The sequence below is a fragment of the Nomascus leucogenys genome, chromosome 12 (genome assembly GCF_006542625.1).
Source record: "Nomascus leucogenys isolate Asia chromosome 12, Asia_NLE_v1, whole genome shotgun sequence".
Taxonomy (NCBI): Eukaryota; Metazoa; Chordata; class Mammalia; order Primates; family Hylobatidae; genus Nomascus; species Nomascus leucogenys.
In genome coordinates this window covers 58,974,502-59,118,680 of record NC_044392.1, presented here as the reverse complement: position 1 = coordinate 59,118,680, position 144,179 = coordinate 58,974,502, and the positions used below count along the sequence as shown (strand labels likewise).

Below are 144,179 nucleotides of genomic sequence, written 5' to 3'. Positions count from 1 at the left end.
TATAGTTACTTAGACATTGTCCTTTTGGGTCTTATCTGAGACATTCTCCTGATGCACACAGGCTAGTCCTGTTAGGAGCAGATTTATATTCCAGGGACAGCACAGTCTCCTGGTGACACTAGCAGGTCCTTAAGTCACATTATCAGCATTTATAAGCCAGCTCCTTTTCTTACTAAGTTATTATTTAATGTCTTTGGGCCTAAGTGTTCTCATAGGTAGAGTGTGGATAAGAGTATCTTTCCTGGAAGAAATATTGTAAGGATTAAATTAGAGAATACATGTAAAACCATGTGGCATGTGGAAAGCACTCAAATATTTGCTTTTGTTTTATTTTATTTTGTAGCAACATAGTCTCACTATGCTGTCAGGCTGGTCTTGAACTCCCGGCCTCAAGCAATCTTTCTGCGTCAGCCTCCCAATATATGTGAACCACCAAACTCAGACGGCTGTTATTTTTTACTTTATTTTATTTAGTTATTTTTAATAGAGACGAGGTCTCCTTAATGCTGCCCAGGCTGGTCTTGAACCCCTGGGCTCAAACAATCCTCCCACCTCGGCCTCCCAAGTAGCTGGGGACTACAGGCATGTGCCACCATGCCTGGCTAATTTTTTATTTTATTGTAGAGGTGGGATCTCACTATGTTGTCCAGGCTGGTCTGTAGCTGCTGGCCTCAAGTAATTCTCCCTCTTCAGCCTCCCAGAGTGCTGGGATTATGGGTATGATCCACTGTGCCTAGCCAATGTTAGCTGTTATTATATCATTATTCTGTTAGAAGATATTATAGTATCCTGCTTAATTCCAGGAACAGCTTGAAAACCTTTTATAAAATTGTGTTCAAGCTCATGAATTAGAAAGATCACAAGCAGTAAAGAAGGAGACAGAGTGTGAGAGACGGACAGAGTCGTGCACCCAGGCCAGCCATATCGATGCAGGTACAATTCCGAGGGACATCTGCCTGAGCATTCCTGCCACACTGATCTGGAAATGCCAAGAGATGGAGTGGGTGAGCCTGGGCCCTGCCCTCACCCACACTGACCCACATTCACCATCATCCATTGATGTTTCTTGCCTGAATTAATTCTTACACTGATGACTGTCAAATAGTGATTTTCTCACCATTTATTTATTTATTTATTTATTTATTTATTTATTTATTCATTCATTCTGTTTATTATTATTTGACACAGGATCTTGTTCTGTCACCCAGACTGGAGTGCAGTGGCACAATCACAGCTCACTGCAGCCTCAACCTCCTAGGCTCAACAGATTATTCTGTATTTAATAGTTGGCTTTTTACTGTAAGATATAATTTTCTTCCTTTTCATTTGTTCGTTTATATATCTGTATCTGTGTGAACACAGAAACTTCTATGTTATTCGATGGATTATAATTATTTATTTTGAATCTCATATTGTCCCAGGTTTGGTCAGTAGAGGCCCTTTCAAGCTGGTTTTGGTATCTTTTTGACACACCCTCATCATTCTTGGAGAAGTGTCTTAGAATAAGATATCCCAGGCTTATGTTGTTCTTTCCCTGCCACAGCCCTGGAATCAGCTATTTGTCCAAGGAAACCATAGTTACTTGTAGTGGAAAATGCTTCTGGGAACTAAGATCTGAGCACTATGTTTACTCAGTACTCAGGACTAGTGTTACTGGGATGTCAGTCCTACACACACACGCGCACACACACACACACAGAGAGAAACTTACATCTCTTTTCATTATTTCTTTATCTATTTATAGTTATCTCTATCTATCTATCTGTCAGAGGCATTTGAAACAGCAACTCCATCTTGAATAGGGCCTGAGTGAAATGAGGCTGAGACCTGTTGGGCTGCATTCCCAGGAGGTTAAGGCATTCTAAGCCACAGGATGAGATAGAAGGTTGGCACAGGATACAGGTCATAAAGACCTTGCTGGTAAATTTCAGTCAAGAAACCAGCCAAAACCCACCAAAACCAAGATGGCGACGAGAGTGACCTCTGGTCATCCTCACTGCTGCAGTCCCACCAGCGCCATGTCAGTTTACAAATGCCATGGCAATGTCAGGAAGTTACCCTATATGGTCTAAAAAGGGGAGATACGAATAATCCACCCCTCGTTTAGCATATCATCAGGAAATAACCATAAAAATAGGCAACCAGCAGCCCTCGGGGGGTTGCTCTGCCTATGGAGTGGCTATTCTTTATTCCTTTACTTTTTTTTTTTTTTCTTTTGAGAAGGAGTTTCGCTGTCACCCAGGCTGGAATGCAGTGGTGCGATCTCAGCTCACTGCAAGCGCCGCCTCCCGGGTTCATGCCATTCTCCTGCCTCAGCCTCCGGAGTAGCTGGGACTACAGGCACTCGCCACTGCGCCCGGCTAGTTTTGTTTTTGTATTTTTAGTAGAGACAGGGTTTCACCATGTTAGCCAGGATGGTCTCCATCTCCTGACCTCGTGATCAGCCCACTTCAGCCTCCCAAAGTGCTGAGATTACAGGCGTGAGCCACCGCGCCTGGCCTCCTTCACTTCTTTAATGAACTTGCTTTCACTTTATGGACTCACCCTCCTGAATTCTTTCTTGGGTGAGATCCAAGAACTTCTCTTGGGGTCTGGATCGGGACCCCTTTCTGGTAACGTATCTATCTACCTACCAGCCTACCTGCCTGCCTATCTAAAGCACAATTTACACAGTGGTAATACCATGAAGATCATTTTGGTTTCCCCCTTTCAACATCAGTGTTTCCCTTCTCCAACAGTGGAAGCCTGGCTCCCATTATCTCAATTTACCTGTATGTAGCCAATCTCTCAATTCATGCCCCACCCAGCTCACCCCTCCTGAGCCTGCATCCTCTGAACTGGCTACCTACCTCATTCAGATTATTGCTTTTTTTTTTTCTTTGGATGAAGGAAAAAAAGCAAGAAGCTTTCACTCGTGTCCGTGTGAAGAGACCACCAAATAGGCTTTGTGTGAGCAACAAGGCTGTTTATTTCACCTGGGTGCAGGCGGGATGAGTCCGAAAAGAGAGTCAGCGAAGGGAGATGGGGTGGGGCCGTTTTATAAGATTTGGGTAGGTAAAGGAAAATTACAGTCAAAAGGGGGTTGTTCTCTGGCGGGCAGGAGTGGGGGGTCACAAGGTCCTCAGTGGGGGAGCTTTTTGAGCCAGGATGAGGAGAAGGAATTTCACAAGGTAATGTCACCAGTTAAGGCAAGGACCGGCCATTTTCACTTCTTTTGTGGTGGAATGTCATCAGTTAAGGCAGGAACAGGCCATTTAAATATAACTTCTTTTGTGATTCTTGAGTTACTTCAGGCCATCTGGATGTATAGGTGCAGGTCGCAGGGGATATGATGGCTTAGCTTAGGCTCAGAGGCCTGACCGAAGCCAATACATATATTTAAGACAGAAAGAGAACAAAAGGGAATAAAAAGGAAGGGAAGGGAGAAGCGGGAGAGTTGGGTTATATATTGATTTGCATTTTTAAAAGAACACTGTGGCAGATTTGTAAAGAAAGAATTGAAGGGAAGCAAGAGTGTATTCTCCTCTCACTCATCTCGGCATTCCTAGCACTTTGGTAGCATATTTTAAGGAAGGTGCTATATAAATGTTTAGGGAAGGAAGAACGACAGTTAGGGTGGGGAGGAAAGACTAGAAGACTGAGAGAGGGGACCAGAGGCTTCTCCAGAGGCACACACCATAGAATAAACTTATATTTTTCTTTTCCATAGTGGGAGTTGTTGCCCTCTACAGTCAAGGACAGAAAATCACTTTGAAGTGTGTCTTCCTTTCTTTGTGAAGAACCTCTTAAGTGGCTTCCTATAGTTGCTTACATTATGTAGTAGTGTTGGACCCATTGTCCTGTAGAAGGATAAATCGTCCTGAAGCAGATATTCTTTTTTCAGTGACAAATCACTCACAGTCTCTTTTAGTTACATAAATGTAGGACAAATAGGCCCTTTATCCTGGGAGAAGTTGTAAAAGAATTTTTTTCCCTTTCTCTCTCACTTGTTCAGGGTGGAAACCTTCCCTTCTTTCACATGCAGATCTGCATGTAAGTGGAGGACCTGTTTGCCTGGAAGCCCAGTGCCCCCTAGGAGGGAAGGGATTAAAGTTCAAGTCCCTGCTCCCTGAGGTTCTGAAGTAGCAGTATATGGCATTGTGGCATGGCCCAAGGTCTAGGCAATACAGTTCCCTTGAGGCTGGAAATAACTGAACCAGACTGAATTCTCTTTAGGTCAGATGGGTCCAATGGGTGGCAAAGGTTGGCGTCTGTCCTGAACCCACCATGTTGGGCCAGCCTGAGACCAGGGAAGTGGCTGTGTGTGTAAACAAGAGTTGGCTACTAAGAGCAGGAAACTAGTGGTATTCTGGAGCTGGCTTAAACTGACTTGCAAGAACTGATTGTTAAATTTTCAGGAATGTTGCAAGCTGGTTGTTAAATACAGCCATTAATAAATATATGTTTTTAAACTTTTTGTTATATCATAGTTGTACATATTTGGGAGGTATAATTTTTTTTTTTTTTTTGAGACGGAGTCTTTCTCTGTTCCCCAGGCTGGAGTGCAGTGGCGCGATCTCGGCTCACTGCAAGCTCCGCCTCCCGGGTTCACGCCATTCTCCTGCCTCAGCTTCCCGAGTAGCTGGGATTACAGGCGCCTGCCACCACGCCCAGCTAATTTTTTGTATTTTTAGTAGAGACGGGTTTTCACCGTGTTAGCCAGGATGGTCTCGATCTCCTGACCTCGTGATCCACCCGCCTCGGCCTCCCAAAGTGCTGGGATTACAGGCGTGAGCCACTGCGCCCGGCCTAAAATTTTTCATTTTTTAATTTTTTGTGGGTCCACATTAGGTATATATTTATGGGGATACATGAGATGTTTTGATACGGACATGCCATATGAAATAAGCACATCATACATGGAATATTCTGATACATGTAAATAATATAATAAATATTAAATTATATCAACTTTCAATAAAATCATTATATTTAAAACAAATGTAATAATTACTCAAAACAGCATTATTTTACCATATATTTTCCTATTATCTACGCTTTTGAGGTTATTTATATCTGTCAGGCCTCTGAGCCCAAGCTAAGCCATCATATGCCCTGTGACCTGCACGTATACATCTAGATGGCCTGAAGCAACTGAAGATTCACAAAAGAAGTGAAAATAGCCTTAACTGATGACATTCCACCATTGTGATTTGGTTCTGCCCCACCCTAACTGATCAATGTACTTTGTAATCTCCCCCACCCTTAAGAAGTTTCTTTGTAATTCTCCCCACCCTTGAGAATGTACTTTGTGAGATCCACCTCCTGCCCACAAAACATTGCTCCTAACTTCACCGCCTATCCCAAAACCTATAAGAACTAATGATAATCCCAACACCCTTTGTTGACTCTCTTTTCGGACTCGGCCCGCCTGCACCCAAGTGAAATAAACAGCCTTGTTGCTCACACAAAGCCTGTTTGGTGGTCTCTTCACACAAACGTGCGTGATATTTGGTGCCAAAAACCCGGGTCAGAGGGACTCCTTTGGGAGACCAGTCCCCTGTCCTCACCCTCACTCCATGAAGAGATCCACCTATGACCTCAGGTCCTCAGACCAACCAGCCCAAGGAACATCTCACCAATTTCAGATCGGGTAGGCAGTCTTTTCACTCTTTTCCAGCCTCTCCTGCTACCCTTCGACCTCCCTCTTTCGCTACCCTTCAATCTCCCTGTACTTCCAATTCCAGTTCTCTTTCCTCTCTAGTAGAGACAAAGGAAACACATTTTATCCGTGGACCCAAAACTCCGGCCCTGGTCATGGACTTGGGAAGACAGTCTTCCCCTGGTGTTTAATCACCGTGGGGATGCCTGCCTGATTATTCACCCACACTCCATTGGTGTCTGATCACCACGGGGTCGCCTGCCTTGGTCATTCACCCACATTCCCTTGGTGGCAAGTCAATTGTGGGGATGCCTGCTTTGGCTGCTCACCCACATTGCAGCCCAGGACTGCTCACCCACCCCCTTCTCTGTGTCTCTACCTTTCTCTTTAAACTTACCTCCTTCACTGTGGGCAAACTTCCGCCCTCCATTCCCACTTCTTCTCCCTTAGCCTGTGTTCTCAAGAACTTAAAACCTCTTCAACTCACACCTGACCTAAAACTTAAATGCCTTATTTTCTCCTGCAATACCGCTTGGCCCCAGTACAAACTCGACAGTAGTTCCAAGTGGCCAGAGAATGGCACTTTTGATTTGTCTATCCTACAAGATCTAGATAATTTTTGTCGAAAAATGGGCAAATGGTCTGAGATGCCTGACGTCCAGGCATTCTTTTACACATTGTTCCCTCCCTAGTCTCTGCTCCCAATGTGAGTCGTCCCAAATCTTTCTTCTTTCTCTCCTGTCTGTTCCTTCAGTCTCCACCACAAGCTCTGAGTCCTTCGAATCCTTCTTTTCTACAGACTCATCTGACCTCTCCCCTTCTCCCCAGGGTGCTCCTTGCCAGGCCGAGCCAAGTCCCAATTCTTCCTCAGCCTCTGCTCCCCCACTGTATAATCTTTCTGTCACCTCTGCTCCTCACACCCGGTCTGGCTTACAGTTTCATTCCGCTACTAGCCCTCCCCCACCTGCCCAACAATTTCCTCTTAAAGAGGTGGCTGGAGCTAAAGGCATAGTCAAGGTTAATGCTCCTTTTTTCTTTATCCGACCTCTCCCAAATCAGTTAGCATTTAGGCTCTTTTTCATCGAATATAAAAACCCAGCCCAGTTCATGTCCCGTTTGGCAACAACCCTTAGATGCTTTACTGTCCTAGACCCCAGAGGAAGGCCGTCTTATTCTCAACATGCATTTTATTACCCAACCCACTCCCAACATTAAAAAAAGCTCCAAAAATGAGATTCCGGCTCTCAAACCCCACAACAGGACTTAATTAACCTCGCCTTCAAGGTGTACAATAATAAAGTAGAGGCAGCCAAGTAGCAACGTATTTCTAGGTTGCAATTCCTTGCCTCCACTGTGAGACAAACCCCAGCCACATCTCCAGCACACAAGAACTTCCAAACACCCGAACTGCAGTGGCCAGGCATTCCTCCAGGACCATCTACCTGAGGATCTTGCTTCAAGTGCCAGAAGCCCAGGGTTCCTCCTAAGCCATGTCCCATTTGTGTAGGACCCCACAGGAAATCGGACTGTCCAACCTGGCAGCCACTCCCAGAGCCCCAGGAACTCTGGCCCAAGGCTCTCTGACTGACTCCTTCCCGGATCTTCTCGGCTTAGCGGTGAAGACTGACACTGCCCAATCGCCTCAAAAGCCTAAAGGACCATCACAGACGCTTTGAGTAACTCTTACAGTGGAGAGTAAGTCCATCCCCTTCTTAATCAATACGGAGGCTACCAACTCCACATTACCTTCTTTTCAAGGGCTTGTTTCCCTTGCCTCCGTAACTGTTGTGGATATTGATGGCCAGGCTTCTAAACCTCTTAAAACTTCCCAACTCTAATGCCAATTTGGACAATGTTCTTTTATGCACTCCTTTTTAGTTATCTCCACTTGCCCAGTTCCCTTATTAGGTAGAGGCATTTTAACTAAATTATCTGCTTCCCTAACTATTCCTAGGCTACAGCCATACCTCATTGCCACCCTTTTCCCCAGCCTCCTTCGCATCTTCCTCTCATATCCCCCCACTTTAACCTACAGGTATAGGACACCTCTACTCCCTCCCTGGCAACCGATCACACTCCCATTACTATCCTATTAAAACCTAATCACCCTTACCCTGCTCAACACCAATATCCCATCCCACAGCACGCTTTAAAAGGATTAAAGCCCATTATCACTCACCTGTTACAGCATGGCCTTTTAAAGCCTATAAACTCTCCTTACAATTCCCCCATTTTACCTGTCCAGAAACCAGACAAGCCTTACGGGTTAGTTCTGTGCCTTATCAACCAAATTGTCTTGCCTATCCACCCCGTGGTGCCAAACCCATATGCTCTCCTATCCTTAATACCTCCCTCCACGACCCCCTCCATAACCCATTATTCCTTTCTTGATCTCAAACATACTTTCTTTACTATTCCTTTGCACCCTTCATACCAGCCTCTCTTCACTTTCACTTGGACTGACCCTGACATCCATCAGTCCCAGCAGCTTACCTGGGCTGTAGCGCCACAAGGCTTCAGGGACAGCCCCCATTACTTCAGCCAAGCTCTTTCTCATGATTTACTTTCTTTCCACCCCTCTGCTTCTCACCTTATTCAATATATTGATAACCTTCTACTTTGTAGCCCCTCCTTTGAATCTTCTCAATAAGACACCCTCCTGCTCCTTCAACATTTATTCTCCAAGGGATATTGGATATCCCCCTCCAAAGCTCAAATTTCTTCTCCATCCGTTACCTACCTTGGCATAATTCTTCATAAAAACACATGTGCTCTCCCTGTCAATCGTGTCTGACTGATTTCTCTAACCCCGACCCCTTCTACAAAACAACAACTCCTTTCCTTCCTGGGCATGGTTGGATACTTTCACCTTTGGATACCTGGTTTTGCCATCCTAACAAAACCATTATATAAATTCACCAAAGTAAACCTAGCTGAGCTCACAGATCCTAAATCCTTTCCCCACTCCTCTTTCCGTTCCTTGAAGACCGCTTTAGAGACTGCTCCCACACTAGCTCTCCCTGACTCATCCCAACCCTTTTCATTATACACAGCTGAAGTGCAGGGCTGTGAAGTTGGAATTCTTACACAAGGACAAGGACTGCACCCTGTAGCCTTTTTGTCCAAACAACTTGACCTTACTGTTTTAGGCTGGCCGTCATATCTCTGTGCAGTGGCCACTGCCTCCCTAATACTTTTAGAGGCCCTCAAAAATCACAAACTATGGTCAACTCACTCTCTACAGTTCTCATAACTTCCAAAATCTATTTTTTTCCTCACACCTGACACAGATACTTTCTGCTCCCTGGCTCCTTCAACTGTATTCACTCTTTGTTGAGTCTCCCACAGTTACCATTGTTCCTGGCCCGGACTTCAATCCAGCCTCCCACATTATTCCTGATATCACACCTGACCCCCATGACTGTATCTCTCTGACACACCTGGCATTCACTCCATTTCCCCATATTTCCTTCTTTCCTGTTTCTCACCCTGATCACACCTGGTTTATTGATGGCAGTTCCACCAGGCCTAATCGCCACATACCAGCAAAGGCAGGCTATGCTATAGTATCTTCCACATCTATCATTGAGGCTACCGCTCTGCCACCCTCCACTATCTCTCAGCAAGCCGAACTCATTGCCTTAACTCGAGCCCTCACTCTTGCAAAGGAACTATGCGTCAGTATTTATACTGACTCTAAATATGCCTTCCATATCCTGCACCACCATGCTGTTATATGGGCAAAAAGAGGTTTCCTCACTACACAAGGGTCCTCCATCATTAATGCCTCTTTAATAAAAACTCTTCTCAAGGTCGCTTTACTTCCAAAAAAAACTAGAGTCATTCATTGCAAGAGCCATCAAAAGGCATCAGATCCCATTTGTCAGGGCAGTGCTTATGCTGATAAAGTAGCTAAAAAAGCAGCTAGCATTCCAACTTATATCCCTCATGGCAATTTTTCTCCTTCTCATCGGTCATTCCCACCTACTCCCCCACTGAAACTTCCACCTATCAATCTCTTCCCACACAAGGCAAATGGTTCTTGGACCAAGGAAAATATTTCCTTCCAGCCTCACAGGCCCATTCTATTCTGTCGTCATTTCATAACCTCTTCCTTGTAGGTTACAAGCCGCTAGCCCACCTCTTAGAACTTCTCGTTTCCTTTCCATCGTGGAAATCTATCCTCAAGGAAATCATTTCTCAGTGTTCCATCTGCTATTCTACTACTACTCAGGGATTCTTCAGGCCCCCTCACTTCCCTACACATCAAGCTCGGGGATTTGCCCCTGCCCAGGACTGGCAAATTGACTTTACTCACATGCCCCTAGCCAGGAAACTAAAATACCTCTTGGACTGGATAGACACTTTCACTGGATGGGTAGAGGCCTTTCCCACAGGGTCTGAGGAGGCCACCACAGTCATTTCTTCCCTTCTGTCAGACATAATTCCTGGGTTTGGCCTTCCTACCTCTATACAGTCCAATAACAGACTGGCCTTTATTAGTCAAATCACCCAAGCAGTTTCTCAGGCTCTTGGTATTCAGTGGAACCTTCATAACCCTTACCATCCTCAATCTTCAGGAAATGTAGAAAGGACTAATGGTCTTTTAAAAACACACCTCACCAAGCTCAGCCTTCAACTTAAAAAGGAGGACTCTGCCAAGGATAGAGCCCCAGAACTCGCAAACCAAGCAAATAATTACACTGAACCCTCTTGGGCACTCTCTAATTGGATGTCCTAGGTCCTCCCAATTCTTAGTCCTTTAATACCTGTTTTTCTCCTTCTCTTTTTCAGACTTTGCATCTTTCATTTAGTTTCTTAATTCATACAAAACTGCATCCAGGCCATCACCAATAATTCTATACAACAAATGCTCCTTCTAACAACCCCACAACATCACCCCTTACCACAAAATCTTCCTTCAGTTTAATCTCTCCCACTGTGGGTTCCCATGCTGCCCCTAATCCTGCTCGGAGCAGCCCTAAGAAACATCGGCCATTATCTATCCATACCACCCCCAAAAATTTTCACCACCCCGACACTTCACCACTATTTTGTTTTGTTTTTCTTATTAATATAAGAAGACAGGAGGCCAGGCGCCGTGGCTCACGCCTGTAATCCCAGCACTTTGGGAGGCCAAGGCGGGCGGATCACGAAGTCAGGAGATCGAGACCATCCTGGCTAACACGGTGAAACCCCGTCTCTACTAAAAATACAAAAAAATTAGCCGGGCGTGGTGGCGGGCGCCTGTAGTCCCAGCTACTCGGGAGGCTGAGGCAGGAGAATGGTGTGAACCCGGGAGGTGGAGCTTGCAGTGAGCCGAGATTGTGCCACTGCATTCCAGCCTGGGTGACAGAGCGAGACTCCATCTCAAAAAAAAAAAAAAAAAAAAGATTTTATGGCCGGGCGCGGTGGCTCACGCTTGTAACCCCAGCACTTTGGGAAGCCGAGGCGGGCGCATCACGAGGTCAGGAGATCGAGACCACGGTGAAACCCCGTCTCTACTAAAAATACAAAAAAATTAGCCGGGCGCGGTGGCGGGCGCCTGTAGTCCCAGCTACTCGGAGAGGCTGAGGCAGGAGAATGGTGTGAACCTGGGAGACGGAGCTTGCAGTGAGCCGAGATCGCGCCACTGCACTCCAGCATGGGTGACAGAGAAAGACTCTGTCTCAAAAAAAAAAAAAAAAAAGAAGAAGACAGGAATGTCAGGCCTCTGAGCCCAAGCTAAGCTATCATATCCCCTGTGACCTGCATGTATACATCCAGATGGCCTCTTCCTGCCTTAACTGATGACATTATCTTGTGAAATTCCTTCTCCTGGCTCAGAAGCTCCCTCACTGAGCATCTTGTGACCCCTGTCCCTGCCCACCAGAGAACAACCCCCTTTGACTGTAATTTTCCATTACCTACCCAAATCCTATAAAATGGCACCACCCCATCTCCCTTCGCTGACTCTCTTTTCAGACTCAGCCCGCCTGCACCCAGGTGAAATAAACAGCCTTGCTGCTCACACAAAACTTGTTTGGCGGTCTCTTCACATGGACGTGTGTGACAATATCTATTGCAACTGAAAACATTTTATACATAATGGTGAGCTACTATGCATTTCCAACTTCACATTGAGTGATGTCACATTAGTAGCTTGAAATCAGTCATGATGGGTGTATTTACACCAAGAAAATTGGCCAGCTCTATCAGTAAGGGTTTCCTCCCCGCATCCTCCAGGGAAGCCAGTGGTTAAACATTTAGCAGCACACTCCTGATTGCAATCCTTAAGACTTACTCACTATTCGGTATTTACTGGCTAAGATCAGCTACGGTATAAGGTCCTCATGACTGAGCATATGAAGAGCACCTTTCCTCAAAGATCCACCATAAGGCAGGTGGAGCATGGGGCTCAGGTATTCCTTCTATTTCCAGACTTGATGATTCTGAATTGTTTCAACTTCCTGAAATTCTTACCTTCCACCAGACTCAACCACTATGAATTTTCTAACCTACCTTTTCTTTTACCAAGATTCTAAATCATTTGTGGCTATATTGCTCCTCAGCCCAGATCTCTGCTGTTGTGTGTCCATGAGATCCCTAACTCTGCTCGAGAAAGCAACAGAATGAGGGAACCGAAGTATCCTTCTCCTGAGCAGTCCTAGAGATTGGGTTGTGAGTAGGTCACTAGCATAACTGTGGAGAATGGATCAGTTCTTAGAAAGATGCTGCTGCCAAGGTGAGGCACGTTGTCCTAAATCTCAGTGGCTGTTACAAGAGGAGGAGAATACCCAACTGCCTTGTTTGGAACATGACCCATGTTGGCCAAGTATCTCTCTGCCCGGTGAGTACACTAAGGTAAGACCAAACAGGACTGGACACTTTGCACTCAAGTTTCCCTGGACCTAAAATAGTGGCTATGGATTTGGAGGGGGAAAGGCTAGCTTCCCCTTTCGGACTTCCTGCAGTTACTAACATGGGGAGGTCTTGAATAATGTGCTCTGGGAAATGACTGGGTACGTTATTTGCATCTCAAACTGGCTAGAGAGACATCCCAGTTCAACGAAACAGAACAAGATGAAAAGGCTGGGCATGGTGGCTCATGCCTGTAATTTCAGCACTTTCGGAGGCCAAAGCAGGTGGATCACAAGGTCAGGAGTTCAAGAGCAGCCGGGCCAACATGGTGAAACTCCGTCTCTTCTAAAAATACAAAAATACCTGGGAGGCTGAGGCGAGAGAATCGCTTGAACACGGCGGGCAGAGGTTGCAGTGAGCCGAAATCACGCCACTGCACTTCAGCCTGGGTGACAGAGTGAGACTCCATCTTAAAAAAAAAAAAAGAAAAAGAAAAAGAAGGAGATGAAAAGGAAGGAGAAGAGGAAGAGGAGGAAGGAGGAAGAGGAGGAGGAGAAGGAGGAGGGGGAGGAGGAGAAGAAGAAAGGAAAGGAAGAAGGAAAGAGAAGGAATGGCACAGATTAGACAATGAAGAACAAACCCCAGCTATTCTGCCTCAGACTGCCCCTTCTGCTGCGTTCTCCGACTCAGTTAATGTGATCTTCATTTTCTAGTTTCTCAGATCTTCATTTTTGACTTCTTTCTCTCACAACCGAAATTTAATCTATTATCAACTATACTTTCTCTCTCTCTTTTTTTTTTTAGAGTCTCTCTCTGTTGCCCAGTCTGGAGTGTAGTGGGTCAACCTCAACTCAATGCAACCTCTGCCTCCTGGGTTCAAGCAATTCTCTTATCTCAGCCTCCTGTGTAGCTGGGACTACCGGCATGCACCACCATGCCTGTCTAATTTTTGTGTTTTTAATAGAGACAGGGTTTTGCCATGTTGGCCAGGCTGATCTCAAACTCCTGAGCTCAAGCGATCTGCCTGCCTTGACTTCCCAAAGTGCTGGGATTACAGGTGTGAGCCACTGCGCCCAGACGTTTATCAACCATACTTTCAAAATAAACCTAGAATGTACCCTTTCCCTCACCATTTACCCCTGCCACCCCCACATCTCAGTCACCATCGTCTCTCTCCTGCATGATCACAAATGATGTTAATGGGCCCGTTTCTGCCCTGGCTTTCTCTTGTTTCAACAGAACAACCAGAGTGATCTTGTTAAATCATGAGCCAAATGACATCACTCCTCAGCTCAAAGTCTTCCAGAGGCTCTCTTCTCATCCAGAATGAAGGCCAAAGCCCTTCCTCTGTCCTGCGGGGCCCTACTGATCTGCACCCCCAGCCTCCTCAACCTCATTGCCAACTACCTCCCCCTTGTTCACTCTGCCCCATCTACACTGGCCTCTGTGCTGTTTCTTGACTATATACCAGACAGATGCCCACACCAGGAACTTTGCAGTTACTATTTGCTTCCCCAAGACACTCTTCCCCCAGATAACCACATGCCTGATTCCCCACTTAGTTCTGTACTCAGAAGTCATCTTCTGAGTGAGTCCTTTCCTGGCTACCTAACCAAAACATCTCCACCATCTCCATGCTTCACATTCCCTTTCTTTGTTTTTTTTCTCCTTGGCTTTTATTGCCCTTTGTATATTTATCTTTTTCATTGACTATCTCTCATTAGCATATGGGTATATGAGGGCACAGATTTTTTGTTTTGTTTACTCTCCAGATTCTAGAACAGTGCCTGGCTCATAGTAAATGCTCATTTCAATGATCTATTGCTGCATCATAAGCCATTCTAAAATACAGGGACTTGAAACAACAGTTTATTAGAATCTCACAATCTCATTGGCTGACTGGGCTCAACTGGGTGGTTCTTCCTTGGGAATCTCTCATGTGGTTGGAGTCAAATGGCAGCTGGGACGGGAGTCATCTGATAGACTTGGCTGACACAGGATGCTGGCTACTGGCTAGGAGTTCAGCTCCGCCCACTGTCTGGAGTGCCTACATGTGACCCCTCCAAGTTCACTGGGGGCACCAACTTTTTTCTTTTTCTACCTTTTTTTTTGAAACAGAGTCTCTTTCCGTCACCAGGCTGGAGTGCAGTGGCGTGATCTCGGTTCACTGCAACCTCCACCTCCCGGGTTCAAGCAAATCTCCTGCCTCAGCCTCCCGAGTAGCTGGGATTACAGGCACTCGCCACGACACCCGGCTAATTTTCTGTATTTTTAGTAGAGATGGGGTTTCACTACGTTGGCCAGGCTGGTCTCAATCCCCTGACCTCATGATCCACCCACCTCGGCCTCCCAAAGTGCTGGGATTACAGGCGTGAGCCACGGCGCCTGGCGAGGCACCATCTTTAAAGATTAACTACCACGGTATTCGGTGAATATTTGTGGGATGAAGGAAGGCAGAAAGGGAGGGGAGATGGTGGGAGGGAAGTAACTGGAAAATTTACAAAGAAGAAAATGAGGAAGGAAAGGAGACAGAAGAAAAGGAAGGAGAAAAGGAGATGTGGATTTCTGAATATGATGACAGTATTATAGCCTGGGAATAAAATCCATCCTTTCCTGCCTGGCCCTTCTCTCCCATCTTCCCCAAGTTGCATAATAACCTGCTTGGAAGCAGAAATTCAACTAACGCCACATTTCAGAACTGAAGCGCTCTTGGCAGAATCTTCTACAATTTATACCCCAAGTTCAAATTTGAGCCAAGGCATATTTCCAAGGAAAGAACAACACAGTACTTTATCTTGATGTTGCTCCTTACCCTTGGTGATTTCAAAGCAGTTTTATAAACAAGCACTGTCATTGTGCAAGAGAGGAAACAGAAGGGAACTAGTAATATTTAGGTAACCAATAACAAAATTTTGAGTCAATATTATAGTGAAATGATTAAGTAATTATGTGGAATCAGAGGCAGGCTACAACTGCATCAAATTAATGAAGTAGAATTTGGAAGAAATAAGATATAAAAATTTCCACATAAAAACTGAAGTCAATTGAGGCTGTAAGGAGCTAGAAATTAAAAATAGAATTATACCAAACTAGGTAGAACAAAATTGAAGCAGTTGTTGAGATATTAAAAATGGATTTGCTTTTAAAACCGTTTGGAATAGTTTAGTCATTTTCCAGAGCCATAGATATTCTGTGCCAGTTGAGCACTTTTTCCCAAACCAACCTGGCAGACGGTTGTCTAATCAGGAAGCTTTGCAGGCAAGTTCCTTGGCTAAAACCCAGAGGAATAAATGAATTTGGGTTTCTAAAGTTCCAGTGTCTCAGTACAAAGAGAGATAGGTAACCCTTTTTCCTAGAGATACTGATGATGATATAAATTGTGGTACAACAGAATGCAAATTCCCTGAGCTTGGAATTCTCCTCTAACTGATGTGTCATAGAATAAGATGGCATCATGTTTACTTCAATTTGTGGTCTCTCTAAACCACTTTTGGTCTTTGGCCCCCAGATCTGCCCATTTTAGGGAAATTGGAGTAACTCAAAAAAGTAACTTTTCATGAATTAGTTAGGATTAGGTTTGGCAGCAGGATATTGAACTCTCCCTACTCCCCAACACCTTCACCTCCCTTAAACAACAACAACAACAACAACAAAAACAGTGGCTTAAACAACATGAAAGTTTATTTCTCTTTCATATAAGCCTGAATAGGTAGTTCACAGATTGTAAAGGGCTCCACAGTGCAGGGAATCAGGTTTCTTTTATTTTTATTTTTCTGCCTTAACTGCATAATCTCCACTTCCTAAATCATCCTATGGTCCAAAATGAATGCTTGAGCTCCATCCCGCATACCCCATTCCGTCCAGAAGAAAGAAGAAAAACGTAGAGAGCAGGAAAAGCTCCCTGCCTTTAAGAACACTTTCCAGAAGTTGCTCACACTACTTGTACTTACATCTAACTAACCAAACGTTAATCTCATGACCGGCAGAGAATCAAGAAGACTGGGAAGCAGTCTTTCTAGCAGCAGGTACCTAGCTAAACATTTAAGGTCCTAATACTTTAAAATAGAAGAAAACAAATGTTGTGAGACAATTAGTCTCTCTGCTACAGTTTATCCCTTTGACCTCCCCAAATATATTGGCATCCCTCTTTCCCCACGTAGGACACAATCCCTCCTCAAGGGGAAGAAACCCAGGGACTGCCTCCAGCTCAAAGTCATGATCTCTGAGTGAAGTGTAGTTTCCATCTTCAAATCCAGATATGATGTTACACAATCTTGCAAGCTGTTTTAGTCTGTTCAGTTTGCAATAACAAAATACCTTAGACTGTGTACTTTATAAATAATATAAATTTATTTCTCACAATTCTGGAGGTTAGGAAGTCGAAGATTAAGGCACCAGCAAATTTAGTGTCTGGTGAGGGCTCTCTGCCTCGAAGATGGAACCTCTTGCTGAATTGTCACATGGTGGGAGGGCAAAAAAGGGCCAGACTCCCTTCAAGCCCTCTTATAAGGGTACTAATTTCATTTGTGATGTCATCACCTGCTAAAGACCACCCCCCCGACCCCTTACTACGATGACATTGGGGATTAAGTTTCAACATGAATTTTGGAGGAGCCATATTCAAACCATAGCACAAACCATAAACTAAAAGATTAGTTATCTTCCCCATAACCCACTGCATATGCAGTGATGTAGTAAGAACAAGAAAACCACAATTAAAACTACCAGTCAGAAAATGTGAAAGTCCCAGAAGTCGATCTATAGTAATTATCAAATTCTGCTGAGCAAGAACAGAGGGGACTCTCTTCTTAAACATCAGGAGTCAGCCGTCTGTCCTGTGGGAGGTGCTTCTGTGTCCATTATCCCCCGTGGTTGTGTCTGAGGCAGGAAGTGATGAGTTTGCCCTTTGGGGTGGGAGGACTGCTGCACAGCTTACATGGCCTGTTTCTTGTTAATATGTAGTTGGAGACACAAAGGTTGCTTTAGGCATTGAATAGTCACAGGCTTTGGCAGATTAGGCTTGGATGTTTGGCAGTACAATTCCCTCAAAAACTAAGTAGGCATCTTTTCCATTTGCCTTCTATCAGTTCCACGTGTGAGTAACAATAGCCAAATATCTTGTCTAAAAATGGTTTTTAAACTGAAAGACTCAGATCTTTCAGACCTTTGTCCTCTGCCCACCCTTGGCCCCAGTTTAATGGCAGCTAGTTGAGTTTTGGAAGGAAAGCAACAGCTTTAATTGGATAGTAACAGCTAAGTTGTCACCCATTGTCTAGCAGACAGTTTTTAATAGCATTTTATTTTTATTATTAATTTTTTTTTTGAGATGGAGTCTGTCTCTGTTGTCCAGGCTGGAGTGCAATGGCATGATCTCAGCTCACTGCAACCTCCACCTCCCAGGATCAGGCCATTCTCCTGCCTCAGCCTCCCGAGTAGCTGGGACTACAGGCATGCACCACCACGCCTGGCTAATTGTTGTATTTTTAGTAGAGATGGGGTTTCACTATGTTGGCCAGGCTGGTCTAGAACTCCTGACCTCATATTTTTTGAGACAGTTTCTCACTCTGTCAGCCAGGCTGGAATACAGTGGTACAGTCATAGTTTACTATAACCTTGAACTCTTGGGCTCAAGCAATCCTCCCACTTCAGCTTCCTGGGTAGCTGGGACTATAGGCACACACCACTACATCTGGCTAATCAAAAAGAAATTTTTGTAACAGTCTTGCTGTGTTGCCCAGGCTAGGTTAGTCAATTTAGATGGCAGGCCAAAGGCAGAGAGCATAGCCTGTACCACTTCCCTAATATCTTAACAATTGGACAGATTTAGCTGTAGTTTTCTACACTTCTGCTGCTCATGGAATTGAGGATTTTGCAACAATAACCACCAGTCCCCAGCCCCACTCTTGGTACTGAAATGAGAAAAGTTCCCTTGCCCCCTTGCAGGGCGTGCGATGGGGATGTAGCTCGCTTCTTCAGGGCGCTGCTGTTCACACCTCTAGGGGAGCATACAGAGGGGTAAGCTATGGGGCTCCGACCCCACGGCAGTGTCTAGGGGTGGATGTTTACAGCTCCTGAAGCCGCAGTGGGTGTGTGTTACAGGGTGCTCTTTTAGTTTTGCCGTCTATAGGCAGCTTGTGTTAACCAGCTCAATTAGACCCTCTACCTTGTTGCAAGGACAGAAGGCTTTCTGTATCCCGAGGTTCTTGCCTTGGTGTACTGGAAGAATCGGATCGCACGCGGGCTTGGGGAATGGGTGCAAGGTTTTTTATTGAGTGGAAGTAGCTTTCAGCAGATGGGTGAGCCAGAAGGGAAATGGTTTTCCCCTGGAGTGGAGCTGCTTGACGACGGACCAGGCTCTACTCTAACTGCCCCAGCCCAACTCCGTGTCGTTCTGCCTGTTGGTGGCCTGCTGGCGTGCCGGTGCCTGTCGGTGTGTTCCTCTCCACCTCCAGCCACCTGTGTATTCCTCTGCTGATGGGCTCCTCTCGCCGTCCAGCTGCCTGTGTGTCTGCCTGCTAGGGTCTCTGGGGTTTTTATAGGCACAGGATGGGGGTGTGGCAGGCCAGGGTGGTCTTAGGAAATGCAACGCTTGGGAAGAAAAACAAAAATGCCTGTCTCACCCAGGTCTGTGTGGGTGGAGCCCTAGCCAGGGATCACAGGGTCCTCTACCCAGCACTTCCCTTGCCCCATTCTATATCATTTAAAGGGACCATGCTTTTCCTTTCCCAGCACTCCTGTTTTAGTACAAATTTATGGTTTAGTTAGGGTAGGCTAAATGGCTACCAGTAGTAGACCTAAGAATTTAATCACTCTAATACAAAAAATACATTTCCCCTTTTTTTTTTTTTTTTTTTTTTTTTTTGAGGCAGAGTCTTGCTCTGTCGCTCAGGCTGGAGTGCAGTGGCACAATCTTGGCTCACTGCAACCTCCGCCTACCAGACTCAAGCGATTCTCCTGCCTCAGCCTCCCAAGAAGCTGGGATTACAGGCATGCACCACCACGCCTGGCTAATTTTTTTTTATTTTTAGTAGAGATGGGGTTTCGCCATGTTGGCCAGGCTAGTCTTGAACTCCTGACCTCAGGTGATCCACCTGCCTCAGCCTCCCAAAGTGCTGGGATTATAGGCATGAGCCACCACGAATGCAACTGTCCAGGATAGGTGCTCCAGAGATTCAGGGACCCAGACTACATGAGTCTATGTCTTCGTAAGCAAAGGACTCATGTTAGTGAATAATCTGACTAAATGTCCTATCTTAGACATTTTCCTATTAAGAGGTATAGATCTGCAATAAGAAAGTAAATTCTGCTGGTTAGTCAAAACTCGGAATTTTCAGCCAGTAGAATTTAATGTATGTGACAATAGGGCATCTGTATTAGAGAATGCCCATTTAAGGCTCTCTTAATTGTCCAATCTGAACCCATAATGCTGTGGGGCTATTATAAGCTTTGCACAAACCTGGATTCAAATATCCCCATTCCTATTACTTACTACCTATGTGACTTTGGGCAAATTACTTAATCTTTCCGAACCTTTGAATGCAGATATTAAAACAAACCTACCCAGTGTGTAGATTTGATTTGATATAATATATATCAAATAGATATATAAGTTTGGCATTTACTAAGTGTTGAATAAATGGTAGCTATACTTATTTGAGGAGCACATGGTTATGATATCACAACGTGTGTTTGAATTTGGACAGATCTGTGTTTGGATCCTCATTCTTGCTAGTTGTATGTATGACCTGGGCAACTCTTTCTTTATTAGCTTCCTCATCTGTTAAATAGGGATCATAATACCTATCTCTGAGTGTGGTTATAAAGATTACACACAAAAGACTCCTAGTATAGTAATTAACAAAAACAGTCATTCAATATAAGGCTTCAGTTCTTGTTTTTATTTTTATTACTTTCTTTTCAGATTAAGAAGGCAATGTATGCTCAACTAATTTTGAAAAATATAAAAGGTTATGAAGGAGAAAATAAAAACCTACTGAATATCCACTACCTGGAAGACATTGTCAATGTTATATCTTGAGGGCTTCACTCCAGCCGTTCTTATTTTATTAGGCTATTGTTTTTAAAGCTATGGACTGTGGAGTTCCCTTTGGTTCTATACACAGGGAGTTCCCCACTTTGTGTTATGAAAGGGAAGCCAGAAGTCCCTACCAGTGTAAAAATAACCTCCCCATTAAAACCAAAAGGCTCCAGTTAATAATAGAGAGCTTCAAGTGAAGAAATAATAGCCCTTCCTAAATTAGGCTAGATTTGCTGCCATCTTGGAAAGAGGAATGAAACCCTGTAGGAATAGGAAGGGCTGGGAAGATCTGGGGATGTGTGTGAGTCTGGGGCTGCTGAAGACACTTGACCAATTTACAGTCTCGCCGTGGGCTAGTTCTGCTAGGAGAACATCTAGTACTGATTCCAGTCAATAGGATATTCTAGTCACAGAAGGACTATGAGATTTGGCAAAGATCACAAAGCAAGAAATGCAGACAGAAACACTCAAAAATTGCAGCTTGGAATAGAGCAGAAGTAAAACCCCAAATTCTGGATTCACATGTTCTGACATACCCAGTTTATCTGGAACAAGAATCAAAAATTTAAACTGAACAGCTACCAGTCAGGACTTATGTCTTCCCTAAAAGGCTCTGCAGTATGGGCACTCAAGGAATATTTAAAAAAAAAAAAATCAGTGATAATCTGATAATGAAATAACAGATGAGATTGTCATTTTAATTTCTGTACCTCCCCTTCCTATTATCACTGCCAAGACATTTTGCCTTAGTCTTTAAAATGTAAATTTACCTACAGCTATTCATTCTGCCTATTCTAATGCCTGTCAAACCAAAATGAAAGAAAGCTGTACCAAGGCAAGTCTGAGATCTTCGTCTCAATCAGTAAAATCTTCCGCGGAAGCTTGCACTACTCAAGCAAGACAGATCTGAGCTCTTGATACAGTTAGGAAATGTGACCTACTTTAAAACCCAGCAGAGTGTGTGTGTGTGTGTGTGTGTGTGTGTGTGTGTGTGTGTGTGATGAAATGAAAGTGAATTGTTTTGCTGAAATCTGACACTAAAAATAGGGCACCGGATCCTTCCCCTGCTGGAAAAAGAAAAAAAAGAAACGCATTAAAATGAGTGTGTGTCTGTATGTCTGGGAATATGTCTCCATGGCAACCATTGTCCCACCTCTCCTATCAACAGCACTACCCCTCTCCACGGAAAGAGGGCACATGAACGCCTTTCCCAGCACCCCTCCCAATCCCTTACTCCATGAAATCTAATTAAAGAGTGAAATGAATTTTAGCGCTGGTTCCAGAAGCTGGGAGAAGTCCACGACTGGGGGGCAGGGTAAAGAGAGGAGCGCTGGGGGAGGGATAGGGAGACCTGCCCTTCCACACTAGAGCAGCAGCACGCGACTCTGTTCTCATTTTTAAAAAGAGCCACAGCTCCCACGCTGAGGAGCTGCAAGGGAGTGATAAACCTGCCATGCAACGATGTTATTACTTTAATGGATACAGGACCGGTTGAGCACTTTATTTCCACCAGGGCTTTTTACATTGCATCTTCCTTTCCACAACATCCAGTTTTCCTCAGACACTCCCCCCTTTACTAATGAACGTTGTCCCCATTTCTAATCCCGCTCAGGTGAGGGAGAAAGAAAGCATTATTTGAGATAATAGGTCTGCCTCTGGGGTGAGGCATATGAGTCAATCACACTGGTGAACAACCCCACCCCACAACCTCAAAAATCCTTTTTTGTATAGATTAGAAGCCAGAGAAGAATACAGGGGCATGGAGTGGTGAGGAAGACACTCTGGGGAGGTTGAAGCTGATTTGGGCAAATGAGCTTCAGGGTTTTTTTAGCATCTGCCAGGGACCTCCCTTCCCCCTTTCCAGCAGCTGCCTGCCCTCCCTCCTCCTTCCCCCACCTTTAGTGTCCAGTCAGCAACAGCTCAGGCGCCTCCCTCTCCCTCCTCTTTGGCCATCCCTGCCCTCGGCTATCTGGGCGTCTGTTCCTCATTCCTGCATCCAAACATTTTCTCCAGATTGGCCGTCAGTCTGGCATTGTGCTGCAGGGGTCTCAGCTGGAGCAGAATTGCCCTCACATGAGCATGAGCATTCGGACAGGTCTGGACTTGTCCCTCTGACAAGGAGGAAGCGGTGGCAGGAAGCCTGTGGGCCCTCCTGGGAGAGAGGGGAGAGTTAGTTTTACACGGGCTCCAACTGTGTGATGTTTCAGCGACAAGAAGAAGGAAGAGCATGAAGAGCAAATCGGAGCCTGTCACTCAGACTTGTGTCTTCTGTCCTGGTGGACTGAGTGTGGTGGGCTGCAAGCACAAGGAAAGTCAAAGATGTGCTTTTACCCACAACAGGGTGGCAGGGTCGAGAGTCGATTGGCACAGGGCAGCTGGCGTGTGACTGTGGGCACCAGCAGGAGACAGCGCCAGCTGTGGCATCTGCAGTAGCCACCACCTCGACTGCCAGCCCTGCCGCTTCAGCAGCAGGCACCTCCGTGTCCTTGGAAGGGATAACCGGCCTCTCCACCTGGACAGTGGGCCTTGAGCGAGCCTTTCCTTCTTGCAGCCAACTGAGGCAGCCAGCACCCTTGCTTGCCAGATACCCTGAAGCGTTCTGGAAAAAGTCAGGGAAGACCCACAAGCATGGGTCACTGTCAAGCCAGAGAAATTCCTCTGACTTTAGTGTTTTTTTGCCCAGGTTGATGTGGCTTAGGGCACATGGCTTATCCACAGTATAATCATGAGAACCAATATTTACCAAGTCCTCACTCTGGGCCAGGAATTCTTCTAAGCATTTACCAACTCACTTAGACTTACAAGAGCCTGTGAAACAGATGTCATTCTTATCTCCATTTGACAGAGGAGGTAAGAATATTCTCAAGGTTATATAGCTAGAAAGTGGCAGTGGCCAGGGTGCGGTGGCTGACGCCTGTAATCTCAGCACTTTGGGAGGCCGAGACAAGTGGATTTCTTGAGCCCAGGAGTGTGGGACCAGCCTGGGCAACATAGTAAGACCTCATCCCTACAAAAATTTAAAAATAAATAAATAAAAAGTGAAAAAAGAGCTAGAAAGTGGCAAAGCTATGGTCTCAAATCAGGCAGTTTGAACCCAGAGCCCATGTGCTGGCCTCTCAGACTGGCATCTACTCAGTCACTGGACAACAGCAAATCTCCAGTCTTCATCAGATTATCTGATTTTTTCCAAATTGCTTAGGAATTCTTTAAAAATCAAAAATTCATTACATAACCATTATGTAAATAACATCATTAAAAGCATGTTCAAATGAGAAAAAGAAGTCACTACTAAACTTACCACCCCAAAGCAACTGATTTTATATATGCATGCTTTTTTGATCCTTGCACTCACACGTTCTATATAGTGAAATATAATTCTGTGTTATGATTATTTCCTGATGTTATAACATTGTATTATAGGTGTATTTTCATAAGGTTATTTTCTGACATTTTAATTGCTGGGTAGCATTCCCTCAAGTTGATGTACCATAATTGACTTAGCTAGTTCCCTATTTTGAACATTTAGATTGTTTCCACTTAAAAATTTGAAAAATAAACAAACTCTTTGCTCTCATTTTTTCCTTTTATCAAATGCCTTGACTCTGTCCAGACGCAGGAGAGATGTTTAACCTGTGCAATTGAAGCTATTTTGATAACCTTTAGCTTATCCTTAAGGTTTATGCAAAGGTTAAAAGTGTATGAGCTGGAAGAATTTCATTCTGTACTATTCATTGCTGAAGGACTTGGAAGGAATGAAATGGTGAATGGAATTGCGCTCCAAGTATTGCTGCCAAGGTGCTAGAATGGTGTATGTAACAGACACAGGCCAAGGAGGCTGAGCAGCAGACTTGCAGAGTCAACATTTTTAACTTGGTAACAGATGGCCCACTGGTCAGAGCTCAAAAGGCTGGGGCTCCTTAAACCAACAGGACCCAGGTATATGATTCAAATGTTCTCAGTAACCAGAGGTACTGCTACTATCCACTCGCCAAGGGCTGTGGTGACGTGTGAATATGCAAGAGACGGAAATTATTTATCTTCCCCTAACCTCGATATTTCATTTTCCTAGCCTCAGATAGAGACTGCTGTTTTTTTTTTTTTTTTTTTTTTTTTGAAACAGAGTTCCGTTCTTGTTGCCCAGGCTGGAGTGCAATGGTGAGATCTTGGCTCACTGCAACCTTGGCCTCCTGGGTTCAAGCGATTCTCCTGCCTCAGCCTCCCAAGTAGCTGGGATCACAGGCACCTGTCACCACACCCAGCTAATTTTGTATTTTTAGTAGAGATGGGGTTTCATTACATTGGTCAGGCTTATCTCAAACTCCTGACCTCAGGTGATCCATCCACCTCGGCATTCCAGAGTCCTGGTGTTACAGGCATGAGCCACCGCACCTGGCCGAGACTTCTAAAACTCTGAATCACCACTGACTGCATTCCCAACTCCATCTGGATTCAGCCCTTCCAAACTAATGAGAAAACCTCAGTATCTAGGTTATGCTTAGACTAGATGAGATTTAGCTTAAACCCTGGTAATAATTATCATTCTCCCTGTATCCTGAAAGCTCAATCCTGGGTGCTAAGTCAGTCCAGACAGGCAAAGGGGTTTAAGCAAAGCCAGGACTAGGGAGAGAAAAGTGAGGTGCCTAGTGGGCAAAATTGAAGGAGGCATCACTTGCAGGTGCCGGCCCTGCACTTGTGTGACCCTGAGAATGAGGGCCTCCTTACGTTTTGGGCCCTGAGCATCTCACTTGCTCACCCTGCTGGCCTTGCCCTAATGTCGCAGCAAAGCTCTGGCTTAGTCATTGCTGTCCTTATCAACCCCCTGCCCCTGTTAGGCTTAGAATAACTAGTTGAACCTAGGTCCTTGACCTTGGCAGGCGAAGAAATGGGCCACATCCACTAAGGTAGCAGTAGTAGAAGGGCATAGGCTGATAACCTTCACAGGACCAGGTGGAAAGTGGAAGCCCATGTTCTCCAACCAACTGTGGACAAACAAAAGGACCAGACAGCCAGAACCATAACTTCAATACGGGCTGGCACTTGTGTTTTTAAGCCTGCCGAGAGAATTAACGTTCAACAGCTGTGCGTATTCACACTGCTGAATGCGTATTACACAATATTCTCAGACGTTCTCCTACGCAGAGCAGCAGTATTGGCCCATCGGGTGATTCATGAGGTTCCAACACAAGCCGCCAGAGAAAGGGAGCTATCAAGATTTTGGTGATGAGAGAGAAACTGTAGCACATGGTAAAAGAAGAAGACAAACTGGATATCTTTTCAGGCTGGATCAAAAAAGAGCTTTGACAGAATGAGACATGATTTTCCTTTATTTGAAGTGTTGCAGGTCTACGGATCTCAGTGCAATTTGTTCAGTATATGGAACAATGCAATGAGTATTCCAACCCTGAACAGCTGGGAAAGGAGAAAGATGTGAAAAATGAGGAGGGAGCCAGGTGAGTTCACACTTGAATAATAGATTCTCTTGGTAATAAAACCACAGAGAGAGCCAGTGCTTGCCCAGATCTAGAGCTATCAAGAACTCCATTGAAACTCTACCAGCTTAGAGTTCCTTCTATGCCACCTTAAGCACACCTATTGTGAGACCACGGCTCTCCTTTTCTGTTGTCTGAGTCAGTGGCTGCCAACACAGGTGTGTGCACACAAATCTATTGGGGTACCAAAAAGAAGAATTATATTTAATAATTATTTGTCTTCATCTGACTAAATTTCTATTCTTGAACAGGTTTTAGGATGTACATCATATATTAGTACAGCAGTGATAAGTATTCATTTTGACAGAAAATGCTAAAAAAAAATTCATACTAATGGGTCACATGATCAAAGATGCTTGGAAGAAGGCCAGGCATGGTTCCTCCTTCCTGTAATCCTAGCACTCTGGGAGGTGGAGGCAGGTGGATACCTGAAGTCAGGACTTTAAGACCAGCCAGCCAACATGGCGAAACCTCATCTCTACTAAAAATACAAAAATTAGTCGGCTCTGGTGGCATGAGCCTGTAATCCCAGCTACTCGGGAGGCTGAGGCATGAGGATCACTTGAACCCAGGAGGCGGAGGTTGCAGTGAGCCAAGATCACACCACTGCACTCCAGCTTGGGCAACAGAGGGAATCCATCTCAAAAAAAAAAAAGAAAAATGCTTGGAAGTCACTAAGCAAGAAACTCCTAACTGGGCGCAGTGGCTCACATCTGTAATTCCAGCACTTTGTGGGGCTGAAGTGGGAGGATTGCTTGAGGCCAGGAGTTCAAGACTAGCCTGGGCAACACAGTGGGACCCAGTCTCTATACACAGTGGGACCCAGTCTCAATAAAAAATTTAAAAATTAGCCGGATATTGTGGCACACACCTGTGGTCTCAGCTTCTCAGGAGGCTAAAGCAGGAGGATCACTCAAGCCTGGGAAGTCAAGGCTGCAGTGAACCATAATTGCACCACTGCACTCCAGCATGGGTAACAGAGTGAGATCCTGTCTCAAAAAACAAAACAAAAAGAAACTCCTTAGCCTGATGTTCTGGGCCCTCTGCAACTTGCTTATTCAACCTCCCCTCCTGCTATTTCATCCCTATACTACCCACTGTAATAAAATGGATCTGGTCATCCAGTAATTCCTGGTTTTTTTTTTAAACTTCCTCTCTCTGTATCTTGTCTGGTGGAATACTAGCAAATAAGGAGAGCTAATGAAGTCTCTTGGATACATTGAGCCTACAATCATTTTACTAGCAGAAATTTCAGCCCTGTCCAGGATACCCCTTCCTAGATAAGCTCTCCAGGGATAAATATCTTGTTCATAATTCTCAGTGAAACAACCTACTGCTGTTTGCCAGAGAGAAGTGGTGGCTCAGATGTATTCAACTTTCTTTCTTTCTTTATTTTTTGAGATGGAGTTTCGCTCTTGTCACCAAGGCTGGAGTACAATGGTGCAATCTCAGCTCACTGCAACCTCTGCCTCCTAGGTTCAAGTGATTCTCCTGCCTCAGCCTCCCCAGTAGCTGGGATTACAGGTGCCCGCCACCACGCCTGGCTAATTTTTGTATTTTTAGTAGAGATGGGATTTCACCATATTGGCCAGGCCGGTGTCAAACTCCTGACCTCAGGTGATCTGCCCACCTCGGCCTCCCAAAGTGCTAGGATTACAGGCATGAGCCACCATGCCTGGGCAGATGTTTTCAACTTTCATGAACAAACATTACAACTACTGCCACTCCCACTGGCAGCTATCCCCACTGCTTGGTAGACTAAAGAGCATCAACATCCTTGGAATTAATACTAACTGTGTACCCTGCCACACCAGTGTTGGTGCTAAGACCTTAGCAATACAAAGGAAAAATGATTCCAGGAAGTACAGTATGAGGATCCAGAAAACACCCTCTATCTCTATAATTTACTCAGCCAGCGATTTCCCAAAGCCAAACTGCTGGTAGCAAGGGTGCTGCATGTTTCTGCAGTTTGTACACGGCACAGTGGTGCCAGGCAGGCAGTGGATCAAGCCCTCAATTCAGGGACTTTTCTTAAGGTGTCCTAAGGCAGATTGCATTTTCCAAAGATGGCAGCCACAATATCTCCCATCCCTCAAGCTCTTCTGACAGTGTGACATTGACACTTCTTCTGTGGAGTGGTGAGGTCAAATGACCTCTCCTTGTAAACTTGGGTGGGTCTTTGTGATTTCTTTGACTAATAGAGTATGGCAGAAATTATGGTTTGTGATTTCTGAGGCTAGGCCATAAAAATGCCATGTACTTCTACAAGGATCTCACTCACATACTCATCACCTGTGCCACGTAGCATAATATGCCCCAGGTGAGCTGTGTGACTGTGGGCAAGCTGCCTAAGTTCTTGGAGCCTCAATTTCCTCTTTCATAGAATAGGGATAAGATTAATCCCTACTTCACATGGATTACATAAATTAATCCATGCAAGTGCATAGTATAATGCCTAGCATATAGTAAGCCCTCAATTTTAGCAGTTATTATCATGTGGCATTTGGTAGGTGTCCAATTAATATTTGTTCATTGATTAATTAAATTGCACTGTACACAGGTGGAAAAGAAGATGAAGATCCAATTTGTATCCAATGGCACAGAAGGCTCTTCATGTCCATGCTCTGTTAATGTCACCTTCCCCAAGCCGTGTCTGCACCAACTGCCCTGCACAAACCGCCACAGGACACCCCCAACCCTGTACCCTGCCCTAGTCTTCTCTGCATTTTCCCTCAAGCTCCATGTTGCCTGCTGATGTCTGCTTTTACAATTCCCTCTTTCCAGAGTATTCCCTTCAACTTCCTCATTCCCCTTTCAACTAATTTTTACTGGTACTCCAGTCCTCATCCTGCAGGGCATCCCTTTGGAGTCATTTTCTGACCTGGAGGTTTTATAGAAAATATTCCTCTCTGTTTACCCTATCATGGCAGTGGTTCGCCATAGGGCAATTGCCTGCTAATTTCTCTGTCTCCTTCATTACCTGGAAGCTCCTGGAGGGCAGGATTTATATAATCTTCACCACTGTATTCCTAGTAGTTAGGAGTGCCCAACCAATAACAGTCACTCAATAAATACTTTTTGAATAAATTGTTGCAAATAAATAGTAACCCTAGAACATTCAAGGTAACAATGTTCTATACCATCACTGGAAGAAAACAGCTGTTTCGTACATTTTGAAAATATTTCCATCAAAACAGTTTCAAATAAAATCTTGGTACTTCATGGAATAAACTTCAGTTAACTGGAAAAATAGTGTGCTTGCAATGTGTTAACAGAAGATGGTAAATAAATGAGAATATAGTTACCTAGGTTTTTCACTGACCTTTCAAATAGACAAGCTCTGGGGATGACAGGGGGATGGGAAGAAGGAATCATATCCATTCTACAGTACTAAGGATTGTGCCTTGATTACTTAGTTGCTCAATGAATATTTGATGACAGACTCAGAAATGTGGGGCTTAAAGGAACTTTGATGACTGAGGATTGTTTGATTAAAACTGAACCATTTAGGACCCTGGGGGATGAACCACAAAGCAGCTGTCACTGGCCAGCAGAAGAAGGGAATACCTCGCTGCTACTCCTAGGATCTGGTCCCAGGTGTCTGCACTGAATGGCTTTCCAGGAACCCCAGCAGTGCCTGCCAAGACTGCATTTTCAGATTTAACTGCTAAGGCTTTCTGTATGGAACAAGGAAATATCTGCAATGCTTTTTGTCTAAATGTGATTAGCACAGCATTCTGTAGTATTCCTTTCCAAGGAAAGCACACCACATTTAGGCTGGGAAAACATCCCAAATTTCCACTGTGATAGGATCCACCAGGGTGAGGCTAACAGCAGTTTCTAACATAACCAAGGCCATTTTAATTTCCCACAGAGGCCTTTCTGATACCTAAGGTTCCACCTTGGTTTGCGTGGCCAGAACCTGTTGGAGCACTGCATGCCATAACCTGTGTTTCTTGGTGAGTTGCTTGTCTATTATTGGAAATCCCAAGACTATGACATCATGGCAATAAACTTGAGAATGCTGAGTGGGTTTCCTCCCTGCCTGGGAAAGCCCCCTTCTAGACAGGGTATGACATGATGGTCTGGGAGAGCTTAGGTTAAATTTTTTTCTGCCACCACTCAGGGTAATATGGAGGTGGATGTATCTACTCACAGATTATGCCCATCATTTCTAAGCCTTCCTTAGATTCTTTCTCCACAACAGATACCCCCACTGATAGTCCCACACAGTGTGGTCTAGTATAGGTGATTCAAACACACAATCAAGTTTTAGTACAATATGAAGAACCTTGGGGTCCAAAGAACCTGAGCTGCCATGTTTCACAGCTCCAGGGGGGCACCGTTCACTCATGCTGCTGTGCAAATCATCTGTTGCCAGCTGTCCCACATTGTTTATTAGCTCTCTTGGAACAAATGTAAAATCTCTAATAGGAGCTTCCTAGTTGTCACTCTCATCTTGGTCTACAGCCCCTTTCGCCTAGGCTCTGACCTTGGGAGTTGACATTTCTTCAGGCTAAAATAATAACACCTTACTTTCACTTATAGTTAACAAAACACTTTCAAATACTTTATATCACATGAAACTCAATACTCTCGTGATGTAATTTGGATATTTGTCCCCACTCAAATCCCATGTTGAAATGTAATCCCCAATGTTGGAGGTGGGGCCTGGTGGAAAGTGGGTCATGGGGGTGGATTTCTCATGAATGGTTTCGGCCATCCCCTTGGTGACAAATGAGCTCTCACTCAGTTCACATGAAATCTGGCTGTTAGAGAGTGTGTGGCACCTCCCCCCAACTCTCTCTCTTGCTCCTGCTTTGGCCACAAGTCACACTAGCTTCCTTCTGCCATGAGTAAAAGCTGCCTGAGGCCTCCCCAGAAGCAGATGCCCCAGGGCTTTCTGTACAGGCTGCAGAACCATGACATGAGCCATTAAACCTCTTTTCTTTATAAGTTACCCAATCTCAGGTATTTCTTTATAGCGATGCAAGAATGGCTGAATACAGGGAGGTTAGGCAGTTATTAATGCTCCGTTTTATAAATGAAGAAACAAATGCTCAGAGGTCACTGGCTTGCCAACAGTCACCCAACTAGGAAAGAGCAGAGGTCATGACTCCTAGTTTATTGCTTATTCTATCAGAACAAACAAGCTTTAGAGTAGAAACAGAACCACCCTCAGACCACTGTTGCTGGTGCCCAAGTCAGCCTCAATCTCTCCTACTTATTTTTAAGACCTGAGGAAGATTTGTGCATGCTCATGAACAAGCCCTTTCAGCTGCCCTGTGGTCCTCCTTTCCCCACCGCTCCTTCTCTGGTTTCCATCAGTCCCATGATGACTTACTGCTGGTGCCTGCAACCAGGAAGATGGAACTAGTGCTCAGTGCCACAGCCAGCATTTTGGGTCAACTCAAATGTTCTGCAGGGATAAGGGGAAGGGAAGGGGGTCAGGAAATGTTCCAGCAGCCCCTACTGTTGTCCTGGGGCAGGAAGAACTTTCATTAGAGTACAGGAGGTACTGAGACAAGTTTCTGTGTCTGACTCTTTCTTTAGGATGACTCCTTTTCCAATAGCCTCTTCTACAACTCTTCTTGGCCCTCCATGTAAATAGTCTCTGGTGGCCTGCCCCTTTAATTCTCCAGATATACCTTGATGCATCTGAATTTCAGTCCAAGCTGGATTAAGAGGATCCAGACAAACAACTGCCCAGGATGCCAGAACACCATGGATATAAATCTGAATGACTCCACTTAATTCCCCCCAGTCATGTGAACATTGGTTTCTCTCCCAGAACACAGCACCTGTAAGTGGTCAATTTAAAAACACTCTTCCAGAGTTGATCTATCCCTGTGGAATACATGCAGATGTACCATGTCCATGTGTAAGTGGCTTGATGCAACCATACCCTGGAACTGGAAATCACAATTGCATAAGTTTTGAAACCTAATAGGGTTTTGAACCCTAATAGTGCTACTTACTGAGATCAAGTAATCTAATTATTTTTACTTACATTTTAAGTCCTTTCGTACTCCTATCATGAAGTTGCCTTGTTTAGAAAATTGCAAAGGAAAGCTGAAGCAAGAATAAGAACATCAGAAAAGGGAAAAATATTTTGCCAAGTTTCATCAGTACCCGGACTCTGTTTTGGCTGCTGGGAATAAATTAATAATCTGTTTCAACATAGAACTTTTATTAATAGAAAATCAGTTTATTTCTGAAGTCACTAAATACATGTTGAACAAATATTTCAAAAATATCCATTTGAGGCTGAGCGCAGTGGCTCACGCCTCTAATCTCAGCACTTTGGGAGGCCAAGGCGGGTGGATCACTTGATCTCAGGAGTTCAAGATCATCCTGGCCAACATAGAGAGACCCCATTTCTACTAAAAATATGAAAATTAGCTGAGAATCATGGCATATGCCTGTAGTCCCATCTACTCGGGAGGCTGAGGCAGGAGGATTGCTTGAACAAAGAAGGCAGAGGTTGCTGTGAGCTGAGATCACCCCACTGCACTCCAGCCTGGGCGACAGAGGGAGACTATGTCTCACACACACACAAAAAAAATCCATTTTAAGGGGCACCAACTTGTTAGCCTTCCAGGATGCTCACAGTTTTGGTCTAGCCCTGATCCTAGAGGGCAAATCGCAGCAGGCATCTCCAACCTCACTCGGCCTTTGGCTTGCTCTTCTGTGAAAGGAATTAAAGTAGAAGCTTAACAAATGTTTGTTAACTGCGTGCCTTCAAAATCATATGAATCTTTGATGTTCTTTTTTGAAAGAAGAAGTAAGCTGGAATTTAGAAATCTACTCTGCAAGGGATTTTGCCATGAAAATATTGCTGTGGTAATAAGATTCGATCTGAGGAAGTAGCAACGGTTCCATTGCCCCACCCAGGCAGGCTGGGATCCTCTCTTTACTGTGGCTCATTTTCCTCTACTTCTTACATAAGCTCAGTTTAGCCACCGTTTTGGAAGAAAGCTGTGGGCGAGCCTAGAGCCAGAGTGAGTGATAAGAGAGGATGTTTTCAGAGGATACCATTTAGGGCCTCCTCTTGGGGAGGTCAGATTCCATAAAAAGCATGTGTGAACTCACACGCCCAAACACAAGCTCACCATCTACCTGTATTAGCCTCTAACCCAAGGCTTTGAAATCAGAATGTGCATACAGGTCAGCTGGGGATCCATTTAGCGTGCAGACCTTGATTAAATAAGTCTGGAGTGGGTCAAAGTCAGCATTGCTAATAAGCTCCCGAGGGACGCTGCTGCTGCTGGTCCTCAAACCACACTTCGAGTGGCAAGCTCCATCCCGCATTCTCTACCTGACTCAGGAGCACAGCATTTACAGTGTTAGAGTCTAGGGACGGGTGAATTAGGAAGAACAGAGTCAAGAAGAGGAGATGAATATACAAGCCAGTGACTATATCACAGTGTTGCAAGTGTTCATATGGGTACATATAGATGTGTGTAAGCATGGGAAAAGGGACTGAGTAGAGGGGACCAAGGCTAAAAATAAATCTTGCAGAAATCAATGGATTTTTTTATCCATGGATTCTCTTGACAGGGTCTAGGAAGAAATGAGGGCAGTTTGGCAAGATTGTATATTTAGCACCTTGGATGGCAACCTCCCTGGGGCAGTCAGATTGTTTACTCTCTTTTGTGTTCTGTCTAGTTCAGTGCTGGCGAATAAATTCTCCATAAATACTTGCAGACAGAATGAGTTAGTTACTTATTACATTTCATTTTTTATTATGGTAAAATATGCATAACATAAACTTACCATTTTAACAATTTTTAAGTGGACAACTTAGTGACATTCAGTATATTCATGCAGTTGTGCAACCAACACCATACCTATTGCTAGAACTTTTTTTTTTTTTGAGATGGAGTCTTGCTCTGTCGCCCAGGCTGGAGTGCAGTGGTGCGATCTCGGCTCACTGCAAGCTCCGCCTCCTGGGTTCACGCCGTTCTCCTGCCTCAGCCTCCCAAGTAGCTGGAACTACAGGCGCCCGCCACCACACCTGGCTAATTTTTTGTATTTTTAGTAGAGACGGGCTTTCACCATGTTAGCCAGGATGGTCTCAATCTCCTGACCTCATGATCTGCCCGCCTCGGCCTCCCAAAGTGCTGGGATTACAGGCTTGAGCCACTGTACCCGGCTGAAATTTTTCATCATCCTAAACTGACACTCTAACTCCCTGATCCTCCTGCTCTCCCCAGCCCCTGGTAGCCACTATTTACTTTCTGTCCCTATACATTTAACTGTTCTAGGTACCTCATAGAAGTAAAATCATACAGTATTTGTCCTTTTGTGTTTGGTTTATTTCATGTAGCATGTCTTTAAGGTTCATCCATGTTGTAGCATGTGTCAGAATTCCATTCCCTTTTAAGGCTGAATAATATTCCATTGTGTGTGTGTGTATATATATATCACATTTTGTTTATTCATCCATTGATGGATACTTGAGTTGTTCTCATCTTTTAACTATTGTAATGCTGTGACATGGGAATACAAATATCTGTATAAGTACCTGCTTTCAATTTCAAATCTTTCAGGTATAGATCCAGAAGTGGAATTATACAATGTAAATATGATGTAAATAAAACAGAATGGAATTACCAGATAATAGGGTAATTTTATTTTCATTTTTTGAAGAACCACCATACCATTTCATTTAATTTTTTAAATTTAAAAACTTAATCATTTGTAATACAGGAAATAATGTAAGAATCTAGATTCTCCTTGCTGGGAGAACATGAGAGTGACCTTTGAATCTGGTGATTTATGAAATGGGTTCTGCTGGCTGCACCTTCCCTGTGAGATGTTGTGAAAGTGAAGCTGGAGGGAGCTATATGTTGCATCATTTCATCTGTGCTGGATGGGCCAGTGGATGGGACTGTCAGGCCTTCAGATTTCTGGACCAACCAGCCCAGGTCATAACTTAGCAGAGTCTCTCTCAGCAAAGTCTCTCTGCTGACCCTGCAGCTGCTGAGAAGAGAGATGTCCCTGAATCAAAGCTGCGTGGGTTTCTCATCATAGGAGAACCTGGGAAGAGCAAAGCCAGCAAGACTTCTCATACCAGAGGCTGGATGGTTTCTGCAAATGGTGACACAGGCCGTAACATTTTCCAGGGGGTTGATCTCAGAGGCAGCCAAACCTCGGGGAGCACCAAAGCAGAACACTCAGAGGGTGCGGCTAAGGCCAAGGCTGGGGAGGGGCTGGTCTGCAGCTGGAGGTCATTAAAATGTGGCAAAGTCTCCCTTCTTTGTTCTTAGGATTAATTTAAAGTGCTGCCATCCTGTAGGGCAGGGAGTTACATTCCTGGAATGGGAGACTCAGGAATATCCAGACAGAATCCTGACTTTCAAACACAGGATGTCTTTTTTTTAAAAGCTATTTATTGAAATAACAGACTTTAAAAAAATCATCTATAATCCTCTCCCCTTCCCCCCACACAAATTCACTGTTTCCATTTTTCCATGTTGTCATTTATGGCTAATGCACTTTTTGTTGCTCTTTTTACGCATCAGTCATGCCTAGATTTCTCTTGTCTACTCCTACTTCTGAAGACGGTTCTACCCAAATTATTGTCATTTTCAGGTTTCTGGGATTGAAGGAGAGAAGGGTGAGTCTCCTACCTTCTCACCACCCCTTCAACACACACACACACACACACACACACACACACACACACACCCTCCAGGTACCCTCTTCTTGGTTGGTAATATTTTCACTTGTCACTCACTCCAGTTATTGTCTAACTTCTATGGGAAAGGTGCCAGTTAGGAACAGAAACGTGCCTTTTTAGCCTTATGCCTTCTCTAGAGTTGAACATTGCAAAAGGATGCAGTGGTGATGTTTGCCTCATAGAGCTCCAGCGCCGGGCATTTTGCTCACCTCAGCAGTCCCCGTCTTCTTTCCCTGCTCCTGAGTTCCCTCTCTCCTTTCCTCCCCACTGATAATAGCCCTCAGAAACTTCACTTACACTAAGTGGCTAGAGTAAGAATTTACTAGGAGATTTATTGTATTTGTATGCCACCACAATGTGTTCCATTTTTTATATCTTCCCAAGTCTTAAAACTATAACTTTGGGCCAGGCGTGGTGGCTCACACCTGTAATCCCAGCACTTTGGGAGGCCGAGGTGGGTGGATGAGGTCAGGAGTTCGAGACCAGCCTGGCCTACATGGTGAAACCCTGTCTCTACTAAAAATATAAAAATTAGCTGGATGTGGTGGCGGGCACCTGTAATCCCAGCTACTAAGGAGGCTGAGGTGGGAGAATCACTTGAACCCAGAAGGCAGAAGTTGCAGTGAGCTGAGATTGTGCCACTGCATTCCAGCCTGGGTGACACAGCCAGACTACGTCTCAAAAACAAACTGACTTTGGCATTCCTTTTTTTTTTTTTTTGAGACAGAGTTTCGCTCTTGTCTTGGCATTCCTAGTAGAGACAGGGTAAGATTTAGAGACCATGGGCTCTTTCTAGCATCTCTAAACTAACAACCTTCAGGTTCTTGACCATAATAGGATCATGACACGGGCCTTGGGGGCTTCTCCTCAGCCACTGTTGTTTCTCATCTCCTGTGTCACTGACGCTGACTTGAAAACTTCCTTCAGCTCAGGTGGCCCTGGTGACACTCCCAGGCTGTATATTTTGACCTTGCCGCACTTCTGATGTTTCTGGAGACCTAACCCTAACTCTCAGTTGCTTGCTTAGCTTTCCCGTTCAGGTATTCTTTATTATGATTAAGCTAGCTACCCTAGCAGGCAGCACACACATCTTTCTTCTTGGAAATAGGCAGGCAGAAAGTTAGGATGCAGGATTCAGATTGTAACTTTTTTTTCCCTAAGTCTGGGCAAACATTCAGGTGTCCTATAAGGTACTTTTTTCATTGATCAATGGGTTCTTTTAAGTAAAAAAAACCTATAATCTAGATTAAATCCACAGACCATCTACATTAGGAAGACTAAATAACAGTGTAATTTTGAAGTCAGGGGGAGCCTGGGATTGAACTATCCCAGCTACTTGGGAGGCTGAGGCAGGAGAATCGCTTGAACCCGGGAGGCGGAGGTTGTGGTGAGCCGAGATCACACCACTGCACTCCAGCTTGGGCAACAAGAGCAAAACTCCATTTCAAAAAAAAAAAAGACTCATCCATTTCTAACCATGAAAGAGTAGCTGGTATCAAACTTGCCCTCCTGCCAAAGCAACTAGAAAACTGGAAAAAATATATGAAACAACTGTTTTCCAACATCGTACACAGGCATTACAGGGTAATCCCTGAGAGAGGGAAACAGATTAGATGAGCTCTGTATTTGCCCAACTCCCTTCCTGGAGGTACTTTCTGGACCACAGAGCACTAGGGCATCCCAAGCAGAGAATGGCAGGCTCTCTGAGTTTGGGAGATTGAGATCTGAGTTCAGGGAGGTAGAGGTTGGAATGTTGTGGGGAGGATACTGGAAAGGAGAAAGCTACACAGGGAAAGAACCCCCAGAAATATGCATAAAGATGAATACTAAGTTGCATAGACTCGGATTAAAACTGCACAAGGACTGGCAATAAAATAATCATTGAAGATCTGTAAACTGAACAATTCCCAGTGTTCACACCGGAATGATAACTTAGTATTCCAGTCAGCTAAGGTAGAGAGTTATCACTGAACACCTGGGCATTCGGCAGAGTCCCCAGAAAGATCATGCCTTAGTAGTAAGATTATACCAGCCCTAGAGTAAAGGCTATCTCCCTTCACAAAGCTTAAAAACAACCCTCAAAATAATTAAACTGATATGAAGGTAACTATCCATGCAAAGCTCATCACTCTTTAAAGGAAGACAGCAAAATCTAGATACTCAATAGTATAACAGTCATAATGCCTAGCATACAATAGATACCAAAATATGTAAAGAAGCAGAAAAAATGTGACCCATATGAGAAGAAAAATCAATGGAAACAGACTTAAAAGTGACAGTCATGATGGAATTTTCTAAAAAATAATTTAAACAGCTATTATAAATATGTTTAAGAGTTCAAGGTAAAATATAAGGATGAGAGAGACATAAATGGAAACTGTAAAAATAATGAAATGGAACCTCTAGTTCTGACAATACAATATCTGAAATGAAAAATTCACTGATGGACTTAATAGCATAATCAACACTGCAGAATAAAAGATCAATGAACTCAAAGACATAGCAATAACACCTATCCAAAGTGAAGCACAAACAGAAAATAGTCTGAAAAACAATGAACAGAACCACAGTAACCTATGGGATAATATCAAGTGACTTACATACATATAATTGATGTCTCAGGAAGAAAAAGGGATAGTGGAGGCAAAAAAAATTTTTTTTTGAAGAAGTAATTGCCAATTTTTTCAAAATTTGATGAAAATTTTATACCACAGTTCTTGAGTCTTTAATAAACCCCAGACAGGATACACACAAATAAAATCACAGCCAAATGCATCATAATAAAATTGCTGAAAACCAGCAATAAGGAGGAAATCTTTAAAGTACCTAGAGAAAGGGACACCTTGTATAGAGGAGAACAAAGACAGTAGTGATGGCTGACTTCCTGTCAAAAACACTGTAAGCCAGAAGACAATGGAAATGACATCTACAAAGTGCTGGAAGAAAAGTAAACCTTATAAACTAGAATTCTATATCCAGGGGAAATGTATCCTTCAAAAATAAAGACATGTTCAGGTAAATAATAGCTGAGAGAATTTATCACCAGCAAATGCACTACAAGAAATGTTAAGGAAGTCCTTCAGGTGGAAGGAAAACAGCACCAGGTGAAATTTGGGAACTATACAAAGAAATAAAGGGCTCTCGAAATGTAAGCATGTGGATTTATACAACAGACATTATTTTCTTATTTTGAAATTTTTAAAAAAGAGAAATGACTATTTAAAACAAAAATAACACTAATGTAGTCTGATATTTACAACATCTGTAGAAGAAAAATGAATGAAAACAACAGCAACAAAGGAGGGGAAGAAGAAATGAAAGTAGAATGTTTGCGAGGCATGGTGGCTTACGCCTGTTATCCCAGCACTTTGGGAGGCCAAGTCAGGCTGATCACGAGGTCAGGAGTTCGAGATTAGCCTGGCCAATATAGTGAAACCCTGTCTCTAATTTAAAAATACAAATATTAGCCAGGTGTGGTGGTGCATACCTATAGTCCCAGATACTCAGGAGGCTAAGGCAGGAGAATCGCTTGAACCTGGGAGGCAGAGGTTGCATTGAGCCGAGATTGCACCACTGCACTCCAGCCTGAGCGACAGAGTGAGACTCCATCTCAAAAAAAAAAAAAAAAAAGGCTCTCACATTATACATGACATGGTATAATATGATGTGCAGGTAGACCACAAGTTAAAGAGTTAAAGATGCAGATTGTAAGCATAGAACCCACTTTTTTTTTTTTTTTTTTTTGAGACAGAGTCTTGCTCTGTTACCCAGATTGGAGTTCAGTGGCATGATCTCGGCTCACTGCAACCTCTGCCTCCTGGGTTCAAGTGATTCTCCTGCCTCAGCCACCCAAGTATCTTGGATAACAGGCATGTGCCAACATGCCCGGTTAATTTTTTGTATTTTTAGTTGAGATGGGGTTTTGCCATGTTGGCCAGGGTGGTCTCGAACTCCTGGTCTCAAGTGATCTGCCTGCCTCAGCATCTCAGAGTACTGGGATTACAGATATGAGCCACCGTGCCTGGCCTAGAACCCATTTTTAGAAAGAATAGCAAAGAAATATAGCTAAAAGCTAAAATAAGAGATAAAATGAAACACTAAAAAACAAAACAACACAATCCAAAAAAAGGCAGAAAAAGAAAAAAAGAAATAAGACAAATAGTAGGATCAGCTGGACATAGTGGCTCATTCCACAACTTTAGGAGGCTGAGGCAGGAGCATTGCTTGAGCCCAGGAGTTTGAGATCAGCTTGGGAAACACGGCAAAACCTTGCCTCTACAAAAAATTTAAAAATTAGCTGGGTACAGTGGTGTGTGCCTGTAGTCCCAGCTATTCAGGAGGCTGAGGTGGGAAGATCATTTGAGACCAGGAATTCCAGGCCGCAGTGATCTATGATTGCACCACTGCACTCCAGCCTTGGTGACAGGGCAAGACCTTGTCTGTAAAAACAAATAAAAATAAAGTAAATAAAATTAAAATAAACTTTAAAAATATCAGTATCGGCTGGGTGCAGTGGCTCATGCCTGTAATCCTAGCACTTTGGGAGGTCGAGGTGGGTGGATCCCTTGAGGTCAGGAGCTCGAGACCAGCCTGGCCACCATGGTGAAAACCCGTTACTGGTAAAAATACAAAAAAAAATTAGCTGGGCATTGTGGCGCCTACCTGTATTCCCAGCTACTTGGGAGGCTGAGGCAGGAGAATCACTTGAACCTGGGAGGTGGAGGTTGCAGTGAGTCAAGATCGCACCACTGCACTCCAGCCTGGGCTACAGAGGGAGACTCCATCTCAAAAAAAAAAAAAAAAAAAAAAAATTAGTATCATAGACTTAAACACTCAACCGTATTGAAATTACATTAGGCTGAATGCGATGGCTCATGCTCGTAATCCCAGAACTTTGAGAGGCTGAGGCAGGCAGATCACTTGAGGCCAGGAGTTTGAGACCAACCTGGTCATCATGGCAAAAACCCGTCTCTACAAAAAAAAAAAAAAACAGAACAAAAAACAAAAAAGAAAGAAAGAAAGAAAAGAAATTACATTAAATGTAACTGTTTCAAATGCCTCAACTGTAAGTCAGAGATTGTCACGAAGGGTAAGAAAGCAAAACCCAACCAGGCGTGGTGGCTCATGCCTGTAATCCCAGCACTTTGGGAGGCCAAGGTGGGCAGATCACGAGGTCAGGAGATCCAGACCATCCTGGCTAACACGGTGAAACCCCGTCTCTACTAAAAATACAAAAAATTAGCCGAGCATGGTGGTAGGCGCCTGTAGTCCCAGCTACTTGGGAGGCTGAGGCAGGAGAATGGTGTGAACCCGGGAGGCAGAGCTTGCAGTGAGTCGAGATGGGGCCACTGCACTCCAGCCTGGGCAACAGAACGAGACTACGTCTCAAAAAAAAAAAAAAAAAAGAAAGCAAAACCCAACTATATATTGTCTATTGTCTACTAAAACTGCATTTTCAAGATAAAGTCACAGATAGGTAAAGGGAAAAGAATAAAAAAAAAATACTATACAGACACAAATCTGAAAAAAATCTGCAAAACATGTATGTGATGAGATTTATATTTAAAATATATAATGAATTCATATAACTCATTAATAAGAGCAATCCAATTTAAAAATAGGCAATATATATTAATAGATATTTCACCAAAGAAGATATATAGATGGCAAAAAGACACATGAAAAGATGTTCCACATAATTAGTCACTAGGGAAACGCAAATAAAAACCGTAATTATACACTCATTAGGATAGCTTAAATTTAAAATGTCTGACAATACCAAGTATTGACAAGGTTGCAGAAGAACTGAAACTCTCGTATGTTTGTAGTGGAAATGCCAAACAATATATTCCAAACTATTAGAAAATAGTTGGGTGGTTTCTTGGAAACTTATACATAAACCTGCCCTATGATTCAACAATTCCACTCCCAGGTTTAATCCTAAGAGAAATGAAAATATATGTCTGCACAAAAACTTGCTCACAAGTGTTCATAATACATTTATTTATAATAGGCTAAACTGGAAATAACCCAAACATGCCTCAACTGGTGAGTGGATAAACAAATGTGTTATAACTACACAATGGAATACTATTCAGCACCAGAAAGGAACAATTCACTGACACAGGCAACCATGCAGGTGAATCTCAAGAGCATTATGCTGTGTGAAAAAAGCCATATATCTGGAGGATCCATTTCATATGAAATTTTAGAAGAGGCAAAATTATCATAATAGAAAGCAGATCAGATGTTGCCAGGGACTGGGTGTGGAGGGAGGAAATTGACTACAAAACAGCACAGAGAACTTTTGGGGGAAATAGAAATATTCCTTATCGTAATTGTGGTGGTGGTTATATGACAGTCTACATTTGTCAAAACTCATCAAACTGTGTGCTTAAATTGGTAAATTTTATCATATGTAAATTATACCTAAATAAAGCTAAAAATAAAAAACAAAAACAATTTTTTAAAAAGTGATAATCATAAGAAAGCTAGAGTAGCTATATTAATATAAGAAAAAGAAGACCTGGCCGGGTGCGGTGGCTCATGCTTGCAGTCCAGCACTTTGGGAGGCTAAGGCGGGCAGATCACAAGGTCAGGAATTCAAGACCAGCCTGGCCAACACAGTGAAATCCCGTCTCTACTAAAAATACAAAAATTAGCTGGATGTGGTGGTGGGCACCTGTAATCCCAGCTACCCAGGAGGCTGAGGCAGGAGAATCTCTTGAACCTGGGAGGTGGAGGTTGCAGTGAACTGAGATCATGCCACTGCACTCCAGCCTGGGCAACAGAGCTAGACTCTGTCTCAAAAGAAAGGAAAAGAAAAGAAAAGAAAAGGAAAGAGAGAAAGAAGACCTTTCTACAAATCCTTCCCAGAAGACTTTTCCTCACATCTCATTAGCCAGAATTTCCCCATATATTCATGCGTAAGCTGATCACTGACAAGGAATAAAATTTGGAAGAATTGAAGTTTAGAACCCTATAGTGCTCAGGCATAGGGCACTCAGGAATCACCCACTCAGACTAGGGATTCAGCCAGTCACCCCTGAGGCAGATAGCTCAACAGAGGTTGGGTGGACCCCTCAATAACATTGAGGTTCTGTTAGAAAACAGGAGAGGTGGTCAGGTACAGTGGTTCAGGCATATAATCCCGGCACATTGGGACGCTAAGGTGGGAGGATCACTTGAGTCCAGGAGTTGAAGATCAGCCTGTGCAACACAGCAAGATCCTGTCTCTCTAAAAAAAAAGAAAAAAAAAAAGAAAAAAATTCAAAGAAAAGAGGAAGGGAAGTGTATTACTTAGGGTAGCTGTAGCAGATGTAACAAGTAAGCCCCCATATTTCAGTGTCTTAACAGCATCAAAACTCACTTCTCCCTGCCATAACAGAACAATGCAGATGTTCCTGTTTGGGGGCAGCTTTCTTCCAGGTGGAGATTCAGGGACTCTTATTTCTCTTCCATCTTGTGGCTCAGTTGTTTTAGGCCTCTGCTTCTAACTAGCAGGCCAAGGAAGAAAGTATGGAGAAGCCATACAACTACTTCTCAACCTGCCTGCTATCCAAGTTACACATATAATTTCTCATCACACTCACTGTCAAGAACCAACCATGCAGCCACATCTAGATGGAAAGGGAGCTGGAAATATAGCCCCTAGCAGGAGAGCCGATTCCTTTGATATCACCACACTGTGGAATGGGACACATTGGTATTCTGGTAGACAGTTGGTTGTCTGCCAAGATGGAGGTAGAGGTGGAAGCAATTTTGAGAGACAACCCAACAGCTTCTATTACATAAATACTTATTTTATTTTATTTCGAGACAGGATTTCACTCTGTCGCCCAGGCGACAGTGAGGTGGCATGATCAGAGCTCACTGCAGTCTCCTCCCGGGCTCAAGCAATTCTCCTGCCTCAGCCCCCGTGTAGCTGGGACTACAGGCACATGCCACCATACCTGGCCAATTTTTTGTATTTTTAGTAGAGACTGGGTTTTGCCATGTTGCCGAGGCTGGTCTTGAACTCCTGGGCTTAAATAATCTGCATGCCTCAGCCTCCCAAAGTGCTGGGATTACAGGTATGTGCCACCGTGCCTGGCCTACGTAAATACTTTTTAAAATCCTTTCTCAGTTATCCCCAGAACAATCCTTTGCCATAAACATTATTATTGTCTCCATTTTATAGATGGGGAAACTGCACACAGAAAGGTTAAATAACTTGCCCAAGGTCAGCAGCTTTTGTAACTGGCAGAGCCGGGATGTTCCCCCAGGGTCTGTGACGCCACATCTGCTTCTCTCAACCTTTATTCTGCATTGCTTGATGAAAAATTTCACTGCGTCGCTCTTCATCATTTGGCTCAGGTGAATGTCAGAAGGAACACTTTGAGAATGGGCCACACAGATGAGGAACAGGTGTCTGCCTCACACTCACCAAGTGCTTTTTCATCATGGCATCAAGGGTCATGGAAACATTACACCAGCCCCTTTTTTCTGGAGCAATGTTGACCCATGTCTGGGCAAATAAGAAAGGCTTCGTATGAGTATGTCTGTTCAAATAAATCCTAACTTTCTCACTGGGAAGGAATGACTAGTTCCCACGACTCACAGGACACCACCCCCAACCCCAATATCAAAAATTTCACCTTTTTTTTTTAAATACTAGCACACAGTGAGAAGTGGTACGCTTCTGTTTTTCTCGGTTTTCATCATAAGCTTTGGCTGTCCCTAGCATTCTGCATGCCACACATGAACCAAACGCTGCAGCACGAGGACGGGCTAGGGGCAGGAAGGCAGCACAGGAAAGGGGCAGGTCTGGGAGAGGACTTTTGTTAGGTCAGAGCAAAAGTAAGTGTGGTTTTTGCCATTAAAAATAATGGCAACCAACCTAACACAATTTATTGAGATGGTAGTACATGCCAGACTTCATTTTTAAATTACAAATGAAAATGCTACTATCCCTATAGCCGCCATCTTAGATGAACAGGTTGGAGGAAGAGAATGCAAAATGAGTCCATTCTGATTCAAAGTTCTTGGTACATTACCTGAAAATGTGTTTACAGCGGGCGAATATCTTCCCCTAAAAGAGAAAGCCTCACTCAAGCCATTCACTTCTTTAATCAGAGCTCAGGAGCTTTCCAAGCTATTTTATTTTAAGCAATTTCCTGGTGAAAATCTAGCACAGAGGTGGTCATACCCTCCATTTGAAGTGCTAATAATTCACATTGTAACTCCAGTAGGCTCCCTTGTCTGCATTTGATGTACTTTGTGAAATCATTTTAATATTCCATAATCACTTTAATATACTGTGTAATATTGGAGAAGTTACTTAGGTTCTCTGAACCTCAGATGCCTCATCCGTAAAATGAGGGGGTTGGGTTCTCTGAGCCTCAGATGCCTCATCCGTAAAATGAGGGGGTTGGGCTAGATCAGTGGTTTTGGATGACTTTTTCCTCAAACAAAATTTTATGTGGCACTCCAATATATAAAAGAGATCAAAGCAGAAGTATTCTAAGTATAGCTGAAGCATTTATTAAGCAGACCTACAATGTTTCGAACGTTGTGCTAGGTGCCTGGGAAACAAAACTGAGGGGAACACAGCCTCTACTTTCATTCTAGTAGAGGAGACAGACACATAAACTAGGACAGATACACAACCCGGAAACAAGCATCAGATGCAGAACTGGTGACATGGACACGGTGGAGACAGCAGCTAGGGAAACAGGGAGAGCCCTTGGGGAGTAATGAGTAGCTGTATCCCTTGGCCCCTCCTGGGGTTTCCATGCAGCCATGTGGACAGTTCAGAGTATGCTGGGGTGGCCCACCTCACACACATCTGTCTCTCCACTTGTCTGCTTCAGGGCTCTAGACTCAGACAGGTACAGATGGGAGACAAGGAGGAGTGAATGCCGTAGGGGCCAAGCTCAGCTGTTGAGGCAGGAGAATCAGGGAGTAAATACCTGAGCCTCTTGTCCCCTGAGGGACAGTTCAAAGGCACATTCTATACAGTTTGTTCACAGCTGTGCTTACCTCAATAACACATATTTATTGACTTTCTCTTGTTCCTTGACTTGCTCTCCCATTCCCTCAACACTGCTTTTAGAGGTCACTTCCCAGATAAAGAACTCACAGCCAAATCAGTGTCTCATGCTTTGCTTTCAAGGGAACCTAACCTACAGGAGTAGCCATGTGACATGTGAAAGGCATTTCTGAGGGAGGGGACAGCAGGAGATGGCAGAGTACACAGGAGCCATAAGCGGCTTGGTGCTGGCTGGACCATACCACCTGAGCTGTTGACTGCATAGAATCGGGCACACTCCCATTCATCTGCCCTGGACACGCAGGCCACTCCAGCCCTCAACCACTGTGTGCTTAGAGAAAGCAAACGAACCCTAATATTTGCTAACCCAGTGTAGACAGATGAGCAGTGCAGTTTTCTAGGGTTAGGAGAGTCAACTGTCTGCTGCTCTTGGAAACAACATCCTTTCAGGAGCTCCTGTGACTCTAGTGGATGGCAGTGCCCTTTCTCATCACACTCTGCCTTAAGTTCTAGGGCGGCTGACACAGCCTCATCACATTCCAGTCTTTCCCTGGAAGCAGAGCTCATTGTGATTATTACCTCATTGCATTTAATCGGCAAATGAGGAGTTAGAATTTAAAATGTCTGTTGAAGGGCAGGAGGTGTGGACTAGAATTTTACAGTAGGAAGGAGTTGCTGCATTGTGCAACTGCATGAACATAATAAAAGAAATGAAAATGAAAAAATAGTAAATGAGGGAAAGGGAAAATAATGACGGCAAGGTAAGGAGGAGCTAGAAGGTTATGCAAAACTAGAGTTATGCAAAACTAGGAGCTAGAAGGTTATGCTAGAGGTTATGCAAAACTCATGCTATAAGTCCTCTTCAAGGCTTGGCACTGTGGCTCATGCCTGTAATCACAACACTTTGGGAGGCTGAGGCAGAAGAATTGCTTGAAGCCCGAGTTCAAGACCAGCCTGGGCGATACAGGGAGACCCTGTCTCTACAAAAAAAATTTTTTTTTAATTAACTGAGTGTGGTGGTGCATGTCTGTAGTCTTAGCTACTTGGGAGGCTAAGGTGGGAAGATTGCTTGAGCCCAGGAGGTCGAGGCTGCAGTGAGCTGTGATCATACTACTGTACTCCAGTCCAGGTTGGGTGACAGTACAAGACTCTGTCTCAAAAAAAAAAAAAAAAGTTTTATTCATTTGCTAGAGGGAGGTCACAGAATTGAACATAACCTTCCCAATCACTACCATGAAAAGGAAAATACTATCAGTTACAGTATTTACAGACTCCATAGGAAAAAAGAAACTAGTCACTAAGGAAAAGCACAACTATTTGTGGTACTGAGATGAGAGTAAAATTCCTCGTTGCATCCTAAGCAGAGAGGCTGCTGCCTGATTTAATGAAGAGCATCTGTAAACCTGTCCTTCTGGGAAACAAAATGACAAAGTGCACAAAGCTGTTTCTTAGGACATCCCTCAATATAGGCTGATGGTATCATGACAAAATGCAATTCAGTAAAAGCAACTTTATGAGGGTGCCAATATGGTATATCCAGGTACTAAGCTTACTGATGTTCTACTTAATTCATAATTTAGGGGTAGATCTTTGGGTGTCTAGAAAAATGTACAGACTGCATTTACTTCAATAATCTTCCATAAATACTATTTTTTTCCCAGCTGAGCATTTAAAAAATATTGAGGGGCAGTATATTTGAAATCCTCATCTAGATGATGACTGTTCTAGGTGGGGCCACATCAGGACAGCCAGCTGTGACTCAGAAGTGGACCTTCAGTGTTTTCATGGGGAGGGCGCCCAAGATTCTCCTTAGAAAGTAACTTTGCCTTCCAACCCAGAGGTCAATGGGTGATCGAAACCTCATAAAGTTTATATCATAAAGCATGGATACAACAATTTTAAGCTGGAAAAAATATTAAAGCAGGTGCAACAAACCTGCTTCTGCTACAGGTGGATGAACAACCATTCATTAAAGTACCCATGACATGGCTGACTGTGCAAAATGCCATTCCATGTACACCCTCCAAGATAGACAAAGTTGCAAAATGTTGCAAAGTGTATCTGGGCAACAAGCGACTGGCTGAGGGGATTATGAGTTATAAAGTAGATAAAAAATGGAGCCATGTCTACCAAAATGATGGCTCCGTTTTAGAATAATCGATCTGTGAGTCCTCTCCAGTGGAAAGTACATAGGGAGCAGGAGTTGTAATCCCAGTTTTTCATAATAAAACCATGTCATCTGTCTATGAGTTTGTCTGTTCTCCAGTGCTGCAGAGCACACCTACGGCTCAGCCCTAAGTTAGAGAAAGAGAAGTGCAGCAAGGACAAAGACTGAAATTTGGAAGATGGACTAGAAAACAGAATTGGCTGGATTTAGGTAAATCTCGAAATCTTGAGATTGGAAAGGATTTCCTCCAAGGTCAGTTCGTGGCTCCACCTAATGTCCCCTTAGAGGGGCCTTAATGCCTTGGAGGTAAACATTTAACCTTGGGCTGGATGCTTTTTAGAGAGGAGAGGATACCACTGTATAATGTAACTCCCCTCATCATTGAGCTAAGTGGTTATCACAAACTAGGCCAATTTTGTCTCTTAGCAATTTTTACACAGTGACTCAGAGTAAGACTTTGAATCAAAGTCTACTCCTCCCTTAAAGTGCAACACTTCAAAAACAACTGAAGACAACTCCTCAGAGCTCCCTGTTATCTTCTCCAAGTCTTCCAGAAGAACCTCTTTCCATATAAGGTAACTCTTCTCCTGATGAGGGTTGTCTGATTTCAAAGATAAAAATATAGAATGCCCGGTTGAATTTGAGTTTCAGATAAACAATGAATACATTTTTAGTGTTAAGTATGCTCTGTGTAATATTTGGGACATACTTATACTAAAAATATATTCCTTATTTATCTGAAATTCCAATTTTACTGGGCATTCTGTATTTTGGCTAGCAACCCTCTCTACTCTGGATGCATTTTAGTTTGTAAATGTTGTTTTTAAAATATAATGCCTAGAACTTAAGATAATATTCTAGTTGAACACAGAAGTGCAGCTCACGTGGGGTGAGAAACGCAAGTGGGGAAATGGTGAAAGGAAGAGGACATCTTCCTCCTCCTCTCCCTCCCTCCCCCTCCCAATTTATGTGTGAAGACTGGGATAAACTCTCTTCCTGTGAGGGGATAAAGGCCTCCCCTGGGCATAGCAGGTCAGAGACAGGGCACAATGTTGGCTCATGGGGCACCCTTGGGCACCATCCTACTTGGCAGCCCTGGCCTTAGGTAGAGAACTTACTCCAACATCCATAGCGCCTGCAGCTATTTCTAATGTGTTAGCCCCTCTTTTGCACAAGGGACTGCTGTCTCCATTCATTTGAAGAGACACTTTCAGCCCAGATGATAGCATATTTGCAGAATACAACACATAATGGCTTGTGCCTCTCTTATCCATTTACCTTTCTTTCAATTCCTTTGCTCTTGTGGTTTCCATCTCCTCCCCGTCCTTCACTGTATTCCAGGTTTTTCATGCATTAAATTAGATGATAAACCCCTCCAGGGCAAGGGCCCTGTCTGCTCGTAACACAGGAAATAGCCTCAGTCTTGGGGAGAGCTTTTATTGCCAAAGCCTCACCTCCGTCCAATTCCTTATTTTCTCCTCACACTTCTCCACCCCAGTGTTCCTGCAGGCGTGATGCTATGTGGGGTAGGTTCCCAGGGAGACACTTTTGGCCTGGTGGAGGTGGAATCTGGAACAGTTCTAAGTCATTTAAGGACACTTTCTCCACCATGTCCCACTTCAGTCTTTTAGGGCTGAAGAAAAGATGGGGAGGATTGATAGTTGGGTGGTGACGAGCAGGACCAGCCCTCAGGGAGGACCCTGCTTAGCCCACACCAAACAGATGAGGTCCCTTGCTGTTTTCAAACTTGTCACATGAGCATTCTACAGCTTCCCCACTAATCTCACCAGTACTGCAGGACTCTCACTTGTGGGGAAATAAAGGACTCTTCTCCCCACCCCTCCCTTTTTAACTTTTAATTTCATTTTCTAATTCTATAATATAATCCTAAATTTCTTTTTGCTTAGTAATCTCTGTTTAACTTTAACTGGGGAAAATATACATCTGGACACAGAACAAGGAAGACTGTGAGTGAAAATGATTAGTGGAATGAAACGTTGCCATGGAACATACTCCTTCCCCTGAGCCCCTGCTGAAGTAGGTAGGGGTCAGTGTCATTTGGAGACTGTGTGCGTGTACAGGCTGCCAGAGGTGGCAGGGCCAACAACCCCAAGTCTAGGTGAATCTTAGAACAATCAGCAATTTCATTCACTGGGAACCTTTTAACATTTTCATTCACAAAGTTAAATAATATGATGTTTTTGCCTAATCTCAGCAGGGAAAACTTGTTTGGCGTAATAGTATGACGACTCTTGTGAGGTTTTAGGGGTACCACCTGCAGAAAGACATGTGTAACCAAAAGACCATAATGTCTGACTGCTGTGACCAGTGCCCCTTGGGGGGCACTATGATTGGAGAAAAGAAACCCATGTCGGCACTCTCCTTGGGGGTGGGCGTGAATCAATTAGAATTGCTGGAGAGTGAGTCTTCCTGCCCCAGGCAAGCCTATAGACTAAGATAGGAGAACAACTGGTTGGGGCAAAAGCCTTACCTGTATAGAAGGTTACTCACTCTGTTAAATAAATATCTTTCATAGTAAAAGCATCATCAGATTCCAGAGTCATGAATTAATAAATTGTGCCAGTCTGCTGTGGGTGTTTCTTCCTTTATCCATTGGTAGTCAGGAAGGTGCAAAGGGTGTGGTAGTTATAACCAACAGTCTAGAGTTACTAATTTATGCTTATTTTTTGCTACAAAAGTGGCTCTTTGGTTAACTCCCATGACAGTTAACTGCCAGCCACCAGCAGGCTACCCACTTCTGTCCTCATTCTACCTGCCTTACCTAGACAATTTTATTTATTCTCATCATTTCAACGGTTAACCACTGTTATTTCCATGATTGTAAGATACACCATTAATTTAATAACACCTGGGGGTGGGTGAGGTGAGAAGAATCTCTATCATATTAAATACACAACATCTACTGTAAGCTTATCCTTACGCTCCACAGCTCAAGACCTACCAATTTTTCAAGACTCATTGCATAGTCATCCCCTCTGTGAAGCTTTCTCTGACAGCCTCCTCCTGGACTGGCTGCTCCCTTGTGGTGTCACAACTCTACCTTGCATATGCAATCACAATGCACAAAATGTTGACTCCTTAAGGGCAGGAACTGTCTGCTTCATCCCTGTACCCCCAGGATCTAGCCCAATGTCTGCCATTAATTCACTCTATAAATATATATTGGGACCTACCATGTGCTAGGCACAGTCCCTGACACACATTGTTTATTAAACAAAAGAATTTTTAAAACATCTACTCTACCATAAGGTGGGATACAAGGTGAAAATGTGACAGCCTCTTAGGCCCATGCATTATTAGACAGAGATGGGGGTAGTGTATACGTTTTGCTAAACTGAATGTGACCAAGTGCCACAATGTGTGGTTCAAACATTAAGCGTTCTGGGTGGTTAAGTAAAGGAAAGATGGAGGATGAGCTGAAATCCGAGCTTCTGAAGGTGCCAGGCCTCACATTTCTCTGAAGCTCCACTATCTTCCAAGGCCTAACATTAGGCTTGCATTCAAGGTTGATTGAATGAAATTGGAAAACTTCCCTGCGAAATTCTAGGGAAGAATTGGGATGGGGAAGAGAAAGGAATTACAGTGTGTATGAACAGAACCAGGAAAGGCTTGGTGGCAGAAATAAATTAAAAAAAAATTATTGTGTAAAATGTACATAACACAAAATTTACCATTTTAACCTTAAAATTTTTTTTTTTTTTTAGAGACGGTGTCTCACAATGTTGCCCAAGTGGTCTCAAACTTCTAGCCTCAAATAAAAAAAAAAAGAAAAAAAAAAGAAAAAAGAAAAAGAAGACAAAGTGCCGGCCCAGTGGCTCAGACCTGTAATCCCAGTCTTTTGGGAGGCCGAGGCGGGAGAATCGCTTGAGCCCAGGAGTTCAAGACCCGCCTGGCCAACATAGGGAGACTCCAGTGTCTACAAAAAATAAAAACAATTAGCTAGAGTGTGGTGGCACACATCTGTGGTCCCAGCTACTTGAGAGGTGGAGGTGGGAGGATTGCTTGAGCCTGGGAGGTCAAGGCAGCAGTGATCCCTGATCACACCACTGCACTCCAGCCTAGGTGACAGAACCTCATTTTGAGACCCTGTCTCAAAAAACGAAAGAAAGAAAGAAGACAAAACAAATAAAAACTCCTGGCCTCAAGCAACACCATCCCCGCCCCCGCCTCCCCCTGCCTCCCCAACCTCAGCCTTCTGAGTAGCTAGCATTACAGGTACCAGTTACCAGGCCTGGCAATTTTAAACATTTCTAAGTGTACCATTCAGTGGCATTAAGTACAATAACGTTGCACCACCAGGAATGAATTTTTAAGTCTCTTTCCAAAGATACGTGGCTAATCACACATTTGATAGTGGGGAAATAAGAAACATTTGTTGGTTGAAAGACGGATGCATGAGAGTAAAAGCAGTGTTCTTCCCCAGTGTGGGCAGTTTCCGCATAAGCATCTGCGATCCGTTTTGCATGTGAATGAAAGCCCAGTGACGGGCAGTGGGCACCAGTGCTGCTCCTTGCGTGTTTGAATCATGCTTGATAAGTTTCAAGCAAGGAATGCTCCATTTCTCCTGATACCCATCGGGCCTTTTGTATTCAAATCAAAAGCACAAAACTCTATTGTAGGGGGAAAAATGAGTCTTTATTGGCAACCAGTGGTGTCCACTTAGAGCAATAAATATGAAGTCTTAAGAGTACATTCTATATGAAGTACTATAGCTATTAATACACTTGGGTTTTGTTTGTTTTTTAAATGGATGTCTTTGTGGGGTGCTGTTCTAATCAGTGCCACAGGCGCCGAGGAGAGGGAGGGAGCTAGGTAAGGAGGAGGCAGGCCCACCCTAGCCACCGGGGAGTGGGCAGAGTCAGGAGAGCAGGGTTCTGATTTTGCCCCTTCCGTGTGAATCCTTGGGCACCTCACCGAAACACTTAAGGCCTCTGTATGGTAGAGGTTGGAATCCGTGGCCTTTAAAAGTCCTTTCAGCTCCTTCGCTCCTATCTGCATAATTTTTGGCATAGGCCAAGCGGCTGGTTGGTGGGGTGTTTAGCTCAGGACGAGAGGCCGAACGAGCGGGGAGTTGGCTAAGGATAGACTAGACACGCGTGGGTGACTCCAGCGTGATAGAACGCGGGGTGTCCCGGGATAGGGCTAAAGCGATGGGATTTCCAGACGAGTCTTTCCCAGGCCAACTTTTAAAGGTCGGAGGAAAGTTTCTCGTGGGGTGGGGGCCCAGAGGGGAAGGCAGGGTGGGCTCCGACGCCTCCTCGCCTTTAAGCGGGTGGCCCCGGCTCTCCTCCGTTACCTGGAGCGGGGAGGGGCTTGGGAAAGTTTGTGTTTGTTGCTGGCAAAGCGCCGGATGGGAGGCGCGGGCGGGCGGGCGCTGCGGTTCTTCCCTTCTGCTTTCGGGAAGCGGTCGGGGCTGCACACTCGGATCGGCGGGGCCGGCTCCCGGGCCCGGCCGGCTGGAGGAGGGAGGCAAGGAGGCGGGAGGGAGCGAGCGGAGCCAGGGGCGCACGTACGCCCCAGCGCTGGGATTTATCGGCTCGCGAGGAGAGCGGAGCAGGCGCGCGGCCCAGGCGGAGGAGCGCCGACTCTGGAGCAGCCGGAGCTGGAGGAGGAGGAGGAGGAGAGGCGGCGGGGAAGGAGGAGGAGGGGGAGAGTCGCTCCCGCCGGGCGAGCATGGGGCGCCTGGCCTCGAGGCCGCTGCTGCTGGCGCTCCTGTCGTTGGGTGAGTGTGCGCGGGGCTCAGCGGGGCACAGGGGGACTGGCGGGGCCCTGGAGGGCTCGGCAGGGCGCGGCTGCAGCGCGCGGCCTGAGGCGCCGAGGGTGCCCGGGCTGCTCCCGGGAAACCCGGCCGGGGTGCGCGGGCTGCTCGGCCCGGCGGGGAGCGGCCGCGGGCCGCCCGGGCCCCGCGCGCGGGGTGCAAGTGGCCGCTCCGCCAGGCCGAGCCTCGCCCCGCACATGTGCCGGGGGGAGTGGCCCGGGGCCGGCTTTCCCCAGGTCTCCCTACCTGTTGGCTGCCGGGAGCCCGGCTCACCTTGAACTCCCGGCCCGGAAGGTGCTGCGGTCCCGGCCCCGGTCCTCGGCTCGAGAGCGGAAATGTGAGCCTTTGATATGCCCCGCCATAGCCGCCGCCGGCCGGGTCGCTCTTCACCCAACCCGCGCGGAGTTGCCTTTCCAGGGAAGCGAGAGAATCCTCCAACTTCCTTCCACGAAGGTCACAGGGTGGCCCGGAGCGTTACAATGGAAATCGGCGGGCGAGTCCTGCCGTCATTTTCGTCGTGGCTAGATCTTCTGCCTCAGTCTTTTCTTTTGGCTTTTCTTGAAGCTGCCTAGCTGCGTATTTATACACAAAGACCTAAGAGCCTGGCTTCTCCAACTTTTTCTACCTGTTACTTTTCCTCCCTTACTATGCCCTCGTCTTCCACCCTCCGGAAACCCTCGGTGCCCCGTGAGGTTTTGGCCCAGCGCCCTCCCCCCACCCAAGGAATCTTTTGTGGGTTTTTTCCCTCTCCATTTTCCATTCACTCCATACACAGACACCATCTTCACGTAGATCCACATGGTGATCCTAGCCAGCCACGGAAATATGTTTATTAAGTGCCCACCATGGTACCCCAGGGCCTACTCTTAAATGCTTTGATATTCTTGGATCCATGTGATCAGTGTCAATCAGGACAAGATGATTCCTGTGACCTGGCTTGGGGTTCTCTTCCAAGCCCCTAGAGAAGGCAGCTCTGAGTCTTTCACAGAGCGCATGGTGTGCGGTGTCCGTGCCATCCAGGTCCCAGCTGCACACAGGGCAAATGACTACTCTGCACTTATGGTCAGAGGGTTCCAGAGGAGGCCTTCTACAGCCACTCCCCTGCTGGGGACACCGAGGCCCACACTGCTCTAACCCCTGTGATTCCTGCTGCTGGTGAACCAGCCTTGCTGGCTGCTGTGTTTTCTTCCTTCACCTTGAAGGGATTTTCTGAACTGACTCCCTCAGAGAGCTCGTCCAGCCACATTGCTTCAACTTCAGCCCATGTGCAGAAAGCTTCCAGATCTTCCACTTAGTTTTATGGCATCTTTTCTGTAGTCCCTGATCCTAGTGCTTTATTTTTATTTTTGAAACAAAGCCTCAGTCTTTCACCCAGTCTGGAGTGCAGTGGCACAGCCATAGCTCACTGAAGCCTCAAACTCCTGGCCTCAAGTGATTCTCCCACCTCAGCCTCCTGAAGTGCTGGGATTACAGGCATGCTCCACCACACCCGGTGGTAGTGCTTTTAATCTTTACTTTTCACTCTGGGACCCTTGGAAGTTGTATGTTAGTGGTGCACTGCTGTTATAGTCCACACACATTAATTGACTTTATGTGTCTGGGTCAAGCAGGGCCATGGCCTAGGTTTGCACAGATTGTGCACTGTGCAACTTCGGGAGCTGCTGTTCACTTTGTAGTCTGTGTGAATGACTCCCCCTAGAGTTGTGCAGTTCTCTGAAAAACCTGGGTACCAGTTATGAGGGTGGGATGAGGTAGAACTTTGAAAACAATGCCCTTGAGTAATCATAATGAAGGGGGAAGAGGGGAGGGGGCAAAGAGAGACTGACAAAAGCAAAATAGAAGTGGGGAAAGCACAGCTTGGGGAAATCTTGATTGTACCCCAGCATATCCTGTCCTGGTTGGTTGCCTCCTATGAATTACACAGGGAATTTCTGTGGTGTCACCAGCCAGTGCCTTTTCACCTAACAGTTCTCTGAACCATTGATGACCCTCCTGATAACTCTGCTGCCACAGAATCTCGCTCTATGTGGCTTCAGCCTGACCTCTGGGAAGGTCTCGCTGTGTTACACTGCTCTGGCACTGTACTGATCCCTGAAATGTAATATGTTGATAAGCAAGATCATCTTTCCTCCTGGGGTGTAACCTGGGTATAATCTTGGTATCGCTGCTCTTTTTGACCTCCACATTCACATAGTCTCTCAATTCGTGGCTCTCCCCGTACCACAGACTCCAGCTTCTTTCTTTCCTTCCTGTTTCTACGGCTGCTATCTTAGCCCAGGTCCCGATTGTTTCCCACACAGTTGGTGTCTTCCTGGTTGATTATTTCCTCCAGCCTCCCTTTTAAGCTCATCCTTTTCCTAAACGATCATTTTTGGGGCTCCCACCTCTTCTCACTGGGTCCTTATGACTTTCCTCCAAGGAGATGTTGCCCCTTGTGTCCCTCCCCTCTGGTCTTCTCTGGCTCAGACACTTCATTCCAGCTAACCTGTTTGCTCTCCTTTATGTAGACTATATTAAACCTTCTGGCCCCTTCTACTTCTCACCTCTTGCCTGTGTATTAATATTTCCTTTTTCCCTTAAAACGCACTTTCTCCATGAAGCCTTCCTAAGCCTACCTACCGTGATCACACCAGAACCCACCCAGCCGCATAGAGCAGGTTTCACATCCATTGCCTGTGTCTGACCTGTCTTGCCCGTCCACTCAATGTGGCATTTCTTGAGTGGCCACTCTGTGTGCAACCGTGTGTTCAATACTGGGAGTCCCAGACAAATGACCAAGACACAGCATCTCCCTGAGCGGCTGGTGGGTGTGAGTAGACAGAGAATAAAATAGCTAACCACAGGACTGAATGAAATACCTGACGTGGAAACCAATTGTGGGAAACAAGGAAGGGGATGATTAATTTTGACTTGGGGGTTGGGGCTGGTTTTGCTGAAGAGGTGACATTTGAGTTGAGCCTTGAGGATAATTAGAATTTTGAAAGAAAGGATGGAAGAGCATTCTGGGCTCTGGGGAAAAGCCTGAAGTGTGGATGAGTGAAAGTACACGGCTCATTCAGAAATGGCACGTAAGTTCCATGTAGCTGGAGCTGGGAGGAGGAGGAAATAATGGGGGTGCAATTATTTGGGGGAGGAGGAAATAATGGGGGAGGAAAGGTGGGTTTGGGATAGATCCTGTAGGTTTTGCATGCTGTGCTGAGGAGTCTGGACTGGGAGGGGTAGATTTGTTGGTGCTCTGGGTGCTGCCAGGCAGTCTGTGCCCTGTCATCAGAGCATATATTTCCTTCATTGTATGTAATTGTCTGTCCTCTACTCTGATTGTTTCCCCTGGGGGCAGGGGCCACGCTGGTTTTGTTCACTAGAATGTCCCTATTACTAATAGGATATATAACTCATACTGGTTGTTTGGTACATATTGGCTGACTGAATACTTATAAATATATATGTCATTTTATCTGTGGGAATGGGTAGCCATTAAAAGTTTGTAGGGCGAGATTAGCAGGACAGGGTAATGTGTTGAGGAGGATAAACCCTCAACTAGTGCAACATAAATTGGAGAGTAGAAGACATGGAGATTGTAGGGTGGGATTAACACATTCTCTTTATTTATGTCTTTATTTTTGCAAATCTATTGAGATACTTTTTTAAGTGTCAGAAGCATTACATCTGTATTTTAAAATTCAAATAATATAAAAGGACTTTGTATTAATCAGGTAGGCTAAACTGCTCTAACAAACTCAAAGCATAGTGGTTCAGACAATAGATGTGTCTTATATAACAATGTGAGGGAGATGCTTCAGAGGAAAGGGTTCGTTCTGGCTCCCCGGCTGTTGGCAGTTCTGCTGTCTTCAACTCACAGTTTCTAAGATCACTTTGGTAGTTGTCATCACCATTCCAGCCCCTACAAAGGAGGAAAGAACGTGGAGTAGAATATTTGGAGTCTTTGTGGGTCAGACTTGAAAGTAGCACACATCATTTCTGCACACGTTCTATTGGAGAGGCTTTGGGCCCATGCCACACTAGCTGTAAGGAAAGCTGGGAAGCCATGTGCCAGTTACTATGGAAGAAGGGAAAGACAGATTTTGAGGGAACAGCTAACAGTCTCTGTGTTACTTATAAAGGATATAAGGTCAAAAGAAAAATCTGGGCTAAACACGTCAGCTCATGCCAGCAATCCCAGCACTTTGGGAGGCCAAGGCGGGAGGATTGCTTGAGATCAGGAGGTCGAGACCAGCCTGTGCAACGTAGTGAGACCCCCATCTCTACTAAAAAATAAAAAAAGTTAGCCGGGTATGGTGGCATGTGCCTGTGGTTCCAGCTACTTGGGAGGCTGAGTGGGGAGGATCACTTGAGTCTGGGAGGTCAAGGCTGTAGGGGACCGTGATCACACCACTGCACTCCAGCTTGGGCAACAAAGCGAGACCCTGTCTCAAAAAAAAAAAAAAAGGAAAAAAATGTGTCCACCCTCCTGCCCAGGCACAGCCACTCCTGTCTAACATGTGTGTGTCTCTGCATACTGAGTATTTTGTTTTTTTTTTTTCCTCATAGCTTCTGTACAAGGCTCTGCACCTAATAGGCATAGACTAATAATAGCTACTATTTCTAGATTGCATATCAAGTGTCAAGCTCTGACATACATTCTGGTATTTATTCCTCACAGCAATACTTTGAGAAAGTCACTATTATTTTGTCTTTATTACAGATAAGGAAACTGATTCCCAGAAAAGTTAGTTAACTTGTCTAGAGTCATACAGATACTTCTTAGCAGACCTAGGATCTGATCTCAGGACCCCATTCTGTCTCTGCTAAGGAAAAGTTGACTAATGTTCACTAAACCTTATGCTGCGTATTGCTTGAGATTAGTTTAGGCGAAGAAGGATGATAGTGGTTTGAAAGTGAAGGTGCATTTAAAAATAGGAGGATCCAGGATTAGTGCAGCCCAGGCACACTTCCTGAAGGGAAGGGCAGTGCCAGCATGCACCTCAGAGGTGTGGCATCTCTGCAACCCTAGCAGGTGGCCATGCCGGCTCTGAGGACGGGCCAAAATGCAACTGCCTCTGGAAAGCACTGAAGGAGCAGGAAGGCCAGTGAGAGGAACCCTAGTGAATCCATCCAGCTTTAACAGTCTTTGAAGTGCTGTGGCCTTCAGAGATTCCTTGGCACTCATTTTAGCCTTGTTAACAGAATTCCTGTATCTGCCAAGCTGATTAATGCCTGCCCTGGCTATAATTATTCTTATTAGCCTGCTGAATAGGAACTCTAGTTGTCAGTGATCATTCCTTACAAGGCAGCAGGCTAGTCGGCATTTATGTGGCTATTTTGTTTTAGCGATGAGCTGCTGAGCTGATCTTCCCCCCATAGATTGAATGTACATTTTCATATTGGCACTGCGTTTGGCAGTTAAATAAGGTGTGTGCTTGTCTGTCGATGTGTGTCTGCATCTCACTTTATCAAATGAAGTTGGAAGGATGCTGTCCAGGCAGTTCATAGCTGTTTTGTTTAATTGCATTGCTTTCTTAAAGGCAGGGTCGCAAGGGTCATTTGACTCTGCTTTGGGAAAATAACTTGAACTGGCAAAAATTCTTCATAATTTATCTTCTGGAAAAGGCGAAGTGCTGCAGTTGGCACAGTCAGTGGTTTTTTCGATCTTGGACTATTTCTCCCCACGCCAACTGTAGTCTTTGGGAAGCAACAGAATTAGACCTAGTAGTTAACACTGTCGTGTCCCAGCAATATGTGTTTCCAGTAGGCTGGAGATCATGGCTCTGTGCATTCGCTTGTGTTCTTTGAAGGCTGATTTCTCCACAATACTCCATAAGTGTTTGTGGTAGATTATGGAGTCACTAAGCAGCATGATTCAAGTTTAAGTAAAATGTTCTGGGACCTTAATTGCATCCTGTTTCACACCTTTACAAGCAGTTGGAATGTGAAAATATTTACATCACTTGGGGTATTTCATAGGAGTGGAGAAGTACCCGTGGCTACTGTTGATCTGTCTAGGATGAATTTGGCTTAGAATAGTGAAGAGTGGAATTGTGCCTAAGGGTTCTGGGCACATTTCAGAGTGGGTGCTACCTTGGAATTCTAATGAAATAGAGATAGTGGGCAGACAGATGAGTTAACTTCTTGGAGCTTAAAAGTGACTCCAAGCCAAGAATATTCTGATAATGGCTCTTCCTTGCTCTTCTTTAGAGCTGGACTAGACAGAAATCCCCAGCTTATGGGCCGCAGTAAGGGACCCACATGGATTTCAGGTGGGTTGTCATGATACTGATACCCACAGGGCAGGGGCTGCCTCTAAATCCAAAGGCCTGCTTACCCAGAGACCTATACAGATATTATCATTTCCTCTGTGTGCTATGATGTGACGAAGGACGACAGTTCTCTCCTTCACTTGGTGAACTACAGCCCTTTAGCCCTAGCTTTGGAATGAGCTGTTTGAAGATGCAAGGTGAGAAGCTCAGTAACACGGCTAGCAGCTCATTTATTCAGCAAATATTGAGCAAGTGCCTACTATTACACGCCGGGCATTGTTCTGAGGATTGCTGTATGAGCAGAGCAGACTCAGATCTGCCCTCAAAGGGTTGGACAAAATGCACTAGATGTCAGAAAGTGGATGATTGAGATGAGGGTCAAGGGCAGGTTCTTGGAAATGCCTGCAGTGAGGAGACAGGAAATGAAAGGGAGAGTTCTAGGAGTAGTCAGGGAATGGGAGAAGTACTGGGAGAGCACGCTTGCGGAAGCCAAGCAGAGATGGGTGTGAGTGGACTTGTTAAAGAGGGATTGGTCACATGCTGCTACAGAACTGGAAGGATAAAGACAGAGAAGCCCTTGGATATGGGCACTGTGAAGTCTGCCCAAACAGTGAAGGAGGAAGGGAAATCACAGAACTTGAGAAGTGGGTGGGGCGGGGAAGGAACTCTGAGTCAGAAACGATCGCCCACCTTTTCAAGTGGTGTGGAGCAGAAGACCATTGTGAGGGTAGTGGCTCAGGGCACAGCAGAACCAGATCAACTTAAACAGGATCCAAGCATCTCTAAGCGGGCCCACAGGCCAGCTGGGAGACACTGGTGGCAAAGGACAGGCTGAAGAGCAGTGAGCAGGCATGACTATTGGGTGTGGACTCCAGAGAAGGTGGCACAGGGGGGTTAGGGTGCAAATAGAAGCCCTAGCCTCGCAGAGCCAGAGAGGAGGGAAGGGAGAGGGAGAGGAGAGCATGGAGAGAGCAGTGTGGTATGGCATGCAGTCTCTGCAGTGATCTCAGACTTTTCAGCCCTAAGAGTAGCCCCAAAGCTTCCCCAGACATGCTAGTTAGAGGTTTTCTATATGTTCCCTTGTTCCCTGTCTCTTTCTTTTTAGGACAGGGTCTCACGCTATCACCCTGGCTGGATTACAGTGGTGCGATCACGGCTCATTGCAGCATGGAACTCTTGAGCTCAAGCAATCCTCCCACCTCAGCCTCCTGAGTAGCTAGGACTGCACAACCAGGCCTGGCTAATTTTTTATCTTTTTTCTAGAGGCAGGGTCTTGCTATGTTTCTCGGACTGGTCTCAAACTCCTGGCCTCAAGTGATGCTCCTGCCTCAGCCTCCCAAAATATCGTGAGCCACTGCGCCCGGCCTGTATGTTCCGTTTCTTTATCTGCACACATATAAAGTTTAATCTGTGTCCCTCTGGATGTCTTCTTCTGTGTTGATTGGTGGAATTAACTTACTCTCTGATAGCTTTTAGGTCTTTGGCTGTTAGGCAGAATCTCTAGCACAGGGAATAGTTTGAGAAGCATGTCTGGAGGAGGTTTGGCACACAAATTACTTGGTAGTCTGGGCTTTCTCAGTGGGACTGAGGCAAAGCCATGGTCGGAGTCTGAGCTGGAGGAGAGTGGGCTGGGGCTGGACCCCATGGGAATGCGACAGTCATTCAGTTAGCAATGAAGGATGGAGGACAGCATAGGTCTGTAGTAGAGGCAGTGGGCCCAGTTTCGTGGCTTTATCCCACCAAGTTTGGCAGCCTAGGAGGGACAGCATCATGTGGTCTCCATGGAATGAGGGTGGAAGGATGAGGGATAAAGGAACCGAGGGAACTGATGAGAACATCACAGGAAAGATTAACCAAGGAGTACACGTGGGATAGGCAGGTAAGTGGGGCTTCCAGGCCTGACGCACCTGCAGAAGGTTTGAGGGCCTGGAGGGCATGATGACGGCATAAAAGCAGATTCTGAGGTGCAAGGGAGTGGGTAGTCTAGGAAAGTAGGAGGTGAGGATCAAGAGAGGTAACTTCTGAGTTCAGGGTTTTGGCAGCAGAGATCTAAAGGGAGATAGGCTGGATGGCTAGTAGTGACATAAGCGTTTATTCAGAGTTTTTGCCTCTTCCACCATTTTGGCTGGTTGAGCTAATATCTGACTGGGTTGGGCCTGAATGGATTAGGAGAGAGGGGTGTGACTTAGAAGCATTAGCCCCAGGCGTTGTGGGGAAAAGGCAGTAACCTATGACTAAGATGAATTGGGGGTTGGGGACCAGGTGTGATGCAAGAGAAACCAATATGAGGGTTCTTTCCTTTATAATAAATTCCTGTCTACCTTTTTTGTAGCGTTTATTTTGTGCCAGGCACTACGCTTTTTTTCTTTTCTTTTTTTTAAAGAGATGGGGTCTCTGTCACCCAGACTGGAGTGTAATGTTGCAGTCATAGCCCACTGCAGCCTCAACCTCCCAGGCTCAAGTAATCCTCCCACCTCAGCCTCCCCAGCAGCTGGAACCAGCTAGTGCACTTTCCATAGATGAACTTATTCAGGAGGCTTCATAGTCCCATGAGAGTAGGCACGGTTGTTACCCTTATTTAATAGATGAGCAAACTGAGTCAAAGAGGTGAAGTCACTTGCTCAGGGTCACAGTGTAAGTGGCAGACCTGGGATTCAAACCCAGGTAGTCTGGCTCCAGAGTGTGGGTTCATAACCACAGTACACTAGTCTGTCTTTCCATGTTAGTCAAAATATATCTTTGAAAACACTGAAAGGAATTGATATAATTAGCTAAATTGTGATAACATTTGTTTCCTTGTCTTTCAAGACAGGAGGCTTGGATTTTGGCCCTCGTCCTTCTACTCACTAGTTTTGTGACCTTGGACAAGTTGCTGAATAGCTCTCAGCCCCTGTAAAATAAGGGTTGGGCTAGCTGATCCCAAAGGTCTCCCCTTCCATCTCCAGAATTCTTTGAGTTCACGCTGACCCCTGCTGTTGGCCATGTGGCCTCTTGGCCCAGCCCTGGCTTCCTGCCCATCTTCCCAGCACTCCTTATGATTCTGCAGCCTGTGCCTGTTGTCTCTCACCTGCCTGGTGCCTCTTCACAACAGTGGGTTGGTGCCTCTGAGGGCTCTGGAAATTGTTCAGTCCTTGCGTAGGTGACTGCTGCCTAATTCCAGCCCATTTTCTGCACACTAAGGATCTTTCCCTGTGGTTCTCTAGGGTACAGAGGTGTCCCCACCACCAGGCTAACTGGGCTTTCAGGCAGACCCCTGGGGGAAGTCACAGAAACAGTAAAACCAATAAGCCATTTCTAGATGACAGACTGTTTCTTATCATTACCGATTTTTTTTTATGTGTGCAAGTTTTGATTGAGGATATCAGCCATGAGTAAGCTGGGGCTGACGAATCAAGCCTCAGCCCTCACAAATGTGACTTGTGTCTTCTCCCTTCAGCCTAGGAAAGAGCCTGGAAGATGTTCCACAGGTTGCCCTTTTCCCAGTATGCCCCAGACCACAGTGAGAAGAGACACAGACATCTTGAGATGTGTATAAATATTGCTACTACTTTGGATTTTACACCCTTCCTGAAAGGTAGAAGAGTTGAAATACTTTTGTTTTTTTGAAGCAGGGTCTTGCTCTGTTGCCCAGGCTGGAGTGCAGTGGTACAATCTTGGCTCATTGTAACCACTGCCTCCCGGGTTCAAGCAATTCTCATGCCTCGGCCACCCAAGTAGCTGAAATTACAGAGCTGTGCCACTACACTGGGCTAATTTTTGTATTTTTAGTAGAGACGGGGCTTCGCCACATTGGCTAGGCTGGTCTCGAACTCCTGGCCTCAAGTGATCCGCCTGCCTCAGCCTCCCAAAGTGCTGGGATTACAGGTGTGAGCTACCACGCCCAGCCGAAGAGTTGAAATTCTGACATCTCCAACCAATAGACTCAGCTGGCTAAAAAATGTGCCCCTAGTATTCGGGGAATTTCTTCCTTTTCATTGCTTTGGTCTGAACAAGAAAGGTTCAAAATGATGCTGGATAAATACCACCTACTAAAAGGATACATTCTAGAAAGTCTACATGTTATAGAAGAAACTTATGTGTATGAGCTCAGTCCTTACTGCATCTTGGCTGCTGCCTGGCCCTCCCTGGCTACTTTGAGGTGCTACTGTTGATGCTGCTGCTAAGCCCAGTGATTTCATCTCAGTGGTTTTGGATGCAGATATTTTTGAGGCTTATCCCTTTAGGATGTACTGAGAAGAGAATATTAGCTGATTTGGTGTCTGTCCAGTGTACACTACTTTGCTTCTGTTGCAGTGAGGAGTTAAAAAAAAAACACACATTTTTGGCACAACTATTTGGTTTCCCGTCTTCTGAAAGCTGGCACATTGAAATGTTTTCTTATTTATTAGAAGACATTACAGTCCATCATCTTTGATTGAGAAATCCTTACAGTAAGTTCCAAGTTAAGACCATAGTGTGTAACTCACGGCATGGCACAGCACAGGGTACTGAGTCACATTAGTCAAAGTAAAAACAGTTATGACCCTTGAAGGAGTAAATTATTTGTGTCCAACTTTACTCTTCAATACAGGACGTTGTTACTTTTCTTTGTAATCTTTTTTTTTTTTTAGTACTTCAGCAGCATTAAGGGAATATTGACTGTGTTTCTGACATTGTGCAAGATTACAAAGTCCAAAATGGAATGGAACCAGTTATAAGCGAATGGCAGAATGGATCATAGGTGTTTTTTAAAGGCGTGGGTGAATGAGTTATTAGATCACTGTGCATATGGGGCTGTCAGAATTATAGAGATGAAACTGAGGCCAGGGGCTGTTATTGAAAAGTTCCATGGAGCAGGTGGGGCTGGAGAGTCGGGAGCCAGGAGCAGGAAATGCATTTCAGGTATGAAAGTGGGCAGTACAGTTTCTCAGAGGTGGGAGTAGATAAATGTGTACAGGTTGGTGTCCCATTTGGGGATTAGCTAACTTCAGCTGGAAAAGTAATAGAGACCTTAGGGGATGTGGATATTAAACTCTGGGGAAGGGAGGTTGGTGGAGAAGAAGAATGTGAACAAAGTCACCCTGAAAGATGTTGGCAGCATCACCAGCGCCCACAGAACAGCTAAGAGCTGGCATGTGTGAGGCTGGAGAGGTCTGCTGGAGCTTACAGGAAGCTAGCCTGCTAAATTAAGGTGATAAGTCAGGCCATAATCCTATTTTTGGTTGTTTCTTATGAGGAAAACAACTCACAAAACAATTGCTGATGTTCCCTCCAGACAGTTTATCAGAGCATTTCTTCAAAGGACTATGACCTGATAAGAGACACATAAGTTTTAGAGCAATGATGGGGAATTTTAGTTGGTTTTCTATGGAAACAAGGTTTATGCAATCATGTGATCTATTCATCGGAGTCCCACTTTCATTACCATTTATCCCACAAACAAGTTTCAGTGGAAACAGTAGTATGAATCCCAGGAAGCCTAGTGTCGTACGTGGCTCATAAATAATTGGAGAAGGTACCTTTGTTAGCCCATCTAGGGAGAGCCACAGAGGTAGCAAGGTGGCATATGCTGCCCAGTGGTACCCTCAGGGACCCCACATTCCAGCACTGAGTTAGCTTGCACCACAGGCTGAAAGGTAGTTATCATGCAGTAGGATGTGAGTTTGGGTCATTAGAAAACAGCAGTGATGAGGCAAGCTCTGCTTTCTGTCCAGTATGTTCATTTAAGGCATTTGGGCCTCAGGACAAAGAAGCGTGGAAACTGAGCACATAATCAAGTGTTGGTGACCCCTCTTGAGGTTTTCCAAAGTACCCCTCCCTCCAGTCCTTAGAAACGACTGGAAGATAGATGCACACAACACCTTGTTTGGTTTATATATTTGTCTTGGAATTATGTCCAGTTATTTGATTCTTTGGATTTCAAGTAAAGCTTCATTTCCTCAGAGAAATGAGGACATGTTTGGACCCAGGAGTGGTGCCGCCTACAGCATGGGCCAGCCTGCGCCAGCTCTTGGTGATTGGCTGTCACTCAGCCACCTTACTTCAGAGCGCAGCCATCGGTTTGTGATGATCTATTTATTAGGATGAGCGTTTGTGTGTCTCACCCAACTGTAAGCAGCTCGAAAGCGGGATCGTGTCCGTTTTTGCTTACCCCAGCATGTAGGAACTTGAATCTTTGAATAATTGAATTAATGTATGCGCTTAGAAAAATGCCTATAAGATGTATATATTATATATATTTAAAATTGTGGACGTTAAGTTATAACGGGGGCAGAAGTTATCTATGTGTCCTTTTTACTGTCTTTCTTATGTGTGCTTATTTATCTTCTTTTGTTTGGAAAGAATTGCGTGTGACTTCATTTCTAAGACAGGTTTTTGTGGTAGAGTAGGAGAAAATGAAATCTATACATGAAAAAGAAGGGGTGAGAAAAGTCTCCATTCTTCCTCCTGTGGATTTTCTTGTTTTTTTCCTTGGCAGCTTGGGTGGAAGATAGATGACTCATGAGTTCTCATTATTGTCTCTCCACTGCCTCCACCCCTTCCCTTTGCAGGGTTGATACAACCTTTTCCACCCCAGAATGGCATAGGCTCCCTTCTTGGGCTTCATCCTGGTTGGTCATAGTCTAGAGAAGCAGACTTCTTCAGTCCCAGTGTATGCGTCAAGTGCTTTGTGGCTGGGTTCATTCAAACCATGGACCGTCTGCTTGTCATCACTGTTCTAGGGAGCAGCCCACACTGAGCCACATCTGAGCAAAGGGGCAGTAGTACTGCCGCCTGTAGCGCGGGCCTGGTCTCACTGCCTAGTTAATAACCACTATTTATTATCTGCCCCATGTCAAGCATTATTCTGGATCTGGGGGCACCTAAAAACATAGATCGACACAGTCCTTTGACTCCTCCAGCAACCGGTCTAAATGTGGAGGCATGACACACACACAGGAAGAGAGGCGGCATAGACGAAGTGCCATCCAAGGATTGTTAAACAAAGGGGAAACTGAACATTAAAGAAAAGGGAGAGCATTCTGGGAGTACTTTAGGCAGAGGTGCTTTTGCAGAAAAGGTAAGTATGATCCTCTGTACCTGTTTATATCACTACCTGTGTCTCATCTCTACCTGTGCATGTATTTTTTTTTTGAGACAGAGTCTCACTCTGTTGCCTAGACTGGAGTGCAATGGCACGAGCTCGGCTCACTGCAACCTCTGCCTCCCAGGTTCAAGCAGTTCTCTGCCTCAGCCTCCCGAGTAGCTGGGATTACAGGCGCCTGCCACCACGCCTGGCTAATTTTTGTATTTCTAGTAGAGATGGGGTTTCACCATCTTGGCCAGGCTGTTTTTGAACTCCTGACCTCGTGATCTACCTGCCTCAGCCTCCCAAAGGGCTGGGATTACAGGCATGAGCCACCACACCCGACCTGCATGTAGTTTTAAAGGCATTAGTGCCATGTCTGGATTGAGGACTTTTGTAAGGATCCAAAGCACCCAGATAGTTGGTTTTTACTATCCCCAAAGGAGAGTGTAAATAAAATTGATGTGGTGAGTTTTGGGGTTTAGAATCCTGAGATTGTGTCACTTCCCAAGATGCTGAGAACTGGTCCCTTGATTGACACTGTGTGTCACAGTTGCCCCAGCCACATGCTCTGTGCTTTCTGTAATGAGCCTGGTGAAGGGCTGTTTTTGAAAATTCATCGATGAAGGGCTGTTTGTGAAATTAATGAGATTATGTACTTTTTGTTAAGCCCCTGGATGATGATCCAAAGATCAATTCTGGCCGTAACATTCCAGAAGCTCATTGAGATAGGAGTGATCACAGTCACTGCATCAGCAGGCATGCTGCTGGGCTGGGGGGTGTGGTGATGAGCAGTCCCTCCAGAGCCTCACAGGGAGGCTGACAGGCAGTTGGCTCCAGGTGATCGTGGTGGCAAGCAGACCCTCAGCGGGCACCTTCTAAACTCTGCCTGAGCTGGGGGCTGAGGTGGGGAAGGATCAGGGAAGGATCAGGAAAGCCTTCAGCAAGCTGGACTCATTTGAACTCGTTAAGTCTTGATGATCAGTAGGTTTTTGTCTGGCAGAGAAGGGATGGGTAGTTTACTTTAGGCAGAGGGAAGAGCACAGAGAAAGCGATAAACCGGCTGTTGCAGTGGCTCACACCTGTAATTCCAGCACTTTGGGAGGCTGAGGCGGGCGGATCGCTTGAGGCCGGGAGTTTGAGACCACCCTGGCCAACATGGTGAAACCCTGTCTTCATTAAAAATACAAAAATTAGCCGGGCATGGTGGCACATACCTTTACTCCTAGCTACATGAGAATTGCTTGAACCCAGGAGGCAGAGGTTGCAGTGAGCTGAGATTGTGCCACTGCACTCCAGCCTGGGTGACAGAGAGAGACTCCCTCTCAAAAAAAAAAAGAAAAAAAAAGATAAAACCATTCATAAGAGGATATTGGTTTTTAATAAATGAGGAAAACTTTTTGCAGCTAGTGTGGAGGGTTGAGTTGTAGGGTCATTTAGAGGGAAAGGATTGAGACTGGAGAGAAAGTCCTGAGTGTAAAGATCCTGTGTGTCACCTGAAGGAGCTTAAGCCTAATATCATAGATGAATTTGTCTGTTTTTTCCTGATTCTGCCTTCCCTAAAAAGCTGGAGGTCCCTCCTTTCCTTCATTTACTTGATATTTTAAAAGGTCCTCATCTTATTGGGGCTCATCTCCTTCCAACTTTTCTGTAAGTCAACATACTGTTCCATCTTTATCGACTCTGACGCTTGGCCAGGTGTTAGCTCATCAACTTTCCGTGATGATGTGGTTCTGCACACAGTAGGCGTGCAGCAAAAAAATACTGAATGAAGGAATGAAGTATCAGATTGTAGTTAAAGTGTTCCTTAAAGGGCATGTGAACCCAGAGTCTTTTTTAATTTAATTCCCTGCAAGCCAAACTGTTAAATAACACTGTACTCCTTACTGAGCCTCATCAGGGAAGCTCGGCATAGACCCCTCATCACGCATGGCTTCTGGCACTGTGTCTACAAATGAGAAGGGCAGGCTTAAAATGTCATTGGGGAGGAGGGATGGATGAGGCAAAGGAGGAGCAGACAATGGATCTAGGGAACAGTCAAATAAGGGGAGAGAGGACAGAGCTGCCCAATGAAGGGAGTCGGGTTGGTGGGGAGTTTCCCCAGTTATCTCAGGTGCCTTTTATGCGCATATGCAAGTTTAAACACAATATGAATCTCCCATTCTCTTAAACTAGAGGCTAAAAAGAGGACCAGGTGTTCACACAGAACTTGGCAGATGATGTTGGCCAGTTTGAACATGGAGAGGATTGAAAATGGCTGAGCAGGGAGGGATGCTGAGCGGTGCTTGGGCCTCTAGCAGCTGTTAATTTTATAGAATGCGCTAAAATAAACCTTGTGGATAGATCTTGCCTCAGCCTTTTCTATCTCTGGTCCTTGGACAGAGAATTGTTTAAATCATTTCATGTTTATTGAGTTATTTTGGTTAATCATCAGTACAGATTGCCTCTAAGTGGTTTTTGCATCTTTTTTTTTATTATTGCTTGGTCACATATCTTCTCGGAACCTCGGTTTCCTTATTTAATACTCTCAAGGTTGAATATTAAATCATATGAACAGGATTTGCAAACTATAAAGCAATGCTGTGCATGTAAGGTGTCTTTTTTTTTTTTTTTTTTTTTGCCAATTACTGAGTCTTTAAGGGCAAATTTTCTACTCGATATTTGGTTTACTGTGTTAGGATTCCATTAGGGAAGCAGAACCCTTATAAATATTGTGGAATAACACATTTATCAGAGGAATTAGACCTTACACAATTATGGAAGGAGTTGGAGAAGTGAAGGCCTAAAAAGGAGAGTTAAAGTATCAGGGAAAAGTTACTAGTCAACTGTCTTGAAGCACTGGCAGGTGGACAAGTTGAAGCATGAAGAGGAATCTGGAAGCCAGGCAGAGTGGGCTGGTTTAGGGTTCTGAAGAAGGGTAATCACTTGGCTCTGAGATTGCAGCCAAGCATCTAGTGGTCTTGGGGTCATGTTGGTCCATAAGAATAGCATTTGGGAAGAAAACAGGAGCAGAAAGAGTAAGGACAAATGGGTGCCCACTAGCACCTTCACATCTGTCCCACACCGCCTTTAACCACGAGCCATATACCAAAGTGTAATGGCTGCCGCTTGACTTCCATCTCCCAAATCTCACATGAAGTTCTATTTTGTCCAACCCTAACCCAGAACTACACAGATAAGAGGATTCTGGGATATGTAGTTCAAGCTTAGCCAGGTGACAAAACCTCACAATTTCATAATGTAGAATTAAAGGTTTGACATGGTTCTGGCCTCCCAGGATCTCTCAAAGGCCACAAAACTGGAAGCAATGTCATAGTTATATGATCTAGTGCTTCACTAGTAAGAAGGAATTCAGTTAGTTAATGATCCAGTCTTGAAGAAGTACCGTGCATTTTTGTTCCTCACTTGTTGGTAGTACTGTATGTCTTTCTGCCTTGTTTACCAATCTTTTTTTTTTTTTTTTTTTTTTTGAGACAGGGTCTCGCCCTGTTCCCTGTTGCCCAGGCTGGAGTGCAGTGGTGCAGTCATGACTCACTGCAACCTTTGCTTCCCAGGCTCAAGCCATCTTCCTGCCTCAGCCTCCCAAATAGCTAGGACCATAGGCACATGCCACCACGCCCAGCTAATTAAATTTTTTTTTTTTTTTTTTTTTTTTTTTTTTTATAGAGACGAGATCTGACTATGTTGCCCAGGCTGGTCTCTCACTATTGGCTTCAAGCCATCTTCCCACCTCAGCCTTCCAAAGTGCTGGGATTACAGGTGTGATGCAGGAGGTAATGGTTGTCTTGGCAGCAAAAACTAAGAAAAGTTGCATTGACTGTGAAGAGCCTGTCAGTACTGATGAAATGCAAAGTCTTTGTTGCCTCCTTTCTAATCTTGTTTGATATGGAGAACATGTGTATGAAGGCTGAAAGAAGGTTTCCAGATATAAATGGCAGGATAGATAACATTAGAGCCAGAACTGTCATGTAAATGTCAATTAGAAACAAGATTTAAGTCTCTGGACCACCCTTCTTACCCCCTGTGGCCTGTTGGTCACACTGCCCCTTCCTCATGTTTCTGTAGCCAGGCACAGGCTAACAAGGACTCAGAGAGTGCCTGCTATGATAATTTTAGCCCCTGGAAAAAATAACAGACTTTGTGAGATTTAATGGCCACACCTGGGCCTTGTCATCACTTAGTATTCTTTCACCTTTTTGATTGTCAACTCTGATATTTCCCTCTGTGACCACAACCTCCTTGCTTTACTCCTTTCAGATTCCCTCCTATCTGTTGTACCTATTCTTCATCTAATTGTGATTCCCTGATCTTGAACATTCTTCCTTTTCAGTCCATCAGGCCATTCTCACTTTACTTGGCTCCGAATCCAGAGTAGACTCTGGTGGTCAGCATTTCAGCAGTGAGCTTGTTAACAACCTGGGACCCTCTGTCATATTTCTTTGCCAGACCTCACATTGTATTATATTTCAGTAATTCACACCAATCGTAGTTTGTAAGCCTGAACATTATGATCTTGCTGGGGAAAATCTCAAAGCCTGCCCATCTGAGATTCCAACAAAGTCCTGGCATCTTTACCGCAGCTCAGCTCTCCTTTGTGTTCCTTTTGTGATGGTTTCCTATTATATTTCTTCTGATGCTTATTCTAAACCTTTGTCAGGATCTTTAGCATCTGAACTCCTTTCTACTATTTTACTGAGACAATAGAGACCAAGCAAAGAAACCTCAAGCTTTTGCCCCAAAACTTTTTAATAATTTTACTCATCCTTTTCTCTGTCTAACCTGAAAAAAAGTAAGGGCTCTATCTTTGGCTCTTTTTCCTCTCTATGTGTATTCTTTCCCTAAGTGACCCCAGGCAACCTGTGGCTTTAAATACTCTGTATGTGCTGATGACTCTCTAGTGAGTATCTCCAGCTTTGACCTCCCCACTGAGCTCCAGACTTAAACATCCAGCTGCCTACTCCACTGCACTTCCACTTGGTGTCTGATAGGGACCTCACATTTAAAATGACCAGAAGACAACTCTTGCTTTCTTTGGTACAGATTTGATTCTCTCTAATTACTTTGCTGTCTCAGTAAGTGGCATCACCCTGTATGCCAGGTGCTCAAGCCAGAAGCCTAGATCATTCTTGATTGCTCTGTTCTTCATTCCCCACATTCAAAAAGTCAGTTTGTCTTTTCATTTATATACAAGTTAAGTCCTGAATCTGACTACTCCTGAGAGTCACCACCACTGTCAATCAAGGCCGGTGTTCATCAGCTTTTGCTTGGTCTATAGAAACTTCCCCCATGCTGGTGTCCTTGCTTCCAAATTGGCCCCATATAATCTATCTTTCCCACAGCAGCCAGACTGAAATTTCTACAAAGAAAGTAGGCTCTGTCATTTTCTCGTTTATGTGCTTCCCATTTCAACCAGAATCCAGGGCCCCTGCCCCCTCATTCATTGAATCGGTCACAGTGATCTTTTTTTTCTGTACTTTGAACACCCAAGCTTGCTCCGTCACAGTGCTTTTATATTTGCTGTTCTGTGTCTGGAGAGTTTTGCCCCAGAGCTTCAATCACTGTCTCTTTGTCATTCTGGTCTAAACTCAGACATGACCCTCTCAGAGAGGCCTTTCCTGACCACACCTCATATTGTCATATTTTAACTGAATAGCATTTGTCAGTGGGTCTACTTCATCACTGTCTCTTTCCTAGAACACAGTTTTCTTGCAGGCAGGGACTGGTGGCCATGTGTCCCCAGTGCCTAGAAGGTGCTTTGGGGGACTGACTGGCTACTTTGTAGGATGAGCCCCCTGCTTGCTGCTTCAGTGCCTTTTTCATGGTTGTGCCTTCTCTTCCGTACATCTTTGTTACTTCTCTCTTGGCTGTTACTTTCCAGATCCCATACCTGTCATTGAAAATGCACTTTCCTGGAGGTTGCCAGTGATTACTTAGCCATCAGTTCATTTCTCTTTTCTCAACACCCACCTTCCTTGACTTTTCTGCGTGTTTGACATTGTTGTTCATTTTTTTTGAACAAAGGCATATAGTAGGAGTCTGCTGTAGATATTGTGCAGGATGCAGATATGGGTAGGAAACAGCCCCTGCTTTAAAGGAGCTTGCAGTCTGCCAGGAGCAAGTAGATGAGTGTGTTCATAAAGAAACAGTAAGTGTTACTTCAAACCCTTTCTTGAAATTCTTGCATCCCTTGGCTGCTAGGGCAAAGCCTTTCCTGGTTTTCTTCCTAACTGGCTACTATTTCTTTTTTCTGTGCTGACTCTTTTTCTTCTGCTCGTGCCTGAAACATAGGACTTTGATGTGGTTTTGTCCCATTCCCTCTTTTCTGTACAGTAATCTGTCTCCTGGTGGTGTCATCGACTCCCACATCTTCACTGCTGGGCAGATTTCCTTTTTACCCCCCCCCCCCCCATGCTTGTGACTCCACATTGATGTTAGGCTCAAATATCTTCTAAGGGTTTCCATTCCAACTGCCCGGTGGACATTTCTACTGGTCAAAATCTTGCTATAAGAAAACAGATTTCACCAGTGATTAGCTTCCCTTTAGCTTCTGTCTCCCCTCACAGGTCTGCCAGTTGACCCTTCTCTGTTGTGGCTCTCAGAGCTGCTGCCTTTTGATTCCCGTCATTGCCCTTGTTTTCATTCTTATTACCTCTCCCCATTATTGGTAGAGGGCCCTGAATGATCTCTGGGCCTCCATGTCTCCTCTCCAGTCTGCTCTTGATACACTGTTTTAGTCACCCTATCTTCACCACTACCTGTCTGTGTCCCCCGTGGCCCCTTTAGGTCTTTGCTTATGCTACACCCCTTATCTCTGGTCACTTTCCTTCTTCATGTCTTCTGTTAAACCTCCCCCTCAACCAACCATTTTTCAAAGGCCCAATTCGAATATTGACACTGCATGAAGCTTTTTATGAATCCCTTTGGATGGAAATGTCCTCATTCTCTTTTGACCCGTGAGGCACCTGTTAGTGCCTCTCTTTGATTATTTATATCCTTCCTTATACAGGTTGAGCATCCTTAATTCAAAAATCCAAAATTGGAAATGCTCCAGAATCTGAAACTTTTTGAGCACTGATAACGTTGCTCAGAGGTCATGCTCAAAGGAAATGCTCGTTGGAGCACTTTGGATTTTGGATTTTCAGATTGGGAATCCTTAACTGGTAAGAATGCAAATATTTGAAAATCTGAAATCCCAAACACTTCTGGTCCCAAACATTTTGAATAAAGGATATACAGCCTGTATGACAGTTTGCACTGTTACACACCTCCTGACTCTTAGCATACCATATGTGCCTTAAAAGAAGATCCACAAGCTGACTAACCTTTCACTCTCACTTATCACCTAGCACAGGGACTTCTTGCTCAATAGCTGTATGTTGAATGAGTTATCTTATCTTACATTTGTCTAGTGTATCTCAGTGAGGTCTTAGCTGAACTTTTTCTTTTTTTTTTTTTTTTTTAAATGATTATAAGCACTGTTCTAGTAGAACCTTATTTGCTTCTGGATGGGGTTTTGAAGTTCTGCCATATGTGACTTTATTACACATTCTCTGCTGGCTATAGCTTATTTAATGTGCCTTGCTGCATTTTCATGACTTAGGGACTGTCTATATGAAAGTTGGCATGATCCTTTCCTGTCAGACCTCTCAGTGGCAGACTTGAGGAGACAAAGGTTTTTCATTTGTTGAGTCAGGTACTCCAATAAAGGCACTATAAGGTTTTATAAGTTTGACTTTCTGTGCATTCATTTCTAGCTCACATGTGGACTGGGAACTCCATGTGGCAATCCATAGGCCCCGAGTCTCTCCTAGAAGCCTTGTAAGGACTCGGGAAGTGGGAATTAGGCACCCATTTACAAGGCATGCTGAAAACCATAACCTCTTTAGTTTCAGCATTTCAACTCACCTGTACCACTGGATTCAATAACTGCTGATGCTTATCTTACAAATGGTTCAGATTGGAAAGTCAGATTGTTTGCTTCTAGACAGCTCAGTGAAATAATAAAATTTGAGCAGAAATAGAAACAATTGCAAGAATTTTTAGCAAATATGCTACACTCTGCAGATCTTGATTTAGAATAATGTTGATAATAACCTGAGAAATAAAATCCATTTCCCATGGATATCAGGAGGAGGTGGAAAAGCATAGATAAATGAAGTGTATAGTCTTCATTGCCTTGTCTTTCTTAATGATTCCTCATGGTTTGCCAATAGCACTTATTTAAATAAACATTGCAGGAGTAGTTGTTTACCTTGAATAACTTGCCTTTTTCTGCCTGTCCCCATTGATTCCACCTGATAGAAGAAAGTCAAAGGCATTTAATTACTTTCTTGAGTATTCCAGAGGTAGAGAAATGATAATCTGGAAACAATTAACTCTTGGTTGTTAATTTTCTACTGCTGAGAAGTCAGAGCAGAGGGCTTCAAAAAGTCCCTCTTGTATGATTTTGGAATAAAGTTCCCTGCACCATTTTTGAGTATAAATATGTGTGATGTTAAAGTTGGTATCACTTAAAATAACAAAGGTAGTACATCAGAAAAATTTTTGAAGAAATTTTTAACAATCCAATTTCTCTTATTTCTCTCATCTGTCTGCTTCATATTGAAAATACATAATATTTCTTCTTTCAATGACTCATTTCTGTGTTACTTTGCTGCCTATCTTGGTTCCATTGCCCATGGAGAATATGAAATATAGGGAATTTTAAGCTGTTTCTTCTTCCTACTCAGATTAAAGACAAAAAATCCACAGAGGGTGATAATATATAATGCATTTGAAGGCAAACCAAATCCAACCTATCTTTGGCTTATGCTGCACTATCAAGTTTGGGTTTGAGTCCCTCATGTTATAGCTGTTATGATCTTCAGGGGGTTATTCAACTTCTTTGATTCTCAATTTCCTCATATCTATGATAGGGGCGGTAATAGCTACCTTATGGTTGTCTTCTGTGGATTAAGACAATTTGTGGATAGTGCCTGGCTCAGTCAGTCAGTGCATGTCACGTAAGAAACACTGTACATTATTATTCTTCCTCTTACTCGATTCTAATATTGTTGTGGAGAGGGACTGGGAGACTTGATAGTAAATCAAACTGAATACATCATGAAATAAATATTATGAGAAATGCTTATATGATTTTAGCTGAAATTATGGGGTCTTTGATTAATCAAGTATTTTTTATTCTACCCTCCCCCCTCCCCCACCAATTAGCTTGTTATTCAGTCTTTCATTTATGTGGTTACTCTAGAGATTAGAACACGCATCAGTGATCTGTTAGTGTTTACTAGTGATCCTTTTACCACTTCCAGGATAATGAAAGACCTTACAACATTTAAGCTCCAATGTATTCCACCCCTCCCCTCACTTTTTCTGCTATTGATGTCATATGTTTTAATTATGTATATATTTTGAATTCCAGAAGACATTACTAATATTGTATTTATAGTCACTATTCAGTAGGTTTACCCACATAGTTATTCTTGCTGTTGCTCATTTTGCCTTCTCACATTTCCATGATTTCAAGTGGGATTATGTTCCCTCTATTTGAAGAACCCCCTTTAGTATTTATTTTTGGTGCAATTAATTCTTTTTCCCTTGTTGAGAATTGGTTGAAAGCATGTTTATGTTGCCTTCCTATTTGAGGATTTTTTTTGTCTGTATAGAATCCTAGGTTGGCAGTTACTTCCTTTCATCACTTGAAAGATGTCATTCTGTGGACTTCTCATGAGCATCATTTCTGTTGAAAGTTAGTCATCAGTTGTATTCCTGTTCCTTTCTCTGCCTTTCAGTAGTTTTGCTATGATTTACCTAGGTGTGGTTTTCTTTGTATTTATTCTGTTTATGATACATATCTTATCTTGAATCTGTGGCATGATGTCTTTTGTTGGTTTAAGAAAAATCTTGGCCATTATCTCTTCAAAAATTACGCCTAATTCTACTACAGTCTCTCCCTGTCCTTCTGGGCCTCTATGACACGTATGTTTGGCCTTTTTACCATGTCTCATAGATTCTTGTCTGGCTTTTTTAGTTCTTTTTTATACCCTGGGCTTCAGTTTGGATAATCTTTACTGACTTTTGTTTTGTTTTTGCGATTGTTTTGTGTTTTTGAGACAGGGTCTTACTCTGTTGCCCAGGCAGGAGTGCAGTGGCACAGTCATGGCTCACTGCAGCGTCCATCTCCTGGACTCAAGCAGTCCTCCCACCTCAGCCTCCTGAGTAGCTGGAACTACAGATGTGTGCCACCACACCTGGCTAATTTTTTTTGTTGTTGTTAGAGACAGGGTCTCACTATGTTGCCCAGGCTGATCTTGAACCCCCGGGCTCAAGCAGTCCTCCTGTCTCAGCCTCCCAGTGTGCTGGGATAATAGGCGAGAACCACTGTGCCTGGCTCTTGACTTCTTTTGTGCTGCATCTAATCTGCTGCCCAACCTATTTATTGACCTCTTCATTTTGGATATTGTATATTTTTTTTTAGTTCTAAAGTTTCAATTCGATTGTTTCAATATATTTCAGTTTGGGTGAAATCCTGTTTTCTATTTCTTTAGTAAGTTAATTATAGTTAGTTTACAATCTATGTTTGATAAAACCAATATCTGGATCCCTGCAGGTCTGTTTCTATTGTCTGTTGTTTCTCTTTTGTTTTTGTTTATTTGGTTCTGTCTTCTGGAATACCTGGTAAGTTTTGATTGAACACTGAAAAATTGTAGTGGCTCTGTATGATGTCATCTTCTATCTGAGAAGATTTACTTTTTTCCTAACAGGCCAGTAGAGTAAGAGAAGCTCATCTTTATCCAATGAGGAATTGAGATGCTTTGAGACCGTCTTTCAGTCTTGATGAGAGCTAGTTGCTTTTTCCGCTTTGCTCTTATTCCAAGAGCATAGCCCTTCCAGGGTTGTAACTGAAAATCTGAGTGTTTACCACCTTCCTTTGTAGACTCAGAATTCTAGTTTTTGTTTCCGCATATTGTGAAATGGTCAAAAATTTTGCGTAACCTTTTAGCCCCTTAGTATTTATTTTCTGCTTAGCTTCTCGGCCACTTACCACCTCCCCATACCCTTCAATGTATCTTTCATAATGTCAGTTACCTTGAGGGGAAAGCAATGTGGTATGTCAAGCTCACTTCTCTGTTGTTGCCTTTTTTTCCTAGGATCTTGCTCCTCAAACTTTGACCTTCTTAGTATCCCTGAACTTCAGTTGTCTTCTTGGCCCCACAAGGTGCTGGAAGCTCTGAGTTACTTACTTCTACTTGCTTTCTAGCCTGCACCATTTAAAAATATCAAATATCTGAAGAGAAAAGGCAGTGGGTATTGTTGAATCCACCTCAGTATCTTTCTGTGATCTTGGACCCTTGAGCCTGGCTGCCTTGATTGCTCACCACTGCATTCAGTTAGCTTTTATCTGTCTTTTACAGTTTCTGTAGTGGGAGTGAGGGTGGGGGCAGGGGATGGGGAGTGATCTGATATTAGCTACTCTATCATAGCAAAAAGCAAAAATCTAAAAGTAGAAATCTCAATTATTGGTCTTTTGAAATTTAAACTCTGCTTACCACCCCCAAATATTTGAGTCAATTTCCAATGAAATACACATACATATATGTAAACACTGCATGAAGGTGATAGTTAAAGTGCTCCTGTCTTGGGTATCAAAGGTATTCTGAGGCTGTGGTAACTGCCCCGAGAGGTAAGAGAAACCTGTGTAGTTCTTGTTTTTTGGGAAAGAATGTACAATGGTCCATCAACAGGTATTTTTTTTTTCTGGTATTAAATTTTAATGGAATTTTATTATGTGGATTTTTGTGTCATTAAACAACCCAGTGGTGTCCTCAATAGGACTTTTAAGGCTGATAAATGTTTTTCGTATGAAGGTTTCTTATATTGACTACTGAAAACAAATGAAGCCATAATTCAGGATTGTTACTTAGTAATGACATTTTTATGGGGAACTAAACTAATACAGTTCAGGTGTTTGGGACCTTCAGTTTGAAACACTGGTAGAACTTGGAAAAATAGAGGAAAACTTTCTTTTCCACTTTTTCCCTCAGTTATCAACTGTTACAAAAGGTTTTGACAAAAATTGGCAACATGTGGCTATGTAGATATTCTTTTTGATTTGAAAAGAGCCATATGCTCTATTTTTTCCAAGTTATATTTATTTTTAAATATCATTAGCTGTTATTTAACAATATTACAAGAAATCTGTGCTACATACCAGATTGCTTGGTGGCAATTTGAAATTCTGTTACCAAAATTTAAAATCTTGATTTGCATGGATGAGGGGACATCCTAGTTCTACATACAAGACAGTGCTCAGGTTTGTATCTTTTCAGATTAGAATTTGATCTTTCAAGCATCTGTTCATATCTGCTTTACTTTTCCCAGTGGCGCCATCATATAGCCGATGTTGAAGGTACTTTTGCAGGTTGACTTGGATCATGAACGAAGGAGTACCTAAGTGATCCTAGGGGAACTGGGGAAGGCTTCACAGAGGAGGTGGTGCTGCAGCTGCCTCTTACAAGAGGGTGAAGAGATGGATGAGAGGGTGTTCCAGTTGATGAAGGCATGAAAGCAGAGGCCATGAAGCACTAGAGAGCATGGCATTTCCAGAAAGTGAAGAGATGTTTGTTTTGTGGGATAGAAGCATCAGAGAGTGGGAGAACAATTGGAGATGAAGCTAAAGTGGTAGCCAGGAGCCAGATCATGAATGGTCTTGTATGTCTTTTATTCATTCATTCATTCATTTAACAAATATTTATTGAACAACTACTATTTTACCAGGTCCTGTTCTAGGCACTGTCATTCAGCAATGGACAAAACAAAAATCACTATTCATATGGAACTTACATTCTACTGGGGAAAAAAGAAAAAGAAAACAAATAATAGTAAAAACATAAGTGTTCATAAAGTATTTTAGTAATAATTTATAAGGAGAAAATTTGGCAGGAGCAAGAATGGGGATATGCCACTTTAGGGTGGTCAGGAAAGGCCTCATTGAGAAGGTGACATTAGAATACGGATCTGAAGCTGGTGAAGGAACCAGTGGGATGAATGTCTGAGAGTGTCCTGGGCTGAGGAAATGTGCAAGGGCCCTGAGGTTGCAGTAGGTGAAACCTTGGGAGCAGAGCATGCATGGCTGGAGTATAGTGGAGGAAGAGGAACAGACAGGAAGTCCAAGAAACAAAAATGGCCAGGTCCTGTAAGGATTGCCTCTATAAGGATTTCAGCTTTCATCTGAATGAGATGGGAAGTGATTGGAGACCTTTGAACAGAGTAAGATATAACCCAACTTAAATTTTTCAAAGATCACTTTGCTCTGTTGAGAATAGAGAACAAGAATGGAAGCCAGGAGACCAGTAAGGGACATTGCAGTAATGCAGATGAGAGGGGTGCTGGCCTGGGCCGGGGTGACAGCATTGGGGGCGGCTGATGGGTTGATTTTGCCCTATAGGTGATAAGGAGCCATTAAAGACTTGATCAGTGAAGTGACATCTGATTTGTATGTGGAAAATATGATTTTGGCAGCCCTGTGGAAGGATTGGAGAGTTCAGACAAGGAGACGAATCAGTTTCTAAAGCTCTCATCACTAAGGATAAAGATAGAGACCTTACAAGGATGCAGTCTCATGCTTGTGGGTAGGTGGTCCACCCTGGCCAGCTTCTTGACAAGGGATAGGAATGGAAAAGATTAACACATTAGGAAATTCCTCTGTAATTTAGCCAAGGAAGCAAGGTGAATGATTATGATCAGGTTTATCCTAGAGGTGGCCTGCCCAGCACATAACCGCAGCCCCTTGCCATAGGCCAGGGATCGTGAGTGCTGTAAGTACATTTCCTCGTTTAATCCTTACCACAGCCCTCAGGGAGTGTGGTAACCATGGTCTCTATTTCACACATGAGGAAACTGAGGCAGAAGAGGGTTAAGCACAAGGCTGTTTTGCCTCTAAAGAGTCTCCACCATAATGCTTTCTTCTAGAAGATCTCTTTGCGAGATTCAGAATTGTCTGGTTGTCTCAAAAATTAAATGTAAAAAAGTGATCACCTCATTTCTTTGTGAACTGTGGTAATGATGGCTTCAGAGAATTAGTCACTGCTGGGTAATGATATATTATTTTAACGTTCTTTGAGTTGCCAGTGACAGAAATTACCTTTACCTTAAGAAACATAAGTAGGCTGGGCGTGGTGGCTATAATGCTATAATCCCAGCACTCTGGGAGGCCAAGGAATATTAGTCCGTTTTCACGCTGCTGATGCATACCCGAGACTGGGCAATTTACAAAAGAAAGAGGTTTAATTGGACTTACTGTTCCCCATGGCTGAGGAAACCTCACAATCATGGCGGAAGGCGAGGAGGGGCAAGTGACATCTTATGTGGATGGCGGCAGGCAAAGAGAAGAGCGCTTGTGCAGGGAACCTCCCCTTTTTATAACCATCAGATCTCATGAGACTTACTCATTATCATGAGAACAGCATGGGAAAGACCTGCCCCCTTAATTCAGTTACCTCCCACCAGGTCCCTCCCACAACATGTGGGAATTAAAGATGAGATTTCAGTGGGGACAGAGCCAGACCATATCATTCTGGCCCTGGCTCCTCCCAAATCTCATGTCCTCACTTTCAAAACCAATCATGCCTTCCCAGCAGTCCCCCAAAGTCTTAACTCATTTCACCATTAACTTACAAGTCCACAGTTCAAAGTCTCATTTGAGACAAGGCAAGTTCTTTCTGCCTATGGGCCTGTAAAATAAAAAGTAGGTTAGTTACTTCCTAGATACAATGTGGGTACAGGCATTCGGTGAATACAGCTATTCCAAATGGGAGAATTTGGCCAAAACAAAGGGGCTACAGGCCCCATGCAACTCTAAAATCCAGCAGGGCAGTCAAATCTTAAAGCTCCAGAATGATCTCCGTTGACTCCATGTCTCACATCCAGGTCACGCTAATGCAAGAGGTGGGTTCCCATGGTCTTGGGCAGCTCCGCCCCTGAGGCTTTGCAGGGTACTCCCTCCCTCCCGGCTGCTTTCACAGGCTGGCATCGAGTGTCAGTGGCTTTTCCAGGTGAACGGTGCAAGCTGTTGGTGGATCTACTGTTCTGGGGTCTGGAGGATGGTGGCCCTCTTCTCACAGCTCCACTAGGCCATGCCCCAGTAGGGGCTCTTCGTGGGGGCCCTGACCCCCCATTTCCTTTTCCTCACTGCCCTAGCAGTGGTTCTCCATGAGAGCCCCGCCCCTGCAGCAAACTTCTGCCTTTCATCCAGGTGTTTCCATACATCTGAAATTGAGGAGGAGGTTCCCAAACCCTAATTCTTGACTTCTGTGCACTCACAGGGTTGACACCATGTGGCAGCTGCCAAGGCTTGGGGCTTGCACCCTCTGAAGCCATGGCCCAAGCTCTGCATTGGCCCCTTTCAGCCATGGCTGGAACAGCACCAAGTCCCTAGGCTGCACACAGCACAGGGACCCTGGACCTGGCCCATGAAACCACTTTTTCCACTCCCGGGCTTGTAATGGGAGGGGCTGCCATGAAAACCTCTGACATGCCCTGGAGACATTTTCCCCATTGTCTTGGGGATTAACAAGGTTCCTCGTTACTTATTGCAGATTTCTGCAGCCGGCTTGAATTTCTTCTCAGAAAATGGGTTTTTCTTTTCTATTACATTGTCAGGCAAATTTTCCAAACTTTTATGCTCTGCTTCCCTTATAAAACTGAATGCCTTTAAAAGCACCCAAGTCACCTCTTGAATGTTTTGCTGCTTAGAAATTTCTTCCACCAGATACCCTAAATCATCTCTCTCAAGTTCAAAGTTCCACAGGGCTCTAGGGCAGGGGCAAAATGCCGCCATTCTCTTTGCTAAAACATAACAAGAGTCACCTTTGCTCCAGTTCCCAACAAGTTCCTCATCTCCATCTGCAACCACCTCAGCTGGGACCTTATCGTTACCAGGCTTTTGGTCAAAGCCATTCCACAAGTCTCTAGGAAGTTCCAAACTTTCCCACATTTTCCTGGGAACCCAGAATTTGAAAACATGAATTAAACCAGTGAAATAACAGTGGTGGTAGTATATTAGTTTGCTAGAGCTGCTGCAACAAAGTACCATGAACCAGGTTGCTTAAACAGACATTTATTGCCTCACAATGCCAGAGGCCAGAAGTCTAAGATCAAGGTGTCGGGGAGTGTTTCCTGCAGAGGGCTGAGAGGGAGAATCTGTTCCGTGCTTCTCCCTTAGCTTCTGGTGGCTTGCTGGCAATTTGTGGAGGTCCGTAGCTTGTAGACATATCCACTTAATCTCTGCCTTATCTTCATGTGGCTTTCTCCCTGTGGGTATGTGTGTGTCCAAATTACCCACTTTTTAAGGATACAGTCGTATTGGATTAGGGGCTCACCCTGTTCCAGTATGACCTCATCACAACTGATTATATCTGTGACGACCCTGTTGCCAAATATGGTCACATTCTGGGGTACTGGGGGCTAGAACTTCCACATAGGAATTTTGGATGGGGACATAATTCAACCTATAACAAATGATAAAAATACAAAATTAATAAAAGTTTCTCATTTCCTGGAGCCCTTATTACATGGTAGACTCTCACCTAGACATTTTATTTCATTAACTCAGTGAAGCCGCCTTGTCCCAATTCACAGTGGCAGAAGTCAAAGGTAAGAGAGGTCTCTCAGATTGAAACTTTAGTCTCCTTGATTTCAGACATGCTTTCTCTTTTATATGTTATTGCAAGAACATCAAGAAGGAGCCATATGTGTTTATTTGGTGCAACTGAAATGCTAAACAGGTAGTAAATACACTGCAAAATCATGCTGAAGTTCATTGCAATGAAGACATCTTAAAGGACTCACAGGTGCCAGTTGTAGGGTCCCTGCCAGAGAGGGCTGGGAATTGCACACTCTTAGGGAAGGGAAAGCCAGTGAAGTCTTGCCTGTGTCCACTGGGCTTATCCCCGGCAACCAGCTGCTGCATTCCTAAGAACACCCAGCAACCAACCTGCCTCTCTCCCTTTGTGCTTCCCCATCCTCATTCTGAATTTAGATCAGAACAAAGAGTAGAGAAGGAAATGAGCCAGAAAATAGAAAATTAATACTTGGTAAAATCATCATATTTTAAAATTAATTTATAGGCAATGTCAGATAACAGGAGTTAAATCATTTTATCAGCAGGCTGCTCTAGGATTTAAAAATTGGCATCCGTCATTGTAAATCAGTTCTCAGGAGCCCCAGAGAATGGTCTCTAGGGATGAGGGCTGATATAGGCTGGGCAGAAATGTAAACACTTGACTTGCTGTGCCCTTTTATTTCACACAAAACCTAAAATATTTTTACATCACATTGAGTGGTTAGGGTGTGTTAAATAGTAACTGGAGGGAAGAAGCTATTGAGGTTTACAGTTAGCCTGCTTTTAATGCTTATCTTCCTCCCTGTTAGTCCTGGGAAACTGGTTGTGTGAGAGCTGCTCATTTTGAGGTTGCATTCCTGGCTCATTATTTAAGGGTTAGGCTTAACCTTCTGCATAGACACATTTTCCCTAGTAGTTTGGCTGTCACGTTTCTGCCATGCCTGTGAGCAGGAGCATCCACAGGTTTGCCACATTTGTCCTGGGAAGACTTTCTGTGATTAAAGACCTGCCTTTCATCTTTTATCATTGCAGCTCTTTGTCGAGGGCGTGTGGTGAGAGTCCCCACAGGGACCCTGGTTCGAGTGGTGGGCACTGAGCTGGTCATCCCCTGCAACGTCAGTGACTATGATGGCCCCAGCGAGCAAAACTTTGACTGGAGCTTCTCATCTTTGGGGAGCAGCTTTGTGGAGCTTGCAAGCACCTGGGAGGTGGGGTTCCCAGCCCAGCTGTACCAGGAGCGGCTGCAGAGGGGCGAGATCCTGTTAAGGCGGACTGCCAACGACGCCGTGGAGCTCCATATAAAGAACGTCCAGCCTTCAGACCAAGGCCACTACAAATGTTCAACCCCCAGCACAGATGCCACTGTCCAGGGAAACTATGAGGACACAGTGCAGGTTAAAGGTACAGTCCTCACATGGGCTTGTTATGCCAGGGGCCAGACCTTTCTCTGCCCCTGGGCTGTGGTTGACTTTGTCAAGAGACTTAATTTCTCTGAGGCTGTGCTCCCTCCTCTGTCCAGGGGAATAATCATGTCTTACCTGATTAAAGGCAGAGGATGGGCCAGATGACCTCAGAGGGCCCTTTCTCTTCACTCCAGTATGGTTCTGAGCCACGCTATGCCCAGTGAGGTGGAGGCAGCATGATGCGGTGGTGGAGAGCTGGCTCTGGAGCCAGGTTGCCCGTGATTGTTTAGTCCAGTTGCTGGCTCTACTACTTGTCAGCTGCATGGCTGTGGGCATGTTACATGCCTCAGCTTCCTCCTCTGTAACCTTAAAGGTTGTGAGGACAGGTGAGTTACCAGGTGTAAAGCCTTAGAGCAGTGCCATGTAAGCGTTCAGTGGTTAGTGACAAGAAGGGGATGGTCATGTTAATGATGCTCAGGTTTATGGGAATCACAGGCACTTCAAAGTTCATGTCTTTCTCTGTGGCTTTCATGATTTAAGTACTTGTTTGTACCAGACGTTTTATGTGTTATATGTAATGTGGTCTCTGCTAGCTTATTGACCTAGCTTTGCAAATATTACACCTTATGTACCTGGGATGTTTTGGAATTTGTTTTGGGGGTTTTGTTTGTTTGTTTGTTTGTTTCATTTTCCAAGTCCTTTTAGATTTACTCACACATTCAATTCTCTGAACCCAATCAAAATAGGGCAGAATATTTCCCTAATTCATACATGAGGAAATGGAAGAGCATAGGTTAATTACTTGCCTAAAATCACACAGCTAATTAGTAAACGAGCAAGAACAAACCATTTTAATTTAGGGCTAAGAAAATAGAAACATTATAATTGTTATTATTGTTACTTAATTATGCATTTATTTGTACCCTGTCTTGTTCCCAAAAGGATTTATGTCTGGGTCAGAATGTATGTAATTATCAGAAAGTAGAAAACGCACATGATGATATAAAAAGCGAGGGTTGATTGAGGCATTCATTCCCTCATGACTTGTAGAACCCTACCATAGCTCAGAGACTGTTCCCTCACTAGACTCATCAGGGGATAAAACTGCCGTGTCCATTAAGGACGTAATGAAACACCCCATCTACCTCTTTATTCCTATAGAAAATCCTGAACATGTTTTTTAGAAAAAGACACTCTTGGAGCTAAATAATGCCACATGCCACCTTTTCATTAAGCCAGACACACCCTTGTATCCCCTTGGAGTTTCCTCTTGAGTGGGAGGGAGGATAAGGGGAGAATTCCCCCACCCCCACCTTGCTTCCTCCAGTGTCTTTCAGCCTCTTCTGCTGTCTTTGGAAGGCAGGAGACACAAGAGGAGGCCTTTCTTGGGTGAGGAAAGCAATGGATGACCATGAGAGAGACTGACTGCTGCCCAGGTGGAGCCTCTGATGGTTGCCATGTGTGGGGTCCAGGATCTGCCTGGCCTTCAGCTTCATGGGTCTTGAAACTATTCATCTGTGCTCTGAGAGATGAGCTGGCCTTGAGAACTGAGTCATATTAGCCAGACTCACAGACTGATATATATACTAGAAGGTCATTATATTTATTTTGCAGTAGAGATGGGTCTTCGGGATGTGTCCTCCTAAAAATGTAGCAGCTTTTAAATGTTATCTAGAATAGCCCCTTGTCAAGGACACTGAATTAGTTTCTGAATATGGAATTGGGGGAAAAAAAACAAAGAGATGATGAATAGTGGTGTTGGAGGGTCCTCTTAGCCAGCTCATTGACAAGCCTGATAGATTTTTCCCTGCTGCTTGGTAGTGGCCCCCTTTCTGGTTACCAGAATAGCAGTAACTATCACTTACTGCTTTTTTCCTGAATACACCACCCATACTTCCTTGATCGCTGCCCCCTTTTTCTAGACTCTGTAGAAGTGCCTGGACCAGGTCCTATCATGTGGATATGCTGTGTTCACCCTAGACATTCTTGGGCATTCCCCAGGCTGCAAGCCACAGGCAGCTCATGCCATCCTTTCTCCCCTGTGGATCTTGCTACTTTAAGTCTAGAAGGTCACCTTATCTGCAGATTCTGTGGGCTCCCTAGCCTAGCCCTGGTCCTAACCAAAGAAATGTTTGACAGTCATACCCAGTGATTTATCATGACTGCTGAGTGCCAGGCACGGTCCTGGGAACTTGCCCTGTTTAACTTAACTCTCATGTCAACTCTATGACAAAGGTCCAGTTGTCATCCCCCTTTTAGGAAACTGAGGCACAGGGGGGTAAAGTCACTTGCCTTAAGGGTAGCAGAAGCACATCACATCTCCAAGGCACGACTCCCACAGGGAGTTTTTACCACCCACTTCTAGCATGGGGTTTTTTGGTACCTTTATTTTTCTTTTTCAAGTCTGAAAGTCAATTGAGATTACAGATGAATCCAAATGGGAAAACGTGCCCATCCGGGTTTTGGAATGGGGAAGGGAGGAGGAAATTGTCTGTGGTTGCAGCGGTGGACTGGCCCTTGCCGGCTGGGGTCGGTGTGGAAGGGCTGCTGACCTAGCTTTCTCTCTCCGCAGTGCTGGCCGACTCCCTGCACGTGGGCCCCAGCGCGCGGCCCCCGCCGAGCCTGAGCCTGCGGGAGGGGGAGCCCTTCGAGCTGCGCTGCACCGCCGCCTCCGCCTCGCCGCTGCACACGCACCTGGCGCTGCTGTGGGAGGTGCACCGCGGCCCGGCCAGGCGGAGCGTCCTCGCCCTGACCCACGAGGGCAGGTTCCACCCGGGCCTGGGGTACGAGCAGCGCTACCACAGTGGGGACGTGCGCCTAGACACCGTGGGCAGCGACGCCTACCGCCTCTCAGTGTCCCGGGCTCTGTCCGCCGACCAGGGCTCCTACAGGTGTATCGTCAGCGAGTGGATCGCCGAGCAGGGCAACTGGCAGGAAATCCAAGAAAAGGCCGTGGAAGTTGCCACCGTGGTGATCCAGCCGACAGGTGAGCTGGAAACGATGCGTTATAGGTGATGTTATTTTGTGACTAATGATAGTGGTATAAAGAACTGGGCCAGGGAGCCCCATGGCCTTCTGACAAGAACTGTTTCTGCTTCCCATGTGAGGCCTTATTTTTAGGGGTGAAGGGAGTAGGGTGTTGAGAGGTTGGAGGTGGGCGGGGTTACATTTGTTTTGGGCTGAGGATGCCCGTCGTTTTGCTTTGCAGCTGCTTTTATCTAAATTCATGTCCATGGAAAGCCACAACAGCCTGCACATAACACAAAGGCAGATCTTTCACTCAGAGTTTAGGTGCCGTAGTCCTTCAGCCAGATTAGGTAGGGCTTGGTGTTCAGTGGGTCTTTGGGGTTAAAGTGCCACACCCTGCCCCCTAAACTTTATCGGGTTTGATGTTTCCTGAGTCCTTGGAACTGCCTTTCTCTGCAGCTGTTGGAGTGTGTGCCTGGCTCATCCCAAAACCTTTCATCTAACTTGTATCCTCTAGGCCTGCCTTCCGGTCCCCTCAGATGTGCTTTTCCTGGTAGTGGGAGGAGCTCTCTAGGGCAGGGCCGCTTCTTGCTTTCCTGTATCATACAGACCACAGGGGCATCCAGTCCTGGGGTCTATACAAGAAGCGCTTTGTCCTGTCGTCTGTGAATCAGCTTTTTTTTTTTTTTTTTTCAAACCCTCTACTGCAATTATAGAAGTAATTAAGAAAATAAAAAATGCATTTTAGAAAACACGTAAAAATAAAACGAAAACCTGCTCTTGTTGACTCATTGTCCAGCCAGCATCAATGGAGAACCTACTGTGTGCTCAGCTCTGTTCTGGGCCCTTGGGTCAGAAGTATTTGAGGCTTGTTCCCAGGCCCTGTAGAGCTTTAGGCTTCACAGAGACAGTGTAAAGAGACCAAGGAAGGGCAGTGTCATTGCTCAGGATGAGTGGATGTCCTTGGTTTTCTGCGAGTCTGACATCTTCAGATCTCAGGGTACTTTGCTGCTGTTGCTGCTGCCTTCTGTTTTTTAAACTGGGAAGACCTTGGTTGTTGGTCTCATTTCCTGAGCATGAATGTGAATATGTGGTGGCTCTGTTGCTCAGATGGGAAGGAAAGCAGGAAACAACACGCAGGGGGAATATTTTGTCTCTGAAGCTGCATTGTACTGAGCTCTTTACTCTGCGCTTACACCACAGCACAGAACCTGGATTTGGAAAAGTGGGTGGTGGAAAAGCAGGTCTGAGGTGCTTGAGTGATTGTGGCCATTGAGGAGAGGAGCTGCTCATTACCAGTCAGTGTGGGCTCCACTGGCTGCAGAAATTGCTTAGCTCCAGATGGACTTAGGTTACCTTCCTGATCAGAAGTGATCGCTCTGCAATCTGCCCTAAGAAACCTCTAGATATTAAACTTGCATCAAACAATTCTTAAGAGTTTCAGCTTTGTAGAAAGTTACACTTTTATGGAAGAATTTGAATTGTAAAGACATTTTTTGTTTCAAACACACCATGAGACCTATAATATCTAGCTAAGAGACTTGAACACTGAACTTACTAGGCAGGTAATATCTGGCTCTCAGATGAGCAGGGTTCGTAATCTTTTTGTGCCATGAGACTTTTCGACAGCCTTTTGAAACCTACAGACCTTTTCTCAGAATTAACATGTTTTAATTCGTAAAATACAGTATGCAAGATGACAAAGGAAAATAATTATATAGAAATCGTTATCAAAATACTTGTAAAGCAAATTGGTTTTGTAGTAATATTATGCTGCTTTATTAATGCATTGATAATAAGATAGTGGCAGGCTTAACAACTATGCTTTCTGAATAGTAATGAGTATACATGATATTTCAGGATATCTGCAGCACCTGTAATGTGATGGGAAAGTATCTGTGATTTCTATTTGGGGTAGTCCCAGACACAGGTAATACTACACTGGTTTGTTGCTTACTTTCACAGTGGGAGGAGATGCTATATTTCAGGTACAGATTAATAAAAATAAAGATGGAGTTTTTTTCCCATCCAGGTTCACAGACTCTCTAAATTCTCTTCGTGGACCCCAGGCTAAGAACCGCCACACTAGGCTGATGGTCCTTCTTTTCTTTCTTTTTTTTTTTTTGAGACGGAATCTTTCTCTGTCCCCCAGGCTGGAGTGCAGTGGCGCGATCTCGGCTCACTGCAAGCTCCGCCTCCCGGGTTCACGCCATTCTCCTGCCTCAGCCTCCTGAGTAGCTAGGACTACAGGCGCCCGCCAACACGCCCGGCTAATTTTTTGTATTTTTAGTAGAGACGGGGTTTCACCGTGTTAGCCAGGATGGTCTCGATCTCCTGACCTCGTGATCCGCCCGCCTCGGCCTCCCAAAATGCTGGGATTACAGGCTTGAGCCACCGCGCCCGGCCGATGGTCCTTCTTTTCTTGTCCACACCTGCACTATCCATAGCTGGCTGCTTATATATTCTTACCACATTGTTATGATAAATGGCACAGAGTGAAGCTGTGCTACCCATGTGGCAGGGAGCCTCCTCCCCAGCCCCTCCTCCCTGTCACGGGAGTAGTCTGGTTGCTGCAAACTTTGTGTCTGATTTATGGATTTAGTTATATTCAGGGGCAGAGAACCTGCCCCACCGCAGGCTTTGTCTGAGGTCCCTTCTTTCATTACAAATACTTAGAACTGGTCCTTTTTTTCCCTTTAGCCTACTCCATCCTGTCTCAGCAGTAAACTCCCAAATCCAGAATGTGTGGGACCTCTGGTTAGTGATGTGACAAGATATTGAGCCACTTGCACAGAGAAAATTACAAAGTGAACTACACAGCTGAAGAGACATCCCTGCCAATATTTTCTGAACCTGAGACTCTGTTTTCTCCATCCATACAGTCCACAGCTGCTTGTTAAGTACTTCTTCACTGACCCGACTCCCTCCTGAGTCGTCTTTTACTTCCAGTAGCTGAAGTCCTGGCAAAGGTGACTCCAGCAGGATTCCAGGGTTTCTGGCCACAAGCTTTGACTCTAGAATGGTTCAAACTGCAGAGCCTGGCTCAGGGCAGCAGTTTCCATACTTAGTCCTCTCAGATGATCCCCTCAGGCTACTTTTGGCCCTTTTAAAGAGGTGAGGGAGAGAAAGAATTAGGAGACTAGGTAGAAGGAGAAATCGAACTTCTAAATTCCCTTTTCTAATACCGTGCCCACCTTATTTTCTGTCTTCTGTCTAGCTGGATCTTGAACTTGACTTGAAATATTTGCTTGAAATATTGTCAGGCTTTGGACATATTCCTATGAAAGTAATTTACGCGAAGGAGCACGGGCTTTGGAGTTGGTCTTTTCTGAACCGGGTCCCTGAGCTTACTGGGGCCAGCGCCATGCTGTTGATGCCAGCGACTTGCTAGAAGGCTAGGGCTGTGCCTCCGCTTGAATCCCCTGGGAAGGGCTTGGTACTTGTCATCTAAGTAATTGTTCCCGGACATTTCACAAGTTGATGTTTTTCTACTCAGATTACAGATGCTCTTTTAAAATCTTCTGAATAGAATAAAATGTTTCCACGTGAAAGCTTTGACAGGGGAATGCTGGAACTAGATCTGCCTTGAGTCTGTGACACCAAATACTTCAGTGCTTCATCTAAATATAGTCTACTTTTAATTATCCACACTAGTGAGAAAGGACAGTAGTGCAGATAATCCAAAAATCATCGTGTTTTAGTTTTAGAATATGTTTTATGATTGGCTTTTATGTGGGAATGTCTAAGAAAGAAATTATACTCTCAGTACATTACCTTTTGAAGACTTGACTCAAGGAAAATTGTCTGGTTTCACTTTCCTGGCCCTTCTGTTTAGGATTTTTCCCTTTTATCCCTCAGACAGTTTCACCCTCACTTCTGCTGCCCTATTCCCTAGCCCCCAGCTAACAATATGTACCAGTCAGAACCAAGCCTTCCTTTTCTGTAAAATCACCCAAGTTTCATCATGCACATGGAGAATGTGTAATTTTAGTTTTACAGTCTCCAGTAGACTGCTTATCAAAAGATAGCATAACAGTGAAGAGCAGAGTTTCTAAAAGCAGATAGCCTGGATTTGGATTCCATCTCTGCCACCTATCAGCTGTGTGACCTTGGGCAAGTTACTTAACTTCTCTGTGCTTCAATTTCCTCATCAGTAAAATTAGGCTAATAGTAGTACCTACCTCTTAGGGTTGTTTTGAGGATTATTATATGTAAAGCACTCAGAACACTGCCTGGCATATATAGCAGGTATATGTAAATGTTTGCGGCTATTGTTGTTTTTATAAAATAAAAAGAAATGTGGTATGTTCTGTTAATTTATTCATTAAATATTTCTCAAGCACTTACAACTGTACAAAGCCTTCTAACTTTAATGCTGTAAATAAGAACTTGAAAGGAGATGCTTTAAAGAGGGTGGAGAATAGAAGGGGCAAACATAATCAGATTACCTAGATGTATTTGTTTTTAATTTTCAAGTTCTGCGAGCAGCTGTGCCCAAGAATGTGTCTGTGGCTGAAGGAAAGGAACTGGACCTGACCTGTAACATCACAACAGACCGAGCGGATGATGTCCGGCCCGAGGTGACATGGTCCTTCAGCAGGATGCCTGACAGCACCCTACCTGGCTCCCGCATGTTGGCGCGGCTTGACCGTGATTCCCTGGTGCACAGCTCGCCTCATGTTGCTTTGAGTCATGTGGATGCACGCTCCTACCATTTACTGGTTCGGGATGTTAGCAAAGAAAACTCTGGCTACTATTTCTGCCACGTGTCCCTGTGGGCACCCGGACACAACAGGAGCTGGCACAAAGTGGCAGAGGCCGTGTCTTCCCCAGCTGGTGTGGGTGTGACCTGGCTAGGTGAGTGGTTTGGAGAATGACTCGTAACCTCTCCAGCTTAACCCCTCCTCAGAGTTATCTGAAGGAGTTATCTCAGGAGGCTCTGCGCTTTGCTTTACTTTGACATTATTTCTATTGGTTCGTGCATACTTTGGCCCAGATAGATCCCAAGCTGGGGATGAAATAGAATCTGGCAGGCAAGGGAAATGTTTAGATAATGTGGCCTCAGTTGTCTCAATACCCTCGTTTGAGAGTATATAGTTTCCTTTTGTTGTCGACATTTGCAGGGTCAGGGCACTGCTGAATGGCTCTTTGAAATGAATCTTTGTTGGAGGGAGAACACTGCCATTCTTCGTTTGTTTCTCTTAGACTCCTAGGTGCTCCCTGGCAGGAGCTGGTGCTTTTCCAAAGCCCAATGCAGAAAGATAATTCCTCCAGTTATTGGAAAGCGTTTTTTTTTTTTTCACATCACAGCCTGGAATCCCACAATATATCTGTATATACCAGTTACAACTAAAGGGCCCGCCTGCTTCTATAGGCTTGTTTTGTGGATGCTCTTTCCGCAGTGGAAGAGCAGAGTAGCTCTCAAATGTTGACCACCTTGCCACCCGTTTTATAACAACCTGCCGTATATGTGAAGATCTTTGGCATGTCCTCTTATGTTATACTAAGCTCCTCTTCCCCTACCTCTTTTTTCCCTAAATGTTTGCCCTCTGGGCAAAATGTACACTAACTTTTCCTAATTTTTGTTATGTCTTGTAATTGCAAGTAATCAAAGGAGGGATGGGGTCAAGCTGGGTGTGGAAAGCTTCGCTCCCCACCTCCATTATTACAGAGATGGGACAGGCCTTCCATCACATTCTCCCCTGTTTTCATCTCTCTACTGTCCATGAGTGCCTGAGCCCTGATGAAGGCATTTGGCATTGCTCTGATTATTAGCAGGCAAAACAGATCTTTAAAGGCTAGGAAACCATTTCCTCCTTTGTCTGATTCTTCTGCGATGACCTCTAACTCATACTTATCTATTCCTTATCTCTGCATGGAAATCTTCTCTTGGGTTAGTGGCATATTCACTCTCTTTTTTTTTCCCCCCCAATAAGCCTTTATTTGGCAAAGACAGGCAGTTGGCCGGTGGAGACAGAGGGGGCAGGGAGAAGAAGAGCAATGAGAGTAAACAGAAGGGACAATCTGATTCCGATGGAGACGAGGCAGGGTGTTCGTCAGCCCTGTTAGCAAAGTAATCCTTTGATACCTGAAAAGTAAAAGAAGCGGGGTTTATCTGGCAAGCTTTTTATTCCTGCCGTCTGAACCCCGTGCAAGAGAGTCACTATGAAGTACTGAACTGGAACAATGTTGGCCCAGCTAGAACTCTCCTTAGCAACCTTCAAAATAAAACAGATGTTGTCAGCACCAAAAGAAGATTTTTCATCTCTGGAGCTGAATTTGTCTCACAGCTCTGATCCTTGGTGTATTGTGTGGTGCTGTCAAATCCCAACACTGGCTCTCCATACCCGCTCCCCCTTCAACTTCTGAATTCCAGCTCGAGGACTTTTTTTTTTTTTATTGAAAGTGCTGCTTGCACTCCAATTTGAGGCTTCTTTGAAGTACTTGTGCATTGATCCCGGCATACCCGGGGGGAGATGCAGGGACTGTCAGACAACAGGAGCGGAGCTCTAGGAGGAATGGGCTCCTTTAACTGGAAGGGATTTGTTGGTAGCTGTGTTCTCCAGAGAGTGAAAAGAAATAAAGAGACTAAATTGTGGAAAAGGCTCAGTTATTATCCAAAGGATCCCGCCATTTGTTTTCCTTTGGAGTGCTACTACCATTGTGAAAGTCATCAGTGTGCTTTTCCTGACTGATGCTAACAGATATAGAACCTGCACCTTCCCTGGTGCTTTGCACGTAATAAGCACTCAATAAATATTAGCTGAATGGGTAAATAAACCAGTATCCACACATGGATTTTGTTAAAATGTGAGCATAGGAAAACTAGAATTGCTAAGAAAGCAGTAATGTTCAACTCCTAGGATATTCAGAGATATTTGCCCCGGAATAAACCTAACGAAAGAGTGAGGAGTATGAAAAACAATTGCATTCTTTTCTTTTCTTCCTCTTAAATCTTCTCCTCCTTCCCTGTGCCTATGACTCAGACCATTACAGCTGCTTGGACACTTGTCAGGAGCGGGTAGGGCATAAGCATAGCAGCAGACCCTTCTCAAAGACTTCCCCGCTGGACTCTGTCCAGAAGCCAGTGAGCCTGGCCTGACACTCCATGGTTGTCTCTAGATATGTAACATGCATGTATATGCTCATGGATACCGTACCACATACAACTTGGGACCAATATAAGGTAACCGAGAAGTGACCAAAAAAGATAGACAGACAACCTGCCAAGCACTCTGTTTATATAGGTGGTCTTAGGTCATGTAACTCTGGAATGTTGCCACAGAAAAGTTTTCGAGAGAGTTGGTTTGCTACACAGGTAAAATGCAAAACTCAGTTTTGCCACTTGGCAGATTAAAATGAACAATTACCATTTATTGAGCATCTACTGTGTGCCAGGCACTGGACTAAGGACCTTATATGCATTAAATGTTCAATGTGAAAATATTTTTGGCCTGGGGACTCAGCTTCACTCCTGAAACTCCAGAGCATAGTCCTAAGAGCTGGGTAGTTCTTGTCTTCATTTGCTTGGGGCTTGTGTACTGAGCTAGGTGAGGGGATTGAAGCTGATGGGGGTCTTCTAGAGTTCCACTGTGCTAAGCAGGAAGACAGGGCGATGACGTGAATGGGAAGTCCAGAGCACTTGCAGCCGTTGAGAGGATCATGATAATTTTTTAGATGTTGAGAAAAAACCTCTTTTACTTAGAATGTATGTCCTACTTTGAAGGGAAAGAAAAAAAAGATTTAAGTTGGCTTGCAAAATGAGGTACAATTTAAAGCAGGAGACATAAAAATAAAATCAAGATCAAAAGGGTAAAAGAAGAATAGATATTGCAAGGTGATTGGTATGAATTAGTTATTATATTTGAGCACTGAATTTGCCTCTGAAGTTCTGAAGAGTTGAGACAAAAAAAAAAAGATGTGATTATACAGTTCTCCTCTGAGGAAGGAAAACATAAACTCTTTCAGCGAGACAAACTTTCTCTTGGCACTGAATTTATCATGTGCTTTTTCATTTTGGGGCATTGGAAAACATAATGGACAGGGCTTTCAACTGTTCTTTTACAAAAGGCCCTAAATGATTGTTTAAATGGATGTTTCTTATATCCACCCTCTATAAAAGCTGAGGACATAAATCTTAAGTGTGTGAAGGGTTTCTGTAAGAAGCTGAATTACTATGGGGGACAAATGATGCTTTGTGTTGATCCAATTTAGTATATGTCTAAAACAGAGAACCTAGCAGAATGGCTAGTTAATCTGCACATTAAGCCATCTCCTTCTGCTATCAGATGTCTTAAATGAGCCTTTGGCAAGAGTTGGATACTAATCAGTTCATGGTTGAGCTCTCTGCCCGAAGTACCAGACTTCTGTGGTGTTAATTGGAAGGGGTTCCACAGGCTTTGGATATAAGAGCTGGAGGAGGCAGAGTTGAGTTCTGCTGTTCAGTCTTGAGAACCTGATTTGCATTCTTCCCCACTAAAGGACTGGCCCCTCTTCAGCAGTGTGCCAGCAAGGAAGGTAATTATTTTCTTTAAAAGGAGCTGTTAATCTGCTAAGTACTTGGTAGAAACTTTAGAGTTCTGGGCCATTTATAGGCGATAAGATTTAGACCTGTAGGTTTTTTAAGGATAACTTTTATCAGCTGTCTGTCCAAGATTATTCTGGAAGGCAGAAGTGCACGTGGCCAAGTGTTGGAGTCAGGAGACATGTGTTAGTCCTCCTTCTAGGTATGTTGCCTCAGGTGTGTCGATGAACATTTCCAAGTAAGTTTTGGTTTCCTGGTTTAATATGATAATACATATAAAGTGCTTAGTACAGTGCCTGGCTCTTAAATGCTCACTGCATTTTCTTGGTGGTGGCAATGATGATTTGTTAGTGTTTGAGGGTCTTCCCCCCCAAGTTCTTAACCAGTTAAGACCTAAGAGTTTGTCTTAGGGCATGGAGGAGCCCAGCGTAGAGGAATTAGGAACATGCATGTCCTAAAAGCAGCTGCTCCTAAGAGGAGCTAGAGAAAGGGGTTGAGCTGACCACACCCAGCCCTTTTCCTCCCCCTCAAGGCTAGTAATTCACTTTTCCTTCTCTGGGAGGAGCAAATGAGGATGAAGACAGAAAAACTTCATGAGTATTTTTTTTTTTTTTTTTTTTTTTGAGTTGGAGTCTTGCTCTGTCGCCCAGGCTGGAGTGCAGTGGTGCGATCTTGGCTCACTGCAACCTCCGCCTCCCAGGTTCAAGCGATTCTCCTGCCCTAGCCTCCCAAGTAGCTGGGACTACAGGGCGCCCGCCACCATGCCCGGCTGATTTTTTTTTTGTATTTTTAGTAGAGATGGGGTTTCACCATGTTGGCCAGGCTGGTCTCAAATTCCTGACTTCAGGTGATCTGCCTGTCTTGGCCTCCCAAAGTGCTGGGATTACAGGTGTGAGCCACTGTGCCTGACCCTTCATGAGTATTCTTTGGGTGCAGGGCATAGATGTTGCATTCAAATGATGTTATTTTTATTGCTCTGAAATGGCTAGTGCTCCATCCATCCTCATAATGGTTTTGCCAAGTAAGGTAACGAGTCTCCCCTGCCACCCGCTCCCACCAACAATAGCTCCTTATTTGTAGTCTTCACTCATTAATTGTTGGCGAATATTTAATTGTTATACAAATGATGATCATGGTGTCATTTTGACAATTGGTCAATATGCTCAGCTGCCTCTAAAGTACCTACCCAATTCAAAATAATAAAACCCTGTCATCAGCAGCGGCTGAGTACTCCTTCTGTTTCTTCTAACTGGTGCATGCAGCCATTCATGTAATTAGCTGTGCCAAGTTAACTAAGTTTCAGAGGGGGTATTAGAACATGGTCCTGTTGTACACAGTTCAGGATTAGTGCTTCAGCTGTTGTCATCACTCTTGTCTTCCGGGACGTGGCAGGCTTTGAGAAAGATTAATAACTTGGGTGTGTAAGGAGGTTGCACAATTTGATCATAGTAGGAGCCAGGCCACGGAGCCAAAGCCTGTCCTATAATTCTACTCTCACACACTCTGCAATGCCTTAGTCTTCTAACTTAGCTCCTCTAACTTTTGCTTTTTGTTTGTTTTTCATTTGGAAATGTACATGAAAATAGTACCAATCTTATAAGGTTGTTATGGAGATTAACTGAAAATGCAAGGAAAGTACATAGCGTGGTGCCTGGCATATAGAAAGCCCTTGATAAATGCTCATTGTTTAGCATTATTATTGTAAAATGGGGATAATAATACCTTCCTTACAAAATTGTCATGAGAGTAAAAGGAGGTATTTTGTATGAAAATCTCTAGATCAGGCTCCTGCACGTAGTAGGCCCACAATACTTGTTTTTACAAATTAGCCAGTGATGCTGAAAGCTTTTCCTTGTTTTGAAAGTTGTGACAAAGGAGTCTAATGAGCCATTATTTTTAAAGCCTTTCTTTGGGGGAGGGCCACTCTTTTGGAGTCTGTGTGTAGCTTGGGAGATGGTGTGGACATGAGCAGACACCTTCCTGGCATCCAGATTAGGGAGCAGATCCCTGCTTCTCAGAACGTTAGTGATGCCGCACTTGGACTGGCCTCAGTATTCTGTGAGAGGGCTTACAGTGTGTGTTGTTGTTTGTTTTTAACTTTTAAAAATAGAAATTTACAAATATTCACAGTTGAAGAAATAACCACCAACTTCAACAATAATCAATATTTTGCTGATCTTATTTTATCTCTCTTCCCTATTCCAGACACCAGACACATACACAGACACACACACACACAAACACACACTTTTTTCTTCTAGAAGAGTATAAAGTATATCCCAGACATCATGTCATTTCACTGTTAAACACTTTAGTATGCATCTTTAATGATAAGCAGTTTTTAAACATAACCACCATTGCATTCTTAGCTGATTTCTTGATGAGATCAAGCAGAATGTAGCAGTAATCAGTGGTGAAATGCCTGTGCCCAAAATGAGCATTTTAATGCAAAATATTAAATTTAGTTCAATTCAGCCAGTATGTTAGTATTTTTTATGTACAAGGCACTGCATGCACAGCACGTACAGAGAATCAAGGTGGCAGTCCCTGACCCTGGGAAGAGTCCTGTGGAAAGCCCATAAGACATACATACAAATAACCAAAGTTCAAGGCAGGATTCACATAAAACCCTTAGAGAGCAGGGAGCTTGGCAGGTGGTGGGATTTGTTGAATACAAAGTAGGAGTGTGACATGCGAGTTCAAAGGAGGCATTCTCCGTTGAGTAGGAGAGGATACACAGAAGAGGTGTGTGCAAGACAGGCCTTGAAGAAGGGCACAATCTCTGCAAACCATTTTTAAAATTGTAAAACAATGTTAAAGGCCAATCCCTGTCCATGCACCAAAACAAAAAAGAAATCAGAACCCACTCCTACTCCTACCATTCTGACATGGTGGAATCGTATCTTTTCCAGGAGTGTAAGTCTAAAGTTGAGCTACAAGGCTGGTGGATAGTTCAAATGAACCTGCCCCTCATAAGTTCACAAGCCAAGGATCCACTTGTTTTTGTTTGCCTTTGCATTAAAACTGAGGCCTCCTTTTCTGAGACCTAAGGTTAGTTTTAAGAGAGAATGAAGAGACCAACTGTTGAGGTCAATGAAGAGATTTTTCTTTCCTTCGAAGCCGGGATTACTATAGCTAGATGCACACATTGTGCAAGTCCCCTGTACTCTCATTCCACTGTGTTTGGGTACGTAGGATTCAAACATTTTCATTTCAGGATGGAGAATGGAGTAGAATGAAAGAATCTCTTCAGTCATTATTTAAACTACTTACCGAGCAGGTGGCCCAGGTGCTGAGGCAGACAGAACAGCAGGAAGGAGGGCAGAGAAACTGGAAGCATAGGAGTAGCTAGGGAATGGTGAGAGGTGCCGTCTGAGTGGAGTTGAGAAGGCAGTGGGTGCTGCGGCTGGATGCACTCAGTGGAGGTCCTTGAATGCCAGGCTGGGGAGCATTTTTTTAACTCAGTAGGTGAAGGAAGAAGCCATGGGAGTTTTATGGAGCAGATGCCCAAGCAGTCATGTCAGTTATGTCAGGTGGCATTGGGAGGTCGTTATTATAGTCTTGGCTAGAGGGAGTGAGGGCCAGGGTGAAGGTGTTCTTCATGAGGTTTTCACTTCTACTTGCAAATATTCATAAAGTGTCTACTCTGCATCAGGCCTGGGAACAAAGAAATGGAAGAGACACTGAGGAGGTAGAATGTGCGAGACTTAGGAACCCTCAGAGTGGAGAGGTGGAAGGGAAGGAAGGGAGAGCGTTGAAGATGGCACACCTTTGACACTGAGTGACCTTGAGAATGAATGTAGCAGGAATGGTTGTTGAAAAGTTTGGAGGTGGGGCTGGCTGTGTTTGGAGCAAGGTTTTAGCTCTCTCTCTCTCTCTCTTTCTCTCTCTCTCACTTGCTGGCTGTTTGTGTGTGTGTGTGTATGTGTGTGTTTGTGTGTTTGCAGAGGCAGATGTGGAGTGAGGTGAATTCGGTTGTGAGTGTGCTGCAGTAGAGATGCCATGGATGCCCATTCAGAATGCCCAGACCTCAGCTCAGGCCAGTGTTTGGGTCTGGAGGCTAAGGAAGAGCTGGGTTTTCATGTCTGGGGGAGTGAGCTTTGGGGTGTGAGCAGGCCAGGGAGTGGGAGGAGAGAGAGAGCTGCCCAGGTGATAGTTTTGACCACCTTTTCTGTGTGTTCTGTGATCTGACCACTAATAGGTGAGTCAAGTCACTCGAACATGTTTTTTTTAATTGACAGTTTAAAGTTATATATGTTTATGGTGTACCACATGGTGTTTTGAAATATGTATACATTGTTGAATGGCTAAATCAAGCTAATTAACATATCCATTACCTCACATACTTATGATTTTTTGTGCTGAGAATGTTGAAGATCTGTTCTCTTAGCAGTTTCCAAGTATACAATACATGGTTATTAACTATAGTCACAATGTTGTACAATAGATTTCTGGAACTTACTCCTCCAGTCTAACTGAAATTTTGGTCCTTTGCCTAGCATTCTCCCCTCTCCATCCCCCAGCCTCTGGTAATCACCACTCTACTCTCTGTTTCTATGAGCTCAGCTTTTTGAGCTCCCACATACGAGTGACATTATGTGGTATTTGTCTTTCTGTGCCTGGCTTGTTTCACTTAACACTGTCCTCCAGGTTCATCCATGTTGTTGCAAATGGCAGGATTTTGTTCTTTTTTTTTTTTAAGGCTGAATAGTAGTCTATTGTGTATATATAGCACATTGTTTTAATACATTCATCTGTTGATGGACACGGGTTGATTCCATATCTTGGCCCTTGTGAATAATGCTGCAATGAACATCTACCGTCTTTCATCATAATTTTGACAGCCTTTGAAAAGGTGCCACTCTGAAAGAATCTGCACGGGGGTGGAAGTAAACTATTAAGGATCAAAGGGTCTGTCACCTGTGAGGAGACAGAAGAGGAGTCCCCACAGGCAACTTCATGGTGTTTTGGATCACACTGGTCAGTCAGGCTGAGGCGAGGGCCTGCAGGGAGCTGTCTTCTGGGTCAGATTCCCTGTGGCAGTAACTTAGTGTCATGGCAGCACTGCACTCAGCGTTCCTAAAAATCATATGTCAGTCAGTGGAACTTAGAAAATACGAAGTTTAGAAGACAGTAGGTTTGGTTCATCTGTGAGCTAAGGATGCACTTGAAAGGTGGTAGAAGACAGGGCTCCATTCCCATCTGCCACTTTTGAACTGTGTGGCCAAGTCACTAACTTATTTAAAGCTCTCCCCTCAGAAATGGGAACTGTGAATAGTAATCACAAATATATACACGTGTATGTGTATATGAATATGTGTGTACCTGCATACACACACACACCAGACTCCAGTCTAGGCATTTTAAGTACAGTATATTTTAACCCTTAACCCTCACAATAACATTATTCGCTAGTTACTGTCATCCCCATATGTATGGGTGAGGCATCAGAGATCTGAGTCATCTACCCAAGGTCAATAGCAAGTAAATGGCAGAATCAGGATTTGAACACAGTCTGGCACCAGACCTCAGCTCCTCACCACTGTTCTCTGCTGCCTCACAGTTCACTGTTCAGGGTTCTGGTTCTTCAGTCCCCACACAGTCTCATGCCACGCAGGAAGGGTCTTATGTGTTGTGCTTGAAATGGACTTGAGGCTCCATGTAACAGCTACTGCTGGCTGCTGCCTACAGATAGTTGATGCTCAGTTTCTGGGGCAGTCTTGCTCTATGCACAGCTGGTGCAAATCTGCCCTTTCCACATGAGATGGACTTAGTTGTCCTGCTCTGCACCCACATTGCTGCATCCTGAATTCGACATGAAAGTTTAGATGTGGAGTAATTTGAGCATTCCTTATCTTTTGCATATGATGGTGTAAACACAGTTGGGTGCTGTGTGTCCTTCAGTCACTTTTTGCTAGGGTGATGTGTGGTGTGTGGTGTATTAGCACCATGCCCAGGTTCAGGACATCCCCTAGCAGTGTGACAGCACATGAGCCTGTAAAATGAGCAGTCAGGATGGCCAGTGGATTCCTCTCTAGCCCTGGCAGTCCCACAGCCTGTGGATTTCTCTATGGTGTCCACATCACAGTACGATGTACTCCCATGGATGGGCACAAGCAATTAAATACTTGTGAAGATGACATTTGAGGAATTAGGATTTTGAGTTCTTCCATTTCCTGGCCCACTGAATCATTCTTGGAGAAATCATAATGTTATAAATTCCATTAGAAGTGTAAATCACAAGAAAAGTTCCTTGACCTCAGCAGTTTGTGATCTGTATGTCATAAATGAAAACAATGTTAAATAAAACTAAACTTTGATCAAGGTGATGCAGATAAAGATAGTGTTGATAAATGGAAAGTTCTGTTTAGGTAGTAGTATTTTTCTCCCAGAAGGCAAAGTGCTATGGAAGAAAAACGTAGCCCTTTATAGGCTGGGCACGGCGGCTTGTTCCTGTAATCCCAGCACTTTGGGAGGCTGAGGTGGGCAGATCACTTGAGGTCAGGAGTTTGAGACCAGCCTGTCCAACATGGCAAAACCCTGTCTCTACCAAAAAAATGCAAAAATGAGCTGGGTGTGGTGGTGTGTTCCTGAATTCCCAGCTATTTGGTTGACTGAGGCATGAGAAACGCTTGAACCTGGGAGGCAGTTTCAGTGAACTGAGATCTCACCACTGCACTCCACTTGGGAGACACAGTAAGACTGTCCAAAAAAAAAAAGAAGAAGAAGAAAAATGTAGCCTTTTCTAAAAGCCTGAACATTAAGGCAGTAAACATTTACTGAGTGCCTACTGCATAAAAGACAGTGTATTTGGAGCTTGAGGATGAGACTGTAAGCAAAGAGTCATTGTGGAGTGGGCTAGCTGGCATACAAAAGTGCATAGATGGCTTATGGGAGCACGGAGTGTATCCCTTCTGGGGATCCAGGACCAGGTGACATTGAAGAATAAGTGGAAGTTTGTAGTGCATCTCACATCATCACAGTGGCGTGACACTGTGGAGACTGGAGAACCTCGAGTAATCAGGTGTAGAGGAGCTGGGGTAAAGGAGAGGAAGCCACAAGAGGATTCCAACATCAACTCCTTGGCAGGTATGGAGGAAGCCTTGGGGCTGAGGAGGACAGAACCATGGAGGTGCAGAAATGGATTAAATTGCTGCAGTGAACCCCAGAGGAAGGAGGGGTTTTTCTCCCAGTGAAAACAGGACTGTGGCAGAGGCAAGGGGATGCTAGGAGAATGCTAGCTTCCCTCCCACCCTTCTCTGCAGGGACATGGGGTGCTCACTAGGGCCAGATTCACAGTGACACAGGTGAGTTACATGTGGCAGTAGCGAGAATGTCTGTGGGAGAGTTTGAGGATGGGAGTGCTTATTGACCACTGAACACAGATTCTGCAGAAAAAGAGGAACGGTAAAGTGAGGACAGAAATATGTAGGGGGAATGATCACCTGAGGGCCTTGCATTTAGGGCATGGCCAAGGATGACAGGAAACTGAGCCACTGTGCCACTGATGGGCCTCGAGTTCTGGAATTCACTGTTGGGTGGGGTTTTCCAATACTGTTCCAGTGGGGGTGTTGGAGGTCTGTGGGCTTGCTTGGCATTCCAGAGCAATCTTGGTAGGGGGTGAACACTGAGCTTCTTAAGAGATTCTTCTCAGAAGACCTTAACCTCTTGGGGAAACTGACAGCAGACCCCAGTGCCATGGAAAGATCAAGACTCTGGCCGAGGACATTGGGCTTCTGTCCTTGGGAGGTTTTCTTGGGGTGGGAGGTGCGAGAGGCAGTGTTTTACAAGTTTTGCAAAAACACTCTTCTAGGATCCTATCCAATGCAATGACTGATTTCTGTCTCTCTACTCCAGCAGGAGAAGCATTTAATTGTTAAAACAAGAGCGGTCCTTGTCTCATTCCTTTTGCTAATTCTTGCCATGTTACTCTAATTATTTTCCTATCCTGGCCTTTCTGTCTCTCTTGTTTAGAACCAGAGTACCAGGTGTACCTGAATGCTTCCAAGGTCCCCGGGTTTGCGGATGACCCCACAGAGCTGGCATGCCGGGTGGTGGACACGAAGAGTGGGGAGGTGAATGTCCGATTCACGGTTTCATGGTACTACAGGATGAATCGGCGCAGCGACAATGTGGTGACCAGCGAGCTGCTTGCAGTTATGGACGGGGACTGGACGCTAAAATATGGAGAGAGGAGCAAGCAGCGGGCCCAGGATGGAGACTTTATTTTTTCTAAGGAACATACAGACACGTTCAATTTCCGGATCCAAAGGACTACGGAGGAAGACAGAGGCAATTATTACTGTGTTGTGTCTGCCTGGACCAAACAGCGGAACAACAGCTGGGTGAAAAGCAAGGATGTCTTCTCCAAGCCTGTTAACATATTTTGGGCATTAGAAGGTAGGAACTTTTTTCTTGTTATTCATTTTTGTTTTGTCTTTGCTTGAGTCGTGCCGCTGTGTGTTGATGCACAGTCACCCTCTGCAGGTTATCCCTTACACTAGGAATGTGTGTCCTGGACATTGATCGCCATGCAACCCGTTGCACGTGCTCTTTGGACTCACTGTCACCCCTCCTGTGTCCCCAAGCCCCAGAGAGGTCCCTCTCCAACTCACTGTCAATCAGCCAAGTCTCTTGTTTCCTGAACTTTAGCTCTGAATGTTCCGTTTCTCTTTCTTGTGTTAAACGTGATGACTCTGAGGACACTCTTTCCCCTGGAGAAACGGTTACCTCTCTGAGGACAGTTTCCCCCAGAGCCCACCTAAGTGGTGCCCATTTTCTTCCCACACTTCTCATAACTGGGCCTAGAAGTGGGGCAGGTGCCCTCCTTGATCCTCCCTGCAGCTTCCAGGCCGTTTTCGCTCACTCCTAAAAATATCTAGCTTCGAATCTCGTGTCATCATCACACCATACCACCTCTTCTCATTGCTATTGCCTGTTGCCTCCTAGGTCCTCTGTTCATTCTTTGAAGATGTTAGTGTTTGTTTCATGGCCATTCTGTCTGACACTGCTCCCATCTTGCTAACTTCAGTATCTGTGTAGAGCACTGGGTCACAATTGGAAGCACCCTAGGAACTTAAAAAAAATGCTGATGCTTTGTCCCACCAGAAATTCTCCCATCCAGATACTAACCAGGCCTGACCCTGCTTAGCTTCCAAGATCAGACGAGATCGGGCGGGTCCCACCAGAAATTCTATTTTAGTTGGTCTGAAATATACGCATTCTGGGCACTGGAATTTTTAAATGCTCCCACAGTGATTTTCATGTGCAGCCAAGGTGGCGAACTCTAATACAGTTAATCCTGTCATTCTCAGTTGCTTGTCCTCCTCTCTGTAGTCGTCATGTCCTCTATCCTATTTTGGTCCTACACTCACATGCTTATATGTTACATTAGACCGTCTCCCTTCTGATAACTGAAACCCCGCCACAGTCTCAATTTCAAGCATCCTGTTCTCTAAACATATCTCCTGTCTTTCTATACCGCTCCGTCTAGTACTCCAGCAACAATCCCCCAACCCTACTGGGGCCAACAATCTGTTAATCCTACCACCAGACATCGTCCTTCACTCCCATTGTGTCTTCACGTCTCTCTCACTAGGGTGCCCATTTGTAGTCCAGTGTACACCTGGACTGGTGTACGTTATGATAGCACCTTCTTTCATTCTCAGAGCTAAGGCTGGGAGGTAGGGGTAAGTTATGTGGTCACCTACTGTTACCTAGCCTAAATTCCCAGTCAGTTTTAATCACTCCCTTGCATACACCCCTAGCTCCCTTCCCCTCTTGGTTTGCATTAGACTGTGGCCAAACTACAATCCAGTTCAAAGGCAGCTTTCTGCAGCTTCCCTACCTGTGCACACAGAGCTAATGTGGTTGGAGAGAAACATTCAAACATGTTGACTGGTCTCCCTTTAAAGTAGTGGTCACTTGTGACAAGTGGGCTCTCGGCACTGCCTGGGAATTATTCTGCATTTCCTTAATCTGTTTATTTCCCCACTCTCCTAAGTGATTACTGCATACCACCTTCTGTCTCTGCAAACCTCCTCCCACAGCTTCTCTCTCAGCTGTTGGCCCTGCTTCCTATTCTCCTAAAAGTAGAAATAATCAGGAGAATTCTCATTCACGCTGCCCCAGGGTTGAGACCAGGTCACGCGGCGTATGTCCTGGCAGAGGCCAGCCCCTCTCACTACTTAGACCATGGCTGCTCTCTGTTATGTCTTTGGTAATTCTCTCCCTTCTGGACCTTTCCCATTGGTCTATCAATGTGCTGTTAGATCCAGGTTTCCTTGGGTTTTTTTAGAGGGGGTGGGGAGTGAGGGTTGTGGTATTTTTTGTTGTTTTAGTTTTGTTTTGTTTTTAGAGACAGGGTCTCACTCTGTTGCCCAGGCTGGAGTGCAGTGGTGTGATGGTAGCTCACTGCAGCCTTGACCTCCTGGGCTCCAGTGATCCTCCCACCTTAGCCTCCCAAGCGGTTGGGACTATGGGTGCTCACCACCACATACAGCTAATTTTTTTTTTTTTTTTTTGAGACGGGGTCTTGCTCTGTTAACCAGGCTGACATGCAGTGGCATGTTCATGGCTTAATGTAGCTTCAGCCTCCTAGGTAGGTTAAAGTTATCCTCCCACCTCAGCCTCCCGAGTAGTTGGAACTAGAGGCACTATAGGCCTCTATCATCATGCCTGGCTATTTTTTTTTTTGGTGGAGACAGGGTCTCACTGTGTTGTCCAGGCTGGTCTTGAACTCCTGACCTCAAACGATCCTCCTGCCTTGGCTGCCCAAACTGCTAGGATTACAGGCATGAGCCACCATGCCAGGCCCCCCCACCCTTTTTTTTTATGCTAATCTTGATCTTGCTTCTTCATCCATCTTTCTGTTTCCCACACCCATTTGTCTACTTATTACTTTTTCCTTTTATAATAACAATATTTTATGTATGTATACTCAGTGTGTCTGGTTTTTCTCCTTCCATTCTCTCTGGTACCTACTCGAATCAGGCTTTCCCCTCAGCTGCTTGTGGTAAGATGGCCAGTAATCATCATATTGGAAACTCCTATCATCAGTTATTTTATTTGACTTAGCAGAATTTAATACAGGTGATTCCCTCCTCCTGGGAATGCTTTGGTTTTTCCCTTGGCTTGTGGGACACTGCCTTCTCAGGGCTTTCTTCCAACTTTATTAGCTATTTCTCAGCCTCCTTTGCTGGCTTCTGTTCATTTTTTGGACCCTGGAACATTAGACTACCTCAGGACATAGTCTTTGGATATAGTCCTTGGACTTGGACTTCTTTTCTATTTAACCTCACCTTCTTGATGATGTCTGTAATCTCATGAATTTAAATACCATCTAGACACCAGTGACTCGAGATTTACGTGTTTACCCCGGACCTCTTTCCAGAACTCCAGACTCAATATTATATTGCCTCCTTGACACTACTTGACTAACAGGCATCTCAAACTTCTGTTCAAAAGGACGCTTCCCATCACATCTGCCAGCTCTCTTCTCCCAGCCTTCTTCAGCACCATTGTTCTAGTGGCTAAGCCCAAAACCTTCATCCTTGACTCCTTGTTCTTAAAATTGACTTAGAATCTGGCTACTTTTCACACTCTGCCATGTATGGCACCACCCTTGCCTGGATTACATCCCTGGCCTCCCAGATCATCTCCTTGCTCTGCCCTAGCACACGGCAGCTGGAACAATCCTGTTAAACATAAGTCAGGTCCTGAAACTCCTCCACTCTAAACCTTCAAAGCCTCCCCATCTCACTCGGAGCAAAACCCAGAGTCCTCTAAGTGGTCTTAGATGTTCTGTACCAACTGGTCCCGTTATCTTCTGGCCTCACCTAGCACCCTCCCCAGCACCCACTCCATACAGCCACTCTGCCCTTCCAGGCTCCTCAGATACACCAAGTGTGCTCCTGCCTTGTAGCTTTCTGCCTGCTGTTCCATCAGCCTAGAATGCGCTTCCCAAGATGGATAGGACTTGCTCCCTCACCTCCTTCAGGTCCTTTCTATTTATTTTATTTAATTTTTAATTTTAATTTTATTTTTTTAGAATCACAGTCTTGCTCTCTCACCCAGGCTCTCTCACCCAGGCTGGAGTGCAGTGGCACCATCATAACTCATTGTCGCCTCAAACTCCTGGACTCAAGCCTCCCAAGTAGCTGGGACTATAGGCACATGCTCTGTGCCTGGCTAATTATTTAATTTTATTTTTAGAGGCATGGGGTCTTGCTGCATTGTCCAGGTTGATCCCAAACTCCTGGCCTCATGCAATCCTCTCGCCTCAGCCTCTCTAATCAGTGAGATTACAGGCGTGAGCCACTACTCCCAGCTCAGGTTCTTTTTAAAATGTTGCCTCCTCAGTGAGGATGTCCCTGATCACTCTATTTACAGTTGTGGCACACACACCTTCCTTCCAAATACAAATCCATGCTTTTTCTCTTCCTTGGCTGCTTATTATCTCTTAAACATTTATCACTATATAACCATACCATATATTTTACTTGTTGATTTCATTTGTCTTCCTTCACTAGCATATAAAGGGAGGGATTTTTGTATTTATTTGTTCACTGTTACGTTTCCAGTACCTGCAGTATGGAAGGCTGTCAACAAATACATGTTTAAATTGATGAATGAATGACCGAACTCACAGGAAAATCAAGAAAGAATGTGGTGGCTCAGTAGAAGCTCAGCAGTCAGTGGTTCTGGAGAGAGTTCATAATATATATGTTCTGCTAATCGGTTTGGTGGAACAAGTGTTCCAAAAAATCTAACGTAAAAATCTCATCTTGTAACTGGATGGATTATAGGATTAATCATCTTATTAAAGGATAAAAAGAATGTATCTAATTCACTTATTCATCCACTCAACAAATATTTAAGCACCTTCGAAGTGCCTGACGTTGTGCTACTATAATAGATGAATTCTAATGTGTACATGCGTAGGCATTGTTGTTTTGACAGAGACGCAAGGAGTAATCCACTTAAACCTAAAGTTAGCGTAGCCATAGACACCTCTCAAAATGTTTAAACAGCATTTCTGAAATTAAAGTATAAACCAAGTGGAAATTATTAGATCTGCAAATACATACGCTACAGTCATTTTAGCAATATATCTGTTCTGTAATGTCACTATCAGATGATTAAACAGGGAGAATTCATTTCTCCCTTGCTGTATTTCTCCCTGCAGGCTGGCTTAGCTAGGGGCACTTTCCCTGTATTTAGCAGACCCCTGGGGAGGAGAAGCAAATGGTATGGCCAGGAGCCTGGCTTGAAGGTCATGGTGTTGTGTTCAACCATGTCTTTCCCACCTTGTTAGGAGTGCCCTCTGCCTTGCATCTTTTGGAGCACCAATAGCGGGTTCCCAAATTCTTCCTGGTGAAACTTCTTAAGGACTTAAAAATCCTTAAAACCAGTTCTCACCATAATTTCCTCTCTCCTGACACCCATTGATTCATTTCAGACTATTACTTCCAATGGGATGGTTTTAGCCCGCTTATAAATACACATGATTTTCTTTCTGAGTTTCCAGATTTTCATAGGTGCTTTTGTGTGGCAATTTGCAAATAAATTTATATTTCTTGGTTATTTTGCTTTTAGTTGCATTTTTATTTTAACTGATCTTGTTGGAAATCACATCCTTCTGGTCCTTCATTCCAGATTCCGTGCTTGTGGTGAAGGCGAGGCAGCCAAAGCCTTTCTTTGCTGCAGGAAATACATTTGAGATGACTTGCAAAGTATCTTCCAAGAATATTAAGTCGCCACGCTACTCGGTTCTCATCACGGCTGAGAAGCCTGTCGGCGACCTCTCCAGTCCCAATGAAACGAAGTACATCATCTCTCTGGACCAGGATTCTGTGGTGAAGCTGGAGAATTGGACGGATGCATCACGGGTGGATGGCGTTGTTTTAGAAAAAGTGCAGGAGGATGAGTTCCGCTATCGAATGTACCAGACTCAGGTCTCAGACGCAGGGCTGTACCGCTGCATGGTGACAGCCTGGTCTCCTGTCAGGGGCAGCCTTTGGCGAGAAGCAGCAACCGGTCTCTCCAATCCTATTGAGATAGACTTCCAAACCTCAGGTGAGCAGTCAGCCCTGTTGAATCATAGATGGAGCTAGAAGAGACCCTAGGATTTTGATTGGATACCCTCATTTTTTAAAACAGCTTTGTTAAGATGCAATTCGTATGCCATACAATGTACCTGTTTAAAGTGTGTAATTCAGTGGCTTTTCATATATTCACAAAGTTGTGTGATCATCACCACAACCAGTTTTAGAACATTTTCATGACCCCAAAAGAAACCTGGACCCCTTAGCCAATACCCTCCATTCACACTCCATTCCCCACCTCCCATTCTGCAGCAACCATGATCTACTTTCTGTCTCTATACATTTTGCCTATTATGGACATTTCACATAAATGGAATATAATATGTGGCCTTTGTATCTGGCTTCTTTTTTGGAGCAAAATGTTTTCAAGGGTCATCCATATCGTAGCATGTATCAGTGCTTTGTTCATTTTTATGACTGAATAAGATTCCATTGTATGGATATGCCACATTGTGTTTATCCATTCATCAGTTGATGGACATTTGGGTGTTTCCAGTTCTTGACTGTTATAAATAATGCTGCTGTGGACATTCATGTACAAGTTTTTGATGAATGTATGTTTTCATTTCTGCTTTCATTTTAAGAAAATGAGCTGAAGCTCAGCTACTTCAGATACTTTAGGGAACATGGTGGAGTATAAAGAAAGAGAGGAGGGAATTGAGCCTCCCAAGGTGTTAAATGACTTGCCAAAAGTGGAAGATTTTTAACATCCTCTGTCTGTGTATGTGTGTGTTTCAATAGGAAGATGATTTAAAGGTATTTAAACCCCAATCTTATTTAGAATATCAATGCAAAGGATTATCATTTATGAGTTTAATACTAAATGTTTTCACTAACTCTGCCCTGGGTTCCTGGGTTTTAGTTAGAAATTTGTGAATGTATAAATTAATACTCATCTGTAAAAATTCAGGTATCAATTGAATCAGTATAATGAATGTAAGATATTTGTTGAATTAAATGATTAGCATTTATATTAAAGGTAAGCTAGACTCTAATAACGTTTGTTTTCTATTAATATTATTTTCTATTATTACAGCCTTTTATGGTATATAGTGAAATAATCTTCTGACATCTCTTGACCTTTAAATTAAAGGGTAAATATTGATTTAAGCCCTTAGATTTGGAGAAAGCGTAGGCCTCCTTTATTGTGTATCTGTTTGTTTTTAATAGCAGCTTTATTGAGATATAACTCACATACTATAAAATTCACTATATAGAGTGTACAATTTAATGGTTTCTAGTATATTCACAGAGTTGTGCAACCATCACTACTATCTAATTCCAGAACATTTTAATCACCTCAAGAAGAAACTCCACTCTCATTAGTAATCATTCCCATGCCCCCATGCCCTTGCCCCTGGCAACCACTAATTTACTTTCTGTCTCTGTAGATTTGCCTCTTCTGGGTGTTTCATATGAATTGAATCATATTATATGTGGACTTTTGTGACTTGCTTTTTTTCACTTAGCGTAATGTTTTCAAGGTCCATTCATGTTGTAGCAGGTATCAGTACTTCATTCCTTTTTATGGCTGAATAATATTTCATTGTATGGATATGCCACATTTGTTTATCTGTTCATCTGTTGATGGACATTTAGACTATTTTTACTTTTTGGCTATTATGAATAGTGCTGCCATAAACATTATTATTTGAAAGTATCTTCTCCCATTCTGTGTATTGTCTTTCACTTTCTTAATGATGTCTCTCAAAACGTCAAATTTTTAAATTTTTATGAAGTCCAGTTTGTCTGGTTTTTTTTTTTTCCTTTCGTTGCTTGTGTTTTTGCTATGTCTAAGAAATCACTGCCTAATCTAAGGCTGTGAGGATTTACACCTATGTTTTCTTCCAAGAGTTTTATAGTTTTAGCTCTTACATTTTAGGCTATGATTCATGTTAATTTTTGTATGTGGTTAAGAAGAAGGGATCCAACTTTATTATTTTGCATGGAGATAGCCAGTTGTCCTAGCCCCATTTATTGAAAAGTGTATTATTTCTCCATTGACTTGTTTTGGCACCCCTGTCAAAAATAACTTAATCATAAATGTAAGGTTTATTTCCAGACTGTCAATTCTATTTCAGTGGCCTAGATTTCTGTTCTTATACCAGTATCACATGGTTTGATTACTGTAGCTTTGTAGTTAGTTTTGAAATCAAGAATTTGGAGACTTCCAATTTTGTTCTTTTTCAAGATTGTTTTGGCTATTTTGGATACCTTGCACTTCCATGTGACTTTTAGGATCCGCCTGTTAATTTCTACAGTCCAGGCATCTGGGACTTTGATGGGGATTGTGTTAACTCTGTAGATCAATTTGGAAAGCATTGCCATTTAACAATATTGTTTTTCAGTTCATAAACATTGGCCATCTTTCCATTTGTTTAGGTATTTACATTTTTTCCATGGTGTTTCGTAGTTTTCAGTATACAGATCTCGTTTCTTTTGTTAAATTTATCCTAAGTATTTTATTATTTTTGATGCTATTGTAAATAGAATTGCTTTCTGAACTTACTTTTTGGCTTGTTTATTCATTGCAGTTTCATAGAAGTACAACTGGCTTTTGTATATTGATCTTGTATCTTGTGACCTTGCTGAACTTGTTTATTAATTCTAATTAATTCTAAATTTTGGGGACTCGTTACAATTTTTAAAATACAAGATTATGTCATCTGTGAATAGAACTAGTTTTACTTCTCCCTTCCAAGCTGAATATCTTCTATTTCTTTTTCTCGAGTAATTGCCCAGCCAGAACCTCCAATACAATGTTGAATAGAAGTAGCACAAGTGGACATTCTTGTCTTGTTTCGGATCATAGGGGGAAAGAAAGTGTTCAGTCTCATTCACCTTTAAGTATCATGTTCACTGTGGGATTTTCATAGATGCCCTTTATCAGATTGAGGAAGTTTCCTTCCACTCCTAGTGTGTTTCCTTCCATTCTTAGTTTTTTTTTTCATTCCTAGTTTGTTGAGTATTTTTGTCATGGAAAGGTGTTGAATGTGGTCAGATGCTTTTTCTCTGTCTGTTGAGATTATTATGTGGTTTTTGTCCTTTATTTGTGTATTTGTTTTGCTGTCTGTAGGAATCTGTTCCATCTTGTTTCACATTTGTTATTTGATCTTTCTTTTAAACTCCTATGTGGAAAAGGGGAGACACAGAGTATTTTGTATCTATTTCTGGGTGAGGAATGGATGTTGAATCTATTCCTCAATTCTTTAAATCTCAGCATAACAGATAAAACCACTGTAGCTTCCAGGTTGAATAGATTGCCTAAGGTTTTATTTTATTAAATCCACAGAGTTGTCATGGCCAGTTCACATTTTAATTAGGGGAAGCTGCCATCAAATTCAGCACCCAGAACAATACTATAGCCCTGAATAGCCACCAGCAAACATTGATTTGAAACTGAATAGCCTTTGCTTCCTAAAAATCAGTGACATACCTTAAGACACACAACAAAGGGGTTCTTCCAGTGTTCACCTTCCTGTCCCCTGATTTCAGGGCACCTGCTTTTTGATATTGAAAACCAAGGGACCCTATTGAGTACTGGGTTTTACTGATTCAAAATGTCAACAGGAAAATGGTATTTAAATATGATAGTGTAGACTTTGGCCTTTTAAAAGAAGAATAATAAATTTTTTTCTTCGTAATATATAGAAAATTTGAAAATATAGTAACGTAGAAAGAAGGCAAAGAGACTTATCCATCATCCTACCAGAGACTGTTAATTTGTGTTGTTCATCTTCCTAGAATGTTTTTCTTGTATGTTTTCTTCATGACTTTGAGATCAAGCTGTACATACAATTTTAAGACCTGCTTTTCTCCCTTTAGTGTTATAAGATCAGCACTTTCCATATTGTAACCAATTCTAGGTAAACATTAATACCACTTTTAATGACTTTACGTACTTGAATTTGCTTAGCCATTACCTTATTGATGGACATGCAGATGGTCTGTAACTTTTGCTTTCATTAAAAAAACTGCCACTAACAGCTTTTTTTAGAGGCCAAGGTTGGAACATGGTTTATGTCAATGTTTGTATTTAAAAGTGAAGTAGTTCCTATACTCTCTGCAGACTAGGAATTGGGGGACCCCTAGTGACTCTGGTTGTTCATTTAAACTCTTCTGTACCATACCCTGTCATCTGTGAAGTTAACCAGACAAATCCCCTCACAAAAACAGAATTACCACAGAAATTGACCATAATGAAAATATTTCTAAGCCTGGGATAATGACCCATATTAACAGTGAGCTGCTGATTTCGTTAGGAGGAAATCCACTCCTGTGAATAGCTCACCACAATGCAGGCCTTTTCCCCAGTCCTTGTCTGCCTTGTGAGCTGCAGCACAAATGCTCCGTTGATTCCCACGTCCAGTAGGGGAAGTGAGAACTGTAACGTGACCTAGGAGGTATTTGGGTTTTCTTTGGAAACATAAAGAAAAAGTGAAATTTGTTCGAATTAAGTAAGTCTTCTTTGCTGCTTCAAATTAAATAGATAATCCATGAGATAAATCCATGAGAATTTCTTAATGTTTTGTCATTTTATGTTCTCTTAGAAGGGGCCTGAGCACTAGAAAAGCCCCTCAGTGTAGTTCTGTGTATTACCATGAAATTTCTAATCTGAGAAAAATGTGACCCCCGCTGCCCGCCCTTGATCACCATGGTTGCTGCTAACCTGTACTCACTGACAGATGGCCGCCTATGGCATAAGTGTCCCCAGTCAACACACACAGCCAACTCCAGGCAGTTTGGCCTAATCCTGCCCCACCTCACCGCTCCAGGCAGAGCAAGTCCAGGGTATAAGGCCTGAGGGAGCCAGGGCTGAGAGCTGAGTTAATTGAAGGGGATGATGTCCAGAAGTAGGTCAGGCTTCCTTGTCTTTGCTTTCATCCCTTTCCCCGCTTCCTGGAACAGCCAGCCATTCTGTCAGTTCTTTATCCCCCTAGAGTTATGTACGCCCCTGCTGTTCCCTGAATGATCAGAACTGTCAGCAGTTCCCACCCAGAGCTGCCTAACCCCCCTAGGGTTCAATATTCTATAACCATCCTTCACCTTTCTCCCAGGAAAACACAAAATATTTATATACTTGGTTAGGAAAGCAATCTGATGAATTCATCTTATTAGTCATTATGTCGAAATGAAAATATAGCCCTTTCATCATGTTACTCCCTCTGTCATGGCCATTTCTTCTGCAAGTTTAAATAAGGTACTTTAGGATACTTGTTTCTTTCTGGCAATCTGAACAAGAAGTAGTAATACGTATATTCTTAACTTCTAATGAGTTTTACAGTCAGCACCTAGGGCTTTCAATCGTTGCTTCCCAGGAAACCCAAGGGGAGTCCCATAGCATTGATGTTCTGTGAATTTCTTTTAGGTTTGCCTTTTCCTAGATTTTAGGAGTTGGGATAAAGTAAACATTGAACTCTTAGGATTAGCTAAGCTGAAAGCTATGGAATGTTCTCACCTAAGAGGAATTCATAAGTGAGTTAAAAATAATAATTCTGCCTGCAGTGTTCTCAGGGAGGCATGTAAGACAAACCCAGTTTGTGTAGAGTTTTTTTGTTTTGTTTTTTAACCAGACTTTATTTTAATTTTATTTATTTATTTATTTATCAAGACAGGATTTTGCTCTATCACCCAGGCTGAAGTGCAGTGGCACGATCTTGACTCACTGTAGCCCCAACTTCCCAGGCTCAAGCAATCCTCCTCCTACCTCAGTCACCTGAGTAGCTGGGACTGCAGGTGTGCACCACTGTGCTCAGCTAATTTTTGTATTTTTTATAGAGACGGGATTTTGCCATGTTCCCCAGGTTAGTCTTGAACACCTGGGCTCAAGTGACCTACCTGCCTCGGCCTCCCAAAGAGCTGGGATTACAGGCATGAGTTACTGCATCCAGCCCAGACTTTATTTTTTAGAGCAGTTTTAGGTTCCCAGCTTTTGAGCAAAAAGTACTGAAAGTTTCCATATACTCCCAGCTCTCCCACAACATACAGCCTCCCCAACCTGAGTAGTCTTTTAAAGGCATATCCACCTGTAATCTCAGCACTTTGGGAGGCGGGCAGATCACTTGAGGTCAGGGGTTCGAGACCAGGCTGGCCAACATGGTGAAACCCTATCTCTACTAAAAATATAAAAATTTGTGGGGCGTAGTGGCATGTGCCTGTAATCCCAGCTACCCAGGAGGCTGAAGCAGGAGAATCACTTGAACCCAGGAAGTGGAGGTTGCAGTGAGCTGAGATCACACTACTGCACTCCAGCCTGGGTGATAGAGCAAGACTCTATCTCAAAAAAAAAAAAAAAAAAAAGGAAAAAGGCATATCTAGGCTGCCTCCATTTTCCCTGGCAAGCTGCAGCTGTGCCTTGAGTGCTCCCACCACACCTCACAGAAACATCATTGTTGGCATGTCTGTCTCCTTACCAGATTTCAGCCTCTTGGTAACAGGGCCCCTTTCCCCAGCACCCAGCACAGTGCAGTGAGACCACTCACTCCACTGGGATCAAAAGCATTCTTGCTTCAGTCCTTGTTCCTCTGATCCCTAAGCCACCCTGGCCTAGAAGTGAACTATGTTGAACTAGAACCAGCCCAGGCTGTTCCAGGGTGGAGGGTAGCTTTCGAATGAGGTCACTGTGGCCATCAGAAAGAAAAGCCAGAGCAAAAGTAATTCTTTCAGAAGAGTTCTATTTTGGTTGTAATCTTAAGATGAAGCTCACTTGGATGTGCCTAATGCCCATGTCTCTCTGAATAGAAGAGAGGCAACCTTGGAACACCTATTTTGTGAGTTTCTAGACCAGTTCCCAGGGAAGAGAACCACATTTTGATGCCCCTTAGAGTGCAAAGAATGGAATTTGACAAAAGCATGAAAGAGAATAATGAGGCTGGCATTACTTTTTTTCCAGGTCCTATATTTAATGCTTCTGTGCATTCAGACACACCATCAGTCATTCGGGGAGATCTGATCAAATTGTTCTGTATCATCACTGTCGAGGGAGCAGCACTGGATCCAGGTACCTCACTCCATCCTCACCCCTTCACCATGTTGCTTTCTGTAAATGTTTCTCATATCATCCGCACTGTGTTACACAGATGTGGGTTAGGAATAGGATTATCTATTTACCCCCTAACTGCCTAGCCCAGTACTCTGTGCTCATTAAGTGTTTAATAAATACATGTTGAGTGGATGCATCTATCTGCTAGATGGTTTGGAAATACATCCAGACATTTGAATCTGGGCCGTCAAGACAGTCAATGGGGTCACTTCCAGGCCTATTTCAGGCTGATATGAAACCCACTGGCAGAGTCTAGCTCCTTCTCTTGTGTCTTTCATTCATTTATTCATTCAGATATTTATTGAGTTCCTTTGGTATACAAGTGCTGCTCTAGATACTGGGAATAGAGGAGTGAACAAAATGCCCAAAGTCAGGGGGCGGTTCCAAGATGGCCGAATAGGAACAGCTCCAGTCTACAGCTCCCAGCGTGAGTGATGCAGAAGACGGGTGATTTCTGCATTTCCAACTGAGGTACCAGGTTCATCTCACTGGGGCTTGTCGGGCAGTGGGTGCAGGACAGTGGGTGCAGCCCACCGAGCATGAGCCGAAGCAGGGCGAGGCATTGCCTCACCAGGGAAGCGCAAGGGGTTAGGGAATTTCCTTCCCTAGCCAAGGGAAGCTGTGACAGACGGCACCTGGAAAATTGGGTCACTCCCACCCTAATACTGTGCTTTCCCCATGGTCTTAGCAAACGGCACACCAGGAGATTATATCCCGCACCTGGCTCGGAGGGTCCCACACCCACAGAGCCTCGCTCATTGCTAGCACAGCAGTCTGATATCAAACTGCAAGGTGGTAGCGAGGCTGGGGGAGGGGCACCCACCATTGCTGAGGCTTAAGTAGGTAAACAAAGTGGCAGGGAAGCTCGAACTGGGTGGAGCCCACTGCAGCTCAAGGAGGCCTGCCTGCCTCTGCAGGCTCCATCTCTGGGGGCAGGGCATAGCCGAACAAAAGGCAGCAGAAACCTCTGCAGACTTAAATGTCCCTGTCTGGCAGCTTTGAAGAGAGTAGTGGTTCTCCCAGCATGGAGTCTGAGATCTGAAAACGGACAGACTGCCTCCCCAAGTGGGTCCCTGACCCCCGAATAGCCTAACTGGGAGGCATCCCCCAGTAGGGGCAGACTGACACCTCACATGGCCGGGTACCCCTCTGAGATGAAGCTTCCAGAGGAACGATCGGCAGAAACATTTGCTGTTCAGCAATATTCGCTGTTCTGCAGCCTCCACTGCTGATACCCAGGCAAACAGGGTCTGGAGTGGACCTCCAGCAAACTCCAACAGACCTGCAGCTGAGGGTCCTGACTGTTAGAAGGAAAACTAACGAACAGAAAGGACATCCACACTAAAACCCCATCTGTGCGTCACCACCATCAAAGACCAAAGGTAGATACAACCACAAAGATGGGGAGAAACCAGAGCAGAAAAGCTGAAAATTCTAAAAATCAGAGTGCCTCTCCCCCTACAGAGGAACACAGCTCTTCACCAGCAATGGAACAAAGCTGGACGGAGAATGACTTTGACGAGTTGAGAGAAGAAGGCTTCAGATGATCAAACTTCTCCAAGCTAAAGGAGGAAGTTCAAACCCATTGCAAAGAAGCTAAAAACCTTGAAAAAAGATTAGATGAATGGCTAACTAGAATAACCAGTGTAGAGAAGTCCTTAAATGACCTGATGGAGCTGAAAACCATGGCACGAGAACTACTTGACAAATGCACAAGCTTCAGTAGCTGATTCGGTCAACTGGAAGAAAGGGTATCAGTGATTGAAGATCAAATGAATGAAATGAAGCGAGAAGAGAAGTTTAGAGAAAGAAGAGTATAAAGAAATGAACAAAGCCTCCAAGAAATATGGGACTATGTGAAAAGACCAAATCTGTGTCTGATTGGTGTACCTGAAAGTGATGGGGAGAATGGAAACAAGTTGGAAAACACTCTGCAGGATATTATCCAGGAGAACTTCCCCAACCTAGCAAGGCAGGCCAACATTCAAACTGAAGAAATACAGAGAATGCCACAAAGATACTCCTTGAGAAGAGCAACTCCAGGACACAAAATTGTCAGATTCACCAAAGTTGAAATGAAGGAAAAAATGTTAAGGGCAGCCAGAGAGAAAGATTGGGTTACCCACAAAGGGAAGCCCATCAGACTAACAGTGGATCTCTTGGCAGAAACTCTACAAGCCAGAAGAGAGTTGGAGCCAATATTCAACATTCTTAAAGAAGAGAATTTTCAACCCAGAATTTCATATCCAGCCAAACTAAGCTTCATAAGTGAAGGAGAAATGAAATCCTTTACAGACAAGCAAATGCTGAGAGATTGTGTCACCACCAGGCCTGCCCTACAAGAGCTCCTGAAGGAAGCACTAAACATGGAAAGGAACAGCCAGTACCAGCTACTGCAAAAACATGCCAAATTGTAAAGACCATCGATGCTAGGAAGAAACTGCATCAACTAACAAGCAAAATAACCAGCTAACATCATAATGACAGGATCAAATTCCCACATAACAATATTAACCTTAAATGTAAATGGGCCAAATGCTCCAATTAAAAGACACAGACTGGCAAATTGGATAAAGACTCAAGACCCATCAGTGTGCTACATTCAGGAGACTCATCTCGCGTGCAGAGACATACATCGGCTCAAAATAAAGGCATGGAGGAAGTTCTACCAAGCAAATGGAAAACAAAAACAGGCAGGGGTTGCAATCCTAGTCTCTGATAAAACAGACTTTAAACCAACAAAGATCAGAAGAGACAAAGAAGGCCATTACATAATGGTAAAGGGATCAATTCAACAAGAAGAACTAACTATCCTAAATATATATGCGCCCAATACAGGAGCACCCAGATTCATAAAACAAGTCCTTAGAGACCTACAAAGAGACTTAGATGCCACACAATAATAATGGGAGACTTTAACACCCCACTGTCAACATTAGACAAATCCATGAGACAGAAAGTTAACAAGGATATCCAGGAATTGAACTCAGCTCTGCACCAAGTGGACCTAATAGACATCTACAGAACTCTCCACCCCAAATCAACAGAATATACATTCTTCTCAGCACCACATCGCACTTATTCCAAAATTTACTTCCAAAATAGTTGGAAGTAACCACATCACACTTATTCCAAAATTTACTTCCAAAATAGTTGGAAGTAAAGCCCTCCTCAGCAAGTGTAAAAGAACAGAAATTATAACAAACTGTCTCAGACCACAGTGCAATCAAACTAGAACTTAGGTTAAGAAACTCACTCAAAATTGCTCAACTACATGGAAACTGAACAACCTGCTCCTGAATGACTACTGGGTACATAACGAAATGAAGGCAGAAATAAAGATGTTCTTTGAAACCAATGAGAACAAAGACACAACATACCAGAATCTCTGGGACACATTTAAAGCAGTGTGTAGAGGGAAATTTATAGCACTAAATGCCCACAAGAGAAAGCAGGAAAGATCTAAAATTGACACCCTAACGTCACAATTAAAAGAACTAGGAAGCAAGAGCAAATAAATTCAAAAGCTGGCAGAAGGCAAGAAATAACTAAGATCAGAGCAGAACTGAAGGAGATAGAGACACAAAAAAACCTTCAAAAAAATCAGTGAATCCAGGAGCTGGTTTTTTGAAAAGATCAACAAAATAGATAGACCGCTAGCAAGACTAATAAAGAAGAAAAGAGAGAATAATCAAATAGACACAATAAAAAATGATAAAGGGGATATCACCACCGATCCCACAGAAATACAAACTACCATCAGAGAATACTATAAATACCTCTATGCAAATAAACTAGAAAATCTAGAAGAAATGGATAAATTCCTGGACACATACACCCTCCCAAGACTAAACCAGGAAGAAGTGGAATCCCTGAATAGACCAATAACGGCTCTGAAGTTGAGGCAATAATTAATAGCCTACCAACCAAAAAAAGTCCAGGACCAGACGGATTCACAGCTGAATTCTACCAAGTTACAAGGAGGAGCTGGTACCATTCCTTCTGAAACTATTCCAGTCAATAGAAAAAGAGGGACTCCTCCCTAACTCATTTTATGAGGCCAGCATCATCCTGATACCAAAGCCTGGCAGAGACACAACAAAAAAAGAATTTTAGACCAATATCCCTGCTGAACATCGATGCAAAAATCCTCAATAAAATACTGGCAAGCCGAATTCAGCAGCGCATCAAAAAGCTTATCCACCATGATCAAATGGGCTTCATCCCTGGGATGCAAGGCTGGTTCAACATACGCAAATCAATAAATGTAATCCAGCATATAAACAGAACCAAAGACAAAAACCACATGATTATCTCAATAGATGCAGAAAAGGCCTTGACAAAATTCAACAGTCCTTCATGCTAAAAACTCTCAATAAATTGGGTATTGATGGGATGTATCTCAAAATAATAAGAGCTTTTTATGACAAACCCACAGCCAATATCACACTGAATGGGCAAAAACTGGAAGCATTCCCTTTGAAAACTGGCACAAGACCGGTATACCCTCTCTCACCACTCCTATTCAACATAGTGTTGGAAGTTCTGGCCAGGGCAATCAGGTAGGAGAAAGAAATAAAGGGTATTCAATTAGGAAAAGAGGAAGTCAAATTGTCCCTGTTTGCAGATGACATGATTGTATATTTAGAAAACCCCATCATCTCAGCCCAAAATCTTAAGCTGATAAGCAACTTCAGCAAAGTCTCAGGATACAAAATCAATGTGCAAAAATCACAAGCGTTCTTATACACCAATAACAGACAAACAGAGAGCCAAATCATGAGTGAACTCCCATTCACAATTGCTCCAAAGAGAATAAAATACCTAGGAATACAACTTACAAGGGATGTGAAGGACCTCTTCAAGGAGAACTGCAAACCACTGCTCAACAAAATAAAAGAGGACACAAACAAATGGAAGAACATTCCATGCTCATGGATAAGAAGAATCAATATCATGAAAATGGCCATACTGCCCAAGGTAATTTATAGATTCAATGCCATCCCCATCAAGCTACCAATGACTTTCTTCACAGAATTGGAAAAAATTACTTTAAAGTTCATATGGAACCAAAAAAGAGCCCGCATTGCCAAGTCAATCCTAAGCCAAAAGAACAAAGCTGGAGGCATCACACTGCCTGACTTCAAGCTATACTACAAGGCTACAGTAACCAAAACAGCATGGTACTGGTACCAAAACAGATATATAGACCAATGGAACAGAACAGAGCCCTCAGAAATAACACCACACGTCTACAACTATCTGTTCTTTGACAAACCTGACAAAAACAAGAAATGGGGAAAGGATTCCCTATTTAATAAATGGTGCTGGGGAAACTGGCTAGCCATATGTAGAAAGCTGAAACTGGATCCCTTCCTTAACACCTTATACAAAAATTAATTCAAGATGGATTAAAGACTTAAATGTTAGGCCTAAAACCATAAAATCCCTAGAAGAAAACCTAGGCAATACCATTCAGGACATAGGCATGGGCAAGGACTTCATGTCTAAAACACCAAAAGCAATGGCAACAAAAGCCAAAATTGACAAATGGGATCTAATTAAACTCAAGAGCTTGTGCACAGCAAAAGAAACTACCATCAGAGTGAACAGGCAACCTACAGAATGGGAGAAAATTTTTGCAGTCTACTCATCTGACAAAGGGCTAATATCCAGACTCTACAAAGAACTCAAACAAATTTATAAGAAAAAAATAACCCCATCAAAAAGTGGGCAAAGGATATGAACAGACACTTCTCAAAAGAAGTTATGCAGCCAACAGACACATGAAAAAATGTTCATCATCACTGGTCATCAGAGAAATGCAAATCAAAACCACAATGCGACACCATCTCACACCAGTTAGAATGCTGATCATTAAAAAGTCAGGAAACAACAGGTGCTGGAGAGGATGTGGAGAAATAGGAGCACTTTTACACTGCTGGTGGGACTATAAACTAGTTCAACCATTGTGGAAGACAGTGTGGCGATTCCTCAAGGATCTAGAACTAGAAATACCGTTTGACCCAGCCATCCCATTACTGGGTCAAAGGATTATAAATCATGCTGCTATAAAGACACATGCACATGTATATTTATTGCAGCACTATTCACAATAGCAAAGACTTGGAACCAACCCAAATGTCCATCAGTGATAGACTGGATTAAGAAAATGTGGCACATACATACCATGGAATACTATGCAGCCATAAAAAAGGATGACTTCATGTCCTTTGTAGGGACATGGATGAAGATGGAAACCATCATTCTCAGCAAACTATTACAAGGACAAAAAACCAAACACCGCATGTTCTCACTCATAGGTGGGAATTGAACAATGAGAACACATGGACACAGGAATGGGAACATCACACACCGGGGCCTGTTGTGGGGTTGGGGAAGAGGGGAGGGATAGAATTAGGAGATATACCAAATGTAAATGACGAGTTAATGGGTGCAGCACACCAACATGGCACATGTATACATATGTAACAAACCTGCACGTTGTGCACATGTACCCTAGAACTTAAAGTATAATAATAATAAAAAAAAAATGCCCAAAGTCTGTCCTCATGGAGCTTGGCAACCTAGATGAGGACATGGGCAAGAAATAAAGTGCTCTATAATATCACAGCAATTAATGCTATGAAGACATACAGAGCAAAGGAGTAGCTGGTGACCAGAGGGTGCAATTGTAGTTAGAATTCTTAGGAAATCATTATAAATTTTTTCTTTGCATTTACATTGCCAACAGGATGCCTAAGAGTTGTGGGACCCATCAGTCTTACTCCTTTTCTGCTTAGCCCCATTTAGTGACCAGTTGATGTCCCTCTCTCACTGTTTGACCCTTAAGACTTGAAAGAACATTAAATGCACTCAGGTGATCTCTGTTACTGAGCAGGACTGTACCCACCTCTGCCTTTTCCTAAAGAACTCATGAAGATCCTAATTCCCTATGGGCTTCCCTTTTCTCCTGCATGCTTTGACCTCGACACTGTGTAATACCCCACCCCATCTGTGGGGTAGTGACCTCGACACTGTGTACTACCCAAAGCAGAGCCATGGCTGCTGGCAGAAATCTGCACCTTGAAAAGGCCAAATTGTACAGAGGTCACAAGTTTCTATGTGGAGACTGCTGGAAGTGTGTCCCTGGGAAAGAAACTAAAAGCAGCTTTCCATTCTGTATGAAGGGGCAAGCCCTAAGCAAAGGGCGGTGGCCTGCAGTGAATCCAGTGAGCCCCTGAGCAGGGGACTGGGTAACACTAGCATCTGGAAGCAGAGGCCTGGGTGCCGCCACCATCCAGGTGGATGTCTGTCTCCTGAAGGACTCCCAGTTGAATGTTCAGGTCAGCAAATATTTTCTGTAAAGGTCCTGGGTGGGAAATATTTTGGCCCTGTGAGCCAGGTGGCCTTTGTGGCAACTATTCAGCACTGCCATTGTAGTGTGAAAGAAGCCGTAGATAATAATGTAAGCAAATGGGCATAGCTATGTTCAGTGAAACTTTATTTACAAAAACAGGTGGTGGGCTGGACTTGGCCTACAGGCTGTAGTTTACTGACCCCTGGACTAGTTGATTGAACCAAAATTGGCTCCAGTAGGGAAGCTGAACATGGCTGATCTTTAGAGGTAGGAAACAGAAGGAGAGTTTGTGGGAGATGTTAGAAAAGGAAAAGAAACAATCCCACCCACATCCATGGAGTTGGTTAGCTCCATTCACAGGGGAAGAGGAATGAGAAGCCACTCCTGTACCTGAGATGGGCAAGATTGAGGACAGAAAGCAGGATTCCGAAGAGAAAGTGATGGTAAAAGTAGAAGAGACTACTGGGGAAAAGGGAGGAAAATCCTTTTCAAAAGTTGGAAAAATGCGATACCATGTTTGCCCTGAAAGTTCATTTATGATACACACAAAAATAAATCCTTTAAATGCTCTTCCTCAGTAAATTAATAGGTCACCAGTTGTGCCTTTAATATAAAAGTCTTTTCCTCCAGTGTAATTAATTGCAAAAGCTATAGGTAGCTGTTATCTTTCAGATCACAATTTTCCAGAACTTTGCACCCTTGGACTGTATGGATGGAAGATACTGAATTATTAAACACAAGTTGTAATTTAGTTTTTCCTCACACATGCTGTGGGCTGTGAGGGAATGCTCTTTTGTGAAGGACATGTTGCGTAAGTGATTTGTGGGCCAAGATCCTATGTGCTGAGCAGGGGTGGGGACAGCAGACTTTGGCCCTTCTGAGGCAGTATCTTAGGTCGGGTTCTCCGCAAGCAAAGACAGACAAGCATGCGAGTGATGGATTGAGGGAGTGTTCTCAGGAGAACACTGAGGGAGGGAGGGACTTGAGATAGAGCTGGAGAAGAAGGCAAGTCGAGGTGCGAATTCGGAGCAAGTCCACCTCCCCACGGGGAGTTCTGGAGCATGAGTGTACTGCAGAGTAGGCCCACCGGAGGGAAGGGGACTGGGCTTTTCTGTCCCTTCACTAGTCAGTCATTGTCCACAGGCTGAGTGGCGAAGGAGCGAGAGCAGTTCATAACCTCCAGGTGGCGGCTTCCATCAGCCTAAGCCCAGCCTCTGGAGAGGGGGAGGGTACAGGTGTGTAGATAATAATGTAAGCAAATGGGCATAGCTATGTTTTAACAGCCAGCACCTGCAGTGGCCAGAGGCTCAGCCCACCAGCTGGGGCAGACCGGCCACCAACTGCATTTGCTGCAGCTGGTAATGCCCTTCCCCTTAGCAGGTCTGTGTGTAGCAGCATGTGTGTTGAGCTGTGGAGATAATGTTGTTCATGGTGACCAACTTTTATTGAGCACTTACTGTGTTCCAGGTGCTGTTCTAAGCATTTTAATAAATGTGGTAAATTTAACCCTGGGTGCTGTCATTTTCATTTTGCAGATGAGGAAACTAAGTCTCAGTGAACTTGGGGAACTCACCCAGGTCACATGGTTCATTAGTCCTGGTGCGGGGATGCTAGCCCAGGCAGCCTGGCCCTGGAGCCCGGCTCCCACATCATAAGGCACAGTGCGGATCAGGGCTTAGAGTCTGGGAACCCGGTCTGGCTTTTTGCCTTCAGCAACCACCCAACACCTGCAGGTGACAGCAGCACTGAGTTAAGAGTTTTCACTGAAGACAAGAGTGATGCGGGTGTCCACTCTGCCCTTGGCACTGTGAGAGCATGAGGCTGTTTATGGCACTCCCTCTGCCCCCAGGGAGCTGGTTTCCTTGGAGAGACACTGGGAACGAAAAACAAAAAAAATTATGCTTAAGTGCCACAGTGGGTCAATGGGAGAAAAAGAGAAGATATTACATGTTTAGAGTGAGCTAAGAAAGAATTATCATTTGGATAATTTCATAGAAATTCTTGCTTTTAGTTCTGCTTACTTTTTTAATATGTAAGCATCTGAAAATAATTTATTTGCCTTATGTGCTTTTTGAGACTATTAGTGTATTTTTACTAAATGAATAAATGTTATCTCTTGTTCGGCAAAAAATTGTGTTATTTGACATTTATATAAAACGCTTTCTCAAGTGGATTTAAGACAAAACAGTGTTGTGGCTGTTGTCTTTTGTTGCTGTATGAATCTCAGAGCCGACACAGCTGATAATGGTTGGTACCAGTCAGGGGAAGAGGTCAAGGGCTTATGATGTGTGCTCTGTTTTCACATTACATGAGAATTACCACTTGTGCCAAAGTCTTCTTTCTCTTATGCCCATATTAATTTATTTGAGGCTGTTAGAACCTTAATTTTGCAGAGTACTTTACGATTCAGCATTACTCTCTGGGACTGTTAAACTGTGTTCCATTTTCTCAGCTTGACGGTTTTTTCCTCTTGTTTTGAACTGAAGCACTTCTGCAAGGAAAGAAAAACCATAGTGTACAATAAAATCTAAACTGTTTACAACTCTAAATTTGGTGCAATTCATTTTATGTACATTTTGTTCCATACGACTTTAGTGTCCTTCCAGTCTTGGGTTCTTCTGCCTGAAATGTCAAAAGAAGCTGGCTTTCTTTGGGAGACAGAGCCTGCAGTGTCCTGGCATACCAGCTTTCGGATCAGTGTTCTCTGTGGGAGACAGTTTTTGGCCCTGACTCTTCTTCCTGTAGCCCCTTAGTCTGGGTGGCAGCAGTGCAGTGGTTAAGAGGCTGGGCTCTGGAGCTGTACTCCCTGGGTTAAGCTGCACACTCTGCTACCTGCTGGCTACATGACCTTGAGCAGGTATACAGTCTGGCAATAATGGCAGAATAAAAGCATGATAGTGCCTTCATCATAGGGCTGTTGTGAGGATCCTGTGAGACCGAAGGCATGTAGTGCTGTGCTTGCCGTATGTAGTAAGGGCCGCATACATGGATAGTGGCCATACATATGACTTCTGCCCATTGCACTGACCCCAGGGTTTTGGCTTGGTAATCCATAGATGACATGGCCTTTGATGTGTCCTGGTTTGCGGTGCACTCCTTTGGCCTGGACAAGGCTCCTGTGCTCCTGTCTTCCCTGGATCGGAAGGGCATCGTGACCACCTCCCGGAGGGACTGGAAGAGCGACCTCAGCCTGGAGCGCGTGAGTGTGCTGGAATTCTTGCTGCAAGTGCATGGCTCCGAGGACCAGGACTTTGGCAACTACTACTGTTCCGTGACTCCATGGGTGAAGTCACCAACAGGTTCCTGGCAGAAGGAGGCAGAGATCCACTCCAAGCCCGTTTTTATAACTGTGAAGATGGATGGTAAGAATGTCACCCAAATTTCTCAGTGTTTGGGAATGTCTTCTTTCTGTGCCAGGCTGTAGCTGACAGAACCCAGGTGGCCACACTTTGAGGAATGTACCATAGCACGTCCTGCTTTCTTTCTAGACCTGGCCTGAGCCTGCACCCAGAAGGAGCACCAGCAGCCCTTGCAGTTTCCCCAGCTTTGCTATTTTATGTGCTGGTGTCACCATTGATAAATGATTTTCAAGACTTACTAGAAAAATTTTCAAGGCTTTGCCTCTTCCATAAATTTATAGAAACTCGCTTTACTGTGTCCGAGGGTTGGCATGGATTCTGCTAGGCACAGGCAGAGAGCAGCCTTGAGAGAGAGGGCTCAGGTCGATAGGGGAGGCTATAGCTTAGGGACCTGCTACTCTCACTACCACTGGTTTTACTTCTTAAAGAAGAGAGACTCATGGCCGGGCACAGTGGCTCACGCCTGTAACCCCAGCACTTTGGGAGGCCGAGGCGGGTGGATCATGAGGTCAGGAGTTCGAGACCAGCCTGGCCAACATAGTGAAACCCCGTCTCTACTAAAAATACAAAAAAGAAAAAAAAAATTAGCCAGGCATGGTGGCGGGTGCCTGTAATCCCAGCTACTCGGAGGCTGAAGCAGGAGAATTGCTTGAACCCAGGAGGTGGAGGTTGCAGTGAGCCGAGATCGCACCATTGCACTCCAGTCCAGGCGACAGTGGGATACTCCATCTCAAAAAAAAAAAAAAAAAAAAAAGACTCCTCCTGGAGTCACTGGCACAGAGTGGGTACTTCACAGAGTCCCAAGATGGGAGGATGAGCTCCCAGCCTCATTGGCCCACGATGAACACCAGGGTCAAACTAACTAGACAGTCAGAGCTTTGTTCCTTGAGCATCCCAGAGTGGGGACAGTTGTTCCTTGGTTTACAAAAAACATGTCACCTTTGTGGAAAATTTCAGAAAGTACATGTTAGTTGAAATAACTCCATAAAGAGAATTAAAGTCCAGGAGCCTCCGAGGATGAGTAGAAGCCTTTTGAGTGTTTCCCTAGTGATCGGTCAGATGGAAATTGGAGGCCTAGCTCTTCCACAGACTACTTAGCCTTTCTGATCCATTTTCTCTCGTAAAATGGGATAATAGTCTTCTATGGGGCTATTTTGAAAATTAAACCCTAGCCCAGTGGCAGCGTCCACCCGAGGAGCATGGGTACTTATGGGGAAGGGAAGGTGGGATTTCAAGGGTGGAATCTAAATGGTGTTTGTGCATTTCTGACACTTAAATCATCTGTACCATATTTTGCATCTTAGGAATTCCTTGCTTGAAGTAACTCCGTATAAAAACCCAGATTTAACAAACAGGGGAGTGATGATTCACGTTGCTAGATAATTTACTATAGTGTTACTTAAAATAGCTCTCTTAGTACACTTCAGTTATTTGATGCATAGGATTGATTTATGCATGGTTTTTTTAAGGATGCATCTGCTGCTGAATGTGTGGTGCCCTTATACTGACTTTTAAAAATCAATCTTTTGCCAAAATCCTAAAAAGCAAGTTGACATTCAAAGGCATCTAGTGAAATCTTCTTTGTGGTTTTTATTCTCCCCGCAGAGCTGGGTGGGAAGACATTTGCTCATTTTTGTGACTGATAAGGCTGAGCTTCTCCTGTCTCCAGTGGTGTGCTAGGTGCTAGATGCAGGAGGAATGAGACCTTATCTCTCGGGAGATCCTCCTCCAGTGGGGAAGGGAGGCGAGGGTGCCCCCAAAGCGGCCTCCCTCGCAGCACTGACCGGCTTCCCCTTTGATCTCTCCCTCCCAGTGCTGAACGCCTTCAAGTATCCCTTGCTGATCGGCGTCGGTCTGTCCACGGTCATCGGGCTCCTGTCCTGTCTCATCGGGTACTGCAGCTCCCACTGGTGTTGTAAGAAGGAGGTTCAGGAGACACGGCGGGAGCGCCGCAGGCTCATGTCGATGGAGATGGACTAGGCTGGCCCGGGAGGGGAGTGACAGAGGGACGTTCTAGGAGCAATTGGGGCAAGAAGAGGACAGTGATATTTTAAAACAAAGTGCGTTACACTAAAAACCAGTCCTCTCTAATCTCAGGTGGGACTTGGCGCTCTCTCTTTTCTGCATGTCAAGTTCTGAGCGCGGACATGTTTACCAGCACACGGCTCTTCTTCCCACGGCACTTTCTGATGTAACAATCGAGTGTGTGTTTTCCCAACTGCAGCTTTTTAATGGTTAACCTTCATCTAATTTTTTTTCTCCCACTGGTTTATAGATCCTCTGACTTGTGTGTGTTTATAGCTTTTGTTTCGCGGGGTTGTGGTGAGGAAGGGGTGATGGCATGCGGAGTTCTTTATCTTCAGTGAGAATGTGCCTGCCCGCCTGAGAGCCAGCTTCCGCGTTGGAGGCATGTGTTCAGAGAGCTGCTGAGCGCCACCCTCTACCCGGCTGACAGACAACACAGACCTGTGCCGAAGGCTAATTTGTGGCTTTTACGACCCTACCCCACCCCCTATTTTCAGGGGTTTAGACTACATTTGAAATCCAAACTTGGAGTATATAACTTCTTATTGAGCCCAAATGCTTTTTTTTTTTTTTTTTTTTTTTTTTTTTTTCTTCTCTGCCCCTTTTCCATTTCTTTTGTATTTGTTTTCTGTGAGAGCGCTGAAATGGCGGCCCTGGAATCTAGGATTTGGCTCTCCACTGAGCACCTTATCTTGCCACCTTAGCCTTAAGAATGAATATGAAGAAAAATACACAGCCACCTCTGTCCAGGGCAGTAAGAAGGGCTGCAGGGAAGGGGAGGTTGGGGACAAGGAAAGGACCAGATACCTGCTCCAGTAGTTGTGAGGCCACTGTGCCTCAGCGGACTCCAGGAAGAGCAGAAGAGGGATCCCGCGAAGTTATTTTTATGCAGCTGGAGCCGGGAGGGTCAGAGTGGTAGGTGCAAGTTAGGCTAAAGAAGCCACCACTATTCCTCTCTCTTGCCCATTGTGGGGGGCAAAGGCATTGGTCACCAAGAGTCTTGCAGGGGGACCCACAGATAGGCCATGTCCTTCACACGCTGCTTGGGCTCCTTAACCTGAAGGCAAATTGCTACTTGCAAGACTGACTGACTTCAAGGAATCAGAAATTACCTAGAAGCACCATGTTTTTTCTATGACCTTTTCAGTCCTTCAGGTCTTTTTAAGGTCCACTGCAGGGGGTTAGTGAGAAAGGGTATACTTTGTGGTATATTTTGCTTTCCTAATAGGGACATGAAGGAAACCCAGCAATTTGTTGTCATGTGAATGGCTTGTAGAGCAGAGTCAAGAATGGTCTGCTTTGCCCGACTGCTCCCATCAGGAATAGGAGAGTAGACAGAAAGAGATCTTCCACATCCCAGGCTTCTGCTGCTGCTTTAAAAGCTCTCTCCTCGGAACCTCCCGCTCCCTGAAGTGTCTCGCCCCCTGCACAGCACTGGCCTTTCAGAAGCATCCCAGTAGGGTTTTCTGAGGCTCGCTGGTGACTCATGCCCTAATTGCAATCCTCTGCTTTTATCTTGGCTTTGAAGGATCTAACACTGCCCTCTCTTCCAAAGGGGAAAAAAGATTCATTTGTTTTCAGCAATAAACTAATACAAAATGATGGCCATTCATGTGCAGCTCTTTGTCACCATGGGCCGGATGAGTTGTGCTCCTCCTGGCTCACCATTTCTCCCTGCTCCCCCACAGCCGGTTCGGCACTTATCACCGAGTCGCCCCTGGAGGCAGATTCCCATTGAGTTTTCCCCACCAAGGGGACCATGCGCATGATAGAAACATTAGATTCTGCATTAACAGTAGCCTTTCCTTGGTCCGGGCCTGTGGTGGGAAGACGGGCAACAGGTATACCCCACCAGGGCCTGAGTGACTAGAGGAAGAGAACGAGGCCTTGTTGGCACTAGATTTGGGTATTTTCTGCATGTCATATCCTAACTGCTATTTCAGAAGAGGCAGCTTGTAGGTGATTGTACAAGTGAGAATTAAAGAGAGAACAAATATCTAAACAGGTGCTGTATTAGTAACAGCCAGTGCCCTTTCAGCCCTTGCATCTATTAAAAAGAGATTCAGGATTTTATTGGCACAGGCCCTTCTTAGTAGGAAGAAAGGGTGCTTAGCTTTGGATATGACCGGGTGTGTGTAAAACCATGGACTGAGTCACAGCAGACACTCGATGGTGGTAAATGTGATGGGTGCTTACACACTGTACCTTTTCCTTTCATACTGATGCTGCAGTTCAGGGCTGGAGTTGTTAAGGCATTGACCTCCACCCACCTGCCCCATGTCCATTGGGCTGTCCAAGCTGCATGTCACCTGGGGGCTGGGAGGAAGGGGCAAGAAATCCCAAGGCATTGTACCAAGGACCTAATTCCTTCTAGGGATATAAATTTCCCGGAATGTGTATTTTTAATGTGGTGAGATGCACTCTTTCGTTGTACCAAATAGGGCTCCCCCCACCCCTGCGACAAGTGCTCTTCTAGAAGAGATTCCTACCAGCAGCACTGGTGTGAATGAAAGAGGGACCCAGCCACGTCTCACGCAGGTGGAATTGCACTTCTTAACAAAAAGGAACTTTATAAAAGTTTGGGTTTTTTTTTTCCTAATCATAAAAATAGCCCCAGAAAGAGCCTAAGCTATGTTCAGATAGAAGCCTCGAAATTCCTGTAAATTGTTTACTTTATGATGTTTACATACACGTTTCACTTTGAAAAAAAATGCAGATCAACTTTTTAACAACTGTTTAGATTTTTCATGGGACAGTAGAACTCTGACTCACCAACTGGGCTAAATTTTAATTTAAAAATGTATTTATTTGAGTGTCTTTCCCCCCCTCACCCTCACCATCTGAGGGGCTCCCTGAGATCTTGGTAGAGGAGACCTCTCCTGCCCAGACCCTCGTCTGTTTCCCCGGTGGCCCTTGCTTCTTGCTTTGCAGACTGTCTGCAGCCATGATTTTGTCACTGACATCTGTGAGCCAAAGACTGAGCCTTTTTGGCGGGAATAATAAGCAATACTACACAACTTGCTACTTTCAGAAAACTTTTTTTTAGCTTCACCGATGACAACAGAGGAAGAAGGGAACTGGGATTTGGGTAAGTTCTCCTCCACTGTTTGACCAAATTCTCAGTGATAAATATGTGTGCAGATCCCTAGAAGAAAAAACGTTGACTTTCTTTTTAAGTGTGGCACATAAGGATCTGCAGAATTTTCCGTAGACAAAGAAAGGATCTTGTGTATTTTTGTCCATATCCAATGTTATATGAACTAATTGTATTGTTTTATACTGTGACCACAAATATTATGCAATGCACCATTTGTTTTTTATTTCATTAAAGGAAGTTTAATTTAAATTGGAGTTGCGTGAGGAGCTTGATATTGGCCTCTGTTATCCTTTCATATCTTCAGCGTGAGGGATTGTGACTGGATTCCAGCAGCAACTTTAGCACCTTCTGATCTCTTTGAATCCTGTAAAAGCATTGCAGATTTTCACTGATGATAAGAGAAGAAATGGATTTGATGGGATCAATGTTGAAGTTCCCACCAGGTGGAAAGGTGAGGGCTAGGATCCTATTGTTTACGGAAGGCCTCCTGCTCTTTCAGGGAATTCCCATGACCTTACAGGACTCCTCTCAGGAAAGAGAGAAGTTAGATATTGTTCCTCTCTGCAGTTGAGGAAACACCAAAGTTCTGTGACCATATCGTGACTGGAACGGAGTGGTTTTTCTGACTCATGATGCAGTCTGGGGCCAAATCAGTCCAGAAGGTAGCAGCCCCTGTAATAGAAAAACAATCCTCTTCCCTAGGCTGCCGGCGTCAGCAGGCCTGGGCAGGAGTGAATACCGAGAACCCAGCTCCCTGCGGGCCCCTGGAACAGCTGTGTGCCCTTGGCTGGCCTCCGCCATTCACTCTCCTGTTGGCCTCATTTGTGTTCTCTGTGTCTTTTGTGTCCTTCCCAGGGACCAACTTCATGTTGTGGAGTTATTCAAGGGCTGGGTCTGTGTCCCAGTCACTAACATTACCCAATGACTGGCACTCTTCCAGGCATGTAGAAGGCACTTGCACTTTGTAAATGCACAGTTAATGCTCTGCTCTAGGAAATGAGCCATCATTGCATGCTTCTTAGCGAACCGGGAGGGTTCCACTCATGTCACAATGGTGACACAGTCAGAGCTGGTCATTAGCAATCCTCCACCTATTTCTGAACCCATTCCTGCCTAACATTTCATTTAAGTTTTAAATTTAAATTAATAACATTAAATTAAAAACAAAACAGGAACTTACTTGCATACTTATTGTGTGCCCAGGCATTGTGCTAAGCACAACTGCTGCTGAGTTATCTGTAGGCCTTGGCACATAGTGTCTGCTTGCCTAGAAACTTATTTCTATCCAGCCTTCTTCCTCCTAACTTGTACTTCTCTTTCAGGACCCAGGGGTCATCTTCTCCTTCTCTAGGCAAAATGAAGGTCCCTTGACAGATGGTCTGACAGTCTGAAAATCATGGGAGGATAAGAACAATTCGTTGCTGTGGCTTCAGTACCAAATTGTGAATTGGACTCTTACAATGTGCCATGCACTAAGACAAGTACCTCATAGATGTGATTGCAATCTTAAGTGACCCGAAGGGATTTACAGCAGAAGCACTCTTGCCTGTTCTTCACAAAACTGGATCATTCAAAAAATACCACTCATTTCCTCTAACCCACAGACCAGTGTGCATGACACACTTCTAAAATAAAAGTTTTAGTATTATTTAGGTTTGGCAGGGCCAACAGATCAGGAGACAATTGCCATAGAAAAGATAGTTTGTTATATTCATAGAGCCCAAGAGGAGGGACATACCACACCATGGGAGGCCGTGCAGGGAAGCACCAGGGTCAAGGCACAGAGGAAACATAGGCACAGGGCTTTATTGTGGTTTTTGCAGGAAGGAATAGGTGAGGCAGAGTAGGCAGGCTTAGGATTGGCTGGGTTGAATAATTTCAGCAAGCTCTAGGGCATAGAGGTTGTCCCTAGTTATCTGGTACCTAATCCTGGGTGATTAGGGAAAGGGAGTAGTGGTCCTTAGTGCAAGAATTCAGCAGAGGAGGTTGTGCAGTGTAGGCTCTGGATTGGTTGGTTTGCATATGAAAGGCTTCTCTCAGGAGAGTCCTTAACTAGCTCTAGGAATTGGCTAGCCCTGGCAGGGGCAGTCTTTCCAGGATTAGCAAGACCCAGATGTTAAAAAATCAATAAACAGAAAATAAAAAGGGGTGATTAACGCACACACTCATTGCTTAGGGCTTGTAGACTACTGAGTCTTGTAGACACCTGGGTGGCTCAGCTCCACCCAGAGAGGTGATGCTCACCTGAGTCCACCCTGTTCTGTGCATTCTCCAACCTACTTGTGCCAACAGTACTGGTTACTATGATTGTAATAAGTTTGTTGAATAGTATGTAAACCAATGAAATATGAATGCCAAAGGGGTGTTCAAAAGTGCTGTTGGTAAAACTGGATGTCCACATACAAAAGAATGAAGCTGGACCCTTACCTTACACCGTCTACAGAAATTAACTCAAAATGAATGAAAGACCTAAACATAAGACTTAAAACTAAACTCCTAGAAGAAAACATAGGAGGAAAACTGTAATACTTTGGATTTGGCAATAATATCTTGGGTGTGACACCAAAAGCTCAAGCAACAAAATAAAAAAAAAAATAGACAAATGGGACTACACAAACTTAATTTCTGCATGTCAAAGGAGAAAACTAACAGAGTAAAAAGACAACCTTCAAAATGGAAGAAAATATTTAAAAATCATGTATCTGATAAGGGGCTAATATCCAGAATATATAAGTAACTTAGTTGTACAATAAAAAGTAACCTGATTTTAAAATGGGCAAAGCATAAAAAGGAATGAAATAATGGCATTTGCAACAACCTGGATGGAATTGGAGACCATTATTCTGAGTGAAGTGACTCAGGAATGGAAAACCAAACATTGTATATTCTCACTCATAAGTGGGAGCTAAGCTACGAGGACACAAAAGCATAAGAAGGATACAATGGACTTTGGGGACTCTGGGGAAAGGGTAGGAGTGGGGTGAGGGATAAAAGACTGCACAGTGGGTACAGTGTCCACTGCTAAGGTGATGGGTGCACCAAAATCTCAGAAATCACCACTAGAGAACTATTCATGTAACCAAACACTACCTGTTCCCCACAAACCTGTAAAAATTTAAAACAAAATGGGCAAAGGACTTGAATAAACAACTCTCCAAAGAAGATATACAAATGGAAAGCAAACATGAAAAGATGGTCAGCATCGCTAATCATAGGAGAAGCACTGATCAAAACCACAATGAGATATCAATTGATGTGCATTAGGGTAACCACTATCAAAATAATAGGAAATAACAAGTGTTACTGAGAATGTGGAGAAATTAGAACTCTTGTGCTCTGTTGGTGGAGAGGTAAGATGGTGCCGCTGCAAAGGAGAACAGCATGGAGGTTCCTCAAAAAACTAAATAGAATTACCAAATGATCCAGCAGTTCCACTTCTGGGTATATATCCAAAAGAATTCAAAGCAATATCTCGAAGAGGTATCTGCATACCCATATTCATCACAACAGTATTCTCAGTAGCCAAGAGGTAGAGGTAACCGACCTTTTGTTGATGGCAACAGATGAATAGATAAAGAAAATGTGGTATGTACTTACAATGGAATATCATGCAGCCTTTAACAAGGAAATCCTGTCATACATTACAGTGTGGATGAACCTGGAGGACATAAGTGAAATAAGCCAGTCACAAGGACAAATATGTATGATTCCACTCATATAAAGTATCACAGAAGGCAGAAAAGTAAGGTTGCCAAGAGCTGGGGGGAGGGGAAATTAGTGTATACTGGGTATAGAGTTGCAAGATGAAAAAGTTTTGGAGATCTATTGCCCAATAATGTGAATATACTTTCTAAACTGTACATTTAAAATGATTAAGATGGTAAGTTTAATGTTATGCTTTTTACCACAATTTTAAAAAGTAAGAGGTATCAATAAAAACATGAATTCTCTGGAAAAAATAAAAGCAAATTGCTTTTTTTAAAAAAAATGCTATCAGTTTAGGTATGGGCAAAATAACTGTAAAAGATTGAGCGGGATGGGGAGGATAACAGAAACATGGAAGGACTCTACACTCCACTGGCTTCACAAATGCTTAAGTTCTTACTCCATTTTAAAAAAATCAAACCTGAAATTTGTAGAGAAGACATTATAGGTTTGGTTTATGCAAGAAAGTGGCAAGAGACTCCAGGCAGCAGACCCATATTCAACAGGAAGGCTTGGGCCTGTGTCAAGAGATTGGTGAATGAATGTGCATTTATATGTTGAGGTAGAAATAAAATGTCTAAGATCCATGGAAGTCTTTTTATGATTCCCATGTTTACCTGACATGTTCTCTTAATTGATCAACTAACAGCCCAAATTGTGTCAGATAAGAAAGTTTCTACTGTTATTGTTACCATTTTTATAAATGAGGAAATTGAGACATAAAGAAGTCAAGTGATTTGCTCAAGATTTGAACCCAGATCTTTCTGACTCTGCAGTCTATGCATGTTCTAAATCATTACACCAGTCTCAGTGCCTGAATATGCCAGGCATTTAAGTATTTGTTGCATACATAGAAATATGAGTAAGAACTAGCGCCTTCCTTTATGAAATTCATGGTCTTACAAGATAGGGAGGTGTATAAATAATTCATTTTATTACTATATAGTAAGTAAACTTATAGAAATTCACTGACATAGCACAAACCTTTCTTTGGATTTCTATCCAAAATGTTAAGAAAGTTTTCACATAGGAGATGCAAACCCAAATTTTAAAATTTTTAAATGAATAGGCGTTTATGAGGTAGTAATGGGACAAGATTCTAAGCAAAGGGGATAGCATTTGCAAAAGAAAGAAACAACGGTAAGGTACATTCAGAGAAATATAAGTGATTCTGTATTCCTGAAGGTTGAAAGTTAAAGGATAGGGTGGTGAGAGTGTTCCCCAGGGTCACCTCACAGAGATCATGTCAAGAAGTTTGGACCTGATCCTCTAGAAATGTTTTGGAGCCGCTGAAAGAAAAATTTGGAAAGTTAATGGCTGTGTTTGTATTTTAGATCACTCTGTCAGCCGAGTAGCAGGGAGAGACAAAGCTGGAAGACCAAAGGGGCTGCATTAGTCCAGATGAAAACTCAAGGCTCTCAGTTGTGATGGTAACAGGTAGAATTAATTCAAAAAAGATTTTAAGGAGAACCGATAGGATTTCATAACTGGATGTGAAGCATGGAGGCCAGCCATGGGCCTGGGTTGATACTGGTGCATTCAGCCATGATGGACAGTACCAGTGAAAACAGAAAACAATGATTTCAGCTTTAGACTCAAGTTTGAGTTTCCTGAGGAACCTTCAAGTGGAGATACTCAACACCAGCTAGATGGTCTGGAGCTTAAGGGAGAACTTGGGGTTGGAGATCTGTTTGAGATTGTCAATATAGAGATGGGGAATGAGATGCAGCAGGATGAGAAAAGAAGGGCTGAAGACAGAACCTTGGAGAAGATTATAATTTCAAGTGGCCTGGAGAAGAGAAACCAGTGAGAAGCAGACTGAGAAAGAACTTCCAAAGGGGTAAGGAAAAATCCTGGAGAGAGTGGTGTCAGAGGAGGAAGGAAAGAATTGCAAGCAAGTTTGCCAATGGCCAGCCACACCTGATGCCACAGAAAGACCAGGTCAAGTGAGCAGTGTTCACTGTTGTGACCCAGGAAGTCTGTGTGGATCCATGCCCAGATTTCAGTGGGCCAAAGTGGCAGTGAGAATTTGGAAATCAAACAGAACGCAGAACACCAGGAAACTGTCAGAAGTTTGAAGAGGGGAGGGAAAAGGAGGTGATTTGGAACTAGAGTAAAAATTGGCTATTTAGTAGGATAGGAGACACTTGAGCTTCTTTATGTACTGAGTAAGCAATGGATGGGTATCTGGCCCCAAGGGGGTAAGAGTGATCTAGGGTCTAGGTAAAGGGAGCTTCCTGTCTCCTCTCCTCCTTTCTGCCTCTGTTTAAGGCCTATTCTGATCCCCTCCCCTAAAGTTTTTTTTAATCATAGCTTGTTGTCAACTGACCCTCCATAGGAAATTTAAGGAATAGCCCTTCCCAAGGAAGTGTTCACTTAGAAAACAGGAGATGGCCTAGGATTCCATCTGTTTCTCTTTCTCCTCTTTTGCCAGGAAGCTAAACTCGCCCTATTTTGCACCCCATGCTTTTTTGCCTCCTCCATAGAAACCTAGTTCATGCTTTCGTCACAGGTAGGAAGAGTTGTCACCCACCTTGAAAACCTCTTCAGCATTGGTTAACTCATGAGCTCCTGGTGAAGCTGGGCCAGTGGGAAGAACAGCAAGAAGGCCGGGGAGTTGGGACCTGGACTTCATCCTCCATCACTGGGGCCAAGTCACAGCTGGGCCTATGCAAGGCCTCAGTTTCTTCCTTTGTTATATGAGGGAGTCGACTGAGATCACTGTGGTCCCTTCTTGTAGTGTGACTGCTTGGTGTTATACACATGCAGAGGTGAGGCTCAACTTCAGGGCCTCCCTCACATGGGCAAGTCCAGGCCCTGTGGAACGGTAATCAATTTGACCTGAGTTCAAAGAGCTCAAGTGGGGAAAGGGGTGAAATAATGATCAGCCTCCTGCTGACCCCTTAGGGTTTTTTCCCCCTTCTCCAGCCATTCACTGTCATACACTCTGCCTCCTGTAAATCATGAGTAGCTAGCTAGAAGGTTTGTTAGAAAGAGCTCTGAACCAAAAGTGAGAAGGCAGCCTTAGAATCCCGCCATTTTCTAGCCATAATATTGATATACTCTGAGTCTGTTTTCTCATTTGTAAAATGGGATTAGTAATACCTACCACATAGTGATATGAGGTATTCTATAAGACTGCATATGTAAAGTGCCTTGCACAGAGCCTGATATGTAAAAGGTACCTATTTAAATATTTCTTGGGCCTGAGTGCTTATGATCAGAGGCCATAATACCTGCAATTTCTATGGTTCTGTGGAACTAATATTGGAGCATATCAATCTGAAAAAAAGAACTTTTTATTAATCTTCCAGGAATTAGAACAGAATTTTTCCTTTAGTACATTCCTGGTTTCTTTGTCCAGTACTCTCTCCCCCCATCTGAATCAGGAACTACATTTTTACATTCCTTTCAAATGTTACAATTGCAATGCAACAATTCCCAAGGTAAAAGAATAACTGTCTGTCTTGCTGGCTCTATTTTTTCTTTTCTTCTTCTTTTTTTTTTTTCTTGACAACAGAGAGCTTCTTTTTTCCCCCCAGAAAAGAGGCAACATCACCCTGTCAATGTTAAATTCTGGCAGAAATGAAGCCACTAAAATGGAAAGAGAAAAAATATTTTGGCAACAGCCAGGAATGAGAAATTGCATAGCATTTACTGGGTTATATATATTCTGTGGATACAGGATACTCTCTATTATTGGCAATGATTGTCTCTGTGGTCAATGCTTATTTCTAAAATAATTCTCTTTTCAGTGCACATGGCAGATTGATTGCACTGATGGCCTCAGTTTGTGTTAATCTCTCCCTTTGCTCTATCACTTTGCAGTTCCCCTCCATAAAGAGGCAGAGTATATATTAACCCATCTCTTGCCTTTGGACTTTCATGTGGCTTGCTTTGGCCCATGGGATGGTAGTGGTCATGATGTAAGTAGAAGCTTTAAAAAATGCTGTTGTGTTTCCACTAGTTCTTTTGGACCCCTGACATTACCATGAAAATGTGCCAGTCCAGCCTGCCAGAGAGATGTGAGAGACATATGGAAGAGAACTGAGTCATCCAAGCCAAGGCCATCCTAGACCATCCAGCTCCTGTCAGCAGGACACAGCCCCATTAACAGAGCCACCCAGCTGACCTATAGGCTTGTCAACAGAAATAAATGTTTGCTGTTGCAAGCCACCAAAGTTTTCTGATTGTTACACAGCAGTAACTACTCCATTCACCACATTTGCTTAAAGTGTTGGTGCCTGGAGGTGACCCCCAACTTCTGCAACTAAAATGGTGAATAAATTCCTGTAACTTGAGCCTCACTGATTTTATAATTAGCAGCCTGGAGAGTTTGTTCGAAATCTCCATCCTAGGCAGACTGCCCTTTAATTGTTCCCTAAATACAATCTGCACATCCCTGCCTCTGCCTCTGCCTCTGTGCATTGTATTTGTCCACACTGAAATGTCCTTACTTCTCCTTCCTGCCCATTTGCATCATACCAGATGTCCAAGGACCAACTTTAAAGCCAGGCTTTTCTGAATGACCTACTGCGACTGTTCCCTGCCTTTTTAGCCTATTAATTCAGGTTATTTCTTGCCTGAGCTATAGATTGGATACCGGACCCATGTTTGCCATATATGGCTGCTGTTTTCTTTTTTGTCTCAGCTGTTTATTAAACTAGATCCCAAGTTCCTGGAGGGCAGGGCCCTCTTACACCTCTTTTATCCCCCAAGCCTTGCATAGTATCTTGAAAAGGGAAGTACAGGGCCTTTCACTTAAGACTTTAATATTTGTAGTTTGACCATCACTGGGGGGCTAATTGTTAAGTATCATTGCTAATGAATAAAACCAGAAGAATGGATGAGTGAATGGAGGGATGGATGGATGGATGGATGGATAGATAGATAGATAGATAGATAGATAAAATTAGACGCTTCCAGATCTGAATTTGTAGAATGTACCCCATTTTACTATAATTCTCACTAGGAAAATAAATTTTACTTTAAAATGCCACCTTTCCCCTAAAGATTTTACTGACCTCCCATTCATTATCTCCAGATTAGACATGCCCTCTTCCTTCCCTGATATCCCTATGTGACAGTCAAGTTCTTACCTGCTCACCTCCACCATGCCACATGGCACAAGCAGCAGCTCTTTCAGATCAAAGGCTGTAGCTTAATTATGTCCTTAATGGATGTCCAGCACATGGTAGGGTGCTTACTGCACAGGGAGTACTCAGTAACTATTTGATTATTTTATCCCGCCTCTGTCTTTATTTATTTATTTATTTATTTATTTATTTATTTATTTATTTATTTTGAGATGGAGTCTCACCCTGTCACCCAGGCTGGAGTGCAGTGGCGCGATCTTGGCTCACTGCAAGCTCCGCCTCCTGGGTTCATGCCATTCTCCTGCCTCAGCCTCCCGAGTAACTGGGACTACAGGCACCTGCCACCACACCTGGCTAACTTTTTGTATTTTTAGTAGAGACGGGGCTTCACCGTGTTAGCCAGGATGGTCTCGATCTCCTGACCTCGTGATCCGCCCGCTTCGGCCACCCAGAGTGCTGAGATTACAGGCGTGAGCCACCGCGCCTGGCCTCTGTCTTTATTTTAAACGCCCTACTTCAGGCCTTTATTATTGCTCATAGAGACAACTACAAAAACCTTGTAACTGACCTTCTTGCTTCTAGCCTTGTCTCCCTTCTTCACCTTTCAACCTGTTAGCAATGCACACATACGGAATTCAACTTAAAAGGAAAATCCAACCAGGCTATACTACCACTAAAAATCTTCATAGCTTCCCTCTTCTTTGAGGTATTAATAAAAGCCAAGCTCTTAGGCTTGGCACACGAAGCCCACTAAGATCTGCCCAGCCTACCTGTATAGATCCTTCTTTCACAACAGCCTCAAACTTTATTCCAACAAGATAGTACAGCCTGTGTGTTACTATTCATGCCACACGGTTTCTCCCCAACTGTACCTTGGCCCCCTGCCTCTCTAGATGACTCATTGACTCACCTGGCCCAGCCCAATCCATCTTGACCTTCCCTCCTGCCTACCAATTTTCCCCACCCCCTATAGGTGCCCCACTGATCATTGACACATTGCATTGTGATTATCTGATTTAAGTGGAAGCTTCCTGAGAACTCTAGCACTAGCGTAGTATTAAATTAGTCTAGGTTCAGGGCCAACTGTTGCATTTAGACACTCCTCTGCCATCCTTGGTACCTGGGTTCACATTGGTGTAACTGCCCATTAGCGTAACTGCCCAACGGGTTTCTCCTTGCCTGCTGCCCAGATAGAATAGATTTATCAAGACAGGAGAATTGCAATAGAGAAAGAGTTTAATTCACACAGAACCAGCTAAATGGGAAACCAGAGTTTTATTACTCAAATCAGTCTCCCCGAAAATTCAGAGACTGGAGTTATTAAGGATAGTTTGGCAGGCCAGGGAGTGGGGAGTGCTGATTGGTCAGGTAGGAGATGAAATCACAGGGGATCGAAGGGGGTTCTTGCAGTCTTCTGTTGCTGAGTGGGATCAAAGAACTGGTGGAGCCAGATCACCAGCCTGGATGGTGTCAGCTGGTGCATCAGAATGCAGGGTCTGAAAAATACCTTGAGCACCAGTTTAGGTTTTACAATAGTGTTGTTATCCCTAGGAACAATTGGGGAGGTTGGAATTGTGTGGCCTCTGGCTGCATGACTCCTAAACCATAATTTCTAATCTTGTGGCTAATTTGTTAGTCTTACTAAGGAAGTCTGCTCCCCAGGCAAGAAGGGGGTTTGTTTCCAGAAAAGGCTGTTATCCTCTTTGTTTCAAAATTAAACTGTAAGCTAAATTCCTCCCAAAGTTAGTTTGGCCTACAACCAGGAATTAACAAAGGCAGCTTGGAAGTTAGAAGCAAGATGGAGATGGTTAGGTCAGATCCCTTTCAGTGTCATAACTTTCTCACTGTTACAATTTTTGCAAAGGCAGCTTCATAGGGCAGATGAAGATTTACTTAAATGTCTCATGATG

General features: G+C 44.0%; 1 protein-coding gene and 1 long non-coding RNA gene across 2 annotated transcripts; both read left to right on the top strand.

Moving 5' to 3' along the window:
* Window positions 1-42,838: 42,838 nt before the first annotated feature.
* On the top strand, window positions 42,839-51,834 carry LOC115837513. The gene is made up of 3 exons (XR_004032530.1): window positions 42,839-42,864; window positions 46,780-46,805; window positions 51,789-51,834. It is a non-coding gene; the product is annotated as an uncharacterized LOC115837513 (long non-coding RNA).
* A 1,468-nt stretch (window positions 51,835-53,302) lies between these two features.
* On the top strand, window positions 53,303-133,717 carry PTGFRN (prostaglandin F2 receptor inhibitor). Its single transcript, XM_003268041.3, has 9 exons — window positions 53,303-53,633; window positions 84,619-84,987; window positions 87,562-87,975; window positions 92,433-92,813; window positions 104,455-104,880; window positions 110,137-110,556; window positions 117,478-117,585; window positions 128,044-128,349; window positions 130,160-133,717. Exons 1-9 carry the CDS (start codon window positions 53,585-53,587, stop codon window positions 130,324-130,326), a joined length of 2,640 nt encoding a protein of 879 aa, XP_003268089.2. The 5' UTR covers window positions 53,303-53,584; the 3' UTR covers window positions 130,327-133,717.
* Window positions 133,718-144,179: the final 10,462 nt, after the last annotated feature.

Coding starts and splice junctions, on each gene's coding strand:
- PTGFRN (XM_003268041.3), top strand. CDS start 53,585: ATGGGGCGCCTGGCCTCGAGGCCGCTGCTGCTGGCGCTCCTGTCGTTG. Junction 92,814..104,454: donor TGTGGGTGTGACCTGGCTAG/GTGAGTGGTTTG, acceptor TCTCTTGTTTAG/AACCAGAGTACCAGGTGTAC. Junction 104,881..110,136: donor CATATTTTGGGCATTAGAAG/GTAGGAACTTTT, acceptor CCTTCATTCCAG/ATTCCGTGCTTGTGGTGAAG.